This window comes from Bubalus kerabau, chromosome 23 (genome assembly GCF_029407905.1).
Source record: "Bubalus kerabau isolate K-KA32 ecotype Philippines breed swamp buffalo chromosome 23, PCC_UOA_SB_1v2, whole genome shotgun sequence".
Taxonomy (NCBI): Eukaryota; Metazoa; Chordata; class Mammalia; order Artiodactyla; family Bovidae; genus Bubalus; species Bubalus kerabau.
Genome location: NC_073646.1, coordinates 13,191,686 through 13,335,864, shown reverse-complemented (window position 1 = coordinate 13,335,864; position 144,179 = coordinate 13,191,686). Strand labels below are relative to the sequence as shown.

Below are 144,179 nucleotides of genomic sequence, written 5' to 3'. Positions count from 1 at the left end.
TGAAGGGCTGGAAAAAGATTTTCCATGCGAATAGGGACCAAAAGAAAGCAGGAGTAGCAATACTCATATCAGATAAAATAGACTTTAAAACAAAGACTGTGAAAAGAGACAAAGATGGTCACTACATAATGATCAAAGGATCAATCCAAGAAGAAGATATAACAATTATAAATATATATGCACCCAACACGGGAGCACCGCAGTATGTAAGACAAATGCTAACAAGTATGAAAGAAGAAATTAACAATAACACAATAATAGTGGGAGACTTTAATACCCCACTCACACCTATGGATAGATCAACTAAACAGAAAATTAACAAGGAAACACAAACTTTAAACGATACAATAGACCAGTTAGACCTAATTGATATCTATAGGACATTTCATCCCAAAACAATGAATTTCACCTTCTTCTCAAGTGCACATGGAACCTTCTCCAGGATAGATCACATCCTGGGCCATAAAGCTAGCCTTGGTAAATTCAAAAAAATAGAAATCATTCCAAGCATCTTTTCTGACCACAATGCAGTAAGATTAGATCTCAATTACAGGAGAAAAACTATTAAAAAATCCAACATATGGAGGCTGAACAACACGCTGCTGAATAACCAACAAATCACAGAAGAAATCAAAAAAGAAATCAAAATTTGCATAGAAACGAATGAAAATGAAAACACAACAACCCAAAACCTGTGGGACACGGTAAAAGCAGTCCTAAGGGGAAAGTTCATAGCAATAGAGGCACACCTCAAGAAACAAGAAAAAAGTCAAATAAATAACCTAACTCTACACCTAAAGCAACTAGAAAAGGAAGAAATGAAGAACCCCAGGGTTAGTAGAAGGAAAGAAATCTTAAAAATTAGAGCAGAAATAAATGCAAAAGAAACAAAAGAGACCATAGCAAAAATCAACAAAACCAAAAGCTGGTTCTTTGAAAGGATAAATAAAATTGACAAACCATTAGCCAGACTCATCAAGAAACAAAGGGAGAAAAATCAAATCAATAAAATTAGAAATGAAAATGGAGAGATCACAACAGACAACACAGAAATACAAAGGATCATAAGAGACTACTATCAACAATTATATGCCAATAAAATGGACAACGTGGAAGAAATGGACAAATTCTTAGAAAAGTACAACTTTCCAAAACTCGATCAGGAAGAAATAGAAAATCTTAACAGACCCATCACAAGCACGGAAATTGAAACTGTAATCAAAAATCTTCCAGCAAACAAAAGCCCAGGTCCAGACGGCTTCACAGCTGAATTCTACCAAAAATTTAGAGAAGAGCTAACACCTATCCTGCTCAAACTCTTCCAGAAAATTGCAGAGGATGGTAAACTTCCAAACTCATTCTATGAGGCCACCATCACCCTAATACCAAAACCTGACAAAGATCCCACAAAAAAAGAAAACTACAGGCCAATATCACTGATGAACATAGATGCAAAAATCCTTAACAAAATTCTAGCAATCAGAATCCAACAACACATTAAAAAGATCATACACCATGACCAAGTGGGCTTTATCCCAGGGATGCAAGGATTCTTCAATATCCGCAAATCAATCAATGTAATACACCACATTAACAAATTGAAAAATAAAAACCATATGATTATCTCAATAGATGCAGAGAAAGCCTTTGACAAAATTCAACATCCATTTATGATCAAAACTCTCCAGAAAGCAGGAATAGAAGGAACCTACCTCAACATAATCAAAGCTATATATGACAAACCCACAGCAAACATTATCCTCAATGGTGAAAAATTGAAAGCATTTCCTCTAAAGTCAGGAACAAGACAAGGGTGCCCACTTTCACCATTACTATTCAACATAGTTTTGGAAGTTTTGGCCACAGCAATCAGAGCAGAAAAAGAAATAAAAGGAATCCAAATTGGAAAAGAAGAAGTAAAGCTCTCACTGTTTGCAGATGACATGATCCTCTACATAGAAAACCCTAAAGACTCCACCAGAAAATTACTAGAACTAATCAATGACTATAGTAAAGTTGCAGGATATAAAATCAACACACAGAAATCCCTTGCATTCCTATACACTAATAATGAGAAAACAGAAAGAGAAATTAAGGAAACAATCCCATTCACCATTGCAACGGAAAGAATAAAATACTTAGGAATATATCTACCTAAAGAATCTAAAGACCTATATATAGAAAACTATAAAACACTGGTGAAAGAAATCAAAGAGGACACTAACAGATGGAGAAATATACCATGTTCATGGATTGGAAGAATCAATGTAGTGAAAATGAGTATACTACCCAAAGCAATCTATAGATTCAATGCAATCCCTATCAAGCTACCAACAGCATTCTTCACAGAGCTAGAACAAATAATTTCACAATTTGTATGGAAAAACAAAAAACCTCGAATAGCCAAAGCGATCTTGAGAAAGAAGAATGGAACTGGAGGAATCAACCTACCTGACTTCAGGCTCTACTACAAAGCCACAGTTATCAAGACAGTATGGTACTGGCACAAAGACAGAAATATAGATCAATGGAACAAAATAGAAAGCCCAGAGATAAATCCACGCACATATGGACACCTTATCTTCGACAAAGGAGGCAAGAATATACAATGGATTAAAGACAATCTCTTTAACAAGTGGTGCTGGGAACTCTGGTCAACCACTTGTAAAAGAATGAAACTAGAACACTTTCTAACACCATACACAAAAATAAACTCAAAATGGATTAAAGATCTAAACGTAAGACCAGAAACTATAAAACTCCTAGAGGAGAACATAGGCAAAACACTCTCTGACATACATCACAGCAGGATCCTCTATGACCCACCTCCCAGAATATTGGAAATAAAAGCAAAAATAAACAAATGGGACCTAATTAACCTTAAAAGCTTCTGCACATCAAAGGAAACTATTAGCAAGGTGAAAAGACAGCCTTCAGAATGGGAGAAGATAATAGCAAATGAAGCAACTGACAAACAACTAATCTCGAGAATATACAAGCAACTCCTACAGCTCAACTCCAGAAAAATAAATGACCCAATCAAAAAATGGGCCAAAGAACTAAATAGACATTTCTCCAAAGAAGACATAAAGATGGCTAACAAACACATGAAAAGATGCTCAACATCACTCATTCTCAGAGAAATGCAAATCAAAACCACTATGAGGTACCATTTCACGCCAGTCAGAATGGCTGCAATCCAAAAGTCTACAAGTAATAAATGCTGGAGAGGGTGTGGAGAAAAGGGAACCCTCTTACACTGTTGGTGGGAATGCAAACTAGTGCAGCCACTATGGAGAACAGTGTGGAGATTCCTTAAAAAACTGGAAATAGACATGCCTTATGATCCAGCAATCCCACTGCTGGGCATACACACTGAGAAAACCAGAAGGGAAAGAGACACGAGTACCCCAATGTTCATCGCAGCACTGTTTATAATAGCCAGGACATGGAAGCAACCTAGATGTCCATCAGCAGATGAATGGATAAGAAAGCTGTGGTACATATACACAATGGAGTATTATTCAGCCATTAAAAAGAATACATTTGAATCAGTTCTAATGAGGTGGATGAAACTGGAGCCTATTATACAGAGTGAAGTAAGCCAGAAAGAAAAACACCAATACAGTATACTAACGCATATATATGGAATTTAGAAAGATGGTAACAATAACCCTGTGTACGAGACAGCAAAAGAGACACTGATGTATAGAACAGTCTTATGGACTCTGTGGGAGAGGGAGAGGGTGGGAAGATTTGGGAGAATGGCATTGAAACATGTAAATATCATGTATGAAATGAGTTGCCAGTCCAGGTTCGATGCACGATACTGGATGCTTGGGGCTGGTGCACTGGGACGACCCAGAGGGATGGAATGGGGAGGGAGGAGGGAGGAGGGTTCAGGATGGGGAACACATGTATACCTGTGGCGGATTCATTTTGATATTTGGCAAATCTAATACAGTTATGTAAAGTTTAAAAATAAAATAAAATTAAAAAAAAAAAAATAAAGAAAATGAAAATTCCAAAAAAAAAAAAAAAAAGAGTATAAAGAGATGGCTCCCAAACTTGGTTGTGTATTAGAATTGCTAGAAGAGCTTTTAAAAATCAGGATGCCAGGCCACACCCCTGACCAGTTAGATCAGAATCTCCAAGTGACGCCTAGGAATCAGTATTTTTAAATTTTTTATAGCCAATAAGGGCTTCCTAGGTGTCGCTAGTGATCAGGAACCCGCCTGCCAAGCAGGAGACATAAGAGACACTGTTGCCATCTCCAGGGGTCAGGAAGATCCCCTGGAGGAGGTTATGGCCACCCATTTCAGTATTCTTGCCTGGAGAATCCCATAAACAGAGGAGTCTGGTGGGCTACAGTCCGTGGGGGTCATACAGAGTCGGACACGACTGAAGCGACTTAGTGTGCATACACTCACAGGCAACTCACAATGTTGTGAAAGTTTCAGGTGAACGATGAAGGGACTCAGCCTATACATACCTATACATGTATCCATTCTCCCCCAAACTCCCCTCTACCCCCCTCTTATCCGGGCTGCCACATAATATTGAGCAGAATTACCTGTGTTATACAGTAGGTCCTTGCTGGTTATCCATTTAAAATAAAGCAGTGTATATGTCCATCCCAAACTCCCTAACTATCCCTTCCTCCTATCCTCCCCCCAAACCCAGGCAATCATAAGTTCATTTTCTAAGTCTCTTTCTGTTTTGTAAGTTAATGTGTATCATTTATTTTTAGATTAGGAATCAACATTTTTGTAAAGCCTCCCGGGTAATTCCTACATTCAGTTTGAGAATCAACGGTATAGTGGTTCACAACCCTGGCTACTGCACATTACAATCACCTGGGGGGTCTAAAAGGTATCCAGGCTCAGCCCCATCCCATGGTGAATCTCTTGTGAGGTGTGTACAGTAGGGATGGACCTGAACATTCTTATGTTTTAAAAGTTTCAGAGCTGATTATTTGCAGTCAAGGTTGGTAATCAGAGATGTAGAAGGAATCAGCCTCTGTAGTTCTTTCCCATCCTGAGATCCTGTGAGTTACTTTTGCTATTATTATCATGAGGGAGCTTATTAACACCTTTGGACTCGGATTTACATCTCTTAAGGCAACCATAGGTACATTGTTGTACAGCAGGCCCCTTATTCACCTTGCTTAACTGAAGCTTTATGCCCATTGATTTGTACCCTCCCTCTGCCCTCCCTCCAGCTCCTGGCAACCGTTATTCTTTTTGATTCTATGAATTTGACTACATTAGATACCTCAATAAGGAGAATCATGCAGTATTTGTCCATCTGTGACATACTTCACTTAGCAAATGTCCTCAAGTTTCATCCATCTTGTAGCATATTGCAGGGTCTCCTTTTTAGGTCTGCATAGTAACCCATTGCGTGTATACAACACATGTTCTCTATTGATTCATCTGCTGATGGGCATTTAAATTGTTTCCATATCTTGGCTGCTGCGACTAGTGCTGCGATAAACACGGGAATGTTAAGATCTCTTAAAGAATCTGATTTCAATTCTTTTGGATAAATATCCAGTAGTGGGAGGCTAGACCTAGGATAGTTCCAATTTTTGACTTATGCTCTTCTATTCTTTTTAAAATAGTTTTATTGCATCTCTCTCTATTTTTTGTTTTGTTTTGTTTTTGTTTCTTTGTTTCTTGGCCATGCTGATTAGCATCACAAGATCTTAATTCCAAGACCAGGGGTCAAACCCTCACCTCTGCAGTGGAAGCATGAGGTCTTAACCACTGGACCACCAGGGGAGTCCTTCTTCTAGTCTATCTTATTTTACAAGTTTGGAGTGTTCAACACCACACTCTCCCTTGTTTTAAAATATCACTTCCCCATATTGTATCTTTTTCTATAAGACATTTCTTAATGACTGCACATTACTATCATGATTAATGTAACCATTCTTCAACTCTTGATAAATACTTAGATTGCTCATAAGTCAAAATGAAAGTGAAGCCATTCAGTTGTGTCCACTCTTTGCAATCCCATGGACTGTAGCCTACCAGGCTCCTCCGTCCTCAGGATTTTTCAGGCAAGAATATTGGAGTAGGTTGCCATTTCCTTCTCCAGGAGATTTTTCCTGACCCAGGAATTGAACCCAGGTCTCCTGCATTGTAAGCAGATGCTTTACCATCTGAGCTACCAGGGAACTAGATTGCTCTTAACGTAAATATAGTTTCTTTAATAAAACGTCTTAGATATGGAAGTGTAGGCCGAAAGACAGGAACATTTCTTTAGGAGAATGGATTCATACTGTCAAAGTAGGGCTTCAAATTTGTAAGTCATTGTTTAATAACCAGTGCCTTGCATGCAGTAGGCATCTAATTGTTGAATGAAAGAGTAAATAAATAAACTGAGTCCTGCATCTCCAGCATTTAGCAGGGTGCCTGGCCCATAGGACTCATTCAACAAATGTTCCTAGAATGCATGAATGAGTAAACTTTGTATAAAACTATAAAACATTAAAAAAAAATAGCTATCCATGGCTAGGGTGGGTCAGAAGGCTGACTAGAATATAATTTACTTTTGTTCTTCACAAGCAGTCAAGCCCAATTACCTAGAAATGCTTCCCAAAGTGAAGGCTAACATCATAATTTGCTCTTAGTAAGGTATCAGAAAATTAATTGTTCTATTTCTCAAAGACCTTTACTGTGTGAGATATATATATATATATATATATATATATATATATATATATATATATCCCTCCACTGTAGCAATTATCTATAATTACTAATGAAAACAGGTATCTTCAAAGCCTTTTCAAATTGAGACATGAATGGTTCATTATCGTAGCAGGCAACTACCAATATCCAATTTTCAATGAGATGTTGAAATCAAACATAATGCGGAGGATCAGCGGGGCACACAAAGGGAACGGCGCTTCTTGGCTGCTGTTCATTAGAAGAAATTTGGTGGAGGGAGCAGAGGTTGACGGATGTTCAAATAAGAAGCGGAGTTTCTTGGGGACGTGGAGCACTGCATGGCTGAGAGAGGCTCAAGACAGCAACATTTTTTGTACAGGGGATAAAAGTCTCTTCTTCCAAAAGCTTTTTCATGGAGCAAAATTAGCTCAAACAAGCCATTGTCTCAAAGCTTACTTTCTGCATCTGTAGAGTGGCCACGAGAAAACCTCAGCTTATTAGGGCATAGAACCCCCTTTATAAATAAGATTTAGGAATCTTATGGGGAAGTGACTGAGAAAATGGATGACAAGGGAAGAGCAAACTGTCTGGCGTGGGCCTGGTGGTCAAGATGTGATTCTATTCTTTTTTAATCTTGTTAAAATGTGAAGTGAAGTTGCTCAGTCATGTCCGACTTTTTGATACCCGATGGATTGTAGCCCACCAGGCTCCTCTGTCCATGGGATTTTTCAGGCAAGAATACTCGAGTGGGTTGACATTTCCTTCTCCAGGGGATCTTCCCAACCCAGGCATCGAACCCAGGTCTCTCGCATTGCAGGCAGATGCTTTCATCTCTGAGCCACTATTTATGTATTTATTTTTGGCTGTGCTGGGTCTTTGTTGCTATGCCAGCTCTTCTCTAGTTGCGGCAAGTGGGGACTACTCTCTAGCTGAGGTGCAAGGGCCTCTCATTGTGGGGACTTCTTTTGTTGCAGAGCACAGGCTCTAGGGCACGAGGGCTTCAGTAGTTGTGGCTCATGGGCTTGGTTGCTCTGCAGCCTGTGGGATCTTGATCAGGGATGAACCCGTGCCTCCTGCATTGGCAAGTGGATTCTTTACCACTGAGCCACTAGGGAAGCTCTTAAATTTACTTTTAATTGGAGGATAATTGCTTTACAATGTTGTGTTGGTTCCTGCCACACAACAACAACGTGAAGAATTGTGTGTGCATGCATGTTCATTCACTTCAGGCATGCCCCACTCTTTGTGACGCTATCGACTGTAGCCCTCCACGCCCCTCTGTCCATGGGGTTCGACTGGAGTGGGTTGCCATGTCCTGCTCCAGGGGATCTTCCCGACCCAGGGATCAGACCCAAGTCTCTTATGCCTCCTGCATTGGCAGGCGGCTTCTTTACCACTAGCGCCACCTGGGAGTGCATACATATATCCCCTCCCTCTGGAGCCTCCCTTTCCACCCTTCTAGTTTATCACAGAGCACCGCGCAGGGCTCCCTGTGCTATACAGCAGCTTCCCACTAGCTGTCAATGCTCCTCTCTCAATTTGTCCCACCCTCTCCTTCCTCCACTGTGTCCACAAGTCCTTTCTCTTTACTTCTCCTTTAAAGTTTTCTTTCATTCCCAATTTCTATCAACTTGTGATAAGTGCAGTAGACCAGGTATAATATAGCATCTAATCCCTGCAGAAATTATAACTCTGCACTCCTGTCTCTACACTTCCTGTTGCATTGCACGCTGGGAGTTATCGCTCATGAGCATATGCATAGAGCAAGGCGTTGAAAGGAGAGAAGTCGAAAAATATCAGAACTTGGCCTGTGGCTCAGGACACAGTCTCCATGCATTGGAAGCATAGACATGTTTATTTTGGTGGATTTGCCTTCCCTGCATCCTAGTTTGGAGAAGGCAATGGCACCCCACTCCAGTACTCTTGCCTGGAAAATCCCATGGACGGAGGAGCCTGGTAGGCTGCAGTCCATGCTAAGGGTCGGACACGACTGAGCGACTTCACTTTCACTTTTCACTTTCATGCATTGGTGAAGGAAATGGCAACCCACTCCAGTGTTCTTGCCTGGAAAATCCCAGGGACGGGGGAGCCTGGTGGGCTGCCGTCTATGGGGTCTCACAGAGTCGGACACGACTGAAGTGACTTAGCAGCATCCTAGTTTTAGTCGGAAATGGTGAAGAGGATCAGTATTTTCTCGAATTTTGTTCTTCGGGGATACTCTTGTAATCCAGAGAACCGGATTGTGGAATCTATCCCATTGACCATATAGCTAGCCAAATGCCCCTTCGACTTTGTGATTCCCATAGAATGCAGCCCCAGAGGCTGCTTGACTCTAAAAGCTTTCCCCAGCCTAAAGTGTTGGAGGAAAACTGTAGACTACCTTTCCCCTTGGGAAATCTGCAACGGAAATTGACATATTTCCACAAGGAGAGTCCTAGAGCAGAGAAACAAGATTAACTGGGTTTATCCAGTCTTTTCTAAACCTATTTGCCCACAAAACTCCTTTTATATGGAAGAACTATTAACATCCCACTCATTTTATGTCCTGGGGAGCAGATTTTAAGAAACATTGGTTTACGGTCTTTTTAATCTTTGGTTTTCCTATCAAGTTTTGAATTTTTATGTGTCTCTATGAGTCTGTTCAGGAGAAGATGAGCTGTGGAGGGCAATTTTGATTTTGCCCATCCAACAGTCTGTTGATTTCTTCTTTCTCCCCTCTAGCTAGTTTCCAATCACAGAATCCTCCTCCTGCCTCTGGCAACCACAGGGTTGCTGGATCAAATATAAGACACCCATTGTTTATTCAGATAAACAATGAATAACTTTTTAGTCCCTGCTTATCTCTTTATTTGCTGAATCTAGCAGCTCTACCATTAGGGTGGCTGTGTACCCCCAGGCTGGCCCATCTTGGACCTGCCTTCTTCCAGTTCATAATGTCTGTTCTGGGAGGTGTTATCCCATTCAAATAGGTTAATCAGAGAACATCCCCTATGATTCTTCATTCTGTGCTGGAAGAAAATGACTTTGTGATGCATGTCACAAAGCTGAAGGAAAGGTCATTGGGTCAACCATCTCCCCCTCCATGTGGAAAAAGGCTACCTGTGGAAGGTAAGGATGCAGCCACCACCTACAGAGAAACAGGCCAAGAAAGGGAGAGACATGGAGTTCTTATGACTTCAGTGATGTTCCTGGATCCACTCTGGATTGCAACTAGTCTCCTCTTCAACTTTCCAGGTACACAAGCTAATGGAGTTATCTTTTGCTTTGTTACTGTTGGTATCTTTTCTTTTCCTAAGCGCATTTGAATTGCAACCAATACAGAGTATACCCGGCACTTCTTTTCTGCTGTCACAACCCTATAAATTATTTAACATTTATTTAATGTCTTCTATACACCATTGTATAGAAGATTTCTATACACTGGCACTAGGTGATTTCCTTTGCCCATCGCCTGGCATTTAGGGCCACTTAACTGTGACAATCAGACTCACCAAGCCAGTCCTTTCTCCCAATCCCAGCTTCCCACGCCTGGCTATCCCTGTGTTGTTAAATTCTGAATTTGAATGGAGTCCTGAAGAATCAGCATGCTTCAACACAAAACCCAGGCAAAAGCATCAGATACAATTTTGCTGCAAACCTGAGAGGGAATGGAAAGGAGGAGAGGTTCCTGTCCACAGTTTGCTTCTCACTTAGAATCCTAAGCAGCAGAGCAGCTGTTCAACATCAGTTTGAGAGTGAAGTCTTGGGATTAGAGATTCCTGTTAGACCTGGTGTGTCACAAGGAATGTGAGGTTGAATCCTCCTCCCTCAACTTATGTAAGGAAGGCAGTCACTGGTGGAAAGAGGCTGCCGGTTCTCTGAAAGACATTCCTTGGGATGACTCATGGTCTTCTAATATTCTGGGACTAATAGCTGCCAAAGACTTCACTGGACATTGCAAATTTCAAATCCTGGCGCACATACCATATTCAAAAAGATGTTCAAAAAATAAGTAAAATGGAAGGAATTTGTTGTTGCTGTTCAAGGGCTGAGATAGCTTTGAAATTTCTCTGGCTTTGTCTCTCCTTTGCGTGTAAAGCTTGTGATCCAGCCCTTGAGAATCACCAGAAATTCTCTGGGCCCTTCATGTCCTCTCAGTGCTGTGTCTCTGCACACATTGTTCCCTCTTACTGGAATAGTTTTGCCATCCTGATTCTTACTGTGAAATCCAGCCCTCTTTGGACACGTGGCTCATTCATGATCTTTTCCTTCCAGTATTTTTAAAGTCCACATGTAATGCTTCACCTGTTGGATTCCAGTATGTCTTGAAGTTAGCCTTAGTATTGAACAGATGACACTGCATTGTAATTATTGGTACATTTCTTCACTTCAGCTCTAGGTTGTGAACTCCTTTGGGGATGGAGACTGGGAATCTTTCATCTCCTTATACCCAGAACCTAGCATGGTACCTGGAAAAATAATATTTGGGGATCAATATGCATTTTTTAAAAATAGCAATTTCTAAAATCTTTGTTTTCACTTTGAGGGCCTTTGTTGACTTTTGTGTGTCAGAGTGTAGTAGAAAGCTACTGCTTTCTGGTATTCATTCCCCTCTTTCTACTAGCCTTAAATTTTGGTAGATTCTTCAGGTACTGGGAAGGCTGACATTAATCTCTGGATCATGTGACCTGGCCCAGCCAATAATCACTATTCATCCTCTTGGCTCTGGTTGTTGGTTCAGAGGTGGACTTGTGACCTAAGCCAATCCAATCAGAGTGAATCTCAGATCTTTGGCTGGAAACTGTATTGTTGTTCAGTTGCCAAGTCATGTCCAACTCTTTGTGACCCCATGAACTGCAGCACACCAGGTTCTTCCATCCTTCACTATCTCCCAGAGTTTGCTCAAACTCATATCCATTGAGTTGGTGATGCCATCCAATCATCACATCCTCTGTCACCCCCTTCTCCTCTTGCCCTCAATTTTTTAGAGCATCAGGATCTTTTCCAATGAGTTGGCTCATTGAATCAGGTGGCCAAAGTATTGAAGCTTCCGTTTCAGCATCAGTCTTTCCAATGAATATTTAGAGTTGATTTCCTTTAGCATTGACTGGTTTGATCTCCCTCTGTCCAAGGGACTCTTAAAGAGTCTTCTCCAGCACCACAATTCAAAAGCATCCATTCTTCAGCACTCAACCTTCTTTTATGGTCCAACTCTCACATCCATACATGACTACTGGAAACTCTGGGCTGACACTAACCTCTGGATCATGTGATCTGGCCCAACTAGTCAGCAGTGTCCATCCCTTTGGCTCCGGTGGTTGGTTCAGGAATAGCCACGTGACCTGAGCCAGTCCAATCAGATCTTTGGCTGGAGATGCTGGACCATGGAAGCTCTTCCCACCCCCACCCCCCAAAAATTCTGCCTTGTGTAGATGCTAAGTCTTAGACTCCTGAAGATATTTTGCTACTGTGAGAGAAGCCATCCCGAGGACACAGCTAAAAGAACTGCAGAGAAGCCAAGTTGCAAACTAAAAACCTAATGATATTTTTAATCTCTGGAGCCATCCGTATTGGAAATCTACCCTAACTCTGGACTTTTCTGCTGTGCAAGTCAGTAAATTCTCTGTCTTGCACATTTTAAAGCCAACATGAGTTTAGTTTTTCATTATTTGCAATACAAAGTCCAATACTTAAGTCTTAACTGGTACTCAGAGCCTCTTTCTTCCCTGTGAACTTATTCCAGTGAGGGCTATTGCTTAAGATTAAGTCGGTCATCCCAATTGGTGTGACTGGCTTTAGCTGAAGATATAGGCTGTTTTTGGAGCTTCTGGGAATACCCTCCACCTTTTCTGTAATCCACTTTGTCAGTGTTTATTGAACACTGCTCTGTTGCAAGAACTGGGCCAGATGCTCTGTGACATCCCAATAAGAGCAAAGATCCCATCTGCAAGGTGCTGGCAGTCTAGTGAACCTGAAGGCACCCTGAACCATGGCTGAAGAAATACATGCTTTAATTGAAACATATGCTTTATCATATATAAAGCAGATAGCCAGTGGGAATTTGCTGTATGATGCAGGGAGCTCATACCCAGTGCTCTGTGGTAACCTAGAGGGATGGGATGGGGTAGGGGTTGGGAGGGACATTCACAAGGGAGGGGACGTATGTATACCTATGGCTGATTCGTGTCAGTGTACAGCAGAAACCAACACAACATTGTAAAGCAATTGTCCTCCAATTAAAAATAAATTAAAAAGAGAAATACATGCTTGCTTCTCCCCCAATTTGCTTTGTGATCTTGTGCTGATCACCATCCTTCCCTGCACTTGAGCTTCTCATTTATAATGTGAATGCATTGCTTGATAACTCTCTAAAATCCTCTCCAGCATTAACATGCCACTCTCTAAATACATTTGATGTTGTGTCTCCTCAAAATAGAGCTTCAGGCTTATTTACCCAGCCAATATTTGTTAAGAGTCTATTATGTTCTAGGTGCTGGAGACACAGCAGACAAAAGCACCTAATCTCATACAGTTTACATTCTGGTGGGAGAAACAGATAATAGAGAAACACCTGAGTGAGATACAGTTGTTGTTTGGTCACTAAGTTTGTCCCACTCTTTGCAACCCCAGGGACTGTAGCCTGCCAGGCTCCACTGCCCATGGGATTTCCGAGGCAAGACTACTGGAGTGGGTTGCCACTTCCTTCTCCAGAGGATTTTTCTGACCCGGGGATCAAACCCACGTCTCCTGCTTGGCAGGAAGATTCTTTACCACTAAGCCACCTGGGAAGCCCAAGATAGAGAGTAGACCCTCATTATTCATGGAATAAGTATTTGTGAATTTGCCTACTTGCTAAAATGTCTTTGTAATCCCCAAACCAATACTTAAGGCACTTTCATGGTCATTGAGTGACAAGTGGGAAGGGGTGAAAAAAGTGAGTCACTTAATATGCAATTCCCAGCTGAGCTCAAATAAGGTGATGCCTTCTCCTAACAGCTCTCTTGTTGTAAACAAGCTCCTTGTGGCACAAAACTTTTAGTGCCAAGTTTTAAATTTCTGTCTTTTTGTGAGTGATTTTAAATAGCCCAGATATATAGTTCTGAACTGCTGTCTAGTCTTCCTAAGTGCAAGAAAGCTGTATGAGCCTTACAGAGAAAATATACGCTTCATTCAGGCATGAATTATAGTGTGTGTTGGTTGTGAGTTCAATATTAATGAAACCATGTATATTAAATAAGGTGCCTTTAAACAAAAACACAAAGAACAAGGTCATAAATTGATGGGTTGACAAAATGGGATGACCAGAGCCTTGCAGGAAACTGAGTTTTATGTTACCTCCAGGAGCGAATGGCTCGGTGTTTGCTTATTCACAGTTCACATCAACTTCATGGAACATCACCACCTGCAATAATAAGGAGCAACTGGATACCATGTGAATTGCAGTAAGTGGAGGAAAGCAAAGAGTGGAAGCAGGAAAAAGGAGCCCATGTCTTTAAAGGGTGCCAAGAAAGAATGGCGAGAGTGAGAACTCTGCAGTGGAAATGTGCTTCACGTGTTGGAGGGGTAGTCTGGTGGCTGGTGTGGCTGGAGAGGATTGAGACCCGAGACAGTGGAGGGAGATGAAGATGAGAAGGTAGCAGAGGCCACACCATGGAGAGCTTTGGGGCTATGACAAGGACTCTGATGCCTTCTGAACCACATGGGATAGCATTGGCAAGTTTTGACAGAGAAGGGATATGATCTGAATTCATGTTTTGTTTTGTTTTGACTGCACTGGGTCTTTGTTGCAGCACTTGGGCATTACATCTCTTGTTGCGGCATGAGGGTTTAGTTGCCCCAAGGTATGTGGAATCTTAGTTCCCTGACCAGGGATCGCACCTGTGTCCCTTGCATTGGAAGGCAGATTCTTAACCACTGGACCACCAGGGAAATCTCCATCGGAGTTCATTTTAATGGGGTCTGTCTGGCTGCGGCATTGAGAACAGACTGAAGCAGGTCAAAGCAGAGGACAGCAGGCCAGCCAGGAGGCAGTTACAGTGACCTGGGTGAGGGCGGACAATGACTCTTGAATGACACACCTGCACAATCCCCATTAGCCTCCTAACAGAGCAAAGGTTGCCAGGAGTCTGAGAAGCTGGTTCTTATTGCAAAAGTCCTTGAACTTGAGCAGTAAATTATCCTCAAAGTTTCATTAGCTCACCTTGGCATGGTTCTCTCCTCGGACGCCCTGTGCCACGGCTCCTCCTGAGAAGTGGCTATAAATAACCTGCGATTCTGCTCTCATCAGGGAAACAGGACCTGGAGTCGCTTTCCGGACACGTTAATAACCACCCTCTCCTCACTCCCAAATTAATCTCGTTATGAGGCTGCCTTGCCCCGGGTATCTCCTAATCATCATTTAACCCCAGGACTCAGCCATCCTACAGCACCAGGCCGTGTCTCTTCCTAGTGGCCTCAGAGGAGCACTAGGTCCATTGATGTTCAGCCAAGTATCTTTTCCAGACAAATGCATTGCATTGCAGTAGAGACAGTGTGGTTTTGATCTAATTAACTGAACTCTTCTTTATAGCTGCTTTATGATAACCTGTACAGAGGAGCCTGAGGGGCTGCAGTCCATGGGGTTGTAAAAGACTCCAGCACCATTTAGGCACTAAACAGCAACAATGATAACCCATACTTTGGGGCAAATTTGGGGCACAATTAAAGATTCAAGAAGAAGGCAAGAGATTTGAATTCAACTTTTATTAACTTGGGCTTCCCTGGTGGCTTAGATGGTAAAGAATCTGCCTGCAATGCAGGAGATCTGGATTTAATCCCTGGGTCAAGAAGATCCCCTGGAGAATGGAATGGCTACCCACTCTCTTCTTGCCTGGAGACTCCCATGAACAGAGAGCCTGGTGGGCTATAGTCCATGGAGTCAGAGTCGCACACGACTGAATGACTAACACGTTATTAACTCTTTAAGACCAATAGATGGGAGGAAGGAAAAGGGAGCTGACATTTGTTGAGGGTGTCCTCTATGCATTCATTTATTCCTTCATTCAATATTTATGAACACCTACTATGTGCCAGTTATTGTTCTAGGGGCTGGGGATAGAGCAGAGAGCCAAGACCCATGTTAATCAATGAAGTGAGAAGCATAACAAAATGATGCACTGATTCAGAGCATGAACTGGAGCTGGACTGTGTCCCCACCCGAACTCTGGTTGTGTGACCTCGTGTGATTTCATCTCTACCCCATAGCTCCCTTTCATCATCTGTAAACCAGGAGACAATAAAAATACCTGGATCACAGCTCATTAAATTAAGTGAATTCATGTTCAGTGTATTTAGTATCAGTCTGATTAAGCGTGCTTGGTAAGTGATGTGAGAGTACACGAGTCCTGAAGGAGGAGTTTAGGGAAATCTGAGAGTGGAAACCAGGCCAGCTTCATCTCAGTAGGCTCTGTGTTCAGAGCTTTGCTAAGCTCATCTGCATCTCCATACAGTCTCAAGAAGTCAGCCATCCTTCTTTGTCACAAACGGGGAACCTGAGAACCAGGACTAGGAAGCTGTCTGCCGCTGAGGACTCAGCATCTGTGTGGCAGGGTGGAATCAAGCCTGCGTATGCTTTATTCCAGAGTCCTTCCTCAGGCTGAACTTCATGTGGGCTGAGAGTTGAGAGTTGTTCAGTTGCTCAGTTGTGCCCAGCTCTTTGCAACCCCATAGACTGCAGCATGTCAGGTTTTCCTGTCCTTCTCCATCTCCCCAAGTTTGCTCAAACTCATGTCCATTGAGTCAGTGATGCCATCCAACCATCTTGTCCTCTGTTGCCCCCTTCTCCTCCTGCCTTCAGTCTTTCCTAGCATCAGGGTCTTTTCCAATGAGTAGGCTCTTTGCATCAGGTGGACAAAGATTGGAGCTTCAGCATCAGTCCTTCCAATGAATATGCAGGGTTGACTGCTTTGGGATTGACTGCTCTGATCTACTTGCTGTCCAAAGAACTCTCAAAAGTCTTCTCCAATACCACAATTTGAAAACATCAATTCTTCAGTGCTCAGCCTTCTTTATGGTCCAACTCTCACATCCATACATGACTACTGGGAAAACCATAGCCTTGACTCGACAGACCTTTGTCAGCAAAGTATACTGTCTAGGTTTGTCATAGCTTTTCTTCCAAGGAGCAAGCATCTTTTAATTTCATGGCTTCAGTCACCATCTGCAGTGATTTTGGAGCCCAAGAAAATAAAATTTGTCACTGTTTCCATTGTTTCCCTATCTATTTGCCATGAAGTGATAGTGGAGAATTATTTTACCCCTAAATACAAAACACCCTGCCCCTTCCCTCCAGCTAAGTAGCGTAGGGGACCGGGGTCTCTGGGAAGAGGACATAGATTAGTCCAGCACTCCTTTTGTACTACATCACAACAAATGACCATGGTGTATTCGCTTGAACTTCTCTGGGAGGGGAAACTCACTACCTCCCCAAGCATCTCAATCACAGACCTCCTGATTTGCTTGAGACACTTGTTGTAAGAATTGATAAATTCTCTCTCTTGCTCGTTTTTAAACAGTTCAATTTCTTGTACATTCTAAAATGTGTTTTTTTTTTTTTTCCACACAGTTCACATTTGCCTTTCCCACTCCAACCACCCATCATTTGAAGGAGCTACCAACCTTTCTTGGGTTTAGAAGGAAAAAAAAAACTTATTTTTAGATGGATTTTGAGTATGGTAACACCATCTTTGTTCACCATAAAAGAGGGCTCCATCTGAGTAACAGGACTAATGTTCTCTAAGCCCAGATTAGAATTGGGAGAGATTGAAGGCAGAAGGAGAAGGGGATGACAGAGGATGAGATAGTTGGATGGCATCGATTCAATGGACAGGTTTGAGTGAGCTATTCAATGAGTTTGAGCAACCTCCAGGACATGGTAAAGGCCAGGAGAGCCTGGCATGCTGCAGTCCATGGGGTTGCAAAGAGTCGGACATGACTGAGTGACTGAGCAACAGCAACAAAGCTCATATTAGGCTCTAAGGTTGATGACACAAATTTTGTATGGGTAGAATATTCTAGAGACATTTAATTTTATTCTGACCAAGAACTATGCTAACACTGTATAAAATTGTTTGTTAATTTAATCCTCACAGTGACCCGATGAGATTTTTATTACCCTGTTCAGTAGATGTGGAAACCAAGGTTCAGAGAACTCTGTAACTGTCTGATGACATGTCATAAATGGTCAAGTCCCTTCTTGAGCAGATGTCACCTGACCCCAGGGCCCATTTTCTTAACCACAGATCACAGCCTCCCTGGTTCATGAAAGTTCTAATGATGTCATAGAAAGTATCATGTATGCTTGAAATTACTATAAGGCTTCAAGGCTAACAGTTTGTCTCTGTGCTGGGAGGTAGTCTTGGAATACAGTAAGTACTCAGTGAACACCAAATGAATGAGCGAGTGAGTGAATTTAAGACTTCACGTGTAGGATTGGAACAGTCTCCGCATGGTCTTTTAAAGGCTTTGTTGTAGTTGTTCAGTTGTTAAGTCCTGCCTGACTCTTGTGACCCCATGGACTATAGCCTGTAAAATTCTTCTGTCCATGCGATTCCCCAGGCAAGAATCCTGGAGTGGGTTGCCATTACCTTCTCCAGTGGATCTTCCCAACCAAGGGACTGAACCCATTCTCCTGCACTGGCATGTCAGATTCTTTACCACTGAGCCACCAGGGAACCCTAACGTGCTTTAATGTAATCCATTTTCCTTCTTTGACTGCCAAAGTTAATATTGAGTAGTAAAAGTCTAATTTTTTTTTTTTTTTGAATTGGAGTTTTGGAAGCATCCTAGTAACAGTAGCCTTGACTTTGGGGAATTGGAAGCAATTTTTGGACCCCAGAAACTTGCAATCTCTCCTTCCCTGCCAAGGGTGGCTTAACCTTGGTAATTCTCATCTTCTTTTTGGTCAACACTGGGGTATTAAGAAAACAAACTTGAAAGCTTCAGTGTCAAAGAAGCTTTATGACTATTTGTTTTTTCATAAATTTATTGTATATAGGATGCTCTTTTAAAAATATTTATTTATGGCTGCATCAAGTATTAGTTGCGGCAGGCAGGATCTTAGTTGCAGCAATTGGATCTTCTATTGCAGCTTGAGGGCCTCTCTTCAGTTGTAGCATGTGGGGTCCAGAGCGTGTGGGCTTAATTGCTCCTCAGTACATGGGATCTTAGTTTCCCGACCAAGGGTCAAACCCATGTCCCCTGCTTTGGAAGGTGGATTCTTAACCACTGAACCTCCAGGGAAGTCTCTATACATAAGGTGCTTGAAGGAACCCATGAACTGTGGATCATTTGCATACTCATGTAACCCATTCATGTATTCATTAGTCTAGCTATGGAATGAAATGAAAGGGATAGCGTTAATTTTGAAAGAAGCAACTAGAGAGTGCCTGTCACTTCATGCTCCAGACTAACGTCTCTCTAGAAGCTGGGGATTCAGAGGTGGGAGGTCTGGGGGAAGGTGCGGCTGGAATTTGGAAGTATCTGCTCATAGTAAGCAGTGTCCCTGGGGATCACATCATGGAGCTATGATAAAGTCAAGGATACAAGCTCTTTAAGAGCTGCATTCACAAGTTATCAATCACATTCAAAGAGTTGGTTTGAAATAGTTGTACTATGAGTTGTGCTGCTGCTGCTGCTAAGTCGCTTCAGTAGTGTCCGACTCTGTGTGACCCCATAGATGGCAGCCCACCAGGCTTCCCCGTCCCTGGGATTCTCCAGGCAAGAACACTGGAGTGGGTTGCCATTTCCTCCTCCAATGCATGAACATGGAAAGTGAAAGTGAAGTCGCTCAGTCGTGTCCGACTCCTAGTGACCCCATGGACTGCAGCCTACCAGGCTCCTCCGTCCATGGGATTTTCCAGGCAAGAGTACTGGAGTGGGGTGCCATTGCCTTCTCAGACTATGAGCTGTAGAAGTCCCCAAAAGCAAGCTTCCAGAAGTTAGAGGGACACAGTGTCATTTTTTAAAAAATCTGTTTTGTTTGTTTAGAGTTTTTTAGGGCAATAGAAAGTTACATTTATTTTATTTATTTGAGGTTGCTGGCTAACTTTATTTTTAATTGGTTATAGTTGGTTTACAATGTTGCATTGTTTTCTGCTGTACAGAAAAGTGGATCAGCCACTCATATACATATACCCTATCTTCCTTGGATTTCCTTCCCCTTTAGGTCACCACAGATTACTGAGTAGAGTTCCCTGTGCTATACAATAGGTTCTCAATACTTATCTATTTTATACATAGTAGTGTATTTATCTATTGGAGAAGGCAATGGCAACCCTCTCCAGTATTCTTGCCTGGAAAACCCCATGGACGGAGGAGACTGGTAGGCTGCAGCCCATGGGGTCTCTGGGAGTCAGACGTGACTGAGCGACTTCACTTTCACTTTTCATGTTCATGCATTGGAGGAGGAAATGGCAACCCACTCCAGTGTTCTTGCCTGGAGAATCCCAGGGATGGGGGAGCCTGGTGGGCTGCCATCTTTGGGGTTGCACAGAGTCGGACACGACTGAAGCGACTTAGCAGCAGCAGCAGCAGCAGTGTATTTATGCCAATCCCAACCTTCTGATTCATTCCACTCCCCTGCCCCCTTTGGTACCTATACATAGGGACAGAGTGTTTTGAAGTGAGGGGTCTTAGAATCTCAGCTCTAACTACTTCTTAGTTGTGTGAATTCCTTGTCAGTGAGGAGGTCAGTCTGTGTGAAATCTCAGTGGGGCAAAGTGATTTAATAAAAATAATTAGCTTTTTAAGAAATTGATCAAACTGGGATTCAAATCTTGCATTTACCACTTACCAGCTGTGAGTCCTTAGGCCACCTCTTGACCTTCCCGAGGCTGTTTCCTTATCTGTAAAACAGCAATGAGTATATCTAACTGTTCAGGATTGTTTGAGGAATAACACAGGACTGGGTATAAATTTTCTGGTATGGGCATGAGTTTCAGTGTCAAATGTCATTCTCTTCCTATGTTCCTTCAGGGTGCTCCCAATACCTAAGTATAAGCTCTATTTTTAGCTAATACTAATTGTGTATCAGAAATCTGATGCTTGAGGTTAATGGAAAATCCAACTCAAGTCATCTTGAACAGAAAAAGGGACTTATTGACTGGGACTGATGAGCATCCCAGAGGAAGATCTGGCCTCAAGCAGGCTTTGGTGCATCTTACACAGGTATTTTCTATCTCTTCTCTCCAAATTATTCTTTTCTGCTTCATTGTAAGAATGACTGTCCTTATGATGCAAAGTGGCTGCCAGGAGCTTGCAAGAGCCCAATTCTTCCTCATCACTTAGCAGCAGGAACTAAGTATGCCTTCCTTGAAGCCATCTCACATAGAGGAGAAATGTTTTCTCTTCCAAGAAATATATCTATTATCTCATTGGCTCAAAATGTATCAGATACACTGAACCAATCAGAGTGGCTTCCTAGAGGGTGTGGACTGTTTTAAGCCAATCAAGGCTCATCCCTGGAGTGAGGGTGGGGCTGTGTGTGTAAGAGGGGAGTGATACCCAGTTAAAAATTACAGTTTTAGTACCAAGAGGAAAGGGTAGTGAATGTGAGTTGCTTTTTTACTGTTTAGTGTCCTTCAGAATAGAATAAGGGAGTTTGCCTAGAAGCCTGTAAGTTGTGGTCTTACACCATTTTAGAGGACCTCACAGGATGCTAGATTTTAATAGGATGCTATTTTTCATCTTTAACAGTCCTGACCCATATATTTTCTGTATCATCATCTAGGTTGGACTCAAAGGTCTCTGGACCATCCCAGCTGGAATATTTTACACAGCCCCTATAACAGTGGAAAATATACTTGGTTGCAAGGGAGTTAATTGGTGGTAACTAAAGCCCAGTGGTACAATTTGGTGGTGATTCAGAGAGGAGTGATGTTTAAGGCTTATCAACAATGCCACAAGGGATTGGCTTTATAATTCAGTTGCACAATTTAGTTTTTTGTAAATCGTGACTCTGATACTCCAAATCACTGTGCTAGCTCACAAGGCAGGAACTGTTCAAATAAAAGACTGTGTTTGGGGCATATATATAGAATCTAGAAAAATGGTATTGATGAACCTATTTGCAGGGCAGAAATAGAGACACAGACGTCGAGAACAGACTTGTGGACATGGTGGGGAAGGAGAGGGTGGGATTAATCGAGAGAGCATCATTGACGCACACACACTACCATGTGTATGATGGATAGCTAGTGGGAAGCTGCTGTGTAGCACAAGGAGCTCAGCTCAATTCTCGAGATGACCTAGAGGGGTGGGATGGGGAGTGAGAGAGAGGTTCAAGAAAGAGGGGACATATGTATACATATAGCTGATCCACTTTGTTGTACAGCAGAAATGAACACAATAGTGTAAAGAAATTATGCACTCATGCATGGTAAGTTTCCTCAGTCATGTCCGACTCTTTGTGACGCTATGGACTATAGCCTGCCAGGCTCCTCTGTCCATGGGATTCTCCAGGCCAGAATATTGGAGTGGGTTGCCATTCCTTCCTCCAGGGGATCTTCCTGACCCAGGGATCAAACCCACATCTCTTATGTCTTCTGCATTGGCAGGTGGGTTCTTTACCACTAGTGGAAACTGGGAAGCCCCCAAAGCTATTACACGCCAATTAAAAATTAAAAAGCCTTTGTTGTGGTCTTCATGAGATTCAACCTAATCTTTCCTATCTGCTAGAACAGTGGTATTTTAGACCTGCTGAGTGTCAAGACTACCGGTCACATGGCACAAGTCAGAGCCCCACATTTTGCTAGCTGGACCTCTGTTTTCTCACCCATACAATGGAAAAGCTTTTGATGTCTACTGCAAAGAGTTGTGGTGAATCTATATAGAGTAAACACAGTGCCTGGCACGGTGAGTGCTTAAAAGAGTTGATCTTATTGGAAGTAGGGATAACAGAAAGGGATATTGGATATGATCAGTTATAATATATGCATTGTGTGATTCAGTGTCCTCACCTATCAAATGGGGATATTGCTATCTGATAGGATTGCTGGGGAGATAAATGAATTAAAACACATCATTCAGTGTTTTGCACACAATAGGCATTCAGGAAGGATGAAGTCCAGTGGTTTTTCTCCTAGGAATGATATTGTGCCCCAGGGGACAGTTGGTAATGCCAGAGGCGTTTTTGGTTTTCACAGATGATGATGGTGTCTGGTGTGTAGAGGCCAGGGATGTAGCTAAACATCCACAAGTCACAGGACAGACTCCCCACAGCAAAAGTTATCTGGCCCAAAATATCAATACCGCCCAAGGTTGAGAACCTCTGCTAGAATCAAAAGCCTGAACGAGGTCATCTTTTCTTCCTTTGGTGGCTTTTGCGACTTCTGCTTCCCATGGAAATGTGTTCCCAGGGGACAGAGGCCAACTATCAAAAAAGAGCCAGATTGGCCTTGTGAAGGGAGCTCTGGTTATGCTCCTTTAAAAAGTATGTTTAAAAATAAAGCTTTTGTTAAAAAAAAAAAAAATAATGAGGTGGATGAAACTGGAGCCTATTATACAGAGTGAAGTAAGCCAGAAAAAAAAACACCAATACAGTATACTAACGCATATATATGGAATTTAGAAAGATGGTAATGACAACCCTGTATGCGAGACAGCAAAAGAGACACAGATGTATAGAACAGTCTTTTGGACTCTGTGGGAGAGGGAGGAGGGGGGATGATTTGGGAGAATGGCCTTAAAACATGTATAATATCACATAAGAAATGAATCGCCAGTCCATGTTCGATGCAGGATACAGGAAGCTTGGGGCTGGTGCACTAGGATGACCCAGAGGGATAGTATGGGGAGGGAGGTGGGAGGGGGTTTCAGGATGGGGAACATGTGTATACCTGTGGCGGATGCATGTTGATGTATGGCAAAACCAATACAATATTGTAAAGTAAAAAATAATAATTAAAAAAAAAACCAACCTCATTATTCTAAAATACCCCAGCCTCAACCACCTCCTGGATCGATCTTTCCAAATCCAACCTGGGTTCACAGAGCAGCCTCATCAGTTGTAACCTTGAGCAAGTTATTACCTCTCCTAGCCTCACTTTACTCAACTTCAAAATGGGAACAATAATATCAATACATTTGCCCCTCAGGGTTGTTGCTGTGAGTTAAGGTAACAGAAGCACTTAGCACAAAGTGAGGCACCTTGTGAATATGTGAGATTGTTGTTGGGGTCTTGGTGATTGCTTTCTTTTTTAAAAAATATATATTTATTTATTTGGTTGCACTGGATGTTAAACATGGCACACAGCATCTTCGGTCTTTTTTATGGCATGCAGGATTTTTAGTTGTGGCATGTGGTATCTAGTTTCCTGACTGGGGGTTGAACCCAGGCCCCCTGCATTGGGAGCCCAGCATCCTAGCCAGTGGACCACCAGGGAAGCCCCTGGTCCTTTTGAACTCTTACATGGCATTATGGCATCTGCCTTTCCTTTCTTTTGTTGAAGCTTCACAATAAAAAGAGAATATAGATGTGAAATCGTTTTTCTCCCTAAAGTCAAAAGGAGTCATTAACATAAGGCTGTTGTTAATATTAATTTGAAGGATGATGAGGAATATCCTGGGAGACTCCCTCTGGTGAGGATTTCATGAATTTCCAGGGCAGAGATCTGGCTTCCCCGCAGAGCCTAACCTCCTCATCCTCCTTGTCTTGGAGAGATGAACGTCAGATCTATGCTTCCCCAGGAGCCTGCATCTTATTTTCTTACTGCTTACCTGATTTCACTGCAATTGATTTTCCATTTCATAGCGAGGTGGGGAAATACAAAAAGCAGAAGCAAAAACACACCCTCAATTCTTTACCAATTGTATTTCTTTTCACCTGATCATTTAGGAAAACAGTGTGGAGCCCCCAGGTGCGTGTGTGCACACACAGCAATTGTGGGTCTGCCTTCCGGAGTTGCAGGAGTAATCACATGCTTCTGATTACTTGTGTTATTGTTATTTCATCACTAAGTCGTGTCTGACTCTGCGACCCCATGGACTGTAGCCTGCCAGGCTCCTCTGTCCATGGAATTCTCCAGAAAAGAATACTGGGAATGGGTTGCCACTTCCTTCCCCAGGGGATCTTTCCAACCCAGGGATCAAACCTGCATCTCCTGCGTTGCTGGTGATTCTTTACTGCTGAGCCACCAGGGAAGCCCAAGTACTTGAGTGCATGCCTGTGTGTGCACTCACAGTTGCATATGTGTCGGTGTGTGTGTCTTGTGTGCCTGTGTCATTATATTTGTGTGTGAGAATTTGTATCTTAAGACTTACATGTCCCTGCATGCTTGTGCTGTGTGTGCACGTGTGAGTTCTCTGTTGCAAACACTCATCTGTTTTGTGTTTGTGTTTGTAGGTACATAGGTTACCGTTTGGGTAAACTCCAGGAGTTGGTGATGGACAGGGAGGCCTGGCATGCTGCGATTCATGGGGTTGCAAAGAGTTGGACACGACTGAGCGACTGAACTGAACTGAAGTGGATTTTTTATTGTTATGGGTGTCAGGTGCAGGAGAATATTCCTACCTGTAGAGACACAAGAAGATGAGTATTTGTGCATGCAATGCAGGCTGTGAATATAAATCCGTGTTTGTGCTTATGTGTATTTTCATAAATATTATTGACAACTATGCATCTGATACATTGGGGTGTGTGTGTGTGTGTGTGTGTGTGTGCATGTGCACATGTAAAAGAGAGAAAAAGGAGCAAAGATCTTCAGTGGATTTTTATCTTTGTGGACATCACCACTTGGACTGAATATTTTCCCCCATTTAATCATCTCAGGGAAGAAACAGCAACCATGTAAATGCAGGGGGAAACATTACCAGCCAGTTAATGTCTCCCTTCCTTTTCACGGTGACTACTTACAGGTGTTTTTTATAGCACAGGGAACTCTACTCACCACAGTGCTCTGTGGTGCCAAAGAGGGGATATTTGTATATGTGTGGCTGATTCACTTTGTTGTACAGTAGAGACTAATGCAACTAAAGCAACTAAACTCCATATAAAAGAGAGTGTATTAAAATGTAGGGGAAAAGTTACTTTAATTTTTTTATAAGAGTATAATTGACTTACAATGTTGTATAGGTTTCAGGTGTACAGCACAGTGACTCTGCTGCTGCTAAGTTGCTTCAGTCGTGTCCGACTCTGTGCGACCCCAGAGACGGCAGCCCACCAGGCTCCGCTGCCCCTGGGATTCTCCAGGCAAGAACACTGGAGTGGGTTGCCATTTCCTTCTCCAACATATATATGTATATGTAATTATATATGTATATATGTATACATATGTGTATATATATACACATATGGGTGTGTGTGTGTGTATCTATGTATATATATATAATGGACTTCCTTGGTAGCTCAGACAGTAAAGCATCTGCCTACAATGAGGAAGACCCGGGTTCAATCCCTGGGTCGGGAAGATCCTCTGGAAAAGGAAATGGCAACCCACTCCAGTACTCTTGCCTGGAAAATCCCATGGACAAAGGAGCCTGGAAGGCTGCAGTCCATGGGGTCACTGAGGGTCAGACACGACTGAGCGACTTCACTTTCACTTTTTCACTTTCATGCATTGGAGAAGGAAATGGCAACCCACTCCAGTGTTCTTGCCCAGAGAATCCCAGGGAAGGGGGAGCCTGGTGGGCTGCCGTCTATGGGGTCTCACAGAGTCAGACACAACTGAAGTGACTTAGCAGATATGTAATTATATACGTATATATGTATACATATGTGTGTATATATATATGTATCTATGTGTGTGTGTGTATATATATATATATATATATATATATACATGTAATGGACTTCCCTGGTTGCTCAGATGGTAAAGCGTCTACCTACAATGCAGAAGACCGGGTTCAATCCCTGGGTCAGGAAGATCCTCTGGAGAAGGAAATGGCAACCCACTCCAGTACTCTTGCCTGGAAAATCCCATGGATGGAGGATCGTGGTAGGCTACAGTCCATGGGGTCACAAAGAGTCGGACACGACTGAGCAATGTCACTTTCACTTTCATATATACATATACATATATATATATATATATATATATATATATATATATATATACACACCCCCCCTCTTAGATTGTTTTCCCATATAGGTCATTACAAAGTATTGAGTAGAGTTCCCTGTACTATACAGTAGGTTCGTATTATTAATAGTTATCTATTTCATATATAGTAGTATATATATGTCAATCCCAACCATTTTAAAGGTAGAAAAATATGAGAGTATGACAACATGTCACTGGCATTAAAAATTTCTGATTAAGGAGAGAAAGCCATTTTTCAAAGCTTCACTGTGTATCTGATAGTTCCAGAAGGCCTGGAGGCAGAAGGGTCAGACTCTCTATCTAGCAATCTTGACTCATTTACCTTATGACAAACCGCCTGTCTGAGGGAACATACTGAGAATCCCTGGCTTAGCTCTGCGTTTGCTGATCCATGTTTGCGAGTTGCCGCTTCGGCGGTTTTCAAAATGATGAGGAGGATGTTTGGCTGGTGCTAAAATGGGAAGTCTGGCTTTCAGCTCTATGATTTCAGAAAGTTCAAATTCTATGTAGACTTGAGCTGGCGAGACACATACACATTATCTAGCTTAAGTTTGTTGTTGCAGGGCTGAGGAAACTGAGACCCAAGGTAGGAGAGTCTGTTTCTAGGTGCTGGAGAGACAGCAGTGAACATGATAAGTGAGGTCTCCATGAAGATGAAACCCTAGCGAGAGAGGAAGACCCCTTACCCCTGCTCACTCAGCTCCAAGCATGTAACTTTCTTTCTGTTCCTCTGAGCTCATCCCTGCCCCAGGGCCTTTGTACTTGGGAGGGAATATTCCCTCATTTGGGAATATTCTAGACTTCACACTCCTTGTCATTCACCTCTCAGCTCCATATACTGTGTCTAAAATCCTCCCCACGCAGTGTTGTCTTCATAGCCCTTCTCATAAATAAAATGCGTCCATGTGAATGTGTATGTTACCATGATTGTCTTTTGTTTTCCCCAACTAGAATGTGAACTCTATGGTATGGGGAGGGAGGAGGGAGGAGGGTTCAGGATGGGGAACACATGTATACCTGTGGCGGATTCATTTTGATATTTGGCAAAACTAATACAATTATGTAAAGTTTAAAAATAAAATTAAAATAAATAAATAAATAAAAGTTAAAAAAAAATAAAATAAAATGACCAGAATCATTTCTGATTTATCCACTGGCCTATACCAATTGCGTTGCACATAGTAGACACTCCATAAGTATCTGATGAATGAATGAATGACTTAAAGGAATAAATGTAGAACTTCCCAAGTTAGAAGTACTATGAAGAAACTTAAACAGCGTGATGGTCTCTTGGAGGCATTTGTGGTAAGAGCTTGGTGATGAAGTGTGAGCCCTGAGGAGAGAAGGGAAGGACATTGGCCTGGGGCTGGCAGGAGCCCTATGGATGCCAGCATGGCTGTGGCAGGGCAGGAAAGTGGGGAGTTACCTGCAGGAGCCACAAACAAGAGTCTGATGATGTCGGGCAGGGACCGGCTAACTCTTCCAGTAAAAAGCCATGTGGTAAACAGTTCAGCATTTCACACTGTATGGTTTTTGTTGCAATGGCTCCATTCTGCCACTTACAGAAAAAGCAGCCACAATTGATACAAAACTGAATGGGTGCAGTTGTTTTCCAAAAAAACCTGTCTTGACACATATAAATGTTAGGCTGACTTTGTTTGTCCCAAGGGCCTCAGTTTGCAGCCCTCTGATGTTGGGAACCCTAGGCTATGGGAAAGTATTTTTGTTTCATCCTCAAGGCATCAGGAAATCTTATGACTGGTGCCTTTGAAAACCATCTTTCTAAGGAGAATGAAGTGGAAGGTTAGGAGAAAGCACAAGCATGCTTCATTTTTGTCTGGGCTCTGAGGAAGTGGAAAGACTCCTGTGCTATACTTAGACATGTCTGACTGTTTGTGACCCCACACACTGTAGCCCCCACCCCAGGCTCCTCTGTCCATGGGATTTGCCAGGCAAGAATAGTGGAGTGGGTTGCCATTTCCTACTCTAGGGGATCTTCCTGACCCAGAGATCAAAGCTGCATCTCTTGAGTTTCCTGTTTGGCAGATGGATTCTTGACCAGTCCCTACTTCTGATCAATGGTGGTTTAATTAGATGGTGGTTAAATGCAAAAAAGCAAAATGGCTGTCTGGGGAGGCCTTACAAATAGCTGTGAAAAGAAGAGAAGCAAAAAGCAAAGGAGAAAAAGAAAGATATAAACATCTGAATGCAGAGTTCCAAAGAATAGCAAGAAGAGATAAGAAAGCCTTCTTCAGCCATCAATGCCAAGAAATAGAGGAAAACAACAGAATGGGAAAGACTAGGGATCTCTTCAAGAAAATGAGAGATACCAAAGGAGCATTTCATGCAAAGATGAGCTCGATAAAGGACAGAAATGGTATGGACCTAACAGAAGCAGAAGATATTAAGACGAGATGGCAAGAATACACAGAAGAACTGTACAAAAAAGATCTTCATGACCCAGATAATCACGATGGTGTGATCACTGACCTAGAGTCAGACATCCTGGAATGTGAAGTCAAGTGGGCCTTAGAAAGCATCACTACGAACAAAGCTAGTGGAGGTGATGGAATTCCAGTTGAGCTATTCCAAATCCTGAAAGATGATGCTGTGAAAGTGCTGCACTCAATATGCCAGCAAATTTGGAAAACTCAGCAGTGGCTACAGGACTGGAAAAGGTCAGTGTTCATTCCAATCCCAAAGAAAGGCAATGCCAAAGAATGCTCAAACTACCACACAATTGCACTCATCTCAGACGCTAGTAAAGTAATGCTCAAAATTCTCCAAGCCAGGCTTCAGCAATATGTGAACCGTGAACTTCCAAATGTTCAAGCTGGTTTTAGAAAAGGCAGAGGAATCAGAGATCAAATTGCCAACATCTCCTGGATCATGGAAAAAGCAAGAGAGCTCCAGAAAAACATCTATTTCTGCTTTATTGACTATGCCAAAGCCTTTGACTGTGTGGATTCCAATAAACTGTGGAAAATTCTTCAAGAGATGGGAATACTAGACCACCTGACCTGCCTCTTGAGAAATTTGTATGCAGGTCAGGAAGCAACAGTTAGAACTGGACATGGAACAACAGACTGGTTCCAAATAGGAAAAGGAGTACGTCAAGGCTGTATATTGTCACCCTGTTTATTTAACTTATATGCAGAGTACATCATGAGAAACGCTGGACTGGAAGAAACACAAGCTGGAATCAAGATTGCTGGGAGAAGTATCAATAACCTCAGCTATACAGATGACACCACACTTATGGCAGAAAGTGAAGAACTCAAAAGCCTCTTGATGAAAGTGAAAGTGGAGAGTGAAAAAGTTGGCTTAAAGCTCAACATTCAGAAAACGAAGATCATGGCATCCGGTCCCACCACTTCATGGCAAATAGATGGGGAAACAGTAGAAACAGTGTCAGACTTTATTTTTGGGGGCTCCAAAATCACTGCAGATGGTGAGTACAGCCATGAAATTAAAAGATGCTTACTCCTTGGAAGGAAAGTGATGACCAACCTAGATATTATATTCAAAAGCAGAGACATTACTTTACCAACAAAAGTCCGTCTAGTCAAGGCTATGGTTTTTCCAGTGGTCATGTATGGATGTGAGAGTTGGACTGTGAAGAAGGCTGAGTGCCGAAGAATTGATGTTTTTGAACTGTGGTGTTGGAGAAGACTCTTGAGAGTCCCTTGGACTGCAAGGAGATCCAACCAGTCCATTCTAAAGGAGATCAGCCCTGGGATTTCTTTGGAAGGAATGATGCTAAACTGAAACTCCAGTACTTTGGCCACATCATGTGAAGAGTTGACTCATTGGAAAAGACTCTAATGCTGGGAGGGATTGGGGGCAGGAGGAGAAGGGGACGACAGAGGATGAGATGGCTGGATGGCATCACTGACTCGATGGACGTGAGTCTGAGTGAACTCTGGGAGTTGGTGATGGACAGGGAGGCCTGGCGTGCTGCGATTCATGGGGTCGCAAAGAGTCGGACACGACTGAGTGACTGATTTGATCTGATCAGCTCTTAACAGCCTTGTGGAGATGCTGTTTGTTCCTGAAGACCCAAACTGGAAACTACCCAAATGTCCATCAACAGAGCATGCATAAACTGTGATACATCCATACAGCGGGATGCTCCTCAGCAGTAAAAACAATCAATTACTATATGCAACAACATCAATGAATCTCAAAAGCTTTATGCTAATAGAAAGAAGACAGACACAAGAGAGTCCATACTGTATCATCATCTCATTCACAGAAAATATAGATAAAGCAAAGCCAAACTATAGTGACAAAACTAAAAGTCATTGTTTTTGTCAGTCAGTCTCCCACCGCGGCTCAGCAGGAGAGATACTGACTCCAAACTGTTATGAAGGAGTTTTCTGGGGGTGATGGATATATTCTATAGGTTGAATGTAGTGATGGTTACTCTGATGTATGTATCCAAACTCATCAAACTTTATTTAAATGATTGCATATTACTGCCTATAAATTATAACTTCAAAAAAGATTAATTTTTTAAATTTATTTATTTTAATTGGAGGCTAATTACTTTACAATATTGTATTGGTTTTGCCATACATCAACATGAAGGCAATCCCACTCCTGGGCATATATCAAAAAAAAAAAGAAAAAAAAGAAAACCATAGTTCAAAAAGATACATGTAGCACAATGTCCATTGCAGCACTATTTACAGTAGCCAGAACATAGAAGCAATCTAAATGTCCATCAGTGAAAGAATGGGTAAAGAAGATGTGGTGTAAACATATGATGGAATATTACTCAGCTTGTAAAAAGAACAAAATATGCCATTTGCAGTGACACGGATGGACCTAGAGACTGTTGTTCTGAGTGAAGTCGATGGATAAAGACAAATATTATATGATTCACTTTGCTATTCATAGAAACTAACACAACATTGTCAATCAACTGTGATCCAATAAATGTTAATTATAAAATTAAAATAATGAAGAAACAATGAAGGGATGTTGAACGTCTTCTACAAGAAATTTAATGTGTGTGTGTGTACATGTCTGTTTGTCTATATGTATCTGGACATTGAGTTGAGGAAAAGATGTAAGCATTGAGTTAAAGGTTAGACTAAAATCCCTTAAACATCCATTCAGCTCTATTGTTATATGACACTCCAAAATCGACAGGTTAAATTGGTTGCTGGGCATTATCCTTTATGGGTCATCTCTCTTGACCCCCAAGGTAATGTCAGAGACCCTCGGAGAGCGTTAGAACTCTAGAGCCAGCTCACTGAGTAATCAGCTTCCAACTGTCAAAGTTCTGGCTTGGCAATTAACTCATTGAAGCCATTTGCTTTCTCAGAATGAATCAACAGCTTTTTCTTATCATTCCTGTACACATTTTATATCCAATGGCATTTTTTTTTAATCCCCAAAAGATTGTGTTATTAAAGTTCTGTGTGAAGCAGTGATTGCCATCCTTGGAACTGAAGATGCAATCAAGGGGACAGAATTGATGCCTTATAATTCAATGAATGGATGTGCTTCTGTGGTAATTTCTTCAGTAATTACTTGTGTAAACTGTGTGTTTCTGTAATTGAAACTCGAGAGTGTGGGGTAATTCATCAAAATCTATAATTTATTACAGCTTTTCCATTTTGTCTCTTGGTTTCTCTACTTGTCCTCATTAGACTGTTGTCCTCTCACCACCACTCCAGTCCATCATAACTGTTTAGACAAGGAGGCAAAAAATGTACTGATGGGAATTCGGGAAAAAATGTTCTGATGAACTTGGATGGAAGTTTAAAATGTGTTTTCTAAAGAACACAGTTGTTATTGTCGCTTGCAACATGTATTTGCTGACAGATTCTAAAATATTATTTATGAAATGGTTTTGAAGAGATTGTCTACTTCAAAAGTCTAGATAATAACATAGGTTTTCTCTTGTGCTCAGAAAGTATTCTGAGTGTGTCTCATGTTTGTTCATGAAAGTCTAGAGAGGAAGGTAGGGGCTGGGAGGTGGGTTCTGCTAGCAGAGGACATTGAATCACATAGACTTTTGAGAGAAAAGCTGTGTCTCCTGACTTAAGGAACTGTCATAGGGCAATGTCAGAGGGAAACTGTTAGAATCCCATGCCAAGCCCGTGAGAAAGCCACCCTAAGAAATGTCCAGGAGCTGTCCATGGTGCTTGCCCATTTCTTTCCAGTAGATAACAGATAGGGACTTCCCAGCAGCAGCAGCACAGGAGAAGTCAATGGCAACCCACTCCAGTACTCTTGCCTGGAAAATCCCATGGACGGGGGAGCCTGGTAGGCTGCAGTCCATGGGGTCACAAAGAGTCGTACACGACTAAGCAACTTCACTTTCACTTTTCACTTTCATGCATTGGAGAAGGAAATGGCAACCCACTCCGGTGTTCTTGCCTGGAGAATCCCAGGGACAGGGGAGCCTGGTGGGCTTCTGTCTATGGGGTTGCACAGAGTCGGACACGACTGAAGCTACTCAGCAGCAGCAGCAGCAGAGTGGTAAAGAATTCACCTGCCAATGCAGCAGATGCAAAAATGCACATTCACTCCCTGGGTCAGGAAGAGCCCCTGGAAAAGGAAATGGCATCCTGTTCCAGTAACCTTGCCTGGGAAATTCCAGGGACAAAGGAGACTGGCAAGCTACAGTCCATGGGGTCTCAAAGAGTGGGACATGACTGAGCACACGCACAGATAACAGGTATCAGGCAAAGTCTTGTGTGCTGTGTGAAGGACCCTAAAGTCAAAGACAATTGAGAGAAACTTCTATAATCTAACATATGTTTAAAGCAACCTTTAGTTGTTTTATCACTAGAATGAAGCACAGAAAAGAAGAAAAATAGTAGAAAACAACATTTGCTCTCCCAGCAGCAAAATCTACTGTTAGGATTTTGACATGGTTTTCTCCAGTATGTTTTTCTGTGCATGGTTTCTGTGTTGCTTGATACTGTTTCACATTGCTTGTGCATATTCTCCATGGCACTCAAAACAATAAAAAATACAGTTTTAAGCTTTATTATGATTTTTGAGGTGTAGTTTGCACATAGTAAAGTCTACCCATTTTAATGTACAAGTCACTTGATGAAAGTAAAAGTGGAGAGTGAAAAGACTGGCTTAAAATTCAACATTCAAAAAACTAAGATCATGGCATGCAGGCCCATCACTTCTTGGCAAATAGATGGGGAAACAATGGAAACAGTAACAGACTTTGGGCTCCAAAATCACTGCAGATGGTGATTGCAGTCATGAAATTAAAAGACGATTGCTCTTTGGAGGAAAAGCTATGACCAACCTAGACAGCATATTAAAAACCAGAGACATTACTTTGCCAACAAAGGTCCATCTAGTCAAAGCTATGGTTTTTCCAGTAGTCATGTATGGATGTGAGAGTTGACCATAAAGAAAGCTGAGCACCAAAGAATTGATCCTTTTGAACTGTGGTGTTGGAGAAAACTCTTGAGAGTCCTTTAGACTGCAAGGAGATAAAACCAATAAATTCTAAAGGAAATCAGTCCTGAATATCCATTGGAAGGACTGATGCTGAAGCTGAAACTCCAATACTTTGGCCACCTGATGGGAAGAATTGACTCATTGGAAAGACCCTGATGCTAGGAAAGATTGAAGGCAGGAGGAAAAGGGGATCACAAAGGATGAGATGGTTGGATGGCATCACTGACTCAATGGACATGACTTTGAGCAAGGTCCAGGAGTTGGTGACGTACAGGGAGGCCTGGCGTGCTGCAGTCCATGGGGTTGCAAAGAGTCAGAAACGATTGAGCAACCGAGCTGAACTGAATGTACAGTTCTCTGAATTTTGTCACTTGTGTAGAAACCCCTATAATCAAGATGTTGAACAGCCCTCTCGTCACCAACAATTTCCTCATAAACCTTTTAAATCATCCTCTCTCCCCACTTCTAAACACTGGTAATCACTGATTTTTTTTTCTGTCCTTCTATAAAAATATTATCTTTATAACATAATTTTATAATAAGAAGGTATATCATAATCTCTTAATTTTGTCTCTGTAAAATATTTAGTTTATTATATTTTCCTCCCATTATAAATAATACTGCAATGAATATTTTTGTGCATATAGCTTTCAAGAATCTTAAGTAATTACAATACCATGGAATTCTAAGGATGAGGTTGATGCATTAAAGATGAGGAAAGTTTTGAAGCTTGACTCTGGGAGCATACAATTAACACACTTGATAACGAAAATCTAAGGAACTACTTATAAAAACCTCATAGTAGAAAAGAGAGAATCAGGAATGTGCCAAAGTGCTGGAAAACAGTAATTCCAATCATGCTACAGTTCGGTTTAGTCTTCATTAATTTTTATATTTCCAAATTGTGGTGCTAGAGAAGACTCTTGAGAATCTCTTGGATGGCAAGGAGATCAAACCAGTCAATCCTAAAGGAAATCAACTCTGAATATTCATTGGAAGGACTGTTGTTGAAGCTGTAGCTCCAATACTTTAGCCACCTGATATGAAGACCTGATTGAATAGAAAAGATCCCAATGCTGGAAAAGACTGAAGGCCAAAGGAGAAGAGGGTGGCAGAGGATGGGATGAGTTTAGATAGCATCACTGACTCAATGGACATGAATTTGAGCAAACTCTGAGAGATAGTGGAGGACAAAGGAGCCTGGTGTGTTGAAATTGAAGGGGTCACAAAGAGTTGGACTTAGTGACTGAACAACTCAACAATTTCTTAATGACCTCAGACAGAATTAAGCATCTTAGCTTGATATGCAAGGTCTTTTATCATCTGCACTGTGTGTTTTCCACACCACCACTGTCCCCTGCATCATGATTTATATGTGTATCTACTCTATATGCACTACTTGTGCTTCTGGGCTTCCCAGGTGGCACAGTGTTAAAGAATCTCCCTGCTAGTGCAGGAAATGCAAGAGACACAGGTTTGATCCCTGGGTTGGGAGGATCTCCTTGAATAGGAAATGGCAACCTGCTGCAGTATTCTTACCTGAAAAATACATGGACAGAGGATCCTGGCATGCTGCAGTTCATGTTGTCACAGACTCTCAGCTAAACACACACGTGTGCTCTTAAGTGTGCCACCTCCTGCTCTAGTTCCTGTCTTTGAACATATTTGCACCCCCCCCCACCACTTTCTGAAAAATCTCCTCCCCCCTCCACTGTCCCCTCTTTTTTAGCCTTCTCAACCAACCACCCCTTAGTGCTAGTCACCTTTGCTTTGTTTTCCCTAAGTTCTTTCTGCTGAGCTCTGTGTTAGGACTCATTCATGTATACCCTCAACAATCACATATTGAGAGTCTACAATATGCAGGGCCCTGTGGACATGGCAGTGAGTGAGAGACACAATGTCCCTGTCAAATGGAAAGCAGCATTCTTAGCGCCAAAGAGATGATATTGGAGCAGAGACACGAGTAATGAAAAGAAGGAGTTGTAGGGATAGATAGGTGAAAAGTGCTTTGCATGCATGCATGCTAAGTTGCTCAGTCCTGTCCAACTCTTTGTGACCCCATGGACTGTAGCCCACCAGGCTCCTCTGTCCATGGGATTCTTCAGGCAAGAATACTGGAGTGGGTTGCCATGCCCTCCTCCAGAGAATCTTCCCGACCCAGGGATCGAACCTGCATCTCTTGCAACTCCTACACTGCAGGCTGATTCTTTACCTCTAAGCCCCCAGGGGAAGTCTGAAAAGTGCATTAGGCAGATGGCAAAACAGGTACAAAGATCCTGAAAAGTGGACTGCTTGGCTTATCCAAGGAAAAGTAAAGAGGCTACGTGGAGTCTAGTGAGTCAGAAAATGAGTTGTAGGAAATAGTTAGCAAAAAGTAGGTCCTGATCATTTATGGCCTTGTAGGTCATGACAAGGTGGCACGGTGGCCTACCAATGCAGGCGACACCAGAGAAGCGGGTTCAATCCCTGGGTTTGGAAGATCCCCAGGAGTAGGAAATGGCAACCTGTTCCAGAACTGTTGCCTGGCAAATTTCATGGACTGAGAGCCTGATGGGCTACCTTTCATGGGGTTGTAAAGAGTAGGACACGACTGAGCACATTCATACATTTAGGTCACAGCACAGAGTATGGCTTTTATTGCAAATGTGATGGAACGATTAGAATCTTTAATTAGGAGAGCTATAAGATGTAATTAGGATTTCAAGAACATCATTCTGACTTCTGGGTGAAGAAGAGGGAAAATAATAGAAGACTACCAAGAAGGCGGCCATGGCAGTCACGTAGGTATGAAACAATGACGGCTTAGGTCAGCAGTCAGCAAACTTTTCCTGTAATGGGCCAATTAGTAAAAAATCTGGGCTTTGTGGAACAAATGGTTTCTGTCACAACCACTCAGTTCTGCCATTGTAGCATGAAAGCAGCCACAGACAATATACAAATGAATGAGGGTGGCTTTTTTCCAATAAAATGTTATTCACAAGAACAGATGGTGGGCTGGATTTGGCCCAAGGGCCATAATTTGTTGAGCTCTCTATTATAGTAAGAGTTATGATGAAGGTAGTGATGAATGAGTAGATTAAACATTCATTTTTGGATATGGAGTAGGTTTTCTCTGAGAAGTCCAAAGTTCTGTTTTCAACCTCAGGTTTTTTAAGATGAGCATTTCACGTCTACTTGAAGATTTTGCATTGGCTATTGGAGAGTTGAGTGAAATGTAGAGTACTGTGGCAGGATTGACTAGCATTATTAATTCTGGGATTATCATCACGCAGGTGATAAATAAGAAAGGATGTAGCCATCAAGAGAAAGGGCTTAGAGAAGAGCAGAGGAGAAGAGATGGGAAGGGAGGGAAGATGAGGCTAAGGGTTGAGCTCTGGATGATTTCCACATCTAGAAGTTGGCATATGAGGATGACCCAGAAAAGAAGAGGGGCTTCCTGTGAAAAAGTGAATGTATCCAAATTCAGGAGCAGAGGATGCTTTTAATTGAAGTATTGTTGATTTATGGGGCTTCCTCGATGGCTTGGCAGGTAAAAGAATCTGCCTCCAATGCAGGAGATGCTGGAGATGTGGGTTTGATCCCTCAATCGGGAAGATCCACTGGAGAAGGGCATAGCAAACCACTTGCTGGGAATATCCCTGAGAAGCCTGGCAGGCTAAGGTCCATGGGGTTGCAGAGTCAGACATGACTGAAACTGTGCATGCATGGTTGATTTATAATGTTATATTCATTTCAGGTATACAACAATGATTTGATATTTTTATAGATTATACTCCATTTAAAGTTATTATAAAATATTGTTATATTCCCTGTGCTGTACATTAAGTCCTTGTGTTTTATTTTTTTTTCTTCCTAGTAGTTCATATCTCTTAAATCCTTTCCCCTATCTTGCCCCTCCCTGAACTGTCTTCCTACTGGTAACCTCTAGTTTGTTCTCTGTATATGTTTCTGTTTTATTACATTCATTCATTTGCTTTGTATTTTTAAGAAGAAAGGGTGACCAGATGTATCAAAGATTGCTGAGAGTTCTTGTAAAAGGAGGGCTGAGGGTTGACTATTCATTTTAGCAACATAGAGGTTATTGGCATAAGTGAAATGGCATAAATAAGACTCATATGGATTCAGTTAGAATAATAAGCCTGGAATGTGGGTTAGTTTGCAATAAAGACAGAAAAATTCAATACTGGTAGAATGAGATGTAGTATCAAGGGAAGCATTCTTAAAAAATGAGAGTTGCTGTAGCTTATCTGTATGCTTATGGCTACCTGTGTGCAAGTTGCTTCAGTCATGAAAGTTTCTGACTCTTTGTGAACCAATGGACTGTAGTCTACCGAGCTCCTCTGCCCATGGGATTGTCTAGGCAAGAATACTGGAGTGGGTTGCCATTTCCTCCTCCAGGGGATCTTCCCGACCCAGGGATCAAACCCACATGTCTTTCATCTCCTGCGGTAGCAGGAGGGATCTTTACCACTAGCCTGATGGGCTGCTGCTGCTAAGTCACTTCAGTCGTGTCCGACTCTGTGCGACCCCCTAGACGGCAGCCCACCAGGCTCCCCTGTTCCTGGGATTCTCAAGGCAAGAACACTGGAGTGGGTTGCCATTTCCTCCTCCAATGCATGAAAGTGGAAAGTGAAAGTGAAGTCGCTCAGTCATGTCCGACTCTTTGTGACCCCATGAACTGTAGCCTACCAGGCTCCTCCATCCATGGGATTTTCTAGGCAAGAGTACTGGAGTGGGGTGCCATCGCCTTCTCCGAGCCTAATGGGAATGATCCACAAAGAGGGCAGAATTGATGCAGGACAAAAAAGACAATTGAAGCAGTAAAGTCTTTGAGGAGGAAAGAGTCATAGGGGAGGGCTTGACAGTCCATTCAGCACAACAAGGGAAGTCAGAATCTGCACTGATGCTTATAAATATGGTCAGGGGAGAGGGATATTGAAGGACTGCTTCTAATTTTCAGGGAGATAGAAAAAAATCATCAGTTTTCCAAGGATGGGAGAAGAGGCATTGGAAGTTGGGGAAGAAGATATTAAGTAGTCAACTTGGACAGATGGAAAGACAGACTTTCCAGGGAAACAGAGTTTAAGATTTTCTGGTAGGGCTAAGGTCATAAACATGAAGTGAGGTCAGTGAGCTGGGTTTGTGTTTCTCTTACCATGTTGAGCTTTTGGGTATGGGCATAGAAGAGATGAAGCACTAGGTTTAACCTGGGCTTGACTTAGATGGAGAAAGAAGACACAGAACATGGGAAGTAAAAGAGTTAACAGTGTACGCAGGTGATGTGGCTTAGTGTTTGATCATGAGCAAACTGTCTGAAGAAAAAAGGAAGAGTGAACAAGAGACGATCATTAGTGAGGTAGTGGTGGGGGACAGTGGGTTAGAGCTCTCAATGGTGGGGAAGAATCATTGGATTAGAGGGTCCTGCAAGGTATGACGTGGAAAGATAAGAGGATGGAATATTTAAGTTTGAGGTCTTAGACCTGGTGCTCTCAAAGTTCTAGAGTGTATTCATGTAAACATGTTGAGAGATGAGATGAGACAAAAGAATAGATTTGCAGAGGTAGGGTGGTCATGGACCTGAGGGGCGGGGTCCTTGGGTGGATAATTGGATAATTCACACGGATACTCAAGTCACAAGGAAGGATGACCGGAATAATGGTTGACAGAGAAACAGTGCACTAGATGCTAAAATCTTCAGTGAATGAGAATGAGTGCCTAGGAAGTCAGCCCAAGACTCTGAAAAGAAGGAGCCATGGTTTGTGAAGGCTTGGCATAAACTATGAAAGAGCTGAAATTTTAGAAGCAGGAAGGAAAAGAAAAGGCTGAGAAGCAGCCGTGTTGAAGTAAGAAGGGTGGTTTCTTACCTTTTCTCATGTAGGAAAATATTTATTTCTCTCAGGGGCTGGTCGTGTTTTGGTTTGCATCTCTGTATAGGCATATCTCATTTTTCTGTGCCTCACTTTATTGCTCTTCCCAGATATTATGCTTTTTACAAATAAGTAAAACAGAAACAGACTCATAGGTATAGAGAACAAACTACCAGTTATCAGTGGGAGGAGGGGTTGGAGAGGGAGAAAGTAAGACTAGGAGATTAAGAAGTACAAACCACTGCATATAAAATAAATAAGATACAGGATATATTGTACTGCACAGCGAATACAGCCACTATTTCATAGTAGCTTTAAATGAAATGTAATCTATTATTGAATCACTATGTTGTACACCTGAAACTAACACAATATTGTAAGTCAACAGTGTCAGTGCTCTTTTCCCAACAGTATTTGCTCACTTTGCACCTCTGTGTCACATTTTGGTAATTCTTGCAATATTTTAAATGTTTGTTAGATTTGTTACAGTGATCTGTGATCAGTGATCTTTGATATTCTACAAGACAATGGTTAGTTTTTTTTTTTAGAAATAGTTTTCTTAAATTAAGATATGTACATTGCATTTTAAAGACATAATGTATTACATACTTCATAGCCTACAGTAAACGTGGGCTTCCCTGGTACCTCAGCTGGTGAAGAATCTGCCGAAATGCAGGAGAGACTGATTCAATTCCTGGGCTGGGACGATCCCCTGGAGAAGAGAGAGGCTACCCACTCCAGATTCTTGGGCTTCCCTGGTGGCTAAGATGGTAAAGAATTCGCCTGCAATGCAGGAGACATGGGTTTGATCCCTGGGTTGGAAAGATCCCCTGGAGGAGGGCATGGCAATTCACTCCAGTATTCTTGCCTGAAGAACCCCATGGGGTGGAGCTTGGTGGTCTACAGTCCATGGGTTGCAAAGAGCTGGACATGACTGAGTGTCAGCATAGCGCAGCACATAGTGTAAACGTAACTTTTACATGCACTGTGTGCTAAGTTCCTCAGTCATGTCCAGCTCTGTGTGACCCTGTGGACTGTAGCCTGCCAGGCTCCACTGTCCATGGGATTCTCCAGACAATAATTTTGGAGTGGGTTGCCATGCCCTCCTCCAGGGGATCTTCCCAACCCAAAGATCGAACCTGTGTCTCCTGCTTTGGCAAGCAGATTTTTACCTGCTGAGCCATTGGGGAAACCCTTTACATGCACTAGGAAACCAAATAATTCACATGACTCACTTTTTTGTTGTTGTTGCCATATTTGCTTTATTGCAGTGACCTGGAACCAAACCCACAATATCTCTGATACATGCCTGTATATGTAGTATTACTCTGCTACCCAGGCAAGAAAATAGGTTCAGCAAGATTGGGGAACCTGGCCAAGGTCACAGCAGCTTGGGCTCAAGCCCATGTCTGTTGATTCTGGAGCCTGTGTTCCAGTTTGATATGATTCACAAATCTGAACCCCATGCTGTATCCAGTTCTGCCACGTGTGACCTATTCTGCCCTGACCCTGCAGCTTCCTCCTTCAAAGGTCACCCCCTGAGGCTATTCAGGAGGTTACTGGCATCTGTAGCCTCATCTGAGGCTGGCCTGGGCCACGAATCCTTGGATATTGTCCTCAGGGTTAATGACCTGCACAGGGAATTCACCCTTGACTTCGCCTCCCTCCCAGATTCTATTCCGAGCAGGGACAGACAGCTGGTTTTCATTCTCTTGATGCTGACAGTGAGATAATGACTCAAATTGGCCTTGGTTATGAAATGAAGCCCTGGGAGGGAATTCTCATCAGACGCCTTAGGAGAGCAGAGAAAGGGATTGGAATTAAAATGGTAACTGACGACTTGGTTGGCATTCAGACTGACTTCTTAAGTCTTTCTTTCTCTTTATGTCATCATTAAATGAGATAGAGCAGGCAACTGGTAAATGGGAGAAATCTAGGCTAGTGCTCTGATGCTGTGATAGCCGGTCTTTAATAGCTCTCATTTAGGCACTGAGGGCTTCCCAGATGGCTCCTGTGGTAAAGAACCCACCTGCAAATGCAGGAGACCTAAGACACTTGGGTTCGATCCCTGTATCAGGAAGATCCCCTGGAGGAGGGCATGGCAATCCATTCCAGTATTCCTGCCTGGGGAATCCTATGGATGGAGGAGCTTTGCAGGCTACAGTCCATAAGGTTGCACAGAGTTGGACATGACTGAAGCAACTTAGCACTGGTTCTGAGCCCCACACTGAACAGGAAGCACACTACCCCACCCCCATAGCAATCCCACAAGGTGAGCCACCTCACTGCCCCTTTTACAGGTAGGCAATCCAGGCACAGTATTATCTTACTGGAGACCAATGTACACCCCTGCCTCCCAAATCAGCCCCTTCTCTACCTCAAGGTGGTCCCTCCCCACGGACCCTATTCATTTTCTTTGACTTTGCTTAGAAGTTGGAAGGATGAAGGGAGGCCAAACCAGCAGATCAAGTCAGAGTTTTCTGTGGTCTTCCTCTGCTCTGTATCATAGATTCTAGCACTTGGCTCCCTGGCTTTAAATATTGCCCCTATTACCTATCGACTGTGTGAACTCAGAGGAATTACTCAATCTCTCTGAACTTCATTTTCCCCATCTATAAAAGTGGTTTAATTATGCACCTAGCTCATAGGATTGTTTTTGTTGTTCAGTCGTGTCTGACTCTTTGCAACCCCATGGACTGCAGCATACCAGGCTTCCCAGTCCTTCACTGGCTCCCAGAGTTCAGTCAAACTCATGTCCATTGAGTTGATGGTGCCATCTAACTATCTCATCCTCTGTTGCCTCCTTCTCCTCCTGCCCTCAATGTTTCCCAGGATCAGGGTCTTTTCCATAGGATTGTTGTAAAAATTAAATAATTTAAATATGTTAATCTCTTAGAATGGTGCCTGGCACATAGGCAGTGTTTGCTGTCATTTTTGTTTTGTTTATTTTTTAATTGAAGTATAGTTGATTTACAATGTTGCATTAATTTCTGCTGTACAGCAAAATGATTCAGTTACATATATATCTTCATAGTCTTTTTCCATTATGTTTTATCATAGGATATTGAATATAGTTTCCTTGCTATACAGTAGCAGAGAAGGCAATGGCACCCCACTCCAGTACTCTTGCCTGGAAAATCCCATGGGTGAAGGAGCCTGGTAGGCTGCAGTCCATGGGGTCGCTAGGAGTCGGACACGACTGGACTTGCTTGGTGGTGCAGTGGATAAGAATCCACTTGCCAATGGAGGGTACATGGGTTGGATCCCTGGTCGGGGAAGATTCTACATGCCATGGAGCAGCTAAGCCTGTGGGCCACAACTACTGAACCTGTACTCCACAACAAGAGAAGCCACCACAGTGAGAAACCCATGCACCACAATGAAAAGTAACCCCATTCACCACATCTAGAGAAAGCCCGTGCAAAGCAGCAAAGACCCAGCACCACCAAAAATAAATAAATAGGTACAGTTTTAAATTTTTTGTGACCCCATGGACTGTAGCATGCCAGGCTCCTCGGTCCATGGGATTTCCCAGGCAAGAATCCTGGAGTGGGTTTCCATTTCCTTATCCAGGGGATCTTTGATCCCAACCCAGGGATCAAATCCACATCTCTGGCATTGGCAGGCAGATGGTTTACCACTGTACCATCTGGGAAGCCCCATCATATGCTTACTCCAAATCAGTCGAGAGAATAGGATTTCCTCAAGGTCAGTCAGGTCACCTAGGAGCTGAAGGTGAGATCACCCTTCCAGAAGCATATAGACACCTGGAAAATAATAGTACCTGAAAAAAAATCATACTGTGAGAGAAAGAAAGGAAAATCTAGGTGGCCAAAATCAGGGTCCACTATACGGAGATGCTGTTATTCCTTTTTAATAGAGAAGGAAACTCAGGCTCTGAGAGTTTTCATAATTTCACACAGTCATCAAATTAAAAGCAGAACTCAAGCCTTTCTGATCCTAAGATGCATGTTCTTCAGGGCCACATTAAAGCTCTATGGGGTTTGCTATGTTCACAGCAGCACTATTGACAATAGCCATTACATGGAAACAACCCAATTGTCCATTGACAGATGACTGGATAAAGAAGCTGTGGTGCGTATATACAGTGGAATACTGCTGCTGCTGCTGCTGCTAAGTTGCTTCAGTCGTGTCCGACTCTGTGCGACCCCAGAGACAGCAGCCCACCAGACTTCCCCACCCCTGGGATTCTCCAGGCAAGAACACTGGAGTGGGTTGCCATTTCCTTCTCCAATGCATGAAAGTGAAAAGTGAAAGTGAAGTCGTTCAGTCGCGCCCGACTCTTAGCGACCCCATGGACTGCAGCCTTCCAGGCTCCTCTGTCCATGGATTTTCCAGGCAAGAGTACTGGAGTGGGGTGCCATTGCCTTCTCTGACAGTGGAATACTACTCAGCCATAAAAGAATAAAATAATGCCATATGCAGCAACCTGAATGGACCTAGAGGTTATCGTACTAAGTGAATTAAGTCCGAAAGAGAAAGACAAATATCATATGATATCATTTGTATGTGGAATCTGAAATACACTGACACAATGGACATGAGTTTGAGGAAACTCCAGGAGAAAGTGAAGGACAGGCATTTTTCAGTTCATGGGGTCGCAATGAGTCAGACATGACTTAGCAATTGAACACCAACAAAATACAAGTCAGCATATCTATGAAATAAAAACAGACTCACAGATATAGAGAACAGACTTGGTGTTGCCACACGGGAGAGGAGATAGAGGAGGGAAGGAATGGGAATGGAATAGAATTAATAGAGTCAAACTATCACATATAGGATGGATAAACAACAAGTTCCTACTGAATAGTACATGAAACTATATTCAATATTCTGTGACATACCGTCTTAGAAAAGAATATGAAAAAATGTATTTATATATATATATATATATATGCATGCATACATACATACTGTCACTCTGCTGTATAGAAGAAATTATACAACATTTTAAATCAACTATACTTTAATAAATTTTTTTTAAAAGCTTTACAGAGTTTGGAGATGTGGCAGTTTTTATTGATTGAGCACATATCATGTTTGGCCACTATGAAGACACTTTACAAGAATCTTATTTAATTCCTTTAATTAACCCTGAAAATTAGTTCTGTTTAATCAGATGAGGGGGGTAAACTGAGATTAAACAGCGCATTTGGCTTGTTGCAGGCCACAGAGCTAAGCCAAAAAATCAAAATTGGAATCCTGGTCTCTTTGGATCAAAAGCCTAAACTTTTCCTATGACCCTAAAATAACCAAATGCCATTCTCATATTCTTCTATTATTTGAGATTCATATGAGAAAAAGTCAAACTTTTAATGAGGATCCTGACGAATATCAATTCAATGACCCAGTTTTCTCCCCCCCTAATTTTTATTTTAGAATAAGACTTTCAAAGCACATATAGATATGGACTTTTTCTCTTTTTTTGTGCTCCAAGCTCTGTGACCTCCTCTTTCCACCTGCTTTCACTGAGAACTTTTAGGATAAAACATCTTAATTGGCTGCTCTGATGCCCTCTGGGCTGCATGGGATCAGGAGTGCTCGGGTTCCATGCTGGTTTGCCTCCTGTTCTCCATCAGCCAGGAGCCGGGGAGAGCTGAGTGTATTATGATTGCATGAACCCAGGTCATGCTCAGATCTTGCATGGAAGCCCTCAGCCGCTTCTCCCCTTTGTTCCCTAAAATCCCTTCTACTTCTAAGACGGGGGCAGGAATTCTGGTTAGTTGAGGCCCCAGCCAAGTACCAGGCAGTATATTACTGTTTAATTTTCACATCCACATCAAATATCGGTATTCTTTATAAAGGTGAGGACAGTGGTTCACAGAGGTGAAATAACCACCCAAGGTATCACAGCTGGTGAGTGGGGATTAGGAACTGACCTGAAGAACTCCATGAAATTGCTGAAGAAGAGCTCCATGAAAGAGCTGAAAAAATCTTTAATTTTTTATTATGCCTCCCAGATGGTAAATTTCTATAATGTTAGTCACTCAGTCCTTGTGAACTCATGGACCATAGCCCTCCAGGATCCTCTTGTACATGGAATTCTCCAGGCAAGAATACTGGAGTGGGTTGCCATGCCCTCTTCCAGGGGATCCTCCTGACCCAGGGATTGAACCTGTGTCTCCTGCACTGAAGGCAGATTCTTTACCGTCTGAGTCACCAGGGAAGTCCAAATTTCTGTAAGGAATCTTCCAAAGTTTTATACTTCGTTGCTGTATATCCTAGGTAAAGTCGTATGAATTTACTTGCAACTAACAGAATCCTACTCAGATTAGCTTAAGCTAACCAGGGCCTTGAATGCAGTGTAGACTTTCCTCCATCATATGAGCTTCTGTGTGGTTACTTCATTCTTGTTCACTTAAACTAGTTTGCTTGACTTCCCACAAATTAAAAAAAAAAAAAAGTCTGCTGCACCTCTAGTTTACATGACTAGATTATTCATACAGAAGAGTTTGCTTTTCCTCCCCTCCCCGCCCTCCCCCCCCCCATTTCTCAATGCATCTTAATCCTCTCCGTATTTTAATCTACAAGGGTTCCGCCTGGCTTGGCTAAGGCCCATATGCAATACTAACTCAATCATCTATGTCTGAAGTCTGGGAGTGACACTGGACCAAAATGGTAGCTTTCCTTGGAAATTTGTGGTTGGAAGGAGGAGGAAGTGGTCTCAGAAAAATTTGAGGGGGAGATCCCAGAAGCTGTGGTTTTACTGGATAGACTGCCTAATAGTTCTCCTTTATAAAAGTATTGAAACTGTACTACCTCATTAAGACAATCTAGTGAATTACATTTTAGGAATGCAGAATGCTGTCAACTGATATAAATGCTCAATAAATGCAGAAAGTTTTTTTGTTTGTTTTAAAATACACATAAATTTCTTTTGCAGATTATTTTTCCTTTACATGTTATTGCAAGATTTTGAATATAGTTCCTGTGCTCAACAGTAGGTCCTTGTTTATATGTAATAAACAAGTAGTGTATATATGTTAATCCCCAATTCCCAGTTTACACTTCCTCCTTTTCCCCTTTGGTAGCCATAAGTTTGTTTTCTATACCTGTGAGTCTGTTTCTATTTTGTAAATAAGTTCATTTGTATCATTTTTTTTTTGATTCCACATATTAGTGACATGTGTCCTTCTCTGTCTGGCTTATTTCACCTAGTATGGTAATCTCAATGTCCATCCATGTTGTTGCAAATAGTATTATTTCATTCTTTTTTATGGCCAAGTAATATTCCATTATATTTCCATACCACATTTTCTTTATCCATTCATCTGTCAATGGACATTTGGGTTATTTCCATGTCTTCACTATTATAAATAGTACTGCTGTGAACACTGGGGTGCATGTATCTTTTTGATTTAGAGTTTTCTTCTTTTCCAGATGTATGTCCAGGAGTGGGATTGCTGGATTGTATGATAGTTCAGTTTTTAGCTTTTGAGGAACCTTGATACCACCCTCCACAGTGGTTGCAGCAAAAGTGCAGGTTTTTATCCCATCCTTTGAGTCTTGAGTTGGAAAACAGAATAAATTGCCATTTGAGAGAGGAAATCAGTGGAAAAGCTCAGGGGGGACATGGTAAAAGGCCATGGCATTCTTCTTAGAATCAAAATTGGTGTATGCTTATCTCTAAGGCAGAGTTCCTTCATTATAGGCAGAGTCAAAATATTTGCAGAATTTTTTCTTCTTCACTTAAGACCATGTTCCTAACCATAGATCCACACATGGGTTTTTTAAGCAGACGTGTTTAAAAAATACTGATGCTGAGGCCCAGTCCTACCTTCCTCTAGGGATTCTGATTCAATTCATCTGGGGTGGGACACATGCATTAATTTTCCAAAGAGCTTCAGAGATGAGTCTCATACACACAGAAAGGAGAGCTATTGACTTATAGTGAGAAGCAGATACCTGAGGTCCTGAACCTATTCCAAGAAGTGCTCAGACCAAAAGCCACATGATCACAGGCAGGCAGGGATGGTGTCTTTTGCTCCAGGGAGATGTGGGCCAGGCTCTGAAGTGGTGTCCTCTCCAGGAGGTGCTGTGCTGAAGCTATTGATGGGTCTATTCTAGAGTGAGACCTGTTTTGGCTAATTACAAGAGAAATACTGAAGCTCGGGTGGATCTTGTTAGTGTCAAGTATATTCCTATTGTGTCCAATTTGCTCTACTCTTTTACTTCATCATCTCCCATTTGAAATGGCATTAGGGCATATTAGGAAGAGCTCTCAGAGACTGAAGGGGACGGGAATGACAGGTTCGAGTGGCCATTCCTGACATACAGCCAAACTTTAAGATCAGAAGGAGAGTGCACACGAGCTGCATTAGTTCACATCAGGGAGGGCCTCCTGGTCTCAACCTTTGCCCCCTTTTTAGACAATTAAAACAGCCACCCTGCCTAGGCAAAATTGATAACAGCACGTTGAATCTGTACAAAAATTTACAACCTACAAAACTCCCTCACAAATACCTCACTGTTCCCTAAAGTGTGATAACATAAACCATAGCCCCATAGGCGGTATAGAAGATGCTTTTAAGTGGTGCACAGAGATTTTTAATAATTATCTTAATGCCTATTTGGGGAAACATAATTATCAAGTGGAAACTGATTTCACAGATATTATTTCTTATGATAAAGTAGATGATTAAGATTTTACCTCCCCCTTAGAGTGAGTTGATTTAAAGAGAAGTGTTAATTTCAGGTTATGGTTGATACGCTAAGACAGCATGATGTGTTTTGAGGATGATCAAAGTTTGGGGGACATTGGGTTATTTTGTTGTCACCAATAATCCAGAATAAGTTGGTGGTTATCTGGGGGTGTGGGGAGTTGTTTTTATTGATTATTGAATTGGAGCTTTGAGAGTTTAAATAACTCATCCAGGCTTATTTTTTTATATATGTGTGTGTGTACTAAGCTGCTTCAGTCGTGTCTGACTCTGTGTGACCCTATGGACTGTAGCTTGCCAGGCTCCACTGTCCATGGGATTCTCCAGGCAAGAATACTGGAGTGGGTTGCCATGCCATACTTCAGGGGATCTTCCCAACCCAGGGATCAAACCCATGTCTCTTATGTCTCCTGGACTGGCAACTGGATTCTTTACCTCTAGTGCCACCTGGGAAGCCCTTTGAGCTTATATATGTGTGTGTGTGTGTGTGTGTGTGTGTGTGTATAGGCTCAAATTCATGTTCTCTGAATCTAATTCCAGGCTTCTTTCTATGAACTTACTCTTCTGTTGAGAGTTAATGTCTAAATTCAGTTCAGTTTAGTTGCTTAGTTGTATCCGACTCTTTGAGACCCCATGGACTGCAGCACACCAGGCTTCCTTGTCCATCACCAACTCCCAGACCTTGCTCAAACTCATGTCCATAGAGTCGGTGATGCCATCCAACCACCTCATCCTCTATCGTCCCCTTCTCCTCCTGCCTTCAATCTTTCCCAGCATCAGGGTTTTTTCCAATGAGTCAGTTCTTTGTTGTTCTAGCAGGTGAGAAAGGCTTTCCAGAGTCACCCACACTCAGAATAGATGCATGCATGGCCCTGGATAAGTAATAGAATGGACCAGTTCAGTGGTTCTCTAAGGGTAGCTTCTGGGCCAACAGCAGAAACATCATCTGGAATCTCTGCAAATTCTTAGACCCACTAGACAACTGCTGGGCCACAAACTCTGAAGGTGGGGCTCAGAAATCTGTTTTATCAAACTCAAGGTGATTCTAAGGCACACTGTAGTTTGGGGACTATCTTTGGGTTTTCAACTGGGGGTGACTTGGTTTCCCTAGGAGACATTTAACCATATCTGGAAACATGGCACAGTGGTGAAGAATCTGCTTGTCAATGCAAGAGATGCAAGAGATGCAGGTTTGATCCCTGGGTCACAAAGATCCCCTGGAGAAGGGAATGGCAACCCACTCCAGTATTCTTGCTGGAGAATCCCCATGGACAGAGGAGCCTGGGGGTCTACAGTCCATGGGGTCACAAAGAGTCAGACCTGACTGAGCAAGGAGGCACTTATAGTTGTCCCACTTGGGGCAGGGGGTGCTGCAGACCTCTGGTGAGTAGAGGCCTGGAATGCTGCTGAACATCCTATACAGGACAGCCTCCTACTACAAGGATTGATCCATCCCAAGATGTCAGTAGGGCTGAGATGAAGAAACCCTGCACCAAACCGATTTATCTTGGCTTGATGGGCATGGTGGTTTGGTCAATGGTGTATAGTTTCTTTTTTTAATTAAAAAAAAAAATTTGTCCTTGTCCTGTGGCATGTGGGATCTTAGTGCCTATACCAAGGGTTGAACGCATGCCCCCTGCATTGGAAGCATGGAGTCTTAACCACTGAAGTACCAGGGAAGTCCTACAATGGTGTATACTTAAGAGACCACAAGTCATCTAAAAATTGAAGCTTCTTTTGGCCTCTGGTTGACTGAGTAGCACATTGGCCATTTGCCAGGGCTCACAGGTTTATGGTCAGTGGGCAAGGAACTTCTTCAATCTGTAGTCATAGTCATGATATCTGAAATGGATGTCAAATTGTGGTCAGAGGTGGTGATGGAGTCTAGCCCAAGAAACCAGGGCAGCCAGGAAGGGTGGTGGTGAGGAGATACCCTTCATCCAAGGTAAGGAGCAATGGCTGTGCTTTGCTGGAGCAGCCGTGAAGAGATACCCCATGCCCAAGGTAAGAGAAACCCAAGCAAGACGGTAGGTGTTGTAAGAGGGCATCAGAGGGCAAACACACTGAAACCATACTCACAGAAAACTAGTCAATCTAATCACACTAGGACCACAGCCTTGTCTAACTCAATGAAACTAAGCCATGCCCGTGGGGCAACCCAAGATGGGCAGGTCATAATGGAGAGATCTGACAGAATGTGGTCCACTGGAGAAGGGAATGGCAAGCCACTTCAGTATTCTTGCCTTGAGAACCCCATGAACAGTATGAAAAGGCAAAATGATAGGATACTGAAAGAGAAACTCGCCAGGTCAGTAGGGGCCCAATATGCTACTGGAGATCAGTGGAGAAATAACTCCAGAAAGAATGAAGGGATGGAGCCAAAGCAAAAACAATATCCAGCTGAAAACAATATCCAGCTGTGGATGTGACTGGTGATAGAAGCAAGGTCCGATGCTGTAAAGAGCAATATTGCATAGGAACCTGGAATGTCAGGTCCATGAATCAAGGCAAATTGAAAGTGGTCAAACGAGAGATGGCAAGAGTGAATGTCGACATTCTAGGAATCAGTGAACTGAAATGGACTGGAATGGGTGAATTTAACTCAGATGACCATTATATCTACTACTGTGGGCAGGAATCCCTCAGAAGAAATGGAGTAGCCATCATGGTCAACAAAAGAGTCCGAAATGCAGTACTTGGATGCAATCTCAAAAACAACAGAATGATCTCTGTTCGTTTCCAAGGCAAACCATTCAATATCACAGTAATCCAAGTCTATGCCCCAACCAGTAACGCTGAAGAAGCTGAAGTTGAACGGTTCTATGAAGACCTACAAGACCTTTTAGAACTAACACCCAAAAAAGATGTCCTTTTCATTATAGGGGACTGGAATGCAAAAGTAGGAAGTCAAGAAACACCTGAAGTAACAGGCAAATTTGGCCTTGGAATACACAATGAAGCAAGGCAAAGACTAATAGAGTTTTGCCAAGAAAATACACTGGTCATAACAAATACCCTCTTCCAACAACACAAGAGAAGACTCTACACATGGACATCACCAGATGGTCAACACCAAAATCAGATTGATTATATTCTTTGCAGCCAAAGATGGAGAAGCTCTATACAGTCAGCAAAAACAAGACCAGGAGCTGACTGTGGCTCAGACCATGAACTTCTTATTGCCAAATTCAGACTTAAATTGAAGAAAGTAGGGAAAACCACTAGACCATTCAGGTATGACCTAAATCAAATCCCTTATGATTATACAGTGGAAGTGGGAAATAGATTTAAGGGCCTAGATCTGATAGATAGAGTGCCTGATGAACTATGGAATGAGGTTCGTGACATTGTACAGGAGACAGGGATCAAGACCATCTGCATGGAAAAGAAATGCAAAAAAGCAAAAAAGGCTGTCTGGGGAGGCCTTACAAATAGCTGTGAAAAGAAGAGAAGTGAAAAGCAAAGGAGAAAAGGAAAGATATAAGCATCTGAATGCAGAGTTCCAAAGAATAGCAAGAAGAGATAAGAAAGCCTTCCTCAGTGATCAATGCAAAGAAATAGAGGAAAACAACAGAATGGGAAAGACTAGAGATCTCTTTTGGAGAAGGCAATGGCACCCCACTCCAGTACTCTTGCTTGGAAAGTCCCATGGATGGAGGAGCCTGGTGGGCTGCAGTCCATGGGATCGCGAAGAGTTGGACACGACTGAGCGACTTCATTTTCACTTTTTACTCTCATGCATTGGAGAAGGAAATGGCAACCCATTCCAGTGTTCTTGCCTGGAGAATCCCAGGGATGGTGGAACCTGGTGGGCTGCCATCTATGGGGTCACACAGAGTCGGACACGACTGAAGTGACTTAGCAGCAGCAGAGATCTCTTCAAGAAAATCAGAGATACCAAAGGAAAATTTCATGCAAAGATGGGCTCGATAAAGGACAGAAATGGTATGGACGTAGCAGAAGCAGAAGATATTAAGAAGAGATGGCAAGAACACAGAAGAACTGTACAAAAAAGATCTTCATGACCCAGATAATCACGATGGTGTGATCACTGACCTAGAGTCAGACATCCTGGAATGTGAAGTCAAGTGGGCCTTAGAAAGCATCACTACGAACAAAGCTAGTGGAGGTGATGGAATTCCGGTTGAGCTATTCCAAATCCTGAAAGATGATGCTGTGAAAGTGCTGCACTCAATATGCCAGCAAATTTGGAAAACTCAGCAGTGGCCACAGGACTGGAAAAGGTCAGTGTTCATTCCAATCTCAAAGAAAGGCAATGCCAAAGAATGCTCAAACTACTGCACAATTGCACTCATCTCAGACACTAGTAAAGTAATGCTCAAAATTCTCCAAGCCAGGCTTCAGCAATATGTGAACCGTGAACTTCCAAATGTTCAAGCTGGTTTTAGAAAAGGCAGAGGAACCAGAGATCAAATTGCCAACATCCACTGGATCATGGAAAAAGCAACAGAGTTCCAGAAAACATCTATTTCTGCTTTATTGACTATGCCAAAGCCTTTGACTGTGTGGATCCCAATAAACTGTGGAAAATTCTTCAAGAGATGGGAATACTAGACCACCTGACCTGCCTCTTGAGAAATTTGTATGCAGGTCAGGAAGCAACAGTTCGAACTGGACATGGAACAACAGACTGGTTTCAAATAGGAAAAGGAGTACGTCAAGGCTGTATATTGTCACCCTGTTTATTTAACTATATATGCAGAGTACATCATGAGAAACGCTGGACTGGAAGAAACACAAGCTGGAATCAAGGTTGCTGGGAGAAATATCAATAACCTCAGATATGCAGATGACACCACCCTTTTGGCAGAAAGTGAAGAGGAACTCAAAAGCCTCTTGATGAAAGTAAAAGTGGAGAGTGAAAAAGTTGGCTTAAAGCTCAACATTCAGAAAACAAAGATCATGGCATCTGGTCCCATCACTTCATGGGAAATAGATGGGGAAACAGTGTCAGACTTTATTTTTTGAGGCTCCAAAATCACTGCAGATGGTGCGTGCAGCCATGAAATTAAAAGACGCTTACTCCTTCGAAGGAAAGTTATGACCAACCTAGATAGCGTATTCAAAAGCAGAGACATTACTTTGCCAACAAAGGTCCACCTACTCAAGGCTATGGTTTTTCCAGTGGTCATGTATGGATGTGAGAGTTGGACTGTGAAGAAGGCTGAGCACCGAAGAATTGATGCTTTTGAACTGTGGTGTTGGAGAAGACTCTTGAGAGTCCCTTGGACTGCAAGGAGATCCAACCAGTCCATTCTGAAGGAGATCAGCCCTGGGATTTCTTTGGAAGGAATGATGCTAAAGCTGAAACTCCAGTACTTTGGCCACCTCATGCGAAGAGTTGACTCATTGGGAAAGACTCTGATGCTGGGAGGGATTGGGGCAGGGGGAGAAGGGGACGACAGAGGATGAGATGGCGATGGACGTGAGTCTGAGTGAACTCCGGGAGTTGGTGTTGGACAGGGAGGCCTGGCGTGATGCAATTCATGGGGTCGCAGAGTCAGACACGACTGAGCAGACTAATCTGATCTGATCTGATCTGTGTCTGGTGAACTCCATTTGGCCTTCTTAGCACCTAGGACTTCAAACTGTCCTCTGAATGCTAAGACTCCACCCCCTCCAAAAAAGAATGCATATCCAGTTCCCTGATCACTAGGCCATGTATCATAAAAGTCAACAGCACCGTCTGGGGAATGAGAGTGTTTGGAATCAAATCCCAGCTTTGCTATTTCATGGCTGTGTGACTTTGGCAAACTGGTCACCTTTCTAAGCCTCGGTTTCCTCATTTCTAGAATAAGGGTGATAATAACTGGAGTTCTGGCTCGGTGGTAAAGAATCTGCCTACCAATGCAGGAGACATAAGAAACTTGGGTTCGATTCCTGGGTCAGAAAGATCCCCTGAAGGAGGAAATAGCAACCCACCCCAATATTCTTGCCTGAAAATTCCATCGATGGAGGAGCCTGGCTGCAAATAGTCAGTCATGACTGAGCACACACACAAACACACACACACACACACACACACACACACACACACACAAGGGCTGAATGGCACACTGCATATAAAACTCTTAGAACAATACCGGATCCATAGAGAATGCTTACCACATGCTAAGTATCAGCATTACTATCTTTTTAGGTCTTGCATTTTAAAAATGGCAAGCCTGTCCCCTTTGTGCTTGATAAGAACCCCTGATGCTCATGTGTTTGAACTCATTCCCAGTCTCCTCTCTCTTTGCTCTGCCTCAGATCTGACAGTGGATGCTCCTTGTCCAGGACCAACCTTGTCTCTCTCTACACCTCTGATATGCCAGGAGACAAACTGCAGCATCTGCCTCCAGCTTCTTGGACTCCACGCTGGTCCTGGAAGGTTGGTGTGATTTTTTTTTTTTTTTTTTTTTACACAATTAGGATAGGATGGGTGTCTGGCATTATACTAGCTGCTCTCAGTTTCAAAGAATGCATTTTGAATGATGGGTTATCAGCATCAGAGAAGGTATTTTCAGGCAAGAAATGACTTTGCCCCCCATGGGCAGGCTCTCACTGAAGCTTTCATAAGGTCAGCCTTGCCCAGGTTAATATGGCTTTCGAAATAATAAAAGGGAAGAATCAAAATCTGTCTGCTTTCATTAAGTCTAACCTTTGCCTGCATATTAGAATATGTATAACTCAGCACCATGCAGAAGGATGGCTGGCCTCCAGGTCAAGCTGGGTACAAAGGAGAAGAACAGGGCTTCTCATTAATGGCCCCAGAAGCAAGCGGGGTCAACATCATTAATATTTAGAACATCCCCCAATTATCTTCAGATGATCAAACCCCTGAGGGAGGGGCCAGTGGGGGAAGCTCTGAACATGTCACTAGGGTGAGAACTAGTCAAGCTTCTTTTTCTTCTGTGTAACCTCCAAAGTCTGTGTCTCCCAGCTCAAAGCAGCATCTACTGCAAAAGCCTCTTTCTGTCTTTGCATCTGAGCATCACAGTGGTAACTCTCCTTCTAGTCAAAACAGAAAGAAATGGGAAAACTTTGCACAGGTGGCTATGCAACCCTCCTGATGGGAATGCTCTCATCTTATATGAAATTACTGGAAAGCAGTTGGAACCAGCTTTGGATTCTAAGGTTGGGGGAGAAGAGAAGTCAGTGGATTCAAACATGATGGGAGCTCCTATCAGATTTGTTGTTGGTATTCTGGAGTTCTGTTCCTGGGCCACAGAGTATCTCCCAGGGTGTGTGTGGGCTTCATGCAAAAATGATAAAGTCAACAGCCAGCCTCCCTCCTTCAGAGGGAGTTATTTCTCGAGTGTTTTTTTTTTCTTTTTTCCTGAGCCACCCTAGGAGAACACTGATGGATGGAGACTTCTATTTCAAAGGTTTGTTTAGTTTTTCAGGGAGAAGTGATATTTTGGTGACTCATCCTAACAGCAGTTGTAGGGGGAAATCTGCTAAAGGTTAAGAGCATTAAACATAAGGAATGTGAAACAGTTAAATGACAGTGTAGAGTATACCAAGTCCTGTGCTGGATAAAGGCAGCGGCTTTCAACCGTGGCCGTTCATTAGAGTTCTCCTTGGCACTCAGAAACAACGTAGTAAAATAGTACAAGTGCCAACCACCAGACTAATTAAACCAGAACCTCTGGGGATTATCCCAGGCATCTGTAGTTTTCAAAACACCCCAGGTGATTTCAATGTGAAATCAGGGTGAAGCACCTTGGACCTAAATTGACAAGAGTTGAAAAAGACATAATTTGCTCCCTTGAGAAAGTAAACAGAGACAACCATGTAAACAAATACATGTATTTATTTACATAAGATGCACATAAGACATTAGATGCCCTCATGGTGATGCACTCAAGGGATCAGGTTTTTGGAGAGAAGGAATAGACTTATTTTCCTTGGGAGGATCAGGGGATATTTCATGGAAGAGATGAGGTCAGAATAATTTTGAAGATGACAAAGGGTGTTTTCCAAGTTGGCAAGCAGGGAAGAAGACTGGAGTGGGGAAGGGAACTCACATGCTCTGTGCGGAGGTAGAGGAAAGCCAAGAAGATGCTGGAGATTTTTTTGACCCATAGCTGTCAGATTGGAGAAGGCGATGGCACCCCACTCCAGTACTCTTGCCTGGAAAATCCCATGGATGGCGGAGCCTGGTAGGCTGCAGTCCATGGGGTCGAGAAGAGTCGGACGCGACTGAGCGACTTCACTTTCACTTTTCACTTTCATGCGTTGGAGAAAGAAATGGCAACCCACTCCAGTGTTCTTGCCTGGAGAATCCCAGGGACGGGGAACCTGGTGGGCTTCCATCTATGGGGTCACATAGAGTCAGACACGACTGAAGCGACCTAGCTTCAGTCTTATCAGATAGGGAACAGTTTGTGTGGCGTGCTCTCGATGTCCAACCTGGAAGCTGCTCTTGACCACTGGGAAGCCAGTGGCTGGGACAGACAAAATCCCCCTTTTTCTTCAGTGGGGTCTGTAGCGTGAGAGTTGAGAGCTAGAAGGCAGTACACGGGCAGAGATGCCCTTCTCAGAATAAAGGGTGACAAAGCAGGACCCTGAATGACAGTCAGCATTTTGTACGATGAATTTTTTAAAGCATTATTTAGCATTTAGTGAAATCCATGTGGCTCCAAACCATGAAGATACCAGACTCCTCATCCTGCTCTTAATCTTCTCCATGGCTCTTCTGCTGATGAATTTGACCTTCATGATGACAGGCAGCTTTAGGAGTTTCTCTTCTCCAGAATGTTTTAAGCGCGATCGTATCACATCCATGATGGGACTGTCACCAGTCTCGGTTTTGTTAGCATTTACCTATGTCTGCTCCAAGGCCCATGATTTATTGAGGTCGACATTTGGATAGAAGTTCTGATTCCTCTTTAAGTGGTTATGACTCATAGAAACCTCGTCAAAGTAACCTAGGTAGCTTTGCCTAAGTTGATTGGTGATGCCTGCCACTAGCCTGACCCTGCTTCCCCAGTGCTTCTGGTTGTTGCTGATGTGTCTGTTGCCTTGCCTCCCACGGTCCTGAATCTCATGGTTCTTCCTTAGTTTGGATGGTATGTCAGTGACCGAGGCAAATGAGATATCAATATTTTTGAAGTTGCAGCATTTTCATGAATGGATGCTGTAACTAACATAAACAAAGATAACTGTGGTTACAGAGATACAATTTACATATGATGTGGTACTTGGTGCAAGTTTTGAAGACATGCTGTGCATTTTCACAATGGCATTCACGTTTGGAAATATTGCTTGAGGTCAACACCAGTCAAGCCGCATACCCATCACCAGCTGAGTTGTGACCAGCCTTATGCATCATGTGATATCTTGTCAATTGCCACAGTTAATAGTGGCATTACCCATAAAGATGGGACAGCAAAAGCTACAACTAACAATAATTTAAAAAATATATTGAGGGCTTACAAGTGGCTCAGTGATAAAGAATCCATCTGCCAATGCAGGAGACACAGGAGATGTGGGAGATGCAGGTTTGATCCCTTTCCTCCAGGAAGGTCCCCTGGTGGAGGAATATACCCAAATATACCCACTCCAGTATATTTGTCTGGAAAATTCCATGAACAGAGGAGCCTGGCAGGCTATATAGTCCATAGGGTTGCAAAGAGTCAGACACGACTGAGCATACGTGTGCGTACTGAGCATACACAATGCCCTAAATGTGTTAACTATTTTAAGAAATCTTTGATTACGTTTTGCCACTTACACTCCATTTATTTTACTTTTAATATCAAATATTTTACTTGCACATTTGTTTACTCATAACAAGGATGATAGTTTTAAAAGTTTTTAAAGAGATCTTTTTTCTCATTTTTGTGGTAAATCATGTTCTTCCAATAGAGTTTTTTTGTTTTGTTTCAGGTGTGTGGGCTTCTCTAGTTGTGGCTCATGGGCTTAGTTGCCTCGAGGCATGTGGGGTCTTAGTTCTCAAAATCAGGCATCAAACCCACTTCCCCTGCATTAGACAGCAGATTCTTAACTACTGGACCATCAAGGAAGTCTTCCACTACAGTTTTAATTTTTAAAATTTATTTTGTTCAAGTATATTTGATGTACAACATCGTGTTAACTTTTGTTATACAGTATAGTCATTCAGTTATACATGCATATATTCTTTTTCATATTATTTTCCATGATGGCTCATCACAGGGTATAATATAGTTCCCTGTGCTATGCAGTAGGACCTTGTTGTTACCCATTCTATCCATAATAGTTTGCAACTGCTAATCTCAAACTCCCACCCTGTCCCTCCTCCATGTTCCCCTCCCCTTGGCAACCGCAAGTCTGTTCTCTGCGTCTGTGAGTCTGTTTCATTCTAATGTGCTTTAGATTAAGAAGTAAGATGCCAACCTGGGGAAGAGAAGAGTGTAGAATAGGAAACATCACTGTGAGAGAGGTAGAAGTAGCCTAATGGCCATTCCTGCTGCTTCTGGCAATGTGGGAAGAAACAAGTTAACAGTTTGGTGAGGCAGGAGGTGAAACACTTGTATCTTTATCAGCCTCTCTGGGTTGAAGTGCAGGGAGGGGAAACCAGCTAAATAGATTGAGGGGGAGATGAAAGCAGAAGAGGATTTTTCTTTGCTTGCTTCCTATTTAGGATCTGAAAGGAGAAGGATTTCTAAGGTATCCCCCGTGATAACATGGGGTGGCCCCTTCAGAGCCACATTAGATGCATGCTGTGGTTAGGGGAAGAGTTGGGCTGAGACAGGATCTTAAGCCTACCTGGGCTCTTGTGGGGACCAGGAAAAGCCAGAATTTTTTTCTGAATTATGGAAGGACCTGGATATTAGCTGAGCGTGACTAGGAAGCTTGCCTTAGGGTTGCTGCTCCAGAAGTGAAGTGGTCTATGGGAGGATGCTGCATTGTGGGTCACCTAGCCTGGGGGCTCAGAGGGAGTGGTCAGCCTCCGAGGGGTATGTGAAAGCAGGGAGGGACCCATCAGAGGCCCCAACTGGGTTGGGAGAGCACAGATCTTAAATTTTCCTGTCATCAGCTTCCATGTGGTCCACTGCCAAGCAGGGTGTCTGGAAACTGGGCAGCAAAGGACATCACCATGGAGACCAGGGGAGCCTGGATTCAGTGGATGAGCCTGAGTGAGTGGATCTGAAACCCCTATCATCCCTGCCACCACAGTGCTGTGTTCTCCAGCCTCCTGGACCCCATCCAATGCCCAGTGGAGAATAAGCATAAAGAGGGGAGAAGGCAAATAGAAGGGGAAAATGTGGAAACAGTGGCAGATTTTATTTTCTTGGGCTCCAAAGTCATTGTCAATGGTGACTGCAGCCAAGAAATTAAAAGACGCTTCCTCCATGGAAGGAAGGCTGTGACCAACCTAGACAGCATATTAAAAAGCAAAGTCATCACTTTGCCAACAAAGATCCGTATAGTCAAACTATAGTTTTTCCAGTACTCATGTATGAATGTGAGAGTTGGACCATGAAGAAGGCTGAGCACAGAAGAGCTGATGCTTTCAAATTATGCTCCTGGAGAAGACTCTTGAGAGTCCCTTGGACAGCAAGGAGATTAAAGCAGTCAATCCTAAAGGAAATCAACCCTGAATATTCACTGGAAGGACTGATGCTACTTGAGGCTACCTGAGTTGAAGAGTCAACTCATTGGAAAAGACCCTGAGGCTGGGAAAGATTGAGGGCAAAAGGAGAAGGGGATGATAGAGGATGAGATGGTTGGATGGCATCATGGACTCGATGGACATGAGTCTGAACAAGCTCTAGGAGACGGTGAAGGACAGGGAAGTCTGGTGTGCTGCAGTCCATGGAATCGCAAAGAGTCAGACCTGACTTAGCAACTGAACATCAACACGGGGAGAAAGAAATTGGAAACACTGGGGAGAGGCTAACTCACCTTAAGAGATTGTTTGAAGTATTGCATCAGCCTGAATTAATGTGGTTAAACTATTAAAACTTCAGGTTTTCCCCACGGCCACTTGAGGTGAGGGCTTGTGAGGTTAATTCAGGATATATAAACAGTGCATTTTCTTTGACATCTGTTTAAATCTGTGATCCAGCTATACTAGTTTCTGAGACTGCCACAATCAATCACCACCAACCAGGTGGCTTAAAATATCAGACATTTGTACTCTCATGGTTCAGGAGGCCAGAAATCTGAAATCAAGGAATCAGCAGCATTTGTTTCTTCTGGAGGCTCAGAGGGAGCTCCTCCTGGTTGCCAGACATCATGGATATTTCTTGGTGGGTAGATTCATCGCTCAGAACTCTGCATCCATCTTCATGTGGCTTGTCCTCTGTGTGTCTCAGTCTCTTTTTTAAAATTAAAGATATTAGAGACTTTCCCAGTGGTCCAGTGGCTAAGACTCCATTCTCCCAATATAGGGAGCCCAGGTTTGATCCCTGGTCAGGGAACTAAGCCCATGTACCAAGCAACTAAAGATCCCACATGACTCAACTAAGACCTGATACAGCCAAATAAATAAATAAAGTAAAAAATAAAGTGCAAGATTTTTTAAAAAATGAATTATTGGATTTAGTACCCACCCTAATCCAATATGACCTCACTTTTAATTAATGACATTTGCAAAGACCTTCTTTCCAAATACTCTGAGGTTCTGGGGGACATGAGTATCTGGTGACACTATACAGCCCAGGGCTTCCCTGGTGGTGGCTCAGTGGTAAACAATCCATCTGCAATGCAGGAGACCTGAGTCCCATCCCTGGGTCGGGAAGATCCCCTGGAGAAGGGAATGCTACCCACTTCAGTATTCTTGCCTGGAGAATGCCTCGGAAAGAGGAGCCTGGTGGGCTACAGTCCATGGGGTCGCAAAGAGTCAGACCTGACTGAACAACTAACACTTTTACTTTTCATACAGTCCAACACACTGAATACTTACTTATTTCTCCCTCACTACCCTGTAAGCTTCCCCAGTGGGGAAGCCCTTGGGCTTCTCTGATGGCTCAGCAGGTAAAGAATCTGCCGGCAATGCAAGAGACACAGGAGACTTGGGTTCGATACCTGGGTCAGAAAGATCCCCTGGAGGAGGGCATGGCAACCCACTCCAGTATTCTTGCCTGGAGAACCCCATGGACAGAGGAGCCTGGTCTGCTCCAGTCCACAGTGTCACAAAGAATTGGACACAACTAAGTGATTAAGCATACACCCTGTAAACTCTCAGAGGGCAGTGACCAGATGGGTTTTGTTGACCCTACTGGCACCTCACACAGAGTGTGTTCCCAGAGTGTATTCGTTGATCAAGTGAAAGAATGAATGCACTTCTTCACTATGACTTTTGCTTCTTCCCTATAATCCTTCCACCCATCCTAGCAGTACCTCTTCAGTCCATCGTGAGTCAGACTAGTCTAGTGTCCCCTGACTCAGGACCTGCATCCCAACTTTTTATAGCCCTTACATGAGGTTTCTCCAGCAATATGGCTTCAGTCTATGAGCATCTCCCCAAGACTTGTTCCCCTTGGCTTCTAAGTAGAAAGTGATTATTGAACTTTATTCTACATGCTTCAGCATTTGTGGAGCAAGAGAGGAGTCCTGCCTCTTTGAAAATACAGAGGACATTTATTTCTCACCTTGCAAGGCTAAGAGAGGTCTTGTCTATTCTGTCCACCCTTCCTGACCCTACATCAGCACTACTGTTTATCTGAGTTGAAGATTAGCCTGGGCAAGATGCCTCTTCTGCAAGAGGGAATGTCTCCATGCAGAATTTTGGAAGGCTTTTGATCAGGCTGCCATGTAATTAGGAGATAAAATAGGGCATAGGCCACTGATGAAAATGGGGAAAAAATTCAGTCAGTTCCAGGTATTGTGCCTCATCTATGGTAAACTGATGATTACTTTTTATTTATTCTGCTATATGCTTGCAACAAAAGTGATTACTTAGGCAGACTTGGTCAAATATTTAGGACCTATAGACTAAATTCAATGTAATGACTAAGTGTCAAAACTGCTTTCAAAGCCCAGGGAACTTGCATTTTCAATTCAACAATTGTATTCCAAACCCAGATCTAAGTGTGATCAAAATTAAATCCCTCTTCCATCCTCATTTCTGCCAGCCTACTCTAATCCATCTCTCTTGAAAATGCTCTTATTTTTGCTTCCTGGCAATGAAACTCAAGATGAAAACCCAAGCCATGGAGTCAGACACACCCAACTATATACTTAGTTGTGTTTTCAATCAGTGTTTCTCAGCCCTGGCTGTGTGTTAGAATTACTTCAGGAGCTTAAAAATCCTGATATGCAAGCCCCACCCTATACCAGTGAAATCACAGTTTTTGGAGGTAGGACCCAGGCATTAATATTTCCTAAAACCCCTCAGGCAACGACAAGATGCATCTATATTTCAGAACCAGGGATCTCAGACTAATCATTTGTCTTTCTAAGCCTCAGTTTGATCTTCTGTAGATGGAGGTAATTTCCTTCTCATAGAGTTTTTTCTGAGGATTAAATGACAGTGTCTGAAATATTTTTAGCATAGTGCCTGCTAGTTAATAATCTCTCAGTACTTTTATTATGTTTTGCTGCTTTTATTATGTTTGGTCTTGTATTGTTCACAAATGATTTCTTATGTCTTATTTCCAAAATAAGATAAGTTCTTCTCTAGAGACTATTATATTTTATTCTTAATTAACTAATTAAAAAGTATTTCTTATGGTACGTCTCTGTATTAAGTACTATAGGGAAGAGGACTTAAAAATAGTTAAGACAAGGCTTCTTATCTCTAAGAGCTCAACATATAATGGGGAAAGATGACATTATGTACTTGGCTCTGATCCAACGTATACTCCACGATAAGCATGTTGGTATAAGTACCCCGGACGTGCAATGGAGGAGTGCTGTTTTGTTGCTCAGTTGTGTATGACTGTTTGTGACCCCATGGTCTGTAGCCTGCCAGCCTCCTCTGTCCAAGGGATTTCCCAGGCAAAAATGCTGGAATGCCCAACCCAGGGATCCAACCAGCGTCTCTTGGGTCTCCTGCATTGTCAGGCAGATTCTTTGCCCCTAGTGCCTCCTGGGAAGCCCCAAATTGGAGAAGAGTGCAGTTTATCCTGGTTGGAGTTCTTGGAAGACTTCTTAGACAAAGTAGAACCTGTAGTAACTGGGTTTTGTAGAATGAGTTAGCCTGAGATGGACAAGTCAGTGCTGGGCAAAGAGTATAAGGAGAACTGCTTTTACAAAGACAAAGGGGAAGAAGAACATTGAATTTTTTTTCCCAGAAAGGCAAGTGGTTCATGTCTCAGGAGTGCATTTGATAAAGAACCACAATGGTAGAGAATAACAGAAAGGTAGGTAGAGGCAACTGATGGAGGTCTTGGCAATCCGAGGTAAAGAGTTCGGACTTTTTGTCTGTTTTACTAGTTGGGAGCCCAGGTTGTTGGTTGTTATGACCTTCTTGCTAGTTGGGGTTGAGTTTTGCAAATAAAGGACAGTCCTGTTTACAGAATCCCACAAGGCCCAGTCACATCAGGCTCACTAGCATCAAGCCTGGTACAAAAGCGAATACATTTCCTAAAATGTGTGTAGGACAGACACTGGTCAAAATGTGCTGTTGCCCATTACCTGGGGGTTTGTTAGAAAAACACAATCTTGGATTTTATCCCAGAACTATTACATCTAAATCTGAATTTTAACAAAATCCCCAGTGATTGATATGCACATTAACATTTGAGAAGCATGGAGAAGGCAATGGCACCCCACTCCAGTACTCTTGCCTGGAAAATCCCATGGACGGAGGAGCCTGGTGGGCTGCAGTCCATGGGGTCACTAAGAGTCGGACACGACTGAGCGACTTCACTTTCACTTTTCACTTTCATGCATTGGAGAAGGAAATGGCAACCCACTCCAGTGTTCTTGCCTGGAGAATCCCAGCGACAGGGGAGCCTGGTGGGCTTCCGTCTATGGGGTCGCACAGAGTCGGACACGACTGAAGCGACTTAGCAGCAGCAGGCTAGCCTTGCCTCTTTGCAACATCTTTCCCAATATCCATCCAGTTGAACACATCTCTCATCACCATAACAACTGGTGTCCCATAATAATCAATAAAGATGTTAGCAGAAAGGAGCAATTTGGCAAATATGACCTTTCCCCCCAATTTAGAAATGTTTTGTTTCCAGGAGTCTCTTATGGTAATATCAATTTCTTCTTATGGATACTCCTCACATTTTAACATACAACATTTACTTATGAATGCTGGAAAAGTCACCAGTAGATGTGGACTTCTTGCCACCAGTGACCTCATTCAGATGCACACATGCGTTTTCCAAAGTCAAGCAAAATTACTAAGGGTACATAAATCTCAATATTTGTATCTTCTGATTCCTTGATATCTTGATTCCTTGATATTGCCAACAGAGAGTTACCTTGTTGGCAATCAAGATATGTTCTATTACCAAGAGTTGCATAAATGAGTTTCCTGGGGTAAAATGATTACAGGAAATGCCATATACTTTCTTTCCTTTCTGTGGCATGTATAATATATGCTAACCTATTTTTAAATATGTATTTACTTATTTTTGGCTGCCTTGGGTCTTGGTCACAGCACGTAGGATCTTCACTGTGGCACCCAGCTTCTGTCTAGTCGTGGCACGCAGGCTTAGTTAGTTGCCCCCCTGTGTTGGGGACCTTAGTTCCTTGACCAGGGATTGAACCCGAATCCCCTTGCATTGCAAGGTGGGTTCTTAACCACCGGACCACCAGAGAAGTCCCATTATAATGTATGGTAACATATTTAAGATTCTATGGGGTCCTACAGGAAGTGTCTGGTTCATTTACTGTCCCCACTATGTTGCGTTTGACCACAGAACACACTTAATGCATTAATCTCTTGCAGAACACAATTTGAGAAATTCTCCTATGTGAAACAAAGGGATGGACAGTGTCAAGGGTGTAAAATTAACCACTGCCGCTCCTGCTGCTGTCACTTGAGTCGTGTCCGACTCTGTGCGACCCATAGACGGCAGCCCAACAGGCTCCCCCGTCCCTGGGATTCTCCAGGCAAGAACACTGGAGTGGGTTGCCATTTCCTCTTCCAATGCATGAAAATGAAAAGTGAAATTGAAGTTGCTCAGTCGTGTCCTGCTCTTAGTGACCCCATGGACTGCAGCCTACCAGGCTCCTCCGCCCATGGGATTTTCCAGGCAAGAGTACTGGAGTGGGGTGCCATTGCCTTCTCCAAAATGCACAATTCACGGAGAAAAAGGGTGGAGAGGAAAATGTGCAAAGATAAACTTGAACTCCATTAGCCTCAGACTTCCGTCCTGTAAGAAGGTACTCAATTAGTTCAGAGCCTTTCTAACTTACCAAATGCTGTTTTAAGCCTCTCCAAATATCTGAACACATTCTCAGTGAATGGAAAAAATATTATTCAATTTCACAGTTAGAACCATATAAAACTTCTGGGAAGGGGTAACGGCTTTGGTATCAGACATACCTGGGACCTTGGGTGAGTTCTTTACCTATATGAGTCTTAGTTTTCTCATCTCTAAAATGGGAACACTGATTTCCACATAACAGATTTTTTTAGTATTGTATTTGTTTTAACCAGTCAATTTAGTCTTAAATAAATTTAAAATATAAGAAAAAAAAATCACATATATACTCATGCAATTACCATTTCTATTTCTCTTCATTCTTTCATGTGTCTCCACACTTCTATATGAAATCATTTTTCTTCTGCCTGAAGAAATTCATTTAACATTTCCTCTAGTGCCAATTTTCCACTGCTGAATTATTTGGATTTTGTGTGTCTGAGAAATTCTTTATTTCGGCTTCATGTTTGAAAGATATTCTCACTGGGTGTAGAATCTTGGGTTGACAGTTCCTGCCCTCTCTGTCCCCTGAGTTTAGTGATATGGCTGCACTGTTGCTTACTGTCATGCAAAACTTTGTTCCTGTGTATGTTATATGTCTTATTTCTCTAACTACTTTTATGATTTTCTCTTTATCACTGGTTGTAAGCAATTGGGTTATGATGTGTCTTGGTGCCATTTTCTTACGTTTCTTGTAATTCAGTTTGTTTGAGCTTCTTGGCTCACTGCGTTTACATTTTCCTTTCATTTATAAATTTTTATTATTATTTATTCAAGTATATTTCTTTGTTCCCCACTCTTTGGGGTCTATAACTACACATATGTTAGGCCAATAGAAGTTGATTGCAGCTTGCTGCTGCTCTATTTTATTTTTATCCTTTTATTTTTCCTTTGCGTGTCACTTTGGAAGATTTCTACTGCTATATCTTCAAATTCACAAAACTGTTTTGCAATGCCTAATTTTATGCTGATCTCCAGTGCAATTTTCACTTCTGGAAGTTCAATTTAGGTCTTCCATGTATCTTCCACATCTTTACTTAATATGCTCAATTTTTCTTCTACCTTCTTGAACATACGAGATATAGTTATAATGACTGTTTTAATATCTTTGTCTAACTGGTTCTATATATGTGTCATTTCTGGGCATGCTTTGATTATTTCTTTTTTCTCCTCACTGTGAATCATATTTTCCCACATCTTTGAATGCCTGGTAATTTTTGCCTGGATACTAGACATTGTGGTTTTAGCTTGTTGGGTGTTAGATTATTTTGTATTTCCATAAATATTCTTGAACTCTGTCCTGGGATGCAGCTAAGTTCTTGGAAACATTTTGATCCTTTTGAGGCTGGCTTTTCAGCTTTATTTGGGGGACTAGAGCAGTTCTTAGTCTATGACTAATTTTGCCCCACTACCAAGGCAAGTATCTTTCTGAGTACTTTACCTGACACACTGTTCAACCTGTGAGTTTTTTCACTCTGGTTAGCAGAAGTAGGAACTCGCCCTGGATTTTTGTGAGCTCCGGGAATTATTCCTTTTGCTACTTTCAGTTAATTCTTTCCCTAGACTTTGCTAGTTTTATTAACCATTATCCTAACCAGTGGGTTTCCCTCATGGCTCAGTCAGTAAAGAATCCACCTGCAATGCAGGACTCTGCCTACAATGCAGGAGACCCAGGTTTGATTCCTGGGTCAGGAAGATCCCTTGGAGAAGGAAATGGCAAACTACTCCAGTATTCTTGCCTGGACAATTCCAGGTGGGCTACAGTCCATGGAGTTGCAAGAGTCAGTCAGACATGACTTAGCGGCTAAACCACCACTACCACCAACCACCATGCTGACCAGTATTGAGCCTAGAACTTGAGAGGAAACTTCTTCAGACCACTCTGCTATCTCTCTCTCTCTCCCCTCCCCACCTCCACTCCTGTCCACTACTCTTCTCTGTGAACGCTCTGCTGCTGCTGCTAAATCGATTCAGTCGTGTCCGACTCTGTGTGACCCCATAGACGGCAGCCCACCAGACTCCCCCGTCCCTGGGATTCTCCAGGCAAGAACACTGGAGTGGGTTGCCATTTCCTTCTCCAATGCGTGAAAATGAAAAGTGAAAGTGAAGACGCTCAGTCTTGTCCAACTCTCAGCGACCCCATGGACTGCAGCCCACCAGGCTGCTCCATCCATGGGATTTTCCAGGCAAGAGTACTGGAGTGGAGTGCCATTGCCTTCTCCCGGTGAACGCTCTAATCACTTTCATCTCCCTGAGTTTCTGTCTCCTTCTCAACTCAGATCACTGGAATTTACCTGAGTTTCCTCTCCCAACACTGTGGCCTGAAAACTCTCTGCCATAGTAACTTGGGACAATTTCTGGGACTGATATGATTTGATTCCTTCATTTCAAGGATCACTGCATTGCACTGCCTGATGTCCAATATCTGAAAACAGATATTCCATTTACTGCACCCAGTTTTTCAGGTGTTTTAAGTAGGAAGATAAATCTGTTCATTGTTACTTCACCTTGGTTGCAAGCAAACTATTCTATATATGAAAAATTCTGAACGCAGGCTGACAATATATAAATAATATCCTTATGGCTATAATTTGTGATCTTAAATTGAGGTCTCTTTCATTTATTCTAGACGTTTCTGCTTCTTTGTTCAAAATAATGGATTGACTGTCACAATTTTGTGTGAACTCCACACACTAGGGTCTCATATCAGTGGCTAATTTCCCCAAAAGATTTACAGTGAAGTGCAAGGGTCAGATTTCAGATAATAAATGACTTTCATTTGGCTACAACTACAATCTGGGCTATCACTGATTGCTTTATTAGTAGTTAGTCTCAACTTAAGAACATTAGCCAAAGTTTTGTCTTTAGCCAAGACATGTTACTAATGAAGTGATGTACCCCCCAAAAATGAACCATGTGGTAACTTTTGCTTTCTCTAGGTATCCATGCCTGGTGAAAATCTAAGTGACCTATGCAGGCAGAGGCATATGCCCATAGTGGATGCTACACAAATTGCAGGCATAATTCTAATATGTATTAATGGGACCTACTGTAATATCTGGGCTTCCCTGGTGGCTCAGGTGGTACAAAATCTGCCTGCAATGCAGGAGACCGGGGTTTGATCCCTACCTGGTTCCCAGGCTTAAGTACCTAAATGACAAAGGTCCTTGACCATAGAGATAGTAACTTCTATAATGCTTTTTATTACAAAACCTCAACAGAAAATTTTCATTTTTCAATAATCAATCTATACAGAATAACTATAGTGTCATTTATTATTATAGCTTCTTTGGGCTGAAATGATAAAGTATAAAAATAACAACTGCTGCTGCTGCTGCTAAGTCGCTTCAGTCATGTCCGACTCTGTGGGACCCCATAGATGGCAGCCCACCAGGCTCCCCCGTCCCTGAGATTCTCCAGGCAAGAACACTGGAGTGGGTTGCCATTTCCTTCTCCAATAAACTGCTTGATAAACAAATTATGTTTAAGCCATAGTTTTTAGGCCTCAAAACAACTGTGCAAAAAGAGGAGAAGTGAGAAAACTTTACTATTCTGAATACATTGTGCTTGTCCCTCATGAACTGGTAAGAAAGTCTATTCAGTAGTTACAATTTTGTTTGACTGATAAAATTATGGGAATAAATGAATAATTACCACACCAGTGCAGTTTGTCAACATGATATGATAAAATGGTTATCATCTTTGGAGTGAGACAGGTATGGATTCATATCTCAGCTCACTAATTTGTTTTCTGATCCTCAAAAATGTACATAACTTACCCGAATGAGTTCAGATTCTTTACTATTAGTAAAGAATTAGCAAATAATAAGATTCAGCATGATTTGAGCAGTTAATATGTGACAGCCACCATAGTGAGGTGAATCAGGATGATTATTGTCCTCATTTTACAGATGAGGGCTTCGCTGAGAGCTCAGTTGGTAAAGAATCTGCCTGCAATGCAGGAGACCCCAGTCCAATTCCTGGGTTGGGAAGATCCCCTGGAGAAGGGAAAGGCTACCCCTCCAGTATTCTTGGGCTTCCCTTGTGCATTCCTGGATTGGGAAGATCCCCTGGAAAGGGGAAAGGCTTCCCACTCCAATATTCTGGCCTGGAGGATTCCATGGACTGTATAGTCCTTGGGATCTCAAAGAATTGGACATGACTGAGTGACTTTCACTTTACAGGATGAGGGAAATGAAGCTTAAATTCGTCACTTGGGTAGTAAATGAAGATCCAGGATTTGAACCCTGACTGATAATAGTATCATGCAAAAATAAGGCAAAACAACATGTATGTTCAAAAGTCACTGGTAAGGATTAAATGTCATGCTGTGTGTTGCTAATACATGGTGATTCTTCAGTAAGTGGCACTTTCCTTTTCTTCAGTGGAATTTCTTAAACAAGGATTCCATAGTGGGAGATCCAAATCTTTTTTTTTTTTTTTTTTGATGTTGTTTAGTTGCTAAGTCATGTCCAGCTCTTTCGCAACCCCATGGACTGTAGTTGGCCAAGCTCCTCTCTCCATGGGATTTCCCAGGCAAGAATACTGGAGTAGGTTGTCATTTCCTTCTCCAGGGAATCTTCTCGACCCAGGGGATCGAACCTGCACCTCCTGCAATTGGCAGGCAGATTCTTTTATCACTGAGCCACCAGGGAAGCCCCAGGTTTTTAAAGAATTTATTTATTTATTTGATTGTACCATGTCTTCGTTGTGGCATGTGAGATCTAGTTCCCTGACAAGGGATCGAACCTGGGCCCCCTGCATTGGGAGCAAGTAGTTTTAGCCACTGGATCACCCAGAAAGTCCCAAGATCTAATAATTTTAAAGAGTAGTTCTTGGTGGTGAGAATACTTGAGATCAATGGGAACATTCAAATGCAGACTATGAGGAAAACTTTATGATGTTATAGGAATAATATTAGTTTATGAGACCCATGCCTGAGGATATTCTGAAATCATCTTCACACCAATAAATGAGGCAGGCACTATCTTCATCATTTCTATTGAGACTCAGGGAGGACACATCTACTTTATTCACGTTCATCCAGTAAGGTCTGGGGAACAGAGGCTGAGTCTAGACAGTCCGAATCCAGAGTTCCAGTTCCAATCACTAAAGCATCCTGCATCTTCATAGCTCTCAGACATCATTTTTAACTGGGGTTTTTGCATTAAAAAAATTTTTTTTTTTTCTGCACCACAGAGCTTGTGGGATCTTAGTCCCCTGGCCAAGGTTTGAACTCACGCCACCCCCTGTATTGGAAGTGCAGTCTTAACCACTGGACCACCAGGGAAATCCCATTTTTGCATACCTGATTGAAACAAGCTATGGGTTTGTGCCAGGATCATCCAAGAAGATTATATCCCACACAGGGAGGTAGCATCCCATTGAAAGTTAACATGGCAAGTTCAAGACAAGTTATGCAAATATTTCTATTGTACTTTTCATTGTGTAATTAGCCTCTTGCCACAGCTTGACTTCAGATTTCCATTCATGAAAGCCAATTTGGAGCCAAGCAGGGTTGATGCCTGAAATCCTGAAAGTCGTACGAGAAATTCCTTTTCCTCCCAGGTTTACAGCAATTAAATCCTTGATAATGAATTGCTCATCAGTTCTGCAGGCGTCGGAAGTGATTGCCTTTGCAGGTAGCAATCATTCTGTGCAATTGCCACAATTATCAGCCCCCTTCAGAATGATTGGGATTTAGCAATAGGGACCAGAAGAGTGGAAGATTTTTCAAGATAGGGACTAATATTAGAAACTTGCCAATGAGAAATGATGTCTTTTCACTAATGAAGGTCTCTTAGAAAGTGAGCAGTGGCTAGAAAATGATCAGGATTTCTGAGGCTCCTCCCTTACAGACTTGAATGCAACTGTGTACACCCAGAAGACAAGATAATTTTAAAGATCTCTCATAGATTTTATTTTTCCTTTTCATGACTCCCACCAATTATTATGCTTACACATATTCATTTCTGACCTAAGTGTTAAATTCCAGGTAATTTTTAATGCTGGTGGTGGTATTAGGAGTATATGCTTTCTCCGCCCTGGAAAAATAATTTGGCAGCATACATGAAAAGCCTTAAAATATTTATACCCTTTGTCTTTTTCATACCTTTTCTGGAAGTTTATCCTATGAAAAGCAGAGGAGTAGGAAAAGATTGAAACACTCAGTGTTATTTCTAATAGAAAAATATTAGAAAATACTTCAATGCTCCATAACAGAATAGTTAAGTAAATTATAGTTCATTAAATGATGGGGTATTATGCAGCCATTAAACATCATGTTTTTGAAGAGAGGTTAATGACACATGGAAAATACTCATTATAGAATGTCAAGTGGAAAAAATAAACACAATCAAGGTTGAATAACACTAGATATAATGTAATTTCTTAAGCATCCATTATATAACACCAAAGGGTAGGTATTTTTATCCCCATATAACAGAAATGGAAACAAAAGTTCAAAGAGGTTAGGGGAGAAAGAGAGAGACGGGGAGGAAAATTGAGATATGAAAATATACAAAATTTATAGGTAGTTACCCTGGAGGGATAGGAACTGAAAACAACTGTGTTTTCAATATGCGTTGTGGTAATTTCCACCATAACCATGCATTATATTTGTGATCAGAAAATAACAAATATCATTAAAATATGCTGGGCACCTAAGAAACAAACAACCTTGGGAAAGAACTTTTTCTTAGACCAGGAAGCAGGAGGTAAACATGAATTTTCGTCTTCAAAGACCTAGACTTGACCATAGTCTTGCTCACTACTCTGGCCCCTGGTTAAGGGATTATTCAGACCTGGGAATCTCCCCAGCCTAGCTAGCAGTCTTCCTACTGCTGATCCTCTCATTATGGTTGAGTCCTTGTCCCAGAAGGAAACATCTGGTAAACTCACCCACCCTCAGGAGTTTGACACTGAGAGTGCTATTTCTCAGAATAACCTGGTTCTGGTCCTGGAATGCCTGATCCAGGAATCATGCAGGCTCCTTAACAAAAATGTTGATTCCTGGACCTTTCAGACTTCCTGAATCAGGACGAGACTGGTGACTCTGCATCTGCAGCAAGAGCTCCAGATGATGCTATTTTGCTATTGTTAGAGATCATTGCCCCGGAGGAACCTACTGTTAACAGGGAAAGAACTAAGAGGGAAATGTTGAATCCAGTGAAAGTGTCTACAGGGAAGATACCTGGGGGCAGAAAATCCCTTTAATCATGTCAGTTCAGCAATTTCCTAGTAGGATCCTGGCTCTGTACCTTCTCGCTAGGGTGACCTTGACTTTGGGAAGTTACTTCCCCTCTCTGAGAGTCTCTTTGTTTTCATCTATGAAATGAGAATGGCCTGATGATGATTGGTGAAGATGTTGATGGTGGTGGTGGTGGTGGTGGTGATGGTGGTGGCAATGATGATGGTTTGTTGATGATGATGATGATATGATGTAGCCTACCTGGCTTTTCTGTCCGTGGGACATCCCAGGCAAGAATTCTTTACCACTGATCCACCAGGGAAGCCTTTAAAATGGCCTACAAGATCATATATGATTCACTCTCTACCCCCATAACCTCTCTGATCCCACTGTATTCTCTGTTTCTGTTTAATCAAGCCAAGCACACTTCCATCATAAGACTCTCCCATTGCTATACAGATCGGCCATCTAATTCCACTGAGTCTTTTGCTCAAAGATTCCTTTTCTGTGAGACCATCCTATTTAAAGTTTCAGCATTCCTCCTCATGACACCCCCAACCTCCCCTCACTTGCTTTCCTTTTTGTTTTGGACTGCACTTACCACCCTCAACCGTACTGTATAATTGGCTTATTATTATTCCTTTATTGCACCCTCTCCCCATACATATCTGTTGAAACTCCTTTATTTTTTTATTGTTGCTAATTGATATCCCCAAGCACCTTGAACAATGCCTGGAACACAGTAGAGTCTCAGTAGATAGTGGTTGAGTAAATGCATGAGGGAGTGAATGAATGAACAACAACTTGATAAATCTCTATTCTCTTCTTCACCAGGGGGATTGATTCTTAAGACAGACTGGCTTTAATGTTCTAGTGTTTACTCATTTGCCTTTTGTTTTATCTGTGTTTTAGGTAAGTCTTTGAATGTCCCTGCTAATCTACCATATCTTTCTTATCAAAGCTTTTGTGTCTCTGAGTTCCGTGTACAGATGACTCAGACTCTTCAACATCTGGCTAGTGGGCAATGTTCTGGGGAGCTATTTGCCATGGGCATAATTTTTAAAAGGGTTCTGAAAAAAAGGAGTTCAATGCCTTGCTGCCACAGACATGGGCACAAGGCTTTCTGCAACAGACACAGACGCAGACCATAGTGAATTCCATTAAGACAGGATTGTGCTATTACATTGATCTCACCAGAGGAGCCTCTTGACATGAATCTAATACAATTTTCCAAGTTACTAAAACCAGTTCTGGCTCTGCCTCCTCTGAGTTTCTCTTGAGACTGCAGAAAACAAGGCTACTGGCTTAGAAATCAAAATGCGTTTGGTGGGAGGTATTGCAGACTGTAAAACACAACACATTTTAGTGATGGGTATTATTATTATTGTCATTTATTATTTATTTGCCCTCCTCCATACACAGAGAAGACTTGGTAATGATCCCTGCTTCCTTGCTCTAAAAGCCTTCATATTTGCCCCCAAATTGGCCTGAGTGATATAATTAGCCTGGAAGAGCCACTCACTCATTATTATTCTGATAAAAGCAAGTTTTCCCCAGGCCAGCTTGCTTTCTCCACTACCCTGGGGCCTCCATGGAGGGGATCAATAAGGATATATAAAACATCCAGAAGGGCACCATTCTGGGGAGAGGGGACCAGATGGCAGAACCACAAAGAGCTTCTCAGGGCTGCTTGAACTCCCTCTGGCCAGGCCTGCGGACTTTAATGATTGTTTTTGTCACTCTGCACAGCAAGATGTAATTTACCTTTCCTGGGATTTCAGAGCAGGATGTTCTCTAACACTTGGGTCTGTTTTGCATAATTGCACTGGAGTTCTTTAGCCATCTCTCGCAGTGGCACAAACCAGAAAGCAGAAAGAGAAACAAATGGGCAACTCATGGAGTGTTCCAATTCCATCCAAAAGCCTTGGTGTGATTACTAACACGTGGAGCACAGATCCGGACGAAGCCTGGGGAACCACCAGGTGGTCCAGGGGCTTAGACTCCGTGCTCCCAATGCAGGGGGCCTGGGTTCTATCCCTGGTCAAGGAACTAGATCCCACAAACTGCAACTAAGATCTGGCGCAACCCAGTTTAAAAAAAAAAAAAAAAAGCCTGGTGAATAAGATTGATGTTATCTGATTATCTAAAGGGACAGTGTAATGGGATAGTCATGGGGTGGATATCTGTTGAGGAAGATCTTGATTTCAGTCTTGGTTCTCCTCCTTTCCATCAACATGAACTTGGGTAATTTATTGGAACTTTCTGTGACTGCTTATTTATCTGTAAGACAGGAACAATAAAACCTCTTGTAGAGTTGTCGTGAGAAACAGAGGAAATAACTTAAAAATCTTGGCACATAGTAGGTACAGAATGCATCCTGATGATGTGAAGAAATGCCTCTTTTGAATCTCCCCAGGGATGGTGGTCCATATGTTGTGAATAGTGGGTTTCATCATCCCACAACTAAAGTTCCTCTGTTTCTCAGCCCTTCTATAGTCCCAGTTATTTTTCCCCCTCAGGCAAAAATCTCCGGTGATGGCAATGATTTCCATAATCTTGTCACCTTAATTGCTGCTGTCACTATAGGTATTGAAGTTAATTTTGATTTCTTTTTGTTTCTGCTTAGCGCTTTGGAATGTGACTAATGGAATTATTTTGGGCTTTAGCTTAGAGTCATGTTCCTGGCAGCTTGAAGAGAAAGCCTGAGCTTTCTGTGTAGGGCCACTTTCTGCCCAGGGACGGAAAGCGTGCTGGAAGTCTCAAAAAAGGGGATCAGCTAGTTGAGGTCATTTCGGACAAATGGCACATAAATGGTGAGTGCTTTTTTATTGTCAGTTCCCTTTTGTACACCCCAGTGAAATCTTATGTGTTGGTCTTACCACAATTTGGGTGCTGTAAGGAAGGAAAGAAAACAAAGTTTATCGAGTGCCTAGGCGTTATATTCGGAGAAGGCAACGGCAGCCCACTCCAGAACTCTTGCCTGGAAAATCCCATGGACGGAGGAGCCTGGTAGGCTGCAATCCATGGGGTGGCTAAGAGTCAGACACGACAGAGCGACTTCACTTTCACTTTCCACTTTCATGCATCAGAGAAGGAAATGGCAACCCACTCCAGTGTTCTTGCCTGGAGAATCCCAGGGACAGCAGAGCCTGGTGGCCTGCCGTCTATGGGGTCCCACAGAGTCGGACATGACTGAAGCAACTTAGCAGAAGCAGCAGCAGCAGCAGCAACAGCAGGCATTATATTGAGGCTTCCCAGGTGGCGCTATTGGTAAAGAACCTGCCTACCAATGTAGGAGACATAAGAGATGAGGGTTCGATGTCTGGGTCAGGAAGATCCCCTGGAAGAGGACGTGGCAACCCACTCTAGTATTCTTGCCTGGAGAATCCCATGGACAGAGAAGCCTGGTGGGCTATGGTCCACTGGGTTGCAGAGTCAGACACGACTGAAGTGACTTAGTACAAATGCTCACTGGCATTATATTGCTTTAAACTATGTGACTCGTCATAAAAACTCCAGAAGCGATATCTAAAATATGACACAGATGAACTTATTTATGAAATAGAAACAGACTCGCAGACATAGAAAACAAACTTATGGTTACCAAAGGGGAAAGAGGGGAGGGATAAATTAGGAGTTTTGGATTAGCAGATAAAACTACTATATATATATATATATATATATAAAACTTTATATAGATATATAAAACTTTACATATATATAAAACTACTATATATAAAATAAACAACAAAATCCTACTATATAGCATGAGGAACTGTATTCAATATCCTGTAATAAACCTTAATGGAATAAACCATAATTCATACACACACACACACACACACACACACACACACATGGTCTTCCCTGATAGCTCAGTTGGTAAAGAATCTGCCTGTAATGCAGGAGACCTGGGTTCAATCCCTGGATTGGGAAGATCCCCTGGAGAAAGGAATGGTAACCCACTCCAGTATCCTAGCCTGGAGAATTCAATGGACAGAGGAGCCTGGCAGGCTACAGTCCATGGGGTCACAAAGAGTTGGACATGACTGAGTGACTAACACACACACACACACACATACACACATATATATATCTGAACCACTTTGCTGTACACCAGAAACTAACAAAATTGAAAGTCAATTATACTTCAATTAAGGAAAAAAAACTTCAGGAGCAAGGGATGCCTCTGTTACTTATGCTACACCCTTCAAATGCTTCCTCTCTGGAATCAAGTCTTGAGTAAAAGAGTAGATTCACCACGACTGATTCTGTTGCGGGTCTCCTCTTCCAGAGGAGACCAGTCTAGCTTTCTTGAAGATTCCTGGAGCTGCCCTTTCTCACCATAATTTTTTTAAGCTTAGTGATTCTTGAAGCCACCCTGCATTTTCCAGCAGGCTCCCTTTCTCCCTTGGTTAGTTACAGTCAGTTCCTATGATGTAGGACTGGAGAACCCTAGCTCCTGCTATGCACTTTACAAATTTTAGGATACCAGTGGTGACATGACCTCACTCTGTCTTTCTCCCTCTTTCTCTCTTTCCCATTGCTGAGCCTGAGATTCCCTGCCCACCTAGCCTCCCCACTGCTTCTTCATTCTTCAAGACCCAGGTCAAATGTTATTTCCTCTAGCGAATATCCCAGAGAGACAGATGTTGTTTCCTCCGTGTCCCCCGCAGTGTTCCTGCCTCCCACGTAGCATCAGTTATATCACACTGCTAGTTTTGTTTGCATGCCTGCCTTTCTGCCATGGAGCACTCCTCTCGGGTGACAATCAAACTTCTGAAGGCCACACACGTGACACTGAGCACAGTGCCACACACAGGGTCCCTGTTCATCCATCGCTCCTGGCACATGTCGGTGGACGGATGGATGCACTGACCCCACCGAGGGACAGAAGGTCTGAAGGTTGTCAGATGCCCTGACTGAGAGCAGTTGTGCTGAATTTTCTCAGAATACACCTGTAGTGGGTTTATATTCATCTGTTCAAAGTGCTCTGGGCCAAAATCAAAGAGTTTATTCCTCCTGATGAGCAGAGGACAAAGAGTGCAAAGTCACTCTGACCTCTAAGATCCTCTTTTATCACAAATAACATGAATTTTGTTTCTGATTATAAAAGCAGTACAAACACAGTGTCGGGAATTTATATAATACCTGAAAAACAGAAAGGAGAAAATAAGAATGCCCCATAGCCCTGGCACCCAGAGATAAATGGTGTCATTTTAAAGTACTTTATTCTAGTCTTTTTTCCTCCAGGTTTCACAATTTGTAGATATATTTATTTATGCACTATTTTTGTTATGTGCTTTCTTACGTTTGATCTTAGACAGTGCCCATTTTCTCTTATGTACCACTTTTATTTATTTTTTATTGAAGTATGGTTGATTTACAATGTTATGTTAGTTTCAGGTATACAGCAAAGTGATTCATGTGTGTGTGTGTGTGTGTGTATCTATCCTTTTTCAGATTCTTTTCCCTTATATGGTATTACAAAATATTGAGTACAATTCCTTGTGCTATACAGTAGATATATGTTAGTTCTCTATTTTATATATGAAAAAAGTGAAAGCATCTGACGCTTTCAGACTCCATGAACTGTACCCCACCAGGCTCCTTTGTCATGGAATTCTTCAGGCAAAAACCCTGGAGTGACTAGCCATTCCCTTCTCCAGTGTATATATGTTAATCCCGAATTCGAAATTTATCCCTCGTCTCCTTCCCCCTTTGGTAACCATAAATGTGTTTTCTATGTCTGTGGGTCTAATTCTGTTTTGTATACAAGTTCATTCAAATCATATTTTTTTTAGAGTCCACATTAAAGTGACATCATGTGCTGTTTATCTTTGTATGTTTGACTTCACTTTAGTATGATGATCTCTAGGTCCATCCATGTTGCTGCCAATAGTATTATTTCATTCTTTTGTTTGGATGAGTAATATTCCATTCTGCACATATTATGTGCTGCTTTTAGAGTCTGTATGATAGTCCATCCTACAGAGAAACTAACATTGAGCTCATCAGTCTTCTCACTTGCTGTATCTTTGTTGTCCTCTTTTTGGTGTGTGGTTGTAAATAACACTGAACTGAGGTTTGGGAGGGGGGTTAATAAATAGTACCCTCTCAGGACTTCCCTCGTGGCCCAGTGGTTAAGAATCCACCTAGCAATGCAGGAGATGTGGGTTCGATCCCTGGATGGAGAACTGAGATCCCACATGCCCTGGAGCAACTCAGCTTGTGCATCTCAACTACTGAAGCCGCTGTGCTCCAGAGCCTGTGTGCCACAACTTCTGAGCCCGGGTGCCGCAGCGCGGGTGTCCACGCACCCCATCAAAAAGATCCTGCATGACACAACTGAGACCCAGCACAGCCAAATAAATAAACAACTTAAGTAAAAAATAGTACCCTTCTGTCCCCACCCTCAGAGCCAGTTGAAGATTAGACACACAGAAGTTAGGACAAGTAAGGATCTGTCAGCTTAGTTACTGATTGCGTACTAATTTGGAGGATGTAGAACCACAAAGAACTCCCTGATGCCATATTCCAGAATATTGTTGCCAGCTTTGTTGAGATACAGTTGACCTATGACACTGTATATGTTTAAGATGTAAAAGTCAAGGCTTGATCCATGCACATATTGCAAACTGTTTCCCACGATAATCTTAGTTAACACATCCATTCACCTTGCACAGTTCCAGTTATTTTTGTGTGAATGGTGAGACATTTAAGAACTACCCTCTTATCAGCTCTCAAGTGTCAAATGCAGTTTTGTTAGCTCCAGTCTCCACGCTGTACATGAGATCCCCAACATTGATTCATCTCATAACTAGAAGTTTGGATCCTTGGGACAATACTTTTCCATTTCCCCCACCCCTCAGCCTCTGGAAACCACCAATCAGTTTTCTGTTTCTAAGAGTTCATTTTTCTTTTTTAATATTTCACTTGTAAGGGAGGTCATGCTATATTGGTCTTCCTCAGTCTGGCTTATTTCACTGAGCACGATGTTCTGAAATTTCATTCATGTTATCACAAATGGCAAGATTTCCTTCTCTTTATGGCTGAGTTATATATACATATAGTTGTTGCTGTTCAGTTGCCCAGTCATGTCCGACTCTTTGCGACCCCATGGACTGCAGCATGCCAGGCCTCCCTGTCCCTCACCATCTCCCAGAGTTTTCCCAAGTTCATGCATTGGTGATGCCATCCAGCCATCTCACCCTCTGATGCCCTCTTCTCCTTCTAGCCTTGATCTTTCCCAGCATCAGGGACTTTTCCAATGAGTCATCTGTTCAAATCAGGTAACCAGAATACTGGAACTTCAGTTTCAGCATCAGTCCTTCCAGTGAATATTCAGGATTGATCTCCCTTAAGATTGACTGGTCCAAGAGACTTTCAGGCATTTTCTCCAGCACCACAGTTAGAAGGCATCAATTCTTTGGCATTCTGGCTTCTTTATTGTCTAGTTCTCACCATCACACATGACCACTATATACATACATACATATGTATATATTATACATTGCCTTCATATATTAGAGAAAGAGACAGAGGGAGAACAGAGCAGTAGACACCTTCTTATGTGGGGAGTCAGATTCCCCCCAGAGGGAGAGGGTAGAGAAGGCAGGACCCCTCAGACCCAGTGTCTTCTCCCAGATTCACCAACTGGATGGATCTCACCCTTGTCCCCCGGGTGCCCAAGAAGTAAACTTTAGTGGACATCTTTCACTTGACCAATTGTGTTGGATATTCTCAAGCACAAGTCCATAGGTATTTTCTTAAGGAAGATTTCTATAAGAGTTATTGAGAGGTTGAATATTTTTATGTCTTTTGAGACATATTTTCAATTTGTTCATTGTAAAGTTTGTTCAAATTTACCATGCCACCAGCAGTGAATACAGCTGACCATGTCACTGAATCTTCATAAGCATTGGGCAGTGCCAGTTTAAAGCTGTTCTTCTCTTTTTGATAGAGAAAAAAAAAAGCAGCTTATTTTTTCATTTGTGTTTATCTGCATAGAAAGAAAGCTGATGACTTTTTTCATCTGTTTGTCGTTTGAGCTTTTGCTCTAAATAAGCCAATCATTCATGCCCTTTGACCATTTTTCTACTGGATTTTAATTTCTGAATGGGTTTTATATACTAAGTATAACAGATTTGTGTGCTATATTTTTAATTTTATTTTTTTCTTTTATTTTGTTGATACTTTAAATAAGCTATCATTACTGAATTTGCTGAGTGTTTGTGATTCTTCCATTGCTTACAAATTTCTTCCTTTTCAGATATAATTTGTCTGTACCATTTTATGGTTTTATTCATATATTTACACCTAACATTTTAATCTGGTTAGAGTTTATTTTGGTGTGTGTTGTCAGGCTGAGATTTCTCTTCTTCCATAACAAATAGATAATTCATTGTCCTGGAACTTATTGCTATTTTATATAGTATCTTATTAGAAATTTAATATCTAGCAGGACAGGGAGCCTCACATTTTACACCTCTCTTATATCCCCTCAAATCTCTTGGTTAGTCTCATCTCATATTTTCAAATGAAACTTAGAATAATTTTACTGCATTCTAAAAAAATTCCCAAAGAAGGGCAATGCCAAAGAATGTTCAAACTACCGGACAATTGTGTTCAATTCACGTGCTAGTAAGGTAATGCTCAAAATCCTTCAAGCTAGGCTTCTATAGTATGTAAACTGAGAACTTCCAGATGTTCAAGCTGGATTTAGAAAAGGCAGAGGAACCAGAGGTCAAATTGCCAACATTTGTTTGGATCATAGAAAAAACAAGGGAATTCCAGAAAAACATCTACTGCTGCTTTACTGACTACACTAAAGCCTTTGACTGTGGGGATCACAGCAAACTGGAAAATTCCTAAAGAGATGGAAATATCAGACCACCTTACCTGTCTCCTGAGAAACCTGTTTGCAGGTCAAGAAGCAACAGTTAGAGCTGGACATGGAACAAAGGACTGGTTCCAAATTGGGAAATGAGCACATCAAGGCTGTCTATTGTCACCCTGATTATTTAATTTATATGCAGATTGCATCATGTGAAATGCCAAGCTGGATGAATCACAAGCTGGAATCAAGATTGCTGGGAGCAATACCAATACCTCAGATATGCAGATGACACCATTCTAATGGCAGAAAGCAAAGAGGAACTAAAGAGCCTCCTGATGAAGGTGAAAGAGGAGAATGAAAAAGCTGGCTTAAAATTCAACATTCAAAAAATGAAGTGATGGCATTCAGTCCCATCAGTTCATGGCAATTAGATGGGGAAAAGAAACAATGACAGACTTTCTTTTCTTGGGCTCCAAAATCACTACAGACAGTGAGTGTGGCCATGAAATTAAAACATACTTGCTCCTTGGAAGAAAAGCTATGACAAACCTAGACAACCTATTAAAAAGCAGAGACATCACTTTACCAACAAAGGTCCATCTAGTCAAAGCTATGGTTTTTCCAGTAGTCATGTATGGATGTGAGAGTTGAACCATAAAGAAGGCTAAGTGCCAAAGAACTGATGTTTTCAAACTGTGGTGCTGCAGATGACTCTTGAGAGTGCCTTGCACAGCACAGAAATCAAACCATTCAGTCCTAAAGGGAATCAACCCCGAATATTCACTGGAAGGACTGATGAAGCTGAAGCTGAAGCTGAAGCTCCAATACTCTGGCCACCTGATGCAAAGAGCCAACTCATTGGAAAAGACCCTGATGCTGGGAAAGATTGAAGGCAGGAAGAGAGGCAGGCAAGAGAGAATGAGATGGTTAGATGACATCATTAAGTCAATAGACATGAGTTTGAGCAAACTCCAGGTGATAGTGAAGGACAGGGAAGCCTGGCATGCTGCAGTCCATGGGATCACAAAGAGTCGGACATGACTGAGCAACTGAACAAGAACAACAAAAACAAATTTCTTTTATTTATTTATTGGAGTATAATTGCTTTATGATGTTGTGTTAGTTTTTGCTGTCAATGAAGTGAATCAGCTGTATGCATACATATATCCCCTCTCTCATGAACCTCCTGCGCTGCCCACCCCACCCTTCTAGGTCATCACAGAGTCAGTATAGAGCATCAAAAAACCCTTCATATCATATATGTTGTGTGTGTGTTTTGCCTATGAGTTCTGGGGATTTTGTTGTTGTTGTTGTTATTGCTGCTGGAAATCAACTGTTTTGTATTTTCTAATTCCTTTGTTTTAAACATATTAGGGAGATGTAAATGTATTAATTTTGCAACTGATTACCTTCAAAACATTTTTATTATTTCCATTTTCCCAGCTCATATTTTTTTCTAAGTAGGTTATCGTATCTTGTGGAAAGAGTAGTGAATTTCCCTACTTCTTTATTTGGATAGATTAGAATAACCAGCACATTAATAAACAACAGTGAGCTTCCTTGTCTTATTGTTAATGTTAATGGAACTATCTCCTTAACCATTGACTTAAGACAATTAAAAAAATTGTGTTGAGGCACTTTCATTTTATTTTAGCTGCATTAAGTTTTTGTTAGTAATGCAGTGAGTGTGGACTTCCTCAGAAGCCTCCTCTTGTTCTTTTCTGAGGATGATTTTATCACTGCTTCAGGAGATCTGGTAGTGATTCTTGGGTTATAAGGGCTTCCCTGGTAGCTCAGTCAGTAAAGAATCAACTGCCATGCAGGAGACCCCAGTTTGATTCCTGGGTCAGGAAGATCCCCTGGAGGAGGGCATGACAACCCACTCCAGTATTCTGGCCTGGAGAATCCCCAAGGACAAAGGTGCCTGGCAGGCTACAGTCCACGGGGTCGCAAAGAATGGGACGTGACTGAGCAACCAAGCACAGCACAACACTGGAGTCACCATCTTTGCTCCTCCAGTATTGGCAATATGGAAGAAAAGTTTGAGACCCGTATCATGTTTTCATCTTCCCAGGTAAACCATTTTTCAGTTATGTTTCATTTTCTGCCTGGCTGCATGTAGGATTTTAAACATTTTTCCTTGAAATTCTAAAACTTAATCAGATTGTATCTAGATGGTGTCATTCAGTGTATCTATTAGAATTACAAATTCAGATCATCCATAAACCTGGAAGGTGTGTTGCTATGTTATCTCTCTGATGATTGCTTTTGTCTTTTCTTATGATTGTGTTTTTAGAAACATCAGTGGTACCCTGAATCTCCATGTTTGGTCCTATGATCTGATATATCTCTTACCATTTCACATCTTTATTCTTTTATACGGGATTCCCTAATAACTCAGTTGGTAAAGAATCCACCTGCATTGTGGGAGACCTGGGTTCAATCCCTGGCTTGGGAAGATCCCCTGGAGAAGGGAAAGGCTACCCACTCCAGTATTCTAGAAAGGCTTCCCATTCCAGTATTCTTTTATACTGCATTCTGGGTGAGATTCGTGTGTGCACACATCAGTGCTTAGTTTCTGTAGTATTCTGCATGTTTATAATATAGGGTTTAATTTTGCTACTACATCTTGTATTTCTTTGCACTGTTTCTATATCTTGTCAGGACATTCTCTTCTGAGTCCTTCTTTCTCCTGATTCCCTTTTATAACACTATCATATGTATTTTACCTGAAATATTATGCATTGATCAAACATTTTATTTCAATCACTAAACTTTGAATTATTAAGTTCTTTTCAGAATCTAAAAATAGCATATATTTACTGCAAAAAACTTAAGAAACACATAAAAGTATTTAGAAGAATACAAAATGATCATTATGCCAATATGCCAGCAAATTTGGAAAACTCAGCAGTGGCCACAGGACTGGAAAAGGTCAGTGTTCATTCCAATCCCAAAGAAAGGCAATGCCAAAGAATGCTCAAACTACTGCACAATTGCACTCATCTCACACACTAGTAAAGTAATGCTCAAAATTCTCCAAGCCAGGCTTCAGCAATACGTGAACTGTGAACTTCCAGATGTTCAACCTGGTTTTATAAAAGGCAGAGGAACCAGAGATCAAATTGCCAACATCCGTTGGATCATGGAAAAAGCAAGAGAGTTCCAGAAAAACATCGATTTCTGCTTTATTGACTATGCCAAAGCCTTTGACTGTGTGGATCCCAATAAACTGTGGAAAATTCTTCAAGAGATGGGAATACCAGACCACTTGACCTGCCTCTTGAGAAATTTGTATGCACGTCAGGAAGCAACAGTTCGAACTGGACATGGAACAACAGACTGGTTCCAAATAGGAAAAGGAGTACGTCAAGGCTGTATATTGTCACCCTGCTTATTTAACTCATATGCAGAGTACATCATGAGAAATGCTGGGCTGGAAGAAGCACAAACTGGAATCAAGATTGCCAGGAGAAATATCAATAACCTCAGATATGCAGATGACACCACCCTTATGGCAGAAAGTGAAGAGGAACTCAAAAGCCTCTTGATGAAAGTGAAAGTGGAGAGTGAAAAAGTTGGCTTAAAGCGCAACATTCAGAAAACGAAGATCATGGCATCTGGTCCCATCACTTTATGGCAAATAGATGGGGAAACAGTGGAAACGTGGCTGACTTTATTTTTCTGGGCTCCAAAAATCACTGCAGATGGTGAGTGCGGCCATGAAATTAAAAGGCGCTTACTCCTTGGAAGGAAAGTTATGAGCAACCTAGATAGCATATTCAAAAGCAGAGACATTGCTTTGCCAACAAAAGTCCATTTAGTCAAGGCTATGGTTTTTCCTGTGGTCATGTATGGATGTGAGAGTTGGACTGTGAAGAAAGCTGAGCGCTGGAGAATTGATGTTTTTGAACTGTGGTGTTGGAGAAGACTCTTGAGAGTCCCTTGGACTGCAAAGAGATCCAACCAGTCCATTCTAAAGGAGATCAGTCCTGGGTATTCATTGGAAGGACTGATGCTGAAGCTGAAGCTCTAATACTCTGGCCACCAGATGCAAAAGCTGACTCATTTGAAAAGACCCTGATGCTGGGAAAGATTGAGGGCAGGAGGAGAAGGGGACGACAGAGGATAAGATGGTTGAAGCCATTACCAACTTAATGGACATGGGTTTGGGTGGACTTCAGGAGTTGGTGATGGACAGGGAGGCCTGCCATGCTGCAATTCATGGGGTAGCAAAGAGCTGGACATGACTGAGTGATTGAACTGAACTGAAAATGACCATTATCCCATTGAAAACTCACTGCCAGGATAATGGAGTAATATTTTTTTTAATGGATTGGAAAACTTAATATTCTTTTTTAAATTTACTATTAATTGGAGGATAATTGCTTTATAATGCTGTTTGTTTCTGCCACACAATGATGTGAATCAGCCATGAGTGTACAGATATCTCCTCCCCACTCCATCCCACGCCTCTGGGTCGTCACAGAGCACCAGGCTGAGCTCCATCTTATGTAGGAGCTTCCCACTAGCTTTCTATTTTACACGTGGTAGTGTGTATATGTCACTGCTACTCTCCCAATTTATCTCATCCTCTTTTAGTCAAAATTTTTATTTCCTTGGTATACATTTTTCTTTCATTTTGAAGTCATTATAGACCTACAGGACATTGCAAATATAGCATATAGGGTCCCATAAGCCCTCTATTCTGGTTCCCTCAGCAGTGCCATCTCATAGACTTTAGCATAGCATGAATCTAAGAAGTTGAAATCAGTAAAATACTGTTTCCTAGACACAGATTTTACCAAGTTTTTAGCATTTTTAACATGCATTTATTTGCGTGTGCACGTGTATATGTCTATGCAATTTCAGGCCCTGGATAGGTTATGGAACCACTAGTATAATTGAAATACAAGCTATTCCAGCAGTACAAAGGAACTCCCTGCTACCACCCTCTTATATTCACACCTCCATCCTTGTATCTTGGCAACCACTAGCTAATCTGTTTTCATCTCTTTAGTTTTGTCATATCAAAATTGCTAGATAAATGGAATCATGCAGTATACAACCTTTTGGGATTGACTTATTTTACAATGCATAATGCCTTTGAGATACATTCAGGATGTTGTATGTACCAATACACGGGTGGATCAGAGTTTCTATAAACATTCACCCACTGAAGAACATTTGAGTTACTTCCAGTTTTTTTTTTTTTTTTTCCTATTATGAAGAAAGCTGCCGTGAACATTCAAGCAGAGACTGGGATTTTTGGCATTCGTTGTTTTTAAATTCTACTTTTAAGATATAACATTCTATTGTAAGCGTTTCTCCATTTTGTTCTTTTGTCTTTGAAGACATGGTGTTTAATGCCTGCATAATATTCTACCATATGGCTGTACCTCCATTTATTTAACCATTTCCCTATAAGTTCATGTTTCTTTGAATTTTATCAAGAGCTCACCAGATGCTCTTTAAAATTTTCTTCTTTTTCTCAGTAAATCTTTAAAAAATGTGTGTGCTTTCTGTGCATTTTGAGTGCAATGTTTCATGTTTGTATGATAGGAAGTTGTTTCATAGACTCCAGGTTGTTGGTTTTATAAATTTCTTCTTTCAAACTTTTTTTGGGGGCTGCATTATGCAGCACAGGGGACTCTGGGTCCCAGACCAGGGATGGAACCTGTGCCCCTTGCAGTGGAAGCATGAAACCTTAACCACTGGACAACCAGTTGTGGTTCAGCCACTCAGGTGTGTCTGACTCTTTGCGACCACATGGACTGCAGCACACCAGGCTTCCCTGTCCTTCACCATCTCCCGGAGTTTGCTCAAACTCATGTCCACTAAGTCAACGATGCCATCCAACCATCTCATCCTCTGTCATCCCCTTCTCCTCCTGCCCTCAGTCTTTCCCAGCATCAGAGTCTTTTCCAATGAGTCGGCTCTTGCATCTGGTGGCCAAAATATTAGAGCTTCAGCTTCAGTGTCGGTCCTTCCAGTGAATATTCAGGTTTGATTTCCTTTAGGATTGAAATCCCTAAAGTCTTCTTCAGTCTTCTCAAAAATGAAGAGAAGCTTGGTATTTGCTGATAGGTTGGGTGGATTTTTCTAATTTTTCAATTAGACCTCCCTCTCTCAGGCCTTTTGAAGGATGTTTGATTAATGTATTCTGCCAGCCATATTTCTGAAGCTAGTGGCTATATAGTGAGTGTGAGTGTAAGAGACAACTTTGTTCCACTGATGATGCAGTGGGAATCTATTCATGGATTATTTAACAGGGTGTGTGGGCCTTCCCTTGTCTGGAGCAGCACGTTAAATCCTACACAGAGTACACCACTCTGGGACTTTTCTGGTGGCCCAGTGGTTAAGACTCTGCACTCCCAATGCAGGGGACCTGGGTTCTATCAGGGAACTAGATCCCACATGCTGCAACTGAAGTTCCTGCATTCTGCAACTAAGACTCAGTGCAGCCAAATACATAAATTTTAAAATAAATAAGTTTAATTTATTTATTTATAAAGCCAAATTTTTTAAAGTACACTGTCCCCACTGCTCCCTATCTCTCCCTGACTCCTCCTGCTTTGGTTGTCATATCTTCCATCCCAGGTGGCAATAAGCAACTGCTGTTCACTCTTTCTCTGCATCCTTCACAACATCACAATTCCAGCTACTGCAGTCCCTACGTGACTATAATTTAAAAAGATGCAGTGTTGGAGGGATGGGGACCAGTGAAGGAATCATGACCTCATCAGAACGTGTCTCCTACATAGCAGAAACTCACGTGTCTCAGATACCAGAGCTCAGGGAATATCTATTACCTTTTCCCTTCCTGATCTCGCTGTTCTGCCTCAGGTGGCCAAGAGTGACTTCTTCATGGAAATGTCTCCTAGAGTCTGGCTTGTGCTATTCCAACCGTGCATCTTGATGTGGCTTGAAATTATTTTCACAGAAAAGAGGTGCTGTGAAAATCAGGTGTCTCTAGGGTTCCACCCTCATTATCCAGAAGTCTGTAATAGCTTTGTGATCTAAGACAATGGTACTGGTGCAGGGTCTTATTCTTCTCCAGATGATGATGACTGTCAATTCTGAAACACTTCCTTGTTTAAAACACTTAATATGCATTATCTCAGCTCATTCACCTAGTTTCTGAGCACCTGTTATATGCCAAGCACTGGGGACACCAAGTGAATGACACTTTTTTTTTTTTTTTTTGCTTTTTGCTTAAAATCCTTCAATGGTGACACATAACACATAGAATAAAATTTTGATTCCATCACTACAGGGGCTGGCCCTTTCTGTCCTTCCAATCTCATCTTCTCTCTCTTATATACATATTTCATTTCTCTTGAGCCATAGAGGTCTCTGGTTTTTTTCTCCTTCCCACCTCCAAAATCTATTTCTTTTGCTTGAAATTCTCTTTCTTTATTAACTCGCTGCTTCTTGTCATTCAAATCTCAGCTTAAATGTCACCTACTGGAGAGGTTAAAAGGTTCTGCTTCAAATGATCAAATATTGGAAACAAAAGCATTCTGCCCCAGTCAAATCATTGCTTGTGTTATCTGCAATCAATTACCTAATTGATCAATAGCTAGTAAGTATCCACTCTGAGTCAGGCATTGTTTGGCATGTATATACAGTTCATGCCCAGTCACTCTGTCGTGTCTGACACTTTGTGACCCTTGCTGGTAGACTGCACCCCACCAGGCTCCTTTGTTCATAGAATTTTCTAGGCAGGCATAGTGGAGTGGGTTGCCATTTCCTACTCCAGGAGTTCTTCCCAACCCAGGGATTGAACCTCCATCTCCTGTGTCTGCTGCATTGGCAGGCAGATTCTTTAGCACTGAGCAACCTGTGAAGTGCCGTGTATACAGTAAAAGAGAGCTTAACTTGACCCCTGACATTTTGGAGTCTACATTCTCTTGGGATTTGACAGTCTTCAAATAGATCACTAATAAGAACCTGCTGTAAAGCATAAGGGACTCTACTCAGTACTCTGTGAAAGTGAAAGTGTTAGTCACTCAGTTGCGTCTGACTCTTTGTGGCCCTGTGAACTGTAGCCCGTCAGGCTCCTCTGTCCATGGGATTCTCCAGGCAGTAATACTGGAGTGGGTTGCCATCCCCTTCTCCAGGGGATCTTCCTGACCCTGTAATCAAACTCAGGTCTCCTGCATTGCAGGTGGATTCTTTACCATCTGAGCCACCAGGGAGGACCTGGATATATATATATATATATATATATATATATATATATATATATATATATATATATATAAACAGATTCACTTTACTGTACGCCTGAAACTGACACAACATTTTAAATCAACTATACTAAAAAAATAAAAATTAAAAACAAAAACAAAGCAAAACAGACTAGATCTTGGCTGAGGATGGGCAGGAGAGGTGAAACAAGATGATGTCATCCTAGGAAGAAAGCTGGGTTGCCCTAAAACCTCTTGCCAGGAATCCTCATTGGTTTCTCCCCTTTGATTTCTAATCTGCTCATTTATGAGCTCAGATTCTGAAGGAAAAAGGATTAATTTTCAAAGTGACATGAAGGCTCTCCAAGAGCACCATTACCCTTGCCTGTTTAGGAACCTGGCCCAGCTCCCAGCTCCAATCCCAGGAGTGATTCACCTGGGACTGAGTGAGGACATGGGGCTCCAGGCACACTGGCCATGGTGTTTGCCCACAGAATGTTCCCATGGAGGCTCTGTTTGACTTTTGCTTTTCCCCTCCTTGTGAAGAAATTGACTAGGACCCGTTGTCATGGTGATGCAGGATGCTGAGAACCTTGCTCTGAGAGAACATTTTCTTTGTTCTTCCTTCCTAGTGGAGGAGAGGTGAGATGGGTAGGGCTAGGAATGGAATCTGGAATCTGAAACTGGCAAATACTTCAATTTCAGAAGCCACTGGCTCTGGTTTACAAACCCAACCCTGCCACAAATAAGCTATTTAATCCCAGCAGGTAGCTTAACCCTGCTTAACCATTAGCTTCAGTTTCCTCATCAGAAGTTGGGGATAAGAAAAAGCTTTATTTTACAGAGTTTCTGAAAAACCAATGAAATTATTCCTTTAAGCGTTTAGATTAATACCTGGCACACAGTAAGGCAATTATTACTTTCAGAAATATTGCAATTGCAGTATTTGCAATGGTTACTTTTATGACTACCGCTACCATCATCACCACTTCATCATCATCAACTCTATCCTTGTCATCCTCACCAATAGTTTCCCAGTGCTATCTTTGTAGAGAAAAGTGAAAGTGAAAGTCGCTCAGTCGTGTCTGATTCTTTGCAACCCCATGGACTGTATAGTCCATGAAATTCTCCAGGCCAGTATACTGGAGTGGGTTCCCTTCTGCAGGGGATCTTCCCAAACCAGGGATTGAACCCAGGTCTTCTGCATTGCAGGTGGATTCTTTACCAGCTGAGCCACCAGGGAAGCCTTTGTAGAGGAAAAGTTCATAGCAAAGAACAAAGAGACCCAAGTTCAAATCCTGATTTCACTACTTATGAGCAAGTCTATTGATGTAACTGTCTTAGAAAATGGAGACAATGAAATTTATCTTTTCAGGGTTATTTTAAAGAGTCAGTGAACTTAGTGAAGTGAAAGTGTCCAGCACAAAACAAGTGATTAACAGAGATTAGTTGAACTTGAATTTGAATGTAAAATAAGCTGATTTTTCTCACTAATTTTTTGGGTTTTTTTTTGAATATATAGCTTTGCCTCTAAAAACTGTCACTTCTGTTAACATGTCTTTAAGATTTTTATATTTTAAAATGAGTAAATACGTATCTTAAATTTCTCTTTTATTTTCAAATACACTGTTAATATAAAACTCATATACACAATACCTCTGTGCAGTCCTCAATGATTTTTAAGTGTATAAAGTGTTCCTAAGACTAAAAAGTTTGGTAATTGCAGTTTTAACCCAAACAGATGCTTTCTTATAATGCTGAGAATTTTAGAACTTCTTCATATCAAGAAGAGTGGGAGTCATAAATATTTGGAGCTTTTATTGTTGGACTAATTACATAATAGAATTAATGTTTTTTGTTTTGTTTTGTTTTTAGAATTAATGTTTTTTGTTGAGGATTGGCTCTGCTTTAGTGCCATTTCTAATAACCAAGTCATTTCTCACCTATTAGAAATGAAATAAGCTAAGCTGGGAAGGTAGACTAGAGTGAAATAAAATCTACCCATCTCTTGATCACATTCTCTACACTTTAATGAAAATTTCTAGTCTTTATTTAGCAATTCAGTCTACAAAGTACATTCACACTCAATTAATTTTCACTAACAATCTTTTATTGTTATCCTCAATTTACAAATGAGGCAAAGAAGTTGCCATTTTGGATATTAAAAGTTGTTGAATACTGTCAATTTCATTTGGTTAGAACAAATCCCCTAGTGTCCTATGTATGACTCTGTGCACTGCTTCCAAACCCCACCCTTATCCCACACTATCCAAACCCCTCCCCCTCCCCAACTTGTGACTGTGGGAAAGTTATTTAACTGTTATATGTCTCAGTTATCACCCTGTTCTCAGTTCTATGTCTCAGTTGTCACCCTGCTTATTTAACTTCTATGCCTAGTACATTATGAGAAACGCTGGGCTGGAAGAAGCACAAGCTGGAATCAAGATTGCCAGAGAAATATCAATAACCTCAGATGTGCAGATGACACCACCCTTATGGCAGAAAGTGAAGAGGAACTAAAAAGCCTCTTGATGAAAGTGAAAGTGGAGAGTGAAAAAGTTGGCTTAAAGCTCAACATTCAGAAAATGAAGATCATGGCATCTGGTCCCATCACTTCATGGGAAATAGATGGGGAAACAGTGTCAGACTTCATTGTTTTGGGCCCCCAGATCACTGCAGATGGTGTGATTAATTTCATGACTGCAGCCATGAAATTAAAAGATGCTTACTCCTTGGAAGGAAAGTTATGACCAACCTAGATAGCATATTCAAAAGCAGAGACATTACTTTGCCAACAAAGGTCCGTCTAGTCAAGGCTATGGTTTTTCCAGTGGTCATGTATGGATGTGAGAGTTGGACTGTGAAGAAAGCTGAGCACTGAAGAATTGATGCTTTTGAGCTGTGGTATTGGAGAAGATTTTGAGGGTCCCTTGGACTGCAAGGAGATCCAAACAGACCATCCTAAAGAAGATCAGTCCTGGTTGTTCATTGGAAGGACTGATGCTGAAGCTGAAACTCCAATACCTTGCCACCTGATGCAAAGAACTGACTCATTTGAAAAGACCCTGATGCTGGGAAAGATTGAGGGCAGGAGGAGAAGGGGATGACAGAGGATGAGATGGCTGGATGGCATCACTGACTTGATGGACATGAGTTTGAGTGAACTCTGGGAGTTGGTGATGGACAGGGAGGCCTGGTGTGCTGCAATTCATGGAGTCGCAAAGAGTCAGACACGACTGAGCGACTGAACTGAACTGATATCTCAGTTTCCCTATTTGTAAAGTAGAAATAATTTATCCTATCTCATAATATTCACGGGGAGATTATATATAAAATTTAACAGAATCTCAAGCATATGAAAAATGAAAGTCACTCAGTCGTGTCTGACTCTTTGTCCATGAAACATATAGTCCATGGAATTCTCCAGGCCAGAATACTGGAGTGGGTAGCCTTTTCCTTCTCCAGAGGTTCTTCCCAACCCAGGGATTGAACCTAGGTCTCCCCACATTGCAGACGGATTCTTTACCAGCTGAACCACAAGGGAAGCCCTTGCATATAATTAATGATAAATAACAATAAGTGTCAACTTAGAGTCACTGGTTTATTTTACTGGACTCCTCATTTACACTATAAGGTCATTGAGGGCATATACCGAATATTATTTGACTTTATTACCCCATAGCCAAGAAAAGCAACAAAGATAGGTGACTAATAGATGTTTATTGAATAAATAAAGACCTAGGTATGAGTTCCCATGCAGACATACACCAGCTATATGATCTTGGGCAAGCCAGTCAGCCCTCTGAACCTCTTTATTTTAATCTGTAAAATGAGTAAAATAATTTTCAAATGCCATTTCTACAGGACTTCCTGGTGGTCCAGTGGTTAAGACTTCACCTTCCAATGCAAGGGGTGAGGGTTTTATCCCTGGTTGGGGAGCCAAGAAACACACATGCCTCATGGCCAAAAATAAATAAATAAATAAATAAAACGAAAGCAATATTGTAACATATTCAATGAAGACTTTTAAAATGATCCACATCAAAAGAATATTTAAAAAAACAAAATGCCTTTTCTATCTCCTAACATTTTTGTAGCTATTGAACAGCATTCATCAATTCTACAAATATTTTTAGTGTCTGCTATATACGTGCTTGGGAGTATACATACTGCCACAATATTTTGGCAGTGAAGAAGCGTTGTCATGTGTAAAACTCTAATCATATGTAAGAGGTTACTTATAGAAAGAATCAACCACTGGGCATGAGAAAAAAAAAGATATCTTCATATGAAAGTTTCCCAGAGGATAGAGAAAAATGAAGCATCTACACTGATTCAGAGACCCGAGGTCTGATAGTAGGGCAATAACAGTCTATAATAAGAGTTTTAAAAATTGTCCTATAATACACATTTCATAGTCTTTGACATAAAGTTAAAAATAATTCCTTCTTCTACAGCTTGAGGAAGTTGAATATCCTTAAAGTGAAAGTGAAAGTCTCTCAGTTGTGTCTGAATCTTTGCGAACCCATGGATTATACAGTCCATGGAATTCTCCAGGCCAGAATTCTGGAGTGGGTAGCCTTTCCTTTCTCCAGGGGATTTTCCCAACCCAGGGATCAAACCCAGGTCTCCCGCATTGAAGGCAGATTCTTTACCAGCTGAGCCACATGGGAAGCCCTGAATATCCTTAGACTGTGTATATTTAATGCAGCGGGAAGAAGGCTAGAGTGATAAAGCCATGAGGGACCTTACATGGGAAGGGAAGGGGTGATGGCTGTTTGGGGTCAAGTTTATTAGCTAACAGGTCTCTCTGGTGGCCCATCATCTTTCTAAAAACATCAGAGGAAAGGGTTGAAATTGACACTATGGTTTGCTACTTGAGATATGAGCCAAGTTCACGGACTGGTCTATAAGAAACTCTCTTTGGCCTCACCGAGTTTCACTGATTGCTTAAAAGGGATCCCCCCTCCCCAATTCCAGACTAGCCCTACCATCCCACACTCCCAAGAACATTTCCATCATCCCAACACCAACTGTCCCAGCCCAAATGAATACACAAGCAATGGGGAGGGAGGGAGGAGTCGTTCATTCAGAACAGGGACCAGGAAGATGAGCAAACAACCTTTGGACTTGGTGCAGAGCCAAGAAGCAAAGATCCTCAAGGGAAAGGGTTAGGAGAGAATTACCATGAGTGCCCCCTGAGCGTCTACCATGTGCACGACTCTGGAGTAGAGGATTTACACACATCCTGCTAAAAAAAGAAAAAGAGAAGGATTATTCCAGGAAAACATTCTTCTCATTTGATAAATGGACAAAGTCAAAGCAGACATGATGTGGAGTAAAAATGAGTTGGTAGGAAGTCTAAAATTTTTTTCAAAAGAAAAAATTTTAAAAAGCTAGATTGATAGATACTAATCTGTTACCAGAGTGTTAACTCTTGGTTGCAAGTGACAGAAATCGAATGATACTCAGAAAAGTGGAATATTGGGGCGACCCATGGAAGCCATGAAGGCAATGCCACTGGACCTCAGGTATAATGGAAATCAAAGACTTGGACACTCCCCAGATAACCTCATCTCTCAAGCCACCTCCTCTCTGAGTGTTTATTCCATTTTCTTGCTGTCTCCCACGCTGGCTTTCTCCAATTCTGACCAACACCTCTCAAGCTTTGCCTCTTTACAGTCCTAAAGATAGATAGAGTGTCTTTCCCAGTTCCAGGTCCCCAATTCTCAGGAAAGGAATCTGATCATATTAGATGCTCATCTATGGACCATCTGGAGTCAACTCTGCACAGGAATGGCTTAACAGTTTTCTAACAAGGCAGGTTCTAGAGTAAACTTCTGGATGAAGTGAGAGGGAGACCAAGGATATCTGGGCAGATACTCAGCGTGGGGGTGAAGGGATATAATGGTGTAAGAAAAAGGGCTTGAATGTTGTTCCTGCAGGATAGAAATACCTACCATTCAGAAGCTTTCTGTATAACCAAAGAGGTAACATTTACCAATGATCAGTGCTAGTGTCTGAAGCCTGGCTATAGGCATGCTGGGCATTTGGACTTGGCTGTGGGCTGAAACAGTGTGAAAAGGGGAAGGAGTGTGATCAGCAGTTAGTCATGCATGTACTATCCATGTCTTGTACTGGTGCTTTGTGTATATACGTCTCATGCAACTTTTATTCCCATCTTGTTGGCATGGAAACCGAGACCCCAGGAGGTGAGGTGACTCCTCAAAGTCACAATTGTAATTAATAGTAAAAATGGATTCTAAGTCATGGAGCAGAGGGAGCGAGGTCCAAGAGGAAGGGAATATACGTATTCATAGAGCTGATTTCAGCTTTCCAGGTGGCACTAGTGATAAAGAACCTGCCTGCCAATCAGGAGACTTAAGAGATGAGTGTTTGGTCCCCAGGTCGGGAAGATCTCCTGGAGGTGGGCATAGCAACCCACTCCAGTATTCTTGCCTGGAGAATCCCATAGACAGAGGAGCCTGGGGGACTGCAGTCCATAGGGTTGCAAAGAGTCGGATACCACTGAAGCGACTCAGCGTGCACGCATAGCTGATTCACTTCAGTGTACAGCAGAAACAAACACAACATTGTAAAGCAATTGTACTCTGATAAAAAACCAATATGAGTATACTACCCAAAGCAATTTATAGATTCAATGCAATCCCTATCAAGCTACCAACAGTATTCTTCACAGAGCTAGAACAAATAATTTCACAATTTGTATGGAAATACAAAAAACCTCGAATAGCCAAAGCGATCTTGAGAAAGAAGAATGGAACTGGAGGAATCAACCTGCCTGACTTCAGGCTCTACTACAAAGCCACAGTTATCAAGACAGTATGGTACTGGCACAAAGGCAGAAATATAGATCAATGGAACAAAATAGAAAGCCCACAGATAAATCCACGCATATATGGACACCTTATCTTTGACAAAGGAGGCAAGAATATACAATGGATTAAAGACACTCTCTTTAACAAGTGGTGCTGGGAAATCTGGTCAACCACTTGTAAAAGAATGAAACTAGAACACTTTCTAACACCATACACAAAAATAAACTCAAAATGGATTAAAGATCTAAACGTAAGACCAGAAACTATAAAACTCCTAGAGGAGAACATAGGCAAAACACTCTCCGACATACATCACAGCAGGATCCTCTATGACCCACCTCCCAGAATATTGGAAATAAAAGCAAAAATAAACAAATGGGACCTAATTAACCTTAAAAGCTTCTGCACATCAAAGGAAACTATTAGCAAGGTGAAAAGACAGCCTTCAGAATGGGAGAAGATAATAGCAAATGAAGCAACTGACAAACAGCTAATCTCGAGAATATACAAGCAACTCCTACAGCTCAACTCCAGAAAAATAAATGACCCAATCAAAAAATGGGCCAAAGAACTAAATAGACATTTCTCCAAAGAAGACATACAGATGGCTAACAAACACATGAAAAGATGCTCAACATCACTCATTATCAGAGAAATGCAAATCAAAACCACTATGGGGTACCATTTCACACCAGTCAGAATGGCTGTGATCCAAAAGTCTACAAATAATAAATGCTGGAGAGGGTGTGGAGAAAAGGGAACCCTCTTACACTGTTGGAGGGAATGCAAACTAGTACAGCCACTATGGAGAACAGTGTGGAGATTGCTTAAAAAACTGGAAATAGACCTGCCTTATGATCCAGCAATCCCACTGCTGGGCATACACACTGAGGAAACCAGAAGGGAAAGAGACACGTGTACCCCAATGTTCATCCCAGCACTGTTTATAATAGCCAGGACATGGAAGCAACCTAGATGTCCATCAGCAGATGAATGGATAAGAAAGCTGTGGTACATATACACAATGGAGTATTACTCAGCCATTAAAAAGAATACATTTGAATCAGTTCTAATGAGGTGGATGAAACTGGAGCCTATTATACAGAGTGAAGTAAGCCAGAAAGAAAAACACCAATACAGTATACTAACGCATATATATGGAATTTAGAAAGATGGTAACAATAACCCTGTGTACGAGACAGCAAAAGAGACACTGATGTATAGAACAGTCTTATGGACTCTGTGGGAGAGGGAGAGGGTGGGAAGATTTGGGAGAATGGCATTGAAACATGTAAAATATCATGTATGAAATGAGTTGGCAGTCCAGGTGTGATGCACGATACTGGATGCTTTGGGCTGGTGCACTGGGACGACCCAGAGGGATGGTATGGGGAGGGAGGAGGGAGGAGGGTTCAGGATGGGGAACACATGTATACCTGTGGCGGATTCATTTTGATGTTTGGCAAAACTAATACAATTATGTAAAGTTTAAAAATAAAATAAAATTAAAAAAAAAAACAAAGACAAAGTCTAAAAGTGGTGCCATTTCTAAAACCTCTGTTACTCTGAAATCAAGCTCATCCCTGTTATTTTTTTGAACTTCAAAAAAGTTTGAACTTTAAAGCATAAAGTTAGGTGGCAAAGATTTGGTTTCCTTCTGATTTCTGTAAAGCTTTTGGTTCCACTCTGGCCTCAGGAAGCTGCTTGCCAACATCTCTGAATGAGTCAAACCATCCCTTTAAGAAATGAAAAAGTGCAACCAACTGAGCCGTGAGTGATTCATGGTGCCCAATATACATATTTATAGGCTACATGCAAGGGTGAAATCCACTCGAGGCTCTCTTGTTCACACCCCCACGCATCTGTGTGCCTGCATCAGGCACTTAGAGGGACTGAAGCCCCTGCCACTTATTCACCCACACATGTCTGTGATGGGGTCTGAACTCTCCATGAACCACCACCAACTTGCAGAGCCAAACTCTAAGTGCCCATCTGTGGAAGCAGAGTTCCAAAATGAGAATTCTGCTCTTGGTCCCTAGAAACGTTCTTCTAGTCGTTGTTGTTGTTGTTGTTGTTGTTTTTCCTGAGTTCCATTTCTCTTCTGTTGGAGATCTGGGGTGATTGGCATGTGGTTTGGACTGATCTGGGTTTGATAGTCTGCTCCAACTGACTCTGACTTGAACTTGTCTCTTAAGCCTTTTGAGATTTGATGTCTTCTCTTTAAAAAAGAGCTATTAAAAACCGTGGGACTGCTGTCATGAGTGAAGTGTGGGACAGGATTTTAGGAAAACTGCAAGACATAGCAAATGCCTCTGGGGTAGTAATGGATGGCAGCTGATACAACCCCAAAGCTGGACAGGGCAACAGGAGGAGGTGGTTACTGGTACCCAGAGAAGGCAGCCGTGTGGAAAAGGCTACATGAATGAAACTAGAGTCTAGAGCAGGATGGTGCAGCCGGCTCATCTGTTGTCACCTGGGAGGGAGGGAGCCAGGGAACTGAATACCTTGACCATATTCTCCTCCTTCCCTCCGACATCTGCTGGTGCCTCCTTTGGTTAAATCTATGTAGAAGCTGGAGGAATAAAGGACCCATGTGGTCCATACAGGTTAGCATCCTTGTACCCAGAGCAGGGTGGAGAGGGGTGGAGGGTGAACCTGGAGGGGCCCACGGAAGACATCCAGCTCAAGTATGGAACAGAGAGAGAGAGATGCAAGTAGAGTGCTTCATCACAGAGGTTGGCCTGGGGTACGTGTTTCATAAATAGTGACCTTAATTACATAATCAAAGTGTGAAGGATTACAGTGCTACCACTTGGGGATTCTTTTCAACTTCAATCTTGATGTGCAAGTTTATGGAAAAATTAGGGAAAGATAACTCCCATTTTCCATGTCCTTTGTTTTGAAGATTTGCTGATCCTCTCCACCCCAGCAGTGCCCTCTGGCACTTTCCACATTTCTTCTTTGTTGTTGTTCAGTCGCTAAGTCATGTTCAACTCTTTGTGACCCCATGGGCTGCAGCACTCCAGGCTTCCCTGTCCTTCACTATCTCCCAGAGTTTAATTCAAGCTTAAATTGAAGAAAGTAGGGAAAACCACTGGACCATTCAGGTATGACCTAAATCAAACCCCTTATGATTATACAGTGGAGCTGAGGAATAGATACAAGGGATTAGATCTGGTAGACAGAGTGCCTGAAGAATTATGGGTGGAGGTTCATAACATAGTATAGGAGGCGGTGATCAAAACCACCCCCAAGAAAAAGAAACAAGAAGGCAACGTGGTTGTCTGAGGAAGCCTTACAAATAGCCGAGAAAAGAAGAGAAGCAAAAGGGAAAGAGATACCCAACTGAATGCAGAGTTCCAAAGAATAGCAAGGAGAGATAAGAAAGCTTCCTAAATGAACAATGCAAAGAAATAGAGGGAAACAATAGAATGGGAAAGACTAGAGATCTCTTTCAAGAAAATTGAAGATACCAAGGGAACATTTCATGAAGAGATGGGCACAATAAAGGCAAGGATCTAACAAGCAGAAGAGATTAGGAAGAGGTGGCAAGAATGCACCGAAGAACTGTACAAAAAAGGTCTTAATGATCTGCATAACCATGATGACGTGGTCACTCACCTAGAGCCAGACATCCTGAAGTGTGAAGTCAAGTGGGCCTTAGCATGCATTGAAGTGAAGTGAAGTGAAGTCGCTCAGTCGTGTTTGACTCTTTGAGACCCCATGGATTGTAGCCCTCCAGGCTCCTCTGTCCATGGGATTTTCCAGGCAAGAATACTGGAGTGGGTTGCCATTTCCTTCTCCAGTGGATCTTCCCAACCCAGGGATCGAACCCAGGTCTCCCGCATTGTAGGCAGATGCTTTTACTGTCTGAGCCACCAGGGAAGTCCTTAGCAAGCATAACTACTAAAGTTTCTTCTTAGGGAAGACATTCATTCATTCATTCATTCATTCATGGTTTACTCAACAATGATTGACTCAGCACCATTTCTGTGCCAGGCATGGTACAGGGCACTGAACCCACAGTGATGGACACACATCTAGTCTCTGTGTTTGCAGGCTATCAGAGGGCAGGAACACATAAGCTCCTTCAGTAAGTCTGAACAAGTTCTGTTCGGAGAGTGCATTCATTAAGTTCAATTTGTTCATAAGTCCAACAAAGTAAGCCTAAATTCCCAACTATAACAATCAGCTATATAATACTGTATGGTAATAGATCTACAATACTTTTCACACAAATAATATATAAAAAGAAACAAATATAAAAAAACAAAGAAAACATTTAAAATCCTACAGTATAGCACCTTGAAAATACAGTAGTATAGTACAACAGGGCTTCCCAGGTAACTCAGTGGTAAAGAATCTGCCTGCCAGTGAAGGAGATGCAAGAGATGTGGGTTTGATCCCTGGATCAGGAAGATCCCCTGGAGAAGGAAATGGCAACCCACTCCAGTGTTCTTGCCTGGCAAATCCCATGGACAAAGGAGTCTGGCAGGCTACAGTCTATGAGGTCGCAGAGAGTGGGACACAACTGAGCACCTGAGCACGCATGCACAGTACAACAGCTGCCATTCAAGGGCTGGCATCGAGTGAACAGGCAAGAAGAGTTACTGCTGGAGGAAGGAGAGGAGATGGGAGATAGTCAAGCTGAAGGATCACCAGCAAAAAAAAAGTTTCACAAAGTGAAAACTTTCATCTCAGGTTCAAAGGATGTGTTAACAAAATAAGTCACTCGTTATATACAAATAAATAATACAACTATTTTTTAGATAATGATCTAGCTTACTTTCAATATACTAACATTAAAAGAAAACAGAAACAGAAAGAGCAGAGAATACATCACCAAATTGGGTTTTGGCCAGCATCCAGACTTAAACAGCGCTGGGAAGTCCTGTGTCACAGCACATCTGGAGTCCCAGTTGGGAAAAGGTCCCAGGCAGCATGTCTGCTCTGTGGGTGAGACTTCAAAGATTGCAGTTCAGGGTTCCTGTTTATAATCCCAGGATGGAGGCAAACTGATATCACCATCAATCTGTGACCAAATTGCAACCCTTTTAATGTGAATGCTGTTTGTCTTGTCTTGGAAAACTTGAAATGTAGCTAAACCCGGGGCTTGGTTGGCCAGACCCCTCCAGTATCCCAGCAATCTCAAGATTCCTCCCCATCTTATCTAAGGCGCTGCAAGTCTTGCACTCACAGCAGGCAGTCACTCCCAGTCACTCCCAGTCAGGGCAGTGTCCAGGCAGGTTAGAAGCAAGGTCAGAGGCCTGCTCTGCTTTGTCTCTGAAGCCTAAACAAGACTATTTTTTAAATTTCCCTAACAGAGGGCAAGATGCAATTTCATTCATGCCTGATATTGATGGGGCGTACATTCGCCCCTTTTTTTTTGGCTGCACTGGGTCTTCATTGCTTTGTGTGGGCTTTCCCTAGTTGTGGCAAGCAGGGGCTACTCTTCATGGCAGCGCTCAGGCTTCTCATTGCCGTGGCTTCTTTTGTGAAGCAGAGGCTCTAGGCATGCGAACTTCAGCAGTTGTGGTCCACAGACTCAGTAGCTGTGGCTCATGGACCCTCGAGTGTGGGCTTCAGTAGCTGCAGAAGCAGGTTCGGTAGTTGTGGAGCATGGGCATATTGGTTTCTTTGGAAGTTCACAACTTGAAGGTTCCTATGTAGGGAACTTACTGTAGTGATGAAGCAGCATGTGAGATGTGAGATGGAGGTAGGTGTGGGTGAGCAAGCACCTCCACAGCTTGATTGGAGCTCCAGCCTGATGCTGTTTGAAAATGAACCATCAAGGATTAGCAAAGAGAAGAAGCTCTCCACAAAGGAAGACATCATTAAATGCAAAGGTTTGAGGATTAGCCAAAGTCGTTGCCAGCCCCAACTTTGGTGTCTTTCCAATTCTTTGGTCTTTCCAACTTTGTGGTGGGGTGTGTATTTAAAGGAATAAGCATAGGGTCGTTAATTGCTTATAGAAAAAAAAGAGTCTTGTTTATGTGCTGAGCGCATTCTCTTCCAACTAATTAGCTCAACAAAGCTGAACACAGAGTCATTTCTGACCCTCCCTAGGCAATTAAACATAAGTGTTTTCTACTATCTATAAGCCTTCCACCGCCTTCTGAATTGCTGCTGCCAAGGAGGGGTGTGCAAGGGATGTGCATGCATATAGCTCCCTTTCTAGAAAAGAAATCACGGTGGCATCTGGGGCCCTGGTTGTGACGCCTGCCTTGGTCCATTCTCAGCCTCTTATCTCTGCCTGTCTGCAAAGGAAAATTGCAAAAAAGAAAAAGAAATTGCAAAGGTCTGACTTGGTTGCCCCAGAAGATGTCCAGCATACTGGGGGAGAAAGAGCATAGCCCCCAAAATGGCAGGACCCCAGAACAGGGGTCCCCAAACTCCAGGATCTAATGCCTGATGATCTATGGTGGAGTTTATGTAATGAAAATAGAAATAAAGTGTACAATGAATGTAAAGTGCTTGAATCATCCTGAAACCACTCCCACTTCCATGAAACTGGTCCTTGGTGCCAAAAAGGTTGGGGACTGCTGCCTAGATGACTCCCTCCCCTGCCATCTGGGAGCAGCAGAGGTTAAATGCTAATGCTAATGCTAATGCTAAGTCACTTCAGTCGTGTCCAACTCTGTGCGACCCCATAGACAGCAGCCCACCAGGCTCCCCCGTCCCTGGGATTCTCCAGGCAAGAACACTGGAGTGGGTTGCCATTTCCTTCTCCAATGCATGAAAGTGAAAAGTGAAAGTGAAGTTTCTCAGTCGTGTCCGACTCCTAACGATCCCATGGACTGCAGTCTACCAGGCTCCTCCGTCCATGGGATTTTCCAGGCAAGAGTACTGGAGTGGGGTGCCATTGCCTTCTCTGAGAGGATAAACGGAGGTGGCCAATTGTCCTGGAATAGATGTGCTGATATTCCCAAGGTTCTGAATGATGCTCTTAGTGCAGAGACAGCAGGGAAATGCTGACAGGGCAGAGAGCGCCTGGGGCATCTCCCTGCTTCCCATGCCCCAAGAAAGGGTGACCAAACGCTCCTGTGTTCAAGAGAGGCCGAGCGTGATTGAAGACCGGAGTGACCATGGCTTTGACCAGGATGGATGGAGTGGTTCTCAAGGGACGCTAGCACAGACTGGTAATGACAGAAAAATAGAACACTTCCTCCCTTAGCATGGTGTGACTCAAGAAGCCTCAGAGTTAACACTTCCTCCCTCAGCATGATGTGACTCAAGAAGCCTCAGAGTTAAGCCACAACATGTTGAGAAAGAAGAAGAGAGAAACCCTAAATAGTCCAAGATTTCCTTTTCTCTGCTTGGTGGAACTGAGACTCAAAACAAAAATTAAGATGTTTTATAAAAAAGAAAGTTTCCTATCTTGCCATTGTCCCCTTTCTGCCACACATACACCAAGTAAAGCACAGGTCCAAGTGTCAGAATCTCTGGGTGTGAGGCTCTAGTGCTAACTGGCTGTTAATAGTTGTGAAAACCCATTTTGCAGATGAGGAAACTGAGGGATAGAAAGGTTAAGAAACATGTGGCTGGTCACTGACGGAGGCAGAATGCTAATTCATGTCAGTCTGTCCCCTAGACCTTCATGTTTAATAGCTACAACTCTCCTCTGAGAAATCTGTGTGCAGGTCAGGAAGCAACAGTTAGAAATGGACATGGAACAACAGACTGGTTCCAAATCGGGAAAGGAGTACGTCAAAGTTGTATATTGTCACCCTGCTTATTTAACTTATATGCAGAGTACATCATGAGAAATGCTGAAGCACCAGCCGGAATCAAGATTGCCAGGAGAAATATCAATAACCTCAGATATGCAGATGACACCACTCTTATGGCAGAAAGCAAAGAAGAACTAAAGAGCCTCTTGGTGAAAGTGAAAGAGGAGAGTGAAAATGTTGGCTTAAAGTTCAACATTCAGAAAATGAAGATCATGGCATCTGGTCCCATCACTTCATGGTAAATGGATGGGGAAACAGTGGAAACAGTGACAGACTTTATTTTGGGGGGCTCCAAAATCACTGCAGATGGTGACTGCAGCCATGATATTAAAAGACACTTACTCCTTGGAAGAAACGTTATGACCAACCTAGATAGTATATTAAAAAGCAGAGACATTACTTTGCCAACAAAGGTCCATCTAGTCAAAGATATGGTTTTTCCAGGAGTCATGTGAGAGTTGGACTATAAAGAAAGCTGAACACAGAAGAATTGAAGTTTTTGAACTGTGGTGTTGGAGAAGACTCTTAAGAGTCCCTTGGACTGCAAGGAGATCCAACCAGTCCATCCTAAAGGAGATCAGTCCTGGGTGTTCATTGGAAGGACTGATGCTGAAGCTAAAGCTCCAATACTTTGGCCACCTGATGCAAAGAACTGACTCATTTGAAAAGACCCTGATGCTGGGAAAGATTGAAGGTGGGAGGAGAAGGGGACGAGATGAGATGAGATGGTTGGATAGCATCACCAACTCAGTGGACATGAGTCTGGGTAAACTCCGGGAGTTGGCGATGGACAGGGAGGCTTGCTGTATTGCAGTCCATGGGATTGCAAAGAGTCAGACATGACTGAGCGACTGAACTGAACTGAACTGATCCTCTGAGAACAATATATTTACATTCATGAAATGGAGGGTTCTAGGTGACATGATGCAGGCAATTGCTGATTACCTAATCAGATATGGATAATTATTTTTTTAATAGAATCATTCATTCTCAAGACGTTTTTTGGGGAGGTATTTCAGCTTTTATCTTATTTTTAATTAATTTTTATTAGAGCATAGTCTGGGCTCCAAAATCACTACAGATGGTGACTGCAGCTATGAAATTAAAAGATGCTTACTTCTTGGAAGGAAAGTTATGACCAACCTAGATAGCATATTCAAAAGCAGAGACATTACTGTGCCCACAAAGTTTCGTCTAGTCAAGGCTATGGTTTTTCCTGTGGTCATGTATGGATGTGAGAACTGGACTGTGAAGAAGGCTGAGCACCGAAGAACTGATGCTTTTGAACTGTGGTGTTGGAGAAGACTCTTGAGAGTCCCTTGGACTGCAAGGAGATCCAACCAGTCCATTCTGAAGGAGATCAGCCCTGGGATTTCTTTGGAAGGAATGATGCTAAAGCTGAAACTCCAGTACTTTGGCCACCTCATGCGAAGAGTTGACTCATTGGAAAAGACTCTGATGCTCGGAGGGATTAGGGGGCAGGAGGAGAAGGGGATGCCAGAGGATGAGATGGCTGGATGGCATCACTGACTCGATGGACGTGAGTCTGAGTGAACTCTGGGAGTTGGTGATGGACAGGGAGGCCTGGCATGCTGCGATTCATGGGGTTGCAAAGAGTCGGACACAACTGAGCGACTGATCTGATCTGATCTGATAGTTGCTTTACAATGTTGTGTTAGTTTTTACTGTACAGTAAATTGAATCAAGTATGTGTGCATATACCTCCTCTTTTTTTGGACTTCCTTCCCATTTAGGTCACCACAGAGCACAGAGTAAAGTTCCCTGTGCTATACTGTAAGATCTCATTATCAATAGTGTATATATGTCAATCCCAATCTCTCAATTCATCCCACCCCTCTCCCCCTTCTGCTTTGCTAATAAGATCATCTATCCATTTTTCTAGATTCCACATATATGCATTAATATAGATATGGATTATTATTAGCAAGAGTCTCAAGGGCATCTCCTGGAGTCAGTTTACTAGCTTGTACAAGAGAAAACTTGCAGCAACAAATTCTGAGACCCTTCTATCAGCCCCAGCAAAACCAAGGAGACGTAATTAGATGAATAGCATGTGTGCATTCCCTCCTCCAGGGGATCTTCCCAACCTTTTCATAGCAGCAATAAGAAACTAATACAAACTGTTATGTATAGAAAATATCAGATGGCCTGATAGTGCATCACAATCACTTCCTCAGTTTGTTAGAAACATTTCCCCCAAGAACCACCCCAGGCATAAAGATTCATTATATCTGAGAGAATGGAATGGCTACCCACTCCAGTATTCTTGTCTGGAGAATTCCATGGACAGAAGAGGCTGGCAGGCTTTAGTGCATGGGGTCGCAAAGAGTCAGACAAACTGAGTGATTAAAACTTTCTTTTCCAGCCAGTGAATGCATTTTTAACATCCTTCCCTCCCCAGATCCCCAGGTGGTTCCGATTCAGGGGGATTGAGAAATATTCTACTGGGGTAACGGAGACTATGAGGACCTAGAAGTTCACTATTCAGAAAACAAGTGATGATTTTTGTAGTATGTTTGGCAGAATCACTAAGCTCTGAGCAAGTTACTCATTAAATCCTACATTGTTCAAACTGGAAAGGACCTTGGAGGGATGGTCCAAATGCTTAAATTTTTCAGACCTAGGAATGGAGTCAACAGGAGGGCCAGGGTTTCTAGGGAGTAAACTATCAATTTTGAGTCTGGATCAGAATTTAGTGTTGCAGAATAATTCCATTAGACCAAAGCAAAAGGGCAACATGAGTTCTTTCTAGGGTGCCATCTTTTATTTGGGGAAGACAATATTGATTTGAAAGCGAGTTTTTTCTAAACAGTTCAAACAAAATTAAAAACCCAACTCTCATGCTCATGTGTAATTATGGGGTTGCATACTTTCACATTATATTTTCCTTCTATCTCTTCTACCACTATGGATGTATCTATCATGTACGTCCCTGGATTTTAAAAAGGTTTTCTATTAGTGGAATTTTATGAATTTTTACAGCTTACCTGGGGTTGCTAGTGAAATGAAAAAGATGATGCATTTTTTAAAATTCTCTGAGCACTTTCTCCCAAAAAACGGAGATAAAAAATGCACTGGGATGACCCAGAGGGATGGTACGGGGAGGGAGGTGGGAGGGGAGTTCAGGATGGGGAACACGTGTACATCCGTGGCGGATTCATGTTGATGTATGGCAAAACCAATACAATATTATAAAGTAATTAGCCTCCAATTAAAATAAATAAATTTAAATTAAAAAAAAACTTTAAAAAATAAACTCATAAAATAATGCTAAGGTGTATCCCCTGAAAACACAGAGTGTCCTATGTCAGGCCCAACACCTGTTGCCTTGTGACAGATTCCCTAAAAGGCTCTGTCAGAGGGTCAGGAGCACAGAATCCTCATACAGGTTACAGCACAAATCCTGGTCGACCAGAACCCTGAAATGAGGCACTGTTCTTAGAGACTCCTATTGGACTTTACATTTCTGTGTCTGCATTCAGTTATGAATGTGTACGAAATGGCAACCCACTCCAGTATTCTTTCTTGGAAAATCCCATGGACAGAGGAGCCTGGCGGGCTACAGTCCATGGGCCGCAAGAGTTGGACATGACTGAGTGATCATGTGCACCTGTGTGTCATACATGTGTGCTTGTGTGTGCCTGTGTGTCCTGGTGAGCTAAAACGGTAATGAGAGATTATCATACTAAGTGAAGTAAGTCAGACAGAGAAAGACAAATACCATTTGATATGGCTTATGTGTGGAATCTGAAAAAAGTGTTACAAATGAAATTGTTTATAAAACAGAAATAGACTCACCAACATAGAAAACAAACATATGACTCCCAAAGGGTTAAGATGGGGTCAGGGATAAATTAGAGGGTTGGAAATAACATATACACAGTACTGTATATAAAATAGGCAACTAACAAGGACCTACAGTTCCAAATAGTGCAGTGCAGGGAGCTAGTCAATATCTTGTAATAACCTATAAAGCAAAAAAATCTGAAAAAGAATACACACACACACACATGTATATAACTGAATCACTTTGCTGTCACCTGAAACTAACATGACATTGTAAATCAACTGTACTTCAATAAACTTTTTAAAAAGAAAAGATAATGAGAGCATTTGGGTTAAGAATGAAATATATTTGTTCCTACCAGGCAAAATTTTTCAAGGTCCTGACCCAGGAGAGTCCCCTAAACATGACTCTCTAACTCCATGAAGAAACCCTAAAACTCTCAGCATTGTGAAGTGAACTTTGGTGACAGTCCCTGGAGCAGAAATACAAGGAACAGGGGATTGTCCCTGGGTGACTCAGGATCTCTTTTAAGTGTGTGTGTTTTAAATACACAGTAGATTTTGTCAAGATCCTGACATATTTCCCTTGGCAGGCTCCCCTTTTAGTTAAAGAAATCACAGGATGAAAGAATGACAGGAAGAATTCCAGATGAAAACATGGAGATTATCCCCAAATAAAAAAGGATCCATGATCAGAACTGATGCTTTTGAACTGGGGTATTTAAGAAGACTCTTGAGAGTCCCTTGGACTGCAAGGTGATCCAACCAGTCCATCCTAAAGGAGACCAGTCCTGGGTGTTCATTGTAAGGACTGATGTTGAAGCTGAAACTCCAATACTTTGGCCACCTGATGCAAAGAGCTGACTCATTTGAAAAGACTCTGATGCTGGGAAAGATTGAGGGCAGGAGGAGAAGGGGACGACAGAGGATGAGATGGCTGGATGGCATCACCAACTCAATGGACATGAGTTTGGGTAAACTCTGGGAGTTGGTGATGGACAGGGAGGCCTGGTGTGCTGCAGTTCATGGGGTTGCAAAGAGTCGGACATGACTGAGTGACTGAACTGAACTGAACTGATGATCAGAATACAACAGGTGCCAAGAAAATTGTTGTTGTTCAGTCACTAAGCCTGACTCCTTGTGACTCCATGGACTCTAGCCTGCCAGGCTTCTCTGTCTATGGGATTCTTCAGACAAGAATAGTGAAGTGGGTTGCCATTTCCTCCTCCAGGGAATCTTCCCTACACAGGGTTCGAACCCAGGTCTCCTTCATTGCAGGCGAATTCTTTACCACTGAGCCACTATTGAACTCTTCCCCACCCCACCCCAGAAAATAAGGTGGATAGAAAACCAACAGAATCTAGTCTTTTATATGCAGATTCCAGATTCCAGTTTGCGTCAGGAAGCACATTGAAAAGGCTTTGAATGAATTCATGTGGCACAAGCTGGGAGCCTTTTCTCCAACCTCATCTCTCCCCAGCCTCTCTTTTGCTTTGTGGTCTCAGCACCTCATAACCCCCGAGAACTTAAGTGGTATTTTAGACCTCTGTAATTTTATGTGGACTGTTCTGTCTGCTTTAGCATTCTTTTTTTCTCCTTTATGTATGACAAAGTTCTTCTCCTCCATCAGGTCCTCTAAGACAGCCTAGTTACTTTTTTCCCAGTCTGTATAAGGTACCCTCCCCTGTGATCCAGTGGGTCCCACGCTAGTATCTACCATGACACCTGTTATACTGGATCAGAATAATCATTTCTCGTTCCATTTTCCAATTAGACTGTGGGCATCTTGAGGACAGGTGGGTCTCTTCTTCTTTTTTTGATTTTCTAGTGACTGAGCAGTCAGAGCTCAGGCTGAAAAAGAATTTCCAGACATGTGGTGTTGCAGAAAGGAGCGAGTTTATTAAGAACAAAGAACAGAGATAGTGTGGGTGCTTCAAGCACCACAGCCAGCCTCCTGACAGGCCAAGGAGAGTCAACCATGTTCATGCATTAGTAACCAATTTTTCTAGCCTCAAGACAAAGAAAATTCCTGCTAGAAGTGTGGCATTAAGTGATTGATTAAGGCACAATAGCGTGTGTACTGGGGTGGGTATTTTTGTTAATATGGGTTCAGGGACTTTGCCAGGAAGGATTGAGATGGGGAGGTTGTCAATGGTTACCATAGGGCTCAGTCAGTTCCAGCGATGATTTTGGTCCTGTGCTCTGCATGTATAGCCTTGATGAAAGGCTTGCACCCATGACCTTGGTGTTAGGGGAAGCACACTGACTGAAACCGCCCACCCTGGCCAGGCACCATAGTAACCATTTCCATGAGCTGTTTTACGACAGGAGGTCCTGGTAAGGAAGAGTTCAGGAAAGGTCAAAAGGAGAGACCACATGTCCGACCACCTCCCAGAATCCTTCTCTCTGGCATCCATCTTGGCTGAACAAGGTGTGCACCACCGGGAAGGAATCTGAGTCAGAATGATTGGCTAAAGACAACCCGGAAACTAATCCCATCACCATAAAACCGGAGACTGAAGCCACATGGCAGAGCAGTTCTCCTGAGTTCCCTTACCCTTCTGCTCTTTGCCCGGGCACCCTTTCCCAATAAAATCTCTTGCTTTGTCTGCACATGTGTCTCCTCGGACAATTCATTTCTGAGTGTTAGACAAGAGCCCAGTTTTGGGCCCTGGAAGGGGTCCCCCTTCCTGCAACATTGGTATGGGGCTCCACAGCGAGCAGCCCAGTACCTGCCACACAGTGTGTATTCAGTAAATCTTTGTCAACACTCCTGTGGTAATCACTTGTGGAGCATGTGTGGAGAAAGAGTGAAAGAATACTGGTGGCTGCGTGACACAAACACAAACAAAGAATGAAGTGGGTTATGTGGGATGGCAGAAAGGGTCTATACAGTCCAGTCGCCCTGACTTGCCCCCCTCAAACCATGGAAAATTCAAGCCATCATAACATGAGTTATATAGCATGAGCTTTTGGTTATAAAGACTGAGTTTGAATGTCAGCTTTGTTTAAGGACTTTAATAGTACGGTTAAATATTCTCTGTGCATCTGGGTATGTATGTAATTACTTATATCTTCTCTTCTCCCCTACAACTGTGAATTCCGTGGGGGACCATGACTGTCTTGATTACCCATATTTCTGCTGTACTTCACACATATTTGTTGAATGAATAAAGGTATTATAAATGAATGTCATGGCCTAGCTGTGTAACTTTTGACGTTACATAATCTCATATAAAATCTCTCAATAGATAGATGGCATATAGATAGTAGTTAAATAGATGATTGGTAGACAGCCATGGCATATAGATAGGTAGTATAGTAGATAGACAGATGGCATATAGATAGTAGCTATATAGATTGTGTTGTTGTTTATTTGCTGAGTTGTGTCTGGCTCTTTTGCAACCCCGTGGGTTCTAACCCACCAGGCTCCTCTGTCCCTAGGATTTTCCCAGACAAGGATACTGGAGTGGGTTGCCCATTTCCTCCTCCAGAGGATCTTCCCAACCCAGGGTTCAAACCCACATTTTCTGCATTGCAGGCAGATTCTTTACCACTGAGCCACTGGGGAAGCAAAGATAGATAGGTAGATGGTACATAGGTAGATAGATAGGTAGGTAGATGGATAATAGAAAGGTATAGAGACAGATGGCATATCAATAGATAAACAGAAATCCTCATATATAAAATCAGGGTGAAAACTTCTTAGTCAAACTCCTAAGAACGCTTCCTGACTCTCCTCTCATAGCTCTCAGTCAATCCATGAGTAAGCTCTGAAAATTCTACTCAGAAATATAATTTCATCTCCATTCCCCCAACTTGACTATAACCATATCCAAGCTGACAGCTGCAAAGCTTCCTAATTCATTTCCTTCTTCCATCCCAGCCTCTCATAATCTATTCACTGAAGAGCAGCCAGATTGATTTTATAAAATACAAATCAAATCACAACACTACCTTGCTTAAAATCCCCCCAGTGATCTACCATTTTGCTTGGAATGGCATCAAAACTCCTGACCTTGGTTTTCTAAATCTTTCAAGACTGTCATGTCCTATCTCTTCTAACTCTCCAGCTACACTGTTTTTGTTTGTTATTCTTTGAATCCATCATGCTCATTCTCAACTGAAGACTTTTGCACTGGCTGTAATCTGTGCCTGGAAATGGCTTGATTTTCACATAGTTAGTTGTCTCACTCTTTGTCATTCAGATTTCACCTTCACTGGCAACTCAGAGATGCCTTTCACAATGACCTGATCTAACTAACATATGTTCTATATTTATCTTATGTTTTAATGATCTTCAGAGATCTCTGCAGGCTTGTAGTTTTATTTGATTTATTTATTTGATGTTGTCTGTCTCCCTTAGGGCTTCCTAGGTGGCACTAGTGGTAAAGAATCCATCTGTCAATGCAGGAGACCTTAGAGATGGGGTTCGATCCCTGGGTGGGGAAGATCCCCTGGAGAAGGGCATGGCAGTCCTCTTCATTATTCTTGCCTGGAGAATCCCATGGACAGAGGAGTCTGGGGGATGAGTCCATAGGGTCACAAAGAGTCAGACACGACTGAAGTGACTCAGCACACATGCATGCAGGTCTCCCTTACCAGAAGGTAACTCCATGGATGGGAAGTACGTTGAATTCATGGAAATATGCACAGTACCTAGAATAATGCTAGTAACTCAGAAATATTTGTGAAATAAATATATAAACCCCTACATCTTAGTGTAGTTTTGAAGGTTAAATGAGATAATTTACATAAAGCACTTAGCTCTGTGTTTGACAGATAAATAACATGCAGTAAATGTAGTTGTTCTAGTCATTTGTTACATTGCTTTAAACAAACAACAACAACAACAAAAAATCCCACTTCTAAGTTTCTGTTTCTGCATCAATTCTATCCAATCCTTTGGGAACTGGAGTGCAGGAGGTCGTCCAAACAGAACTGACTTGTTTCTGTTTACCAGGTCTGGGTGATGATACCAACCAGATGCTACTTATAGAGGAAAGGAATGGAGAGTATAGGGAGGTTCAAGACGGAGGGGACATATGTACAACTATGGCTGATTCATGTTGATGTTTGACAGAAGACAAGAAAATTCTGTAAAGCAATTATCTTTCAATTAAACAATAAATAATTTTTTTTAAAAAGATTATACTTGGCTGCAAGTAATAACAAGAAATTTAAAGCCATTGATTTAAGCAGATCAAAGGTTTTCCCTCTCATGTAGTAATATCTGAAGAGCACCTCTTGAATATTTAGCTGAATTCTGATTAGCACATACATGCGAGAAAACTCCCTAATGTGAAAGAAAGAAGCACCCAATGAGATTAGAGGACTCAGTGCTTAGTGCTCACACAGGGCTGGGAATCGTACCTCTTCTACCAGCCAAACTAGAAAGCCTCTGATTTTAGAGGCACTGGAGTGAGGACACAGAAGAATCTTGCCTCATAATGGGGAATGATTAGTCCCAGACCAATTTCTTCTCTGGTCCTGCCTAGAAAACATTAAAAGCAAGATCTGAAGGAGTCTTCCAGGGAATTTAACTGTTTCCCATTACCAAGGGCAAGAATAGTTAGAGGAATACAAATGATTTCCAAGGTGACTCAGTAGTAAAGAATCCATCTGCCAGTGCAGGAGATGCAAGAGAAGTGGATTCAATCCCTGGGTCTGGAAGATCCCCTGGAGAAGGAAATGGCAATCCACTCCAGTATTCTTGCCTGGGAAATCCCATGGACAAAGTCTGGTGGGCTACAGTCCATGGGATCGAAAAGAGTCAGACACAATTAAACACACACAGAGACACACACAGACACTCACACACACACACACACACAAAGACATTCAGCACCCAAAGAGGCACAGTTCACATCTGTCATCAAAGAGGACCCATAATGAAGGGACTAATTAATCAAAATTATTCCAGAACTGACACAGATATTAGAATTAGCATGCAAGAACATTAAAATAGTTATAATAGCTGTATTTAAAATATTCAGAATAAAAGTAGATGTATGGAAGATTAAAAAAAACTCACATTGACATTGTTGAGATAAAAACTACAATGTATGAGGTTAGAAATACTAGATGGTATTAACAGGAGAAGGCGATGGTACCCCACTCCAGTACCCTTGCCTGGAAAATTCCATGGACGGAGGAGCCTGGTAGGCTGCAGTCCATGGCCTCGCAAAGAGTTGGACACGCCTGAGCAACTTCACTTTCACTTTTCACTTTCATGCATTGGAGAAGGAAATGGCAACCCACTCCAGTGTTCTTGCCTGGAGAATCCCAGGGACGGGGGAGCCTGGTGGGCTGCCGTCTGTGGGGTCGCACAGAGTCAGACACGACTGAAGTGACTTAGCAGCAGCAGCAGCAGCAGATGTAGCAGAAGAAGATAATAGTGGACTTGAAGATGTAACTATAGAAACTATCCAAAGTTTTCACCTTTTTTCATGGAAGATTTTTTTAAAAACTCACCTTGACATTGTTGAGATGAAAACTACAATGTGTGAGATTAAAAATACTGGATGGTATTAACGGGAGATTAGATGTAGTGGAAGAAAATAATAGTGGACTTGAAGACACAGCCATAGAAACTATCAAAAGTTAAAGACAAAAAAAGAGAATTTAAAAATATTAACAGAGCATCAATAAGCTGTGAGATGGATTCAAACAGTCAAATATACATATAATTAGATTCCCCAAAGGAGGGGAATACTTGAGTAGGGGTTACAGCGTCAGGGTCTTTTCCAGTGAGTTGGCTCTTCAAAAAGGAAAAGAGGGTGGCAGAGGATGAGATAGTTAGATAGCATCACTGACTCAATGGACATGAATTTGAGCAAACTCTAGGAGATGGTGAAGGACAGCGGAGCATGGCATGCTGCAGTCCATGGGGTCGCAAAGAGTCGGATATGACTTAGTGATTGAACAACAACAACAACAACAGGGGTTACAGAGCCTAGATTTCAGAACTAATTTAAAATATTTAATAGTAAAATATGGGAACAGAAACTTGGGATAAGCAAGAGTAGGAGACATTGATTCCATCATTCATATCTATAGGCCAGCAAGTGTGTGGTTTTTAGATGAGTGAACCTATTTTAAGAGTCAAGAGCAGGGCACAGAAGCACAGCGCTCAGATCCCTCTCAATTCTCAGCAAGAGTTTGATCCATATCTGCTCCCAGCAAATCGAACATGTCCTTCTTGAGCAAATCATCCTGCAGAAACAGAACATTTCCTTGCAGTGCTTGGGCCACTCCTCTGATCCTTTGTTTACTGTCTTTATGGTTCTCTGTTAGTAAGACTAGGAAGCACAAACAGCAGTTCAGTCTCATCCTTTCCTTGTTTTTTAAGACGGAAGGTTTCTTTGTTTTGCTACACCATCAGCTGACCCACATCAGATATCTGTGTAAGGAATATTCTAGAAATTACAATGAACTTTTGCTTCTCTGTGGCTGTACTCTCTAAGACTGTGGCACTTTTGGGGTAGGCTAGGCTCTTCTGTGATAAAACAAAGTTTTAAATTCCAAAGGATTCACACATAAAAGCTGATTTGTTGTTCACTCAAAATCCACTCAGGTCACTCAACTTAATCCCTTCCAAGGTCACTCAGGGATCTGGTCTGCTTCCTTCTGTGGCCATCACACAAGGTGCATTCAGAGTTGCCATTGCAGGATACGAGAGGGATGGAGAATTGGACAGGAGTAGAGAAAATAGAGCATTGTCATATACATAGAACACAAGTGTGTTGAATGTTAATAACCTCAAATTCTAAAATTTTAAATATTATATGGTATTAATATAACAAGTGCTCATGATGACCAAGCCGCACACTTTTAACCCTCCTGAGTTCAGCACTGCAGTGGTGGACAGTTCCAAGCACGTTGTCAGTGTCCCATGTTAAGAGCCATAGGGTATCTACAGTCAGCTTTTCATAAAGTTGGAAAAGGATTATCAATTGATCAACTCAGAAGTACAGGAAGGTTAAAGTCCTTTGGGGTAACTCCCAAATAATGAGAGCCATGAGTCAGTGTATAAATGCCTAGGCTTTCCTATCCTCCAGGACAATTCTATTTTTTTTTATTAAAATTTGTTTGTAGTTTCTTTCATTTATTTATTTTTATTTTTTAAGCTGCACCTTGCAGCAAGTGGGATCTTAGCCCCCTGACTAGGGATTGAAACCATGCTCCCGGCAGTAGAAATGCAAAGTCTTAACCACTGGACCGCCAAGGAAGTTCTCCCATAGGAAAATTCTGTGATGAATTCTCCATGAGTCTTTAGGGTGTTCCTCAGCAAGACTAAACTGTCTATAGCTCTAGTTAATTTTTTAATGCACTCTTGATTGGCTTTTTTCCCTACCTAGCCTCATTTTTCTCATCCCTTCTCTTCTGTTTTCTGAAATCTCCTCTCAGTAAATGAACTGTACTCAAGTCCTTATCTTAGGGTCATCTTTGGGGGAAAAACAAAACTAAAATATATGGGAAAATAAATTTAGAAAATATTGAGTTACTTGTAGTTAAACATGTCTTCTTTTATAGAAGTTCTAGAGTTTTAATATGCTAATGTTTATTCTGACTCTTCATGAGGGGAATTCAGAACTTTAAGCTTCCCAAAGTTGGATTATAAGCTTTTATCCCCAAGGCCACCTGGAGAATTAACACTCCATGAAACACATATCAGGGATGCTTGATTTAAAGTTTCTACAGTTTTTTCTATTTTGAATAAAGAAAAATATTTAAAAATTTAAATGGTGTAGAAGAGTAAGAGGGGAAGAAAAAGAATTTTCAAACATATCAAAACATGAGTACCTTATTTTTCTACCACTGACAAGAACAAAATTGACTACCAGGCTGGTACCTAGCCCCATGAAGAAGGAGTCCTGTGGCAGGTCCCAAGGGTGGGCATTAGGTAGCCAGATATTCTCTGGAAAGCTTCTTGCAACTTCCACTGGAGAATGGAGCCATGTGGCCTTTAATGGAAAAGAGCAAATTCTTCCTCTCCATGCTAAGTTGCTTTGTTGTGTCCAACTCTTTGCGACCCCATGGCCTCTAGCCTGCCAGGACTCCTTTGTCCATGGAATTCTCCAGGCCAGAATACTGGACTGGTTGCCATTCCTTTCTCCAGGGGATCCTCCCAACCCAGAGGATCTCTTCCCTCTCCTGCATTGGCAGGCGGGTTCTTTACCACTAGCGCCAAATAAGCCCTCTCTTCCTCTCCCCTCATCTTTTAATTACTGTGCGGGATGGTGAAGTTAAACCCAGCAGGTAACAACTCCTGTACAGATTTCTGAAGCTACCGCATGCGCTGGGTAATTGTATCTGCCTGCAGAGGCTAATTAGCGTAATTAATCTTACCCTGTGATTACCCTGAGGAGGAAAAAGTTCTGAATGCGCAGGTGGGATCTGGTGAATGAGCGGCTGTGCCTGTCTCCCAGGGACAAAGAAACATGGGCTGGAGAAGGTTGGAGGACCACGGCCAGAGTCATTTACATGAACGCGGTGCAGGGCTTCACGCACATGCACGTGCTCCGTCGTTCAGTCATGTCTGACTCTTTGTGACCCTTCGGACTGTAGCCCACTAGGCTCCTCTGTCCATGGGATTTTTCAGGCAAGAATACTCGAGTGGGTTGCTGATTCCTTCTCTAGAGGCTCTTCCTGACCCAGGGATCGAAGCTGTGTCTCCAGCATCTCTTGCATTGCAGGTGGATTCTTAACTGCTGAGCCACTGGGGAACGCAGGGCTTTGTGGGATAGGAGAAAAGAGGAGAGGAGAAGCAATTTGTACAGGTCAAGCCCACGGTCTGGGATGTGCCCACCTATCTTTATACAGGTGTAGAATTCCAGGTCTCCTTTGTCTTCTGAGAGCTCCCTGAGGACCAGGGTTTTGTCTTTTACATTTTCCAGAGTTCTTTCATCACTTGGTACAGGGATGGGCCTCTTATTAACTTTGGATAGAGTAAGATATTTGGGATAAGATGGGGAGAACAAAAGAATAGGTGGAATTAGAGAAAGAAATGAAAATACTATGTTAGGAGAGATAGAGGGAGGTAAGTGGTTAGCTAGATGGATACTAAGTAGATGGAAAGATAGACTGTTATGAAGCACTGACCATGCACCAGGATCATGCAATAAAGCAGCTCCCATACTGATCTCTGTAAGGTATCTTTTTAAATTATCACAACAGCCCACTGCACACATTGGTTCTCAACTTAAAGATGCCTAACTATCACCAATAAACTTTGTTAAAATGCATATTAACGAGTTGCCCCTAGAGAGATTTTAGTCCTATAATCTTAAATACGATCTAGGAATCTGCATCCGTTAGTGGTCTAGGAGATCCCCATGTGGTTAGGCCTAGGACCTCACTTTGAGAAATGCTCTTCCTCTAATGAACAAATGAATGAATGAATGTGTCCTTTGAGGCAGTTATTTTAGTGATCAATTTCAGAAAGGCAGAGACTGAGGGGCAGAGCAAGTGAGTAACTTGTGCAAGCTCCCACAGAGAGTAATGGAGGATAAATAGACCTCCTATTTGCCCTTTCTACTGTAGGAGACAGGTAGCAAAGATTATGAAAGAGATCCTTGGTTATCTTTTCCTTAAAGCATAAACGGAGTAAGAAGCACAAGGAAGGATATATCAAATTTGAATCCTTTCTTCATTCATTCATTAAACCAATATCTTAAGCATGTACTCTGTGCCAGATATTGAGATTGTAATAATGAACAAAAAGGCATGATGCCAGCCTTTTTGGAGTTTACAGTCTAGAGTAAATAGATATAAATGAAAATCATTGCATAAATACAACCTTATAAATTGCTCCAAATATTTTTTCCCCAAATATAGTGTTTATGGTGTTAAGAAAAGATTTAACATGGGCCCTGACCTGGCCTTGAGGATCAGGGAAGGACTTCTATTTGAGTTGGTGTCTTAAGTAGGAGTCTGAGTTAACCAAATGAATAGGGTAGAAAGAAGCACACCCCAGACAGTGAGAAAAGCTTGCATAAAACTTTGGGAGGGGGCTAGGGAGCAGAGGGCTCGAAAAATGGAGAGGATGTGAATTAGGCTGAATCCTTCAAGCTGCATTTCTTAGGAACCAGAGTATGGTCTAGGCAATTGAGTAAGGTACATCTTCAGCTAAGAAAGATGGAGTCCCAATCATTGGTTTGGGAATGAGGTAAAGCAAAATTAACTGAAGACGAGCTTATATGTTGGAGAAATTAAATCAGAGGAGAACCTGAGTGGTCAGAAGCTAATCTGGAGGGTCCAGAAGAAGAGGTTCTGGAATCAGTTTTTGAACACATTGATGCCATTGGAAAAACCTGCTCTTATCTGATGCTACCTGCAAAATCCAGGAGTCCAGTGGAATTAAACAAGCCTTTTGAATGGCACATTATAAAGGTGGGATGAAGGTAAATTCCCATCAGTCCCATTGTCCATTATAAGGAGAAAAGCATCTGCTTTTCTCCTCTGACCCGGAGCCCGAAGGCCGTATTAGCTAGTTAGTATATAAATACTGAGCATGTGTGTCAGGCTGGATGCTAGGTATTTGTTATATGGCAGTGAACAGAGGGGCTTCCCTAATAGCTCAGTTGATAAAGGACCTGCTTGCAATGCAGAAGACCCTGGTTCGATTCCTGGATTGGGAAGATCCACTGGAGAAGGGATAGGCTACCCACTCCAGTATTCTTACCCACGCCAGTATTCTTGGGCTTCCCTTGTGGCTCAGCTGGTAAAGAATCTGACTGTAATGCGGAAGACCTGGGTTCAATCTCTGGGTTGGGAGGATCCCCTGGAGAAGGGAAAGGCTATTCACTCCAGTATTCTGGCCTGGAGAATTCCATGGGCTGTACAGTCCATGGGGTCGCAGAGAGTCGGATACGACTGAGTGACTTTCACTTTCAGTGAACAGAACGACTAACTCAATTCCCACCTTCTTGAAGTTTACAGAGAAATGGAAGTGACTTTCGTTAAGTACATAACTACAATTCTAATCAGTGTGATGAGTAATTAATCCAAGAAAGGGAGAATTTCTTTGGGAACCTCACCTAGTCTGAGAAGGCAGTGGCTGAGGTGGAGAAGGGTGTTCTGAGGACATGACATTTAAACTGAGACCTAAAGAACAAGGTTAGGGACATCCCTGGTGGCCCAGTGGTTAAGACTTCATCTTCTACTTCAAGGGGTGCAGGTTTGATCCCTGGTCAGGGCTTCCCTCATAGCTCAGTTGGTAAAGAATCTGCCTGCAGTGTAGGAGACCTGGGTTCAATTCCTGGTTTGGAAAGATCCCCTGGAGAAGGAAAGGGCAACCCACTTCAGTATGCTTGCCTGGAGAATCCCATGGACAGAGGAGCCTGGCAGGCTACAGTCCATGGGGTCACAAGAGTTGGGCACGACATAGTGACTAAAGCAAGCAGGGAGATAAGAGCCTGCCTGTCTCGGGGCCAAAAACCCCAAACACAAAACAGAAGCAGTACTATAGCAAATTCAAGAAAGACTTTAAAAAAATGGTCCACATTAAAAAAAAAAATGTCTTGAAAAAAAGAAAAAACAAAATTCATGAAGTGACTGGTGGGATGGAGAATGCACACATGTGTAAACCCTGTGCTGGTAGGTTCTGCAAAGTGTCCAAGCAACTGACAGAGGGTGTGTGCATCTACAGAAAAGAAATTTGTTGAAACGATAAAGCAAAAAGTTTGTGAGTGCTTACACCACATGGGAGCTTACCACCATGGTCCAGTGAGTGACTTTGTTCTGAAAGAAATGAGTGACTATTGAGAGATTTACCCCAGAGAATAGCAAGAGCTGGTTCATCTTCAGTCTCTAGGGTGCTACACCTCAGCAGAGCACAGGACAGGAATTCTTATTCCAACCAGGCTCTGTGCCTCCACTCAAGGGAATAGAAAGGATCCAATAGTGATAGGAAGGAAGAAGATACTTCCTAACTCTGAGCAAGTCACATCCCCATCCTGAACCTCAGCTCCTCCTCTAACCACTAAGAATTTGGGCCCAACACTCAGTAAGTATTTATTGAATCATTGGAGATAAATATACTTGCTTTCTGGCCTTAGCTTTCTCTAGAGTGGAGCTATTTTTCTCCCTTCTAAAAGGTCTCTTGAAATACAAGAACATCATTTAGAAATGAGATCCTGCAGTAGATTGATCTGTTCCGATATGAGATGAGAAAGGGAATAAAACCACATCCATTTAAAATCTAACTGAGGAACAGGAGAGTAAAACCCACTCAGTCTAACAATGAGACTGAGCTGAATTTTGTTGTGATTTTTTGTTGGCTGTTAAGTTTCTCAGTTCTTCTGAAGGGAGATAAAACACCCTCAAGAATAACAATGTGTTGAACTGGCAAATTTCAGGAGCATTCACACATGCAATTTGTGTTGCAAGTCTTTCCTCCCTGAATTGTTTTCACTTTTCAGTTGAGGAATTTTTCTAGTGGAGACAAATGAACCCGGTGTGAGACGAATAGAGGAGAAAGCAAGAAACATGGCTGGTGGCCCAAGACTCCACGTGGCAGAGGAAGAAGGTCAGTGACCAAACCCAACATCTGGCTGTCCCCTTGGCTCCATCCTGCAGGGCGCCCACTGGAGAACATCAATATAGATATTATTCTCTGAATAAAGGGGTGATGAAGTTTTTCAGTAAGGGATCAAATTGTAAATCATTTGGGCTTTTCAGGTCATGCAGACTGTTTCTATTAGTCAGCTCTTTGGTTGTAGCAGGAAAGCAGTTGTGGATACCATGTATGTGAATGGGTGTGTCTGTACTTTTGAAAAGAGGCAGTGAGCACATTTGACTCGTGGGCTGCAGTAGGCAAAGGAGGGGGGCACTTCCCTGGTGGTCCAGTGGTTAAGAATCTGCCTGCCAATGCAGGGAACATGGGCTCAATCTCTGGTCCAGGAAATAAGATCCCACACGCCACAGGGCAACTAAGCTCATGTTCCACACTCTGGAGCCCCAAGTCACAACTAGAGCCTGCACATCCTAGAGCCTGGGCTCCGCCACGAGAGAAGCCACTACAGTGAAAAACCCATGCGCAGCAACTAGAGAGTAGCCCTCCCTTGGGGGGACTAGAGAAAACCCCAAGCAGCACTGAAGGCCCAATGCAGCCAAATATAAATAAATAAAGGGCTGTGGAGTCCAGATGTGTGGGCTTGAAACTGACTCTGTCTTTACAGGCTCATGACCTTGAGATAAATGACTCTACCTTTTTGAAGCTCTGTGGCGGGCATTTGTTGCCTTGCATCCTACTTCTTGAGAGAACAAGATGATGGATTTGAGGGGGTTTTATCTGAGGGGAGGGCGTCTTACCTCTTCAGCACTCACAACCTAGACAGTTCTCGTGACGAGGACCGAAGTTGGTGGCTTTTCACCATGTTCTACCAGAGATCCTATCCTTGCTGGACAAAATCTTCTGCTCTGGACTTTTCCTATGACCTCCAGACCTTCCAAAGTCAAACCTGCCCCACGGCCAACTCTATTTGAGAGATGATTCCTGGGACTCTCTGTCTTTAGAGCAGCTGTCTGAGGAGTAGGTGATTGTGATCCTCACCCCCCAGAAGACATTTGACAACATCTGGTGACATTTTTGTTTGTCACATCTTGGGGGGAAGGAGGACGTGCTCCTGGCATGGGTGGGTGAAGGCCAGAGAGGCTGTTAAACACCCTCTGATGCACTAGAAGCCCTTCACAACAGATAATTAATTACCTGTCCCTAAGTGTTAAGAGTGCTAAGGTAGAGGATTTCCCTGGTGGTCCAGTGGCTAAGATTCTGCACTCTTGATCCCTGGTTAGGAAACTGGATCCCGCAGACCACATCTAAAGATCTTGTGTGCTGCAACTAAGACCTAGCACAGCCAAATGAATTTTTTTAAGTGTTAAGGCAAAGAAACCCTACTTTGAAGTTAACAGCTAATAGCAATATTTTCTTTGATAAATTGTTATGTTTTCAAATAGGGCTTCTATTATCCATTAATACAAAATCTTTGATTATCCTGGATCCCTAAATATCAGCGTTAGAAGGAGACTATTTGAGCATTTGTGGAAACGTTTTTCTAAATGTAGGACTTAATGAATTTCTCAGGTTCTTAATTTTCTCAGCTGTAAAGTGGGGATGAAGATGGAAACTGTCTCAGGAATTTGAGGTTTCCCCAGTGGCTCAGCAGTAAAGAATCTGCCTGCAATGCAGGAGACACAGGGAAACATGGGTTTGATTTCTGGACTGGGACGATCTCCTGAAGGAAGTCATGGCAACTTATTCCAGTATTCTTGCCTGGAGAATCCCCATGGACAGAGAAGCCTGTTTGGCTATAGTCCATAGGGTTGCAAAGAGTCAGACACTACTGAGTGACTGAGCATGTACACTTTGGAAGCATCTCCCTGCAAAATGGGGTGATTATTATTTTTAACTCCCCATTATTGAACCCTCATGAGGTACAGTACACTCAGCTGAAAGCTTCCCCTATTCCTCACAATTACTCTATAAAGGAAGCAGCAGACTTCATAGAATTATGCCCATTTTAGAGATAAAATAACTGAGGCATGGAACGTTTAACTGATGAAACTGCTATGTAATTCTCACAACACACAAGTCATGAGGTAAGGAGAAAGGAAGATAGACTTTGAGCCTGGGATATCCTGGACCTTTTTATTAATTAGCATTCCCTTAGGGCATAAGGTAACCAGGGAAATAAAAATAAAAAAGAAGAACCCTGTCAACTAAATAGTGAACCAATTAGATGGAAGTCAATACTAACAAGATTCAGCAATTCCAGGGGCCCAAAGACAAGGATTCAGAAACCTCTGCCACTTAGCAATCTTGTAGACTTGTGACCTAAAGGGAAGAGATGTGACACAGGAATCAATTCTTTGCCAGCTGATTAATAGCTGACTGTTTCCCGAGTAGCCCATAGTCCCATCCTATCCAGAACCAGAAAGATGCTGCCGACAGTAACCAGTTAAATACAGAATCTGCTAAGGAAGCTCTTTCTTTTAGGAAGTAGAGCTCCCTGTCCTACACAGACACGCAGTTTGCAAAGGGTGTTTTTCCTACTTCTTAACCTTAGCTACCCAAAGCACCAAGCCAAGAACAGAATCATCAATATCAACAGAGTTGACACTGGATTCCCTCACTTCTGCAACTGGAGAAGGTAATGAAGCTCAAGGGCAGTTTTTCAGAGAGCAGGTCAAACCCTCCAGTCTAAGAATCTTCCTAGACTCTTCTCTCTGTTCCACGACCTTTAGGCAGTCTGTCTCAAGTACTGATGGCATTACCTCTGCATTCCCTCCCCTGCCTAGCCAGCCCTTTCCCTCCCCTTGCCAACAGCATAAACACCCATCCACAATTTCCTAGAACCACTGCAGCAGCTTCCTAACTGGTCACACAACCTCACACTCATTCCTTCCAATCTACTTATACTATTTATACATGAACTCCACAGTGAACTTTCTACACTGCAGGTTTGATTATGCCATCACTCTATTTAGATGGTCCCAATACGATAGGATAAAACTAAACTTCCAGCATGAGATAATATCCTCTGAAATCTAGCCTCATCTCTCACCCCACTCCCTCTAGTCCCTATCATATTGAATGATATTCAGTTCCAGAAGCTTGAGATAATGAGATAATATCCTCTGAAATCTAGCCTCATCTCTCACCCCCGATTCCTCTAGTCCCTATCATATTGAATGATATTCAGTTCCAGAAGCTTTACTTTTACAGATGCTATTTCTTTATCTGAATTACTTTTCCATCCTTCTTCATGTTTAATTGGATTAAACAAGAGGTTTAATTTTATTCATTTTTTGAAGACTGAAATTAAGGGTTTTTAACCTTAATTGAGTCAGGCACTTGTCTCTGCATTTCTGTGGCCTTTGTCTTCTTACCTCTTGTGGTGGCTTAGAGCTATGTTCACAGATTCTTTGATACACCTCCTCTTCAGAATGTGCTGTCTAATTCCCTACACCTTGAATGCAGACCAAATTTGGTGACTTGCTTCCAGCAAATAGCATGCCGCAAGACTAATGGAATATGACTCATGAGGCTAGATCTTTGCTGCCCCCAACTGCCTTGCTTCCTTCTTGACTCACCCACTCTGGAGGAAGCCAGCTGCCATCTTGTGAGGATACTCAAGCAGCCCGAGGATGACAGCCAACAAGAGCAAGATCTGTCTTATAATTGGATACTGCAGTGCCAGACAACTTTTCAGACAGTTGCAGTCCCAACCAACATCTTGACTACATGCGCATCAGAGACCCTGAGCTTACCACACCTGAATCTCTGACTCACAGAATTTATAAGTATAAAACATTGTGGGTTTTTTTTTTTCCTTCTTTTAAAAATTTTTTTATTTGTTTCTTTATTTTTGGCTGTGCTGAGTCTTTGTTGCTGCATGGGCTTTTCTCTAGTTTGGGAGAGTATAGGGGCTATTCTCTATTGTGGTGCACAGGTTTCTCATTGCAGTGGCATCTCTTGTTGTGTAGCAAGAGCTCTAGGGTGCACAGACCTTAGCAGTTGCAGCTCCTGGGCTCTAGAGCACAGGCTCAGTAGTTGTGCATAGGCTTAGTTGCTCTGTGACATGTGGGGTTCTCCCAAACCAGGAATCAGCCACCAGGGAAGTCCAAAACATTGTGGGTTTAAGTCACCAAACTTTGGGGTCATTCATCATACCTCAGTAGACAACTAATAAACCTCCAGAGCCCAACTGTCTGGGTTCAATCCTGGCACTGTCCCTAATTAACTCTATGACTTTCAACTAGTTACTTCATTTCTTTAAATTTTTTTTTTGACCTTGTGACGTAGCATGTGGGATTTTAGTTACCCAACCAGGGATCGAACCTGAGCCCCCTGTATTCGCTGATGCCATCCAACCATCTCCTCCTCTGTCGCCCTCTTCTCCACCTGCCCTCAATATTTCCCAGTAACAGGGGCTTTTCCAAGAGTCAGCTCTTCATATCCAGTTGCCAAAGTATTGGAGCTTCAGCTTCAGCATCAGTCCTTCAGATAAATATATTCAGGGTTGATTTCCTTTATGGTTGACTGGTTTGATCTCCTTGCAGTCAGGGCTACACGTGACCCCATGGACTATAGCCGATCAGGTGTTTCTCATCTGGAAAATGGGGATTAAAGTTAACAGTCATCTCAGCATTTGTTCTGATTATCAATTGCTGCATGACAGACTACGCCAATACAGAGGGGTGTCCTTCAGCTTTCTCCAGATGAACAGAACCAATCGGATATACATACATGGAGACAGAGAGGTATCTTGTGAGGGACTGACTCATGCAGTTACAGAAGCCAAGAAGTCCTGGGAGCTGGAGCCCAGGAAAGCTAATGGTATAATTCAGTCTGAGTCCATAGGCCCGGGAACCAGGAACACCAGAGTCCAAGGGTGGGAGAAGATGGATGTCACAGCTCAAGCAGAAAGAACAAATTCATCTTTTATCTGTCTTTTCATTCTATTTGCGCCCTCGACAAATTGAATGGTACCCACTTTCACAGATGAGAGTGATCGTGTTTATTCAGTCTGTCAATTCAGTTTTAATCTCTTCCAGAAACACAGACATGCCCAGACATGTTTTACCAGCTATTTGGAAATCCCTTAGCCCAGTCAAGTTGACACATACAATTAACCAATCATAAGAGGCTTAAAACAAAAACGCATTTTGCTGTGTGTTTACAGTCTGGGCCAAGCTCAGTAGGGAAATCTCTCTGCTCTACTCAGCCTGAGCTGTGGCTACTCCCCTGTGAGCTGAGAATCTGCCTCCAAGATGGGTCACCATCACAGTTTTCCAGTCAGGGCTGGCTTCTGGCAGGAAGGTCACCTGAGGACTCTGGGGACCTCAGTCTGTCCCTGTGGAGGCATCTTCATGTGTCCTGGGTTTCTTCACAGCATGGTGGTTGGGTTCAAGAGTGACTCAATAGATACAGCCAGAGAGAGCTGTTTCTCTCATTGTGCAGCCTTGGAGGTCACATAGACTCCATTGCTCTGACAGTCATAAAAGCCACTCAGCTGCAAGGGGAAGAGACACAGACTTCATTTCTTAATAGGAGTGGCAAGCTTTTATAGGATAAGTGGAACAGGAAAATCCAGTCTAGTTATTGTATCTTATTGTAAATAAGGTAGCAAATGTAAAGTCCTTAGCTTGGTTTCTGGTATGGAATATGTATTTTATAAAAATTTGTTAGATAAATGATAAATTTACTTACATAACTTTTAAACTTGAGTTTTCTCATCTGTATTATGGGACATACATGAACTGGGCTTCCCTGGTAGCTCAGCTGGAAAAGAATCCACCTGCAATGCAGGAGACCCTGGTTCAATTCCTTGGTTGGGAAGGTCCCCTGCAGAAGGGATAGGCTACCCATTCCAGTATTCTTGTGCTTCTCTGGTGGCTCAGATGGTAAAGAATCTGCCTGCAGTGAGGGAGACCTAGGTTCAATGCCTGGGTTGGGAAGATTCCCTGGAGGAGGGCATGTCAACCTACTCCAGTATTCTTGCCTGGAGGATCCCCATGGACAGAGGAGCCTGGTGGGCTACAGTCCATGGGGTCACAAAGAGTTGGACAAGACTTAGCGACTAAGTATACAGCACATGATAGAATTAGGGAGACTTGTTGTGAGGTTTACAAACACACATAAACCATCAACACATGCTAAGTCTTTGTATTATTATTATTGTGACCCTAATGATTCCATCGGAGAAGGCAATGGCAACTCACTCCAGTACTCTTGCCTGGAAAATCCCATGGGTGGAGGATCCTGGTAGGCTGCAGTCCATGAGGTCGCTAAGAGTCGGACACAACTGAGCGACTTCACTTTCACTTTTCACTTTCATGCATTGGAGAAGGAAATGGCAACCCACTCCAGTGTTCTTGCCTGGAGAATCCCAGGGACAGCAGAGCCTGGTGGGCTGCCATCTATGGGGTCGCACAGAGTTGGACACGACTGAGGAGACTTAGCAGCAGCAGCAGCGATGATTCCATTCCTTTCCTCGAGGCACACATAGAGCTGACTCATTTTGAGGCTGTTTATGTGTGTTATGTTTATGGACCAATAGACTCCACCTCCAAGAGGGCAGGGCTATGTCGCTCCCTTGGCATTTTCTATTAATCAAGTTTTGCCGAGTATGCAGTGGACACTCAATTACTGCCATGACTATTCAAATGTGTATTTTAGGGGTCATATTAATACACACAGAGATTGATAGTGACTATAAGGTTATCTGGACTTCCCAGGTGGCCTTCGTGGTAAAGATCATGCCTGCCAATGCAGGAAACATAAGAGAAGTTCAATACCTGGGTCAGGAAGATCTGGAGGAGGGCATGGCAACCCACTCCTATTCTTGCCTGGAAAATCCCATGGACAGAGGAGCCTGGTGTGCTGTGATCCATATGGTCACAGAGAATTGGACATGACTGAAGCAACTTAGCACACACACATAAGGATATCTAAGTTCAGTTCAGTCGCTCAGTCGTGTCCAACTCTTTGTGACCCCATGGACTGCAGGACTCATGCAAACTTGTTTCTTTCTCCATACCCATTATTTTAAGATAGAGTAGCTTCTAATGGCTGTATATCAGCACAATGTCTTTATTTTGCCCTTTTTTCCTGATTAAATTATGTTAGAACATCTTCATTAAGGTCTCCAGACATGATATGTGGGGGTCAATAACAGCCTAATATTAGCAAATGCCAGGCTGGAAAAGATGAAGAAGAAGACACACTTCCTTCTCCTCTGAAATGTAAACTTTCCTCATCTGTTATATGAACTCCAGTGGTTTCAAATTTTGATGTATGATCTGAGACACTGAATAATCTGGTTATGATTTATTTGCAAAAACCAAGGAGATAAGTGAAGTGAAAATCATTCAGTCATGTCCGACTTTTAGAGACCCCATGGATTATACAGTCCATGGAATTCTCCAGGCCAGAATACTGGAGTGGGTAGCCTTTCCCTTCTCCAGGGGATCTTCCCAACCCAGGGAATGAAGCCAGGTCTCCTGCATTGCAGGCGGATTCTTTATCAGCTGAGCCACCAGGGAAGCCCTGAAAAAAAAAGAAACCAAAAACACAGAATAAAAAAACAATAGGCTAGAACATCTCCAGGCATAGGTAAAGGTTATAAAATAATTCATCTGGTTTCCCTAGATTATGCTCTCTTTGTACCCTGCTCCCCTTGTCATCTGTGTGTTAACATGGGAGAAGAGGAGGGGAAATGAGGGAGGGAGAGTAACATTTGCTGTATAAAGTCTGTAAAATCATTTCTCCCTGAAGCATGCCAAGACCAGGACTGTGCTTGGCTGATAAAGCATGGGCACATGCTAAGAATGTCTAAGATCCTTCCAGTCAAAGAGACTCCATCATTTTTATGATATCTCATGATCCCCAAGCAGCCATAGTTGGTAGAAGGAGAAGATGAACCATAACAAAATAAGTGTCCCCATGAGGTTATTCTTATTATTCTCTGAGTTTCCTTCAGAGTCCCCCTGTTCAATGAGTTGACTGGTAGAATAAGTACATCAAAGTTGGAACACTTCTGATCTGTCCCTAAATTTAATATATTTTTAGTCCCCTAGAAATGGACAGTTTTTTTGTTTCCCTCTTGAGATGATTCTAATATATGGGATTTTTAAAAGATACATTATAACCTCAAGGCAAACAGAAACAATCATCACTTGGTTCTTTTAAAGTTAAAAGAGCATTACCCAAATCTTTAAATATTACCCCAAACTTCACAAATATGAATAATATCTAAAACTTGAGTAGCAATTTAAATTTTATGAAATGATTGCTAGCAATATTAATATTATCCCCAGTTTATAGAAGAGACAGAGGGTCAATGATTTGTACCTTATCCAAACCCACAGTCAGACAGTAATAGTGAAATTACAACATATATATGCTATAAACTAGTTTTGAGCTTTAGAGATGATACATGAAAAGTATCTAGCACTTGAACACTCCCCCCAGAAATGTTGGAACAGATCTATACCCTCCATCACAGTATCCCCAGTGCCCAGCATAGTGTATGAATATGGGACGTACTCTGAATAGGTTAGTTCATCCATGCATTGAACAAATATTACAAATATTGGTTGTGCTTCCAGTGACATGTCAGACACTGTCCTTGACATGAAGGAAGAAAGGTGACAAGTGAGGAATTCTTCCTAAGTCTTGCCTAGAGAGGCCCTACTCATATTTCTTAACAATAGAACTATCACTTCTTTCAATTTTCTTTTTATTTCTCAGGTAGATTTCCTGGGTCTTCAGTTCCTGTTTGGGGACTGTCCTCAGCATAAAGGGTGACAATGTTTAGGGGACTGTGTTTATTGGTAGCTGAGTAGCCCACGTAGTGCAGTGGTAAAGAATCTGCCTGCCGATGCAGGAAACGCAAGAGACACAGGTTTAATCCCTGGGTCAGGAAGAGTCCCTGGAGTAGGAAATGGCAACTCACTCCAGTATTCTTGCCAAGAAAATTCCATGGATAGAGAAGCCTGGTGGGACTACAGTCCATGGGGTTGCAAAGAGTGGGACATGACTGAGCACACACAGCATGGTTAACACAGTGAGTAGCCAATACAAAGAATCTTGTTCAAGAGGCTTTAATATTATAGATGGTAAATGATCCTAGGTCAAATACAAAGGACAAAATGAACAAGGGGAGTGGAATGATGAAAGACGATACAGAGCTGGTACTTGTATAGAGAACCAGCCAAACACAGGCATTCAGAACTTAGGCTATGAACTGTAAGTATGTACAGGATCTTTCTTTTTATGTGGCAACATACAGTGTGAGACAACTATATAAACAAAATCCACCAAAAGACACCCTCACTTCTGACTCCAATCGTAGATTCAGAGGACCCTCCAAAGCACTTTTAGTTCTGGTAATTTGCTGGAAGGATTCGTGGAACTCACAGAAAGCTGTTATACTTGTGGTTACAGTTTATTGCAGGAAAAGGACACAGATTAAAAGAGAGTTCATGGGAGGAGCTAAGATGGCAGAGGAGTAGGACAGGGAGAACACTTTCTCCCCCACAAATTCATCAAAAGAACATTTAAACGCCGAGTAAATTCCACAAAACAACTTCTGAATGCCAGCAGAGGACATCAGGCACCCAGAAAAGCACCTCAACTCCTCGAAAGGAGGTAGGAAAAAATATAAAAGACAAAGAAAGAGACAAAAGAGGGAGGGACGGAGTTCCGTCCCGGGAAGGGAGTCTTAAAAAGAGAGAAGTTTCCAAACACCAGGAAACCTTCTCACTGCCAAATCTGTGCCGAGCCTTGGAAGCACAGAGGGCAACATAACAGGGAGGAAAAATAAATAAACAATTAAAACCCACAGATTACGAGCCCTACGGTAACTCCCCCAGCAGAGAAGCAGCACAGACGCCTGCATCTGCCATTAGCAACCGGGGGCTGGGCAGGGAGGTGCGGCGCGGGCTGCATCGCAAGGATCTGGCCTGAATACCCCGAGCACTATCTGAGCGAAATAATGTGGGCTAGCAAACCAGACTGTGGGATATCTACCATGCGAAAAGCCAGCCCTAACCTAAGACACCGCCAGGCCCGTGCACGGAACAAAGGGCTGAAAAGAGATAGCCGGCGGCAGACCATCCCCCTCCGGTGATAGGCAGCCAGAGCCGGAACGGGACAATCGCAGCCCCAGAGAGACATTATCTATAAAACTGTAAGCAGGCTTCTTTGCTAACTAAAACTTCTTGGGGGTCTGGACGGTCAACATCTGCCTGAGAAGGTGCGCCGGTGCACACCTAGATAACTGAGCGGCGGGGAGGCGATAAGTCACAGCAATCGCATGCGCCAAACACCTCATCACCTGAGCTGTTCGGATCTGGGAAGGGCACAAAACGCAGGCCCAACCGAGAGTCTGCGCCTCTGAGGACTACCCGAGTGCCTGAACCTGAACGGCTTGGACCTGGAAGTGCAGGCAGCCCAGGGCCGGCCACGGATGGTTCCCGGCGGAGCAACCTAGAGCCTGAGCAGCGTGGGCAGGGAGGCTACACGCGCCGTGAACGGGGGGCAGACCCAGTGTGGCTGAGGCACTGCGAGCACACGCCAGTGTTATTTGTTTGCAGCATCCCTCCCTACCTCCCCTCAGCACGACTGAACTAGTGAGCCTAAAAAAAAAAAAAAAAAAAAAAAAAAAGTGTCCTCCACCGTCCCCTTTGTGTCAGGGCGGAAACCAGACACTGAAGAGACCAGCAAACAGAAGAAGCTATAACAGAGGGAACCGTTGCCTTGGAAGCGACAGGCAATAGATGAAAACCCTGTGGTTAGTACCAACTACATAGGAAGGGGCCTATAGATCTTGAGAAATATAAGTCGGACCAAGGAACTAGCCAAAAATGAACTGAACCCGCAATACACACAACAAAACCAGAGAAAGTCCTAGATATATTCTTACTATTTTTATGATCATTCTTTCTTTCTTTTATTCTTTTTAATTAAAAAAAATTTTTTAAGTCCTCTATTATTCCTTTAATTTTCACTTTTATAACCGATTACTTTGCAAAAAAAAAAAAAAAAAAAAAGAAGACCCCATTGTTTTTAAAGGAAACTTAATATATATATATTTTATAATTTTTTTGACCTTGTTTTTTTTTTTTCTTTTTCCCTTCTTCTCTTTAACATTGTATTTTTTAAATTCCAAACTCTACTCTAGATTTTTAATTTTAGCTTTTTGGTATTTGTTATCAATTTTGTACCTATAGTTTTTTTTTTTTTTATAATTTCTGTGACCCTTTTTTCTTTTTCTTTTTCTCTGTTTCTTTCTCCTCTTCTTTTAAATAACATTGTATATCTGAAATTCCAAGCTCTACTCTAGATTTTTAATTTATGCTTTTTGGTATTTGTTATCAATTTTGTACCTGTATTTTCTTTATAATTTATGTGACTTTGTTTGTTCTTGTTTGTTTTCTCTCTCTCTCCCTCTCTCTCTCTCTTTCTTTTTCTTCTTCTTTTTTTAACATTGTATTTTTGAAATCCCAAACTCTACTCTAGATTTTTAACTTTTGCTTTTTGGTATTTGTTATCAATTTTGTACCTATATTTTCTTTATAATTTTCGTGACCTTGTTTGTTTTTGTTTGTTCGTTTTTTCTCTCTTTCTTTTCCTTCTTCTTTTCTTTAACATCGTATTTTTGAAATTCCAAACTCTACTCTAGATTTTTAATTTTTGCTTTTATGTATTTGTTACCAATTTTGTACCTTTAAGAACCCAATCTTCAGTACCCATTTATCACTAGGGAGAGAGATTAATGGCTTAACTGCTCTCTCTCCCTTTGGACTCTCCTTTTTCTCCACCAGGTCGCCTGTGTCTCCTCTCTAACCCCTCTCCACTCTACCCAACTCTGTGAATTTCTGTGTGTTCCAGACGGTGGAGAACACTTAGGGAACTAATTACTGGCTGGATCTGTCTCCCTCCTTTTCATTCCCCCCTTTTATCCTCCTGACCACCTCTGTCACCTTCCTCCTTCTTCTCTTCTCTGTATAACTCCATGAACAACTCTGAGTGGTCCAGTTGTGGAGTGCACATAAGGAAGAGATTACTGGATAGCCCACTCTCTCCTCTATTGATTGAACCTCATCTCATTCTGGTCACCTCTAACTCCGTCCTCCCTCTTCTCTTCTCCATATAATGCTGTGAACCTCTCTGGGTGACCCTCACGGTAGAGAAACTTTTCATCTTTAATGTAGATATTTTATCAATGGTGCTGTATAGAAGGAGAAACTATGAAACTACTGTAAAAATAAGACCGATAACTGGAAGCAGGAGGCTTAAGTCCAAACCCTGACTCCAGGGAGCTCCTGACTCCAAGGAACATTAATTGACAGGAGCTCATCAAATGCCTCCATACCTGCACTGAGACCAAGCACCACACAAGGGCCAACAAGTTTCAGGGCAAGACATACCAAACAAATTCTCCAGCAACAAGGAACACAGCCCTGAGCTCCAAGATACAGGCAGCCCAAAGTCACCCCAAAACCATAGACATCCCATAACTCATTACTGGACATTTCATTGCACTCCAGAGAGAAGAAATACAGCTCCACCCACCAGAACACCGACACAAGCTTCCCTAACCAAGAAACCTTGACAAGCCACCTGTACAAACCCACACAGAGCGAGGAAATGCCACAATAAAGAGAGCTCCACAAACTGCCAGAATACAGAAAGGACACCCCAAACTCAGCAATTTAAACAAGATGAAGAGACAGAGGAATACCCAGCAGATAAAGGAACAGGATAAATGCCCACCAAACCAAACAAAAGAGGAAGAGATAGGGAATCTACCTGATAAAGAATTCCGAATAATGATAGTGAAATTGATCCAAAATCTTGAAATCAAAATGGAATCACAGATAAATAGCCTGGAGACAAAGATTGAGAAGATGCAAGAAAGGTTTAACAAGGACCTAGAAGAAATAAAAGAGAGTCAATATATAATGAATAATGAAATAAATGAAATTAAAAACACTCTGGAGGCAACAAATAGTAGAATAACAGAGGCAGAAGATAGGATTAATGAATTAGAAAATAGAATGGTAGAAATAAATGAATCACAGAGGATAAAAGAAAAATGAATTAAAAGAAATGAGGACAATCTCAGAGACCTCCAGGACAATATTAAATGCTACAACATTCGAATCATAGGGGTCCCAGAAGAAGAAGGCAAAAAGAAAGACCATGAGAAAATACTTGAGGAGATAATTGTTGAAAACTTCCCTAAAATGGGGAAGGAAATAATCACCCAAGTCCAAGAAACCCAGAGAGTCCCAAACAGGATAAACCCAAGGCGAAACGCCCCAAGACACATATTAATCAAATTAACAAAGATCAAACACAAAGAACAAATATTAAAAGCAGCAAGGGAAAAACAACAAATAACACACAAGGGAATTCCCATAAGGATAACAGCTGATCTTTCAATAGAAACTCTTCAAGCCAGGAGGGAATGGCAAGACATACTTAAAGTGATGAAAGAACATAACCTACAGCCCAGATTATTGTACCCAGCAAGGATCTCATTCAAATATGAAGGAGAAATCAAAAGCTTTTCAGACAAGCAAAAGCTGAGAGAATTCAGCACCATCAAACCAGCTCTCCAACAAATACTAAAGGATAGTCTCTAGACAGAAAACACAAAAACAGTGTATAAAATCAAACCCAAAATAATTAAGTAAATGGCAACGGGATCATACTTATCAGTATTTACCTTAAACGTAAATGGGTTGAATGCCCCAACCAAAAGACAAAGACTGGCTGAATGGATACAAAAACAAGACCCCTACGTATGTTGTCTACAAGAGACCCACCTCAAAACAGGGGACACATACAGACTGAAAGTGAAGGGCTGGAAAAAGATTTTCCATGCAAACAGGGACCAAAAGAAAGCAGGAGTAGCAATACTCATATCAGATAAAATAGACTTTAAAACAAAGGCTGTGAAAAGAGACAAAGATGGTCACTACATAATGATCAAAGGATCAATCCAAGAAGAAGATATAACAATTATAAATATATATGCACCCAACACGGGAGTGCCACAATATGTAAGACAAATGCTAACAAGTATGAAAGGAGAAATTAACAATAACACAATAATAGTGGGAGACTTCAATACCCCACTCAAACCTATGGATAGATCAACTAAACAGAAAATTAACAAGGAAACACAAACTTTAAATGATGCACTAGACCAGTTAGACCTAATTGATATCTATAGGACATTTCATCCCAAAACAATGAAATTCACCTTTTCTCAAGCGCACATGGAACCTTCTCCAGGACAGATCACATCCTGGGCCATAAAGCTAGCCTTGGTAAATTCAAAAAAATAGAAATCACTCCAAGCATCTTTTCTGACCACAATGCAGTAAGATTAGATCTCAATTACAGGAGAAAAACTATTAAAAATTCCAATATATGGAGGCTGAACAACACGCTGCTGAATAACCAACAAATCACAGAAGAAATCAAAAAAGAAATCAAAATTTGCATAGAAACTAATGAAAATGAAAACACAACAACCCAAAACCTATGGGACACTTTAAAAGCAGTCCTAAGGGGAAAGTTCGTAGCAATACAGGCATACCTCAAGAAACAAGAAAAAAGTCAAATAAATAACCTAACCCTACACCTAAAGCAACTAGAAAAGGAAGAAATGAAGAACCCCAGGGTTAGTAGAAGGAAAGAAATCTTAAAAATTAGGGCAGAATTAAATGCAAATGAAACAAAAGAGACCATAGCAAAAATCAACAAAGTCAAAAGCTGGTTCTTTGAAAGGATAAATAAAATTGACAAACCATTAGCCAGACTCATCAAGAAACAAAGGGAGAAAAATCAAATCAATAAAATTAGAAATGAAAATGGAGAGATCACAACAGACGACACAGAAATACAAAGGATCATGAGACTACTATCAAGAATTATATGCCAATAAAATGGACAACGTGGAAGAAATGGACAAATTCTTAGAAAAGTACAACTTTCCAAAACTTGACCAGGAAGAAATAGAAAATCTTAACAGACCCATTACAAGCACAGAAATTAAAACTGTAATCAAAAATCTCCCAGCAAACAAAAGCCCAGGTCCAGACGGCTTCACAGCTGAATTCTACCAAAAATTTAGAGAAGAGCTAACACCTATCCTGCTCAAACTCTTCCAGAAAATTGCAGAGGAAGGTAAACTTCCAAACTCCTTCTATGAGGCCACCATCACCCTAATACCAAAACCTGACAAAGATGCCACAAAAAAAGAAAACTACAGGCCAATATCACTGATGAACATAGATGCAAAAATCCTTAACAAAATTCTAGCAATCAGAATCCAACAACACATTATAAAGATCATACACCATGACCAAGTGGGCTTTATCCCAGGGATGCAAGGATTCTTCAATATCCGCAAATCAATCAATGTAATACACCACATTAACAAATTGAAAAATAAAAACCATATGATTATCTCAATAGATGCAGAGAAAGCCTTTGACAAAATTCAACATCCATTTATGATAAAAACTCTCCAGAAAGCAGGAATAGAAGGACATACCTCAACATAATAAAAGCTATATATGACAAACCCACAGCAAACATTATCCTCAATGGTGAAAAATTGAAAGCATTTCCTCTAAAGTCAGGAACAAGACAAGGGTGCCCACTTTCACCATTACTATTCAACATAGTTTTGGAAGTTTTGGCCACAGCAATCAGAGCAGAAAAAGAAATAAAAGGAATCCAAATTGGAAAAGAAGACGTAAAACTCTCACTATTTGCAGATGACATGATCCTCTACATAGAAAACCCTAAAGACTCCACTAGAAAATTACTAGAACTAATCAATGACTATAGTAAAGTTGCAGGATATAAAATCAACACACAGAAATCCCTTGCATTCCTATACACTAATAATGAGAAAACAGAGAAATTAAGGAAACAATTCCATTCACCATTGCAACAGAAAGAATAAAATACTTAGGAATATATCTACCTAAAGAAACTAAAGACCTATATATAGAAAACTATAAAACACTGGTGAAAGAAATCAAAGAGGACACTAATAGATGGAGAAATATACCATGTTCATGGATCGGAAGAATCAATATAGTGAAAATGAGTATACTCCCCAAAGCAATTTATAGATTCAATGCAGTCCCCATCAAGCTACCAACGGTATTCTTCACAGAGCTAGAACTAATAATTTCACAATTTGTATGGAAATACAAAAAACCTAGAATAGCCAAAGCTATCTTGAGAAAGAAGGGAACTGGAGGAATCAACCTACCTGACTTCAGGCTCTATTACAAAGCCACAGTTATCAAGACAGTATGGTACTGGCACAAAGACAGAAATATTGATCAATGGAACAAAATAGAAAGCCCAGATAAATCCATGCACATATGGACACCTTATATTTGACAAAGGAGGCAAGAGTATACAATGGATTAAAGACAATCTCTTTAACAAGTGGTGCTGGGAAAACTGGTCAACCACTTGTAAAAGAATGAAACTAGAACACTTTCTAACACCATACACAAAAATAAACTCAAAATGGATTAAAGATCTCAACGTAAGACCAGAAACTATAAAACTCCTAGAGGAGAACATAGGCAAAACACTCTCCGACATACATCACAGCAGGATCCTCTATGACCCACCTCCCAGAATATTGGAAATAAAAGCAAAAATAAACAAATGGGACCTAATTAAACTTAAAAGCTTCTGCACAACAAAGGAAACTATTAGCAAGGTGAAAAGGCAGCCTTCAGAATGGGAGAAAATAATAGCAAATGAAGCAACTGACAAACAACTAATCTCAAAAATATACAAGCAACTCCTACAGCTCAACTCCAGAAAAATAAATGACCCAATCAAAAAATGGGCCAAAGAACTAAATAGACATTTCTCCAAAGAAGACATACAGATGGCTAACAAACACATGAAAAGATGCTCAACATCACTCATTATCAGAGAAATGCAAATCAAAACCACAATGAGGCACCATTTCACGCCAGTCAGAATGGCTGCGATCCAAAAGTCTACAAGCAATAAATGCTGGAGAAGGTATGGAGAAAAGGGAACCCTCTTACACTGTTGGAGGGAATGCAAACTAGTACAGCCACTATGGAGAACAGTGTGGAGATTCCTTAAAACACTGGAAATAGAACTGCCTTATGATCCAACAATCCCACTGCTGGGCATACACACTGAGGAAACCAGAAGGGAAAGAGACACGTGTACCCCAATGTTCATCGCAGCACTGTTTATAATAGCCAGGTCATGGAAGCAACCTAGATGTCCATCAGCAGATGAATGGATAAGAAAGCTGTGGTACATATACACAATGGAGTATTACTCAGCCATTAAAAAGAATACATTTGAATCAGTTCTAATGAGGTGGATGAAACTGGAGCCTATTATACATAGTGAAGTAAGCCAGAAAGAAAAACACTAATACAGTATACTAACACATATATATGGAATTTAGAAAGATGGTAACAATAACCCTGTGTACGAGACAGCAAAAGAGACACTGATGTATAGATCAGTCTTATGGACTCTGTGGGAGAGGGAGAGGGTGTGGAGATTTGGGAGAATGGCATTGAAACATGTATAATATCATGTATGAAACGAGTCGCCAGTCCAGGTTCGATGCACGATACTGGATGCTTGGGGCTGGTGCACAGGGACGACCCAGAGGGAGGGTATGGGGAGGGAGGAGGGAGGGGGGTTCAGGATGGGGAGCACGGGTATACCTGTGGCGGATTTAATTCGATGTTTGGCAAAACTAATACAATATTGTAAAGCTTAAAAAAAAAAAAAAAAAAAAACCTTAAAAAAAAAAAAAACATTTAGGTAAAAGGGAGTTCATGGGCAGAGTCCAGGAGAGGTTGCAAATTTGGAGCTTGGATTATCCTTTCTCCATGAAGTTCTGGATACTGTGACTTTCCCAGCATAAATGGGTGACTGTACAAAGTGTCACCAACCAGGGAAACTCACCTGAAATTCTAGGGCTTTTATTGTGGCTCGATTATATACTGCTTTGGTGAGAACCCATCTGGTGTTAGAACTGATAACATAATGCTAACTGTTAGTCTTCAGCTCCTTCACAGGTAGAACTGATATTATATGATCCAAAGCCTCACTTATAAATCACATTGCTAGACTGTCTTATGGTCAGGGATACAGGTAAACAAAGACACTCTTATCAGGCATGACATTCCAAAGGTCAAGGGATTGCACACCATTAGCCAAAAGCAAAATTCAGACCCCTGTTTGGGTAGGGTTAATTCTTCACTTGCACAGTGCCCTTAAAAGGAAATGCAGATGGCAAACAGGCACTTGAAAATATGCTCAACATCACTAATCATCAGAGAAAGGCCAATCAAAACCACAGTGGGCTATCACCTTTGATGAATGGCTATCAGCAAAAATAACAAAGTTTGGCCAGGATGTGGGAAACAGGGAACCCTTGTACATTGATCATAGGAATATAAACTGGTACAGCCACTGTGGAAAATGGTATACGGTTTCTCAAAAAACTAAAACTAGAATTACCATATAACCCAGTAATTCCACTCTTGGATTGAAAAAACAAAAACGATAATTGGAAAGGATAGATGTACCTTAAGGTTCAATGCAGCATCAATTACAGTTGACAAGACATGGAAGCAATCTAAGTGTCCCTCAACAGATGAATGGCTAAGGAAGATGGGGTCTCTGTATGTATATATATGTATGTACACACACACACACACACACACACACAATGGAATACTACTTATCCATTAAAAAGAATGAAAATTTGCCATTTGCAGCAATATGGATGCACTTGGAGAATATTATTGTTAAGTGAAGCATCAGGTGGAAAGAGACAAATATTGTATAATACCCCTTATATGTGAAATATAACAAGCTAGTGAATATAACAAAAAAGAAGCAGACTCGCATATATAGAGAACAAGCTAGTGATTACCAGTGGTGCAAAGGAAGGGGGAAGGCCATTTTAGGGGTATGGAAGTAAGAGGTACAAACTATTAGATACAAAATAAACCATAAAGATATATTGTAGAACATGGGGGATATAGCCAATATTTTTAATAACTAAATGGAGTATCACCTTTAAAACTGTGAGTCACTCTATTATACACCTGTAACTTAGCAGCAGCAGCAGCGAGTTATATAATATTGTACATCAACTATACTTCAATCACAAAAAAGAATAGACCTTGGCATTTCAGAATTTTCCCAGTGAATCATTCATTTATTCATTTCTCTGTGCAAATAATGCGCTGGGCACTGTGGGGAAAACAGCGGTGAAGAAGACATGATTCTGGAGCTGACTCAGATGTCAGCAATTAATTGGAGACATGGAGAAGGTGGAGGATGTAAAAGTGATCTAACTAGCTAGTGGGGATAGCACTAAAGATGAAAACAGGAAAGTTCAAGGGCACAACCTAAGGGGAACTGGGACTCCAAGGTCATCTTCCAGAAGAGAGAATGAAAAAGGCCAACCATAAGTCATTAAGATCCATAGGAAACAGATGAAGAGGAGTCACCAGCCAGATCTTTATCCCATTTTATTTTCTTTTTAGAACTTAACATGTCTGAAATTACTGGTTTTCTTATTCACTTCTTTAGTGTCTAGCTCTGCCAATAGGATAATGAATGATGCTTGCCTTTCTTACCAGTCTATTCCCAGTTCCCAGAATAGTGCCTAGTACAAGGTGGACACTCATTATTCATTAATTATATGAATTTTTTTCCAATCCCAAGCCTTAAGAAGGATCTCTGAACTTTCCATCTACAGGGCTTAGGTTTCTCCAGCTTAAACCAGAGAAACACATAGCCTCCAACACATAGATTGTCTAGCTCGAAGTCAACTCTTGTTCTTCTTCTTCTTCTTTTTTTTTTTTTTTTCCCAGCAGGAGAGTGAAGCATTGTGTTGTGGGAATAGGAGGCTGTGTTTCATTTGTCCATTTAGATCCATTTAAAAGCTGAGGGGGTAATTGTAGATGCAACACTGCTGCCTTTAACTGGAAAAACTCCACTCTGAGTTAATAAAGAATTGGGCACTTAGCTATATGTTTTCATGTCTTAACACATGAAGGCATTTTTCCAAGGGTTGAATGAACATAATTATCAATTTCCACACGTTTATTATGACTCCCCTGGGGTTGGGCAAATGCCTCCTAAACACAGGCTGTTGACAATGACAATGAGCACCGCTCCTCACTGTTCTCATCCACCAGGTGCAAGTTTGTGTCACTTTCTTTTGACTCTGTTTTATTGATTTTCACATAAATCTGTGGTGAACGCAAAACACTGAAGCTGCTCTTGAAATCAGTCCAACGGGGGACAAAATGGACTTTGACTTTGCTCTCTGTGTAGGAAATGAGAGATCCATCCTTATGGGGGGGTGTATAAATTGGCAGAGAATGACTTGGGGTCAGTGCAGAGATGGACTTCTCATATTTACTGGCAGATAAGAAATTCAGACAGATAGGGGTGGAGAAGGATGACTAGAAGGGGAAACTTTTGTTTTGAAGAGGATCATGTACTAAATTATGTATATAAAATGAAGTTAAATAAATGGTTTATAAAGCTATAATTATGTGGTTATATGCATTTGGAGATATTCTGTACAGAAACTGAATGGATTAAAATAGTAGAGTTAGAATACAACTCGGGCAATAAGATAAAAAAAAAAAGGCAGTTGTTTATATCTCTGATAGCAATAGTGATGTGGGCCAAGAACATACCTGGAATTCAACCAAGTGGAGGGGAGTGTCCTACTTAGGGTGAAAAAAAAATAGGAAAAATTCCAAATTGCCTGGTTCTTAAACTCCTTTCCTTCATGCAAATGCCTTTGTAATAAAGAGAATCATGTGCCTGCAAGTATATATTATAGTAACCAGGGACAGAACAACATGGGACTAATACAGATGATAACAGGCACATGAAAAGATACTTAGCATCCCTAATTGCTGGAGAAATGCAGATCAGAAATACAGATACAATGAGGTATCACCTCACACCAGTCAGAATGGCCATCACTAAAACATCCACAAATAACAAATGCTGTTGATGGGAATGTTAATTTGTGCAGTCACTATAGAAAACAGCATTGAGGTTCCTCAAAAAACTAAAAATAGAGTTGCCGTATGATCCAGCAACCTCACTCCTAGGCATTATACAGACATAACTGTAATTCAAAAAGATACACGCAGTCCTATGTTCATAGCAGCACTGTTCACAATAGCCAACACATGGAAACAATCTAAATGCCCACTGTCAGATGAACGGATAAAGAAGATGTGGTACATGTACACAATGGAAAACTACTCAGCCATAAGAAAAGAATGAAATATTCCCATTTGCAGCAACATGGATGAACCTAGAGATTATTATACTAAGTGAAGTAAGTCAGAAAGAGAAAGACAAACACCATATGATATCACTTATATGTGGAATCTAAAATACGACACAAATGAACTTAACTACAAAACGGAAACAGACAGAACAGACTGGTTGCCAAGGGGTTGGGACGATGGGAGATGAATGGACTGCAAGTTAGGGGTTAGCAGATGGAAACCATTGTATATAAAATGGATAAACAACAAGGTCCCACTGTATCACACAGGGAACTATATTCAGTATCCAGTGATACATCATAATGAAAAAGAATATGTAAATGTATAACTGAATCACTTTTCTGTACAGGAGAAATTAACACAATGTTGTAAATAAACTATACATCAATAAGATAAATTTAACAAGCAAAATATCCATGGGTGTAGCAGCCCCAAATTGGAAGAAGGTCCAAAATAGGATACAGAAGCACTTCTTCTTTCTGATCATCCCTACTGATCCACATCCAAGGTCTAATGCCACATCTTGGGTTACAAGGTGCAGTGTGGTTTCTTTCCTCAAGACTGTGCATACACACAGGCACCGGAGCAAGTCTGCCTGGATTTGAATCCCAATTCCATCCTTACCACCTGTG

At 42.0% G+C, this 144,179-nt stretch overlaps 1 long non-coding RNA gene across 1 annotated transcript; it reads left to right on the top strand.

The window, feature by feature from the left end:
* The first annotated feature begins 54,994 nt into the window (after positions 1–54,994).
* LOC129637483 (uncharacterized) lies at positions 54,995–125,954 on the top strand. The gene is made up of 4 exons (XR_008707493.1): positions 54,995–55,116; positions 122,067–122,173; positions 124,713–124,796; positions 125,627–125,954. It is a non-coding gene; the product is annotated as an uncharacterized LOC129637483 (long non-coding RNA).
* Positions 125,955–144,179: the final 18,225 nt, after the last annotated feature.